The sequence below is a fragment of the Ochotona curzoniae genome, unplaced genomic scaffold (assembly GCF_017591425.1).
Source record: "Ochotona curzoniae isolate NIBS_2020 unplaced genomic scaffold, NIBS_Ocur_1.0 patch426, whole genome shotgun sequence".
Lineage (NCBI taxonomy): Eukaryota > Metazoa > Chordata > Mammalia > Lagomorpha > Ochotonidae > Ochotona > Ochotona curzoniae.
This window is the reverse complement of record NW_024467002.1, coordinates 468-143774: the sequence shown is the minus strand read 5'-3', so window position 1 is coordinate 143774 and position 143307 is coordinate 468. Positions and strand designations below refer to the sequence as shown.

Below are 143307 nucleotides of genomic sequence, written 5' to 3'. Positions count from 1 at the left end.
CACAGGGTCTAGAGACTTCACCAGAACTCCAAGCAAGAGAGTACAAAGACATCCATCTGAAGCATATCTTTGGGAAGCCATGTCCATCCGTGGTCCAAGCACTGAGAGACCTTACAAGAAACCAGATCATGCCAACCAGAGGAAACCACAGTGTGCCCTGAAGGACCAGCCGCTGGACAATAGCACAGCTCCAACAGGAACTATGAGAGCTGGGGGTTGGTTTGCACAGTGACTGTCAGCTTGCTGTGAAAGAGCTAGTCCACACTAAGAGAAAAAAAAATCCTTGGAGCTATTTCAGACCAAGCCAGAGAGAGTTCACCCTGTCTAACTCATCCTAAAGCCTTTCTAAAGAATCTCTTGATGCATAAGTAAGGTCAGAATAACAGAAGGAATTACAATGTGCAACCCAAGCTAGCGCACTCATATGGGATGCCAGGGGCACAGGCCACTGCTTACCCTGCTCTGCCACAATGTCAGCCCCCCAAAATAATTTTTAAAATAATAGTAATGTAAATAAACAGAAATAGAAATAAAAGAAATTTGTGATGAGTGAGTCCATATGTTTTGTTCTGGTCATTATTCCCTACACATTCGAGTATGTTAACGCTTAGTGAGCGTTGTATTAGGGATCCTATGTCATCTAGAGATGACTTAAACATGTAGGAGGCTGTGCGTAGATTCTATGAGACTATTTGTCGTTTTCTGTAAATGACTTGGCCATCCAGAGATTGTGGCATCTCATGGGCTCTGGAACCAAACAAACTGTTTTTCACTTTGCAAATTTTAAATAATTTGTAGTTAAATTGCACACTCATCACATTTATGACATGTGTAACACTTCTGAGTTGAGGGTGAATAGAAGTTTTCAAGGAATTGTTCTGGGAGTCCACATTTAAAAAAAAAATAAACTTAGTTCATGCCTTAACAGTCCTACAAACACTGCTACCACATTGCCTGGGACGTCATTGTGACACCAAAGCAGCAAGGCTGTTACAAGATGATACAGGGATCTGTCCTCTGTCCTCGGCAACTTGTGGACAAAGTTTCTTAACAGGATACGCACATAAGACACACATCCTCTGTTAGAGCTTCCCCTAGGCAGACGAATAGTTCATGTTAGATTGGAGCAAATCATGATTCTACATGGGGTGGGTGTTGTGGAGCAGTAAGTTACTCTGACATTTGGGGTGATGGCCACAGTACTAGGGTCTCTGCCACCTGTGTGGGAGACCTGGGTGGAGTTCATGGTTCCTGGGTTCAGCCTTGGCTGCTCCAGGCATTCGGGAGAGTGAACCAGCTGATGCAAGATTTTTCTTCTCTTTCTCCTTCTCAAAACAAAAACAACAAACAAACAAGCAAAAACAACTAACAAAAACCAACAATGAATCTTTTTAAAAGAAAGTCTCGGCACCATTAAGAGAGAGCCAAGGCAAGCCCCGGGTTCACTGATGCAGGCACTGCCCCAGCAGAGGGAGTGAACAGGTCCAGAGGCAGAATTTCAATCCCAGAGCTGACTCACTGCTCTGTTACCTCCCAACCTGTGCAGAATACACTACTTGATAATGTGGTGATGACAGCCAGAAGGCTTTGTGGCATCATGGTTTTGGAGATCTGCAAATTTCTTCCACGTGTTAGGATGTATCGGACCCGCGTCTTCAGTGGTCTGCGAGCAGTCAGCCAACCCCAGGGCACGGAACGCAGGGTATCTGCTGAGAGTACACAAGTGCTTGTCCTTCTGCATTCACTTCCACAACTCTTTTCAAGAGCGCTTTTTTTTTTATTTACAATTTATTTTATTTTCTTTGAAAAGTCAGACACACCGAGAGGAGGAAAGACAGTGAAGAAGATCTTCAATCCGTTGACTGATTCCCCAAACAGCTACAATGGCTGGAACTAAGCTGATCTGAAGTCAGGAGCCTGGAGACTCTTCCAGGTCTCCCATACAGGTGCAGGGTCCCAAAGCTTTGGGCTGTCCTCAACTGCTTTCCCAGGACACAGGCAGGGAGCTGGACAGAAAGTAGAACACACAGAATTAGAACCGGTGCTCATATTGGATCCAGGTGTATGCAGAGGGAGGAATTTAGCTGCTAGGTTACCACACCAGTTCTCTCAAGACTGCTGTTAAAAGTGACCAAGATAAAGAACCAAGTGTAATGCAATTGCTACATCGGTATATTTCTTCAAACTGGTTGCTACCATGTCCTTTGCCAACCTAGACTCTTCCTTCCTCTGAAAACAGTCAGGAAACACTGTCCCCATGTTGTCATCCATGCAGACCTAGTCTTCCAGGTGGGGGCAGGGAGAACTGACACATATACAGATTGATGGTACCTAAGCATCTCCAGATTATAAAGTAGAAAAAAATCACTTGCCCTGGATGCTCAAGGCTGATCCAGTGGTGGATCTGGGAGGCAAGGAGACTTCAAGGCCAGGAAATCCAGTCTGTGTGTAGGGGCTGTGGCAGCAGCTGAATCCTCGGGATGAGGGCAGAGTGGATGGATAGTGAACGAATCTGCTCCTGATTATCCTGATTATCCTGCTGTCCCCAAAGAACTTACAGCATCACATATTACATGTTGCATGGAACAAAAATGGTTTTCTAGAGCAGAGAAGGGAAAACAATTTTTGAATCTCTGGGAGGCAGGTTGTTCAGCTCAGACATCTGCACTCCACAGCAAAAGCAGAGTGAGTGGGTATCACACTGGGCTCCAGCTCCTGACTCCAAAACCTTGGCAGGCCATGGTCATGCCTCAACTGATTGGTTCCCAAACGAGTCACAGACTGAATTCTTGCCCTGTTCTTTGGTACCTCTGTGAACTGTTGAGGGCATTTGGGGAGTGGACCAGTGAAAGATCGATGTGACATATCTATATTCAAAGATTGGAACTGGGAGCTGATACTGTGGCACCATGGATTAAGCCACCAACGCAGCATCAGAATCCCATATGGATGCCGGCTCAAGCCCCAGCTGCTCCTCTTCTGGTCCAACATACTGCTAATGTCTGCTAAGAGCAACTGAAGATGCTTACGTGTTTGCTGTCCTGACACCCACATAGGAGACCCAGATGAAGCTCCTGCCTGGCTCAAGCCCTGGCTGCTGCACTCACCTGGATACAAGAGTGAAAACATGACTGCTCTTTGGTAGTTTGTGTGTAATTAGGAAACAGCTCTCCTGGTACTGACTCAGTAAGCGACCAGTTCTGTTGGCAATGGCACCAGTGAAGTGACTCATTGGTGAGCAGTGACACCAACTCAGTGTCAAGGGCACAGATAGCAGCAACTGCTGTCCTCAGTGCAGAGTGCTGGTAACTGGCAAGCTCCCTTCCCAACATTAGTTAGTGAACTGGAATACTGGGTGATGAAGTGCTACTCTGCTTTGAATACAGACCCTTCCTAATCATGTTGGAAAGCAGAGGAGGATGGCCCAAGGCTTTGGGTCCCTGTAGCCTATATGGGGGTAGACCGCGATGAAATTCCTGGCTTCAACAGTCACAGCCCTGACCATTGCAGCCACTTGGGAGTTGAGCCAGCAGATGGAGATGTCTTTCTCTCTGAGTGTATCTCTCTGTAGCTCTGCCTTGCAAATAAACATGTCTTTCAATGAAAAAAAAAATAGGGGACACAATCATTCCATAGTTTCCAGATACGTACTATAGTTTGATGATTTGTCCACTTTTTGGACCTGAGTTTGATGTTCGTCATGAACACAAGAATCAGTCAATGTTTGACGATCTAGTCATGATCACATGTTGGCATTAGATTATCTAGTAGGAGGAAAAGCAACATCTAAAAGCGGTAAAACAAAACATGAGAAGAAACACCAGAAAAAAAAAACAAAATAATCTTAATAAGAAATGATCTTTAATAGTTTTGACAAATGGTGAGAAGGCTTCTGGAAGACTCAATCTGACTTGATGAGAGATTTCTGTTACAAAGCCAGAGCACGATCCTTTGTGGTGGAATGCTAGAAGTGTCTCCATCAACAACAAAGCCCAAACAAGGACACCTGCTCTCACCCACAACATCCCGTGGTTTCCTAGTGTTGCAGATTGTAAAGTGAGTCACAGAATGAGAACTGAATCTTAAATATCAGAAAAAGAGAAATGAAGGACCAAGGACATCAGAGAATCAACTGATCATGATAGCTAATCAAGGAGGCCAACAGGATAGCCAGATTCAAGGTAAATATTCAAAAAGTAATGGCTTTCCTATGGAATGGTAAGTTAGAAATTAAAACAAAGTCTTTGCTTTAAAAAAAGTGTCACCAAAATTTAAAGTATCCAGAAGTTAGCAGAAGTTCAAGAGCACGAACATGACTTGGAAACATTAGTGAAAGTTATCATTTAAAATTTATCTGAAAGGCAGAGAGACAGAGAGGCTGAGTGCTGGCCCTAATCTGCTTGCTCACTGCTCAATGGCCAGGGCCGGGCAGGCTGCAGGTAGTAAAGGACACACAATCCAGGTCTCCCAGTTGGGTTTAGGGATGCAGACACTTGATCCTGCCAGGGTGATCATTATCAGGAAGTTGGAATGAAGAGCAGAGCCAGAACTCACGGCCCGGCCTCGTGCAAGTACAGTGACTTTGTCGATGGGAGTCCCTCAGACGTCATTCCTTATCTACAACATACTCCCTCAGCGGTCCTCCCTCCTACATATGCTTGTGTCTGGTAGTACATGGGTTCCCCAGCCCAGCCTTTCAAGCCCAGTCTTGCAGTGGGGTGATGTGCCCTGGAGCTCTGCCCACCCATTAGGATCCCAAACTCCTGGTATTGTGCTTGCCTTGCCCGACCCCTCCTTCCTTCAAGTTCCAAGCCCATTCAAAGTTCCCTAGCCCAATCCACCAGCACACCACACCAGCATGTTAACCTAGGGCTCTCCCCTCCTCTCCTCCACTTTCCCTTGGGACCAAGCAGGTGAGTAAATCCCAAACCTCGCTCTGGCTGCCTTGGCGTGAGCCCCCATACCTCCTGCAAGTCCACACCCCTGGGCCCTCCCGAGTCCACACACCTGCAGCAGGCACAGTGACAGTGGCCAGCATCTGCAATGGGCACAAAGGCCTTCTCTCAGATGTTAAGAAATTCTGCTGGAGGTGAGCGATCCCGCCACCTGTTAGGGCAACAAACCATTCTCTTCCTGAGCAGTTCAACTGCAAGCTTTGCTACCAGGAGGAATCTAACACCTGACAGGGCCTCTTTGCCCACTGCTTCTCTGCAGGATTTAAAGCACATTCAAGTCACAAGGGATCTGGAAAATTTCAGCGAACAAAAGGCCAGACAATTTCTTGACATCTAGTCACTGAGAACCTTCCAGTCCAGTAACCAAGTGTGCCATGATGTATGGGTGAGAAAAGCCCGAACCGAGGAAAGGCACCTGTACTTCCACCACTGCCCCAACCCTGCACCTGCCCTTGACTTTGCCTTAATTTTGTGCGCAACCCTTTTCAAGGTGCAATCTGGGATCCAGGATAGATTTTACTTTGATGGGCTCTGCACTGACACTGACTCTGAAAGCAAGCCATCAACTCTCCACACGATGCTGATGGGACCGGAATCTCCCCCAGTTTGCAAGGGGCTTGTTTAGTCCTCCCCACCTTGTGATGATGATGAGCTGCAAACAGCCAGGGTGGATATGGGATGGATGGAGGATGGGCTTGACACACAGGATGCCAAGCTCTAGGTGTCAACTATGATCAAGGGTCGGGATCTACCCCAAGACAGTCTGGTTCCCTGGTGGTGCTCTTCACCAGCCTGTGGCAGCTCCCAGCAAGCTTCAGGGTAAGGGAGCGAGGAGAGTGTTTGGCACAAGCTTGGGCTGAAGAGGACTGTCTGCACTGAAGGTCACCATGTGGCAGTTTCTGAGCTCTGGAGACCGTGCAAGCCCCTGGGGACCAGGGATGCAAGGAGCAGAGTCTTTGCTGCGAAGCTGCAGGCTGGATGAACTGTGCTGCAGAGGACATGGCTGCAAACAGGTTCAGAAAGGGAAGTGGATGGGAGAGGATCGGTCCCAGAAGCCGCACTCCCCACGTGAGCGTCAAGAGCGTTAGTCTGCTTAAGCGTCACTTCCAACACCAGCTCAGCCTTAGGTTTCACAGGCACGGGGTGGGAGAGCTCGACACTGCGGAGTTATGACCCCGAGCCGGTCACAGTGTAGACTCTGCCTGACCTAGAGCATTATGGGCTATTGTGTGGCAGATTGCTCTTGAGTTATTATGACGAGTGTTCCAGTTCTTTGACAACCAAGTGTGTTGCCTGGCAACAAGTTCCTTATTGATTTCATAGCTCCTCTTATCATGGTCTCTGGGACATCGGTGCGCCTGCGTGGCTCCAAGAGGGTCCCTTCCGCCCAAAGTCTGTTTACCGTCTTGAATTACCAGGTGGCAGAGGTAAGGGGACAGGTCATTGGGCTTCCTGTTAAGATAAGAAGTTGAGTGTCTTAGTGTTGCAATAGCTGTCTCAACGATGATTTACACTTAGACCATAAAGGAACAAAATTTTGGTTGATTTTTAAAAATCTCACCTATAAAGCTATGGTTAGCAAATACTGGGAGACGGAAAAGGGTTAAATTTCAGACTTTTCATCAGCTGGATGGTTGCCCAAAAGGCAGCAACAGCTGAGGCTGGGAGAGGCTGAAGCCACGAATGGGAACTGCATCGGAGTCTCCCACACCTATGCAGGGGCCAAGTATTTAGGCCACCTTCCACTGCTTTGCACAGGCGTGTTGTCAGGGAGCTGGATTCCAAGTGGAGCAGTAGGGACTTAAACCAGCACACCTGTCAAGATGCAAATATTGCAGGTGGTAGTTTAGTCCACCGCACCACAAAGCTTCTTGAATAGCTGCGATTGAAACTTGGAGAACGCAGCCTTTATGATGCCTGAAACCAGGCTTATCCAAGCCAGGAAGAAACCCTAATCCCCCACAGCTGCTCCAGGGGGCGGCCACATCCTCTGCCTCCAGGGACCTTGTTATCCTCTGGCTTATGCCCGAAATGCCAGGGCCAGCTTAGGTTACACCCTGTTACCTTAAAACGCCAAGTCATCCTGAAAATAAAAAACGCTTACTGCTGGAATAGTAGTGGTCTTTGCAGCTCGATCTCCATGTCGGTCACTTAATGTCTTTGTAAGAAAGGCAAAGCCAAAAACAAAACTGAAGTAGGAAGGGGATCCTGAGGGCACTGGGTTGGGAAAAAACAGCAAAATCAAGCGGAACTTACAGCACAGATGAAAACAGCCAACAGGGCCGGCGCCTGTGCTGCTGTGCGAGCAGACCCCGGGCACAAACGCAGACTGAATTAGAGCTCATCTGCTTTCCCACTCATTGACTGCAGGACCAACACCCAACCCAAGAGCCTCCTCTGATTTATGTGCACAACAGATGATCAAAATCAAAACGTGAAGGGGCCAGGAAGGAGAAATAGACAAACGTACTGCCGCTCTTAGAGCCCATTAGCATGTCTCTCTTGGTAAGTGGCAGGGTGACTAGACAGGAAACAAGGGAAGATTACCAGTCCAACAGCAGCCGAACACAAAGCTTTAAATGGCAGCTGGAGCCCCAGCCCAAGACAGACCACATTTAGGGTCAAAACAAGCCTCTATCCATTTAAAATTATGCGAAAATTTTATTTTATATTCAGTAACAATACTGAGATGAACACGCTTACTTATTGAGAGATTTAAAAAATTATCCAAAATGACCAGTTTTGTGGCATTGTAGTTTAGCCTCAGCCTGTGGTGCTAACATTCATATGGGTGCTGGTTTGAGTCCTTGCTGCCTCACTTTGGATTCATCTCCCTGCCGATGTTCTGAGAAAGCAGCAGAGGATGGCCTGGGCCTGCAGGCCTACCTCCCATGTGGGAGAGCTGGAAGATCCTGGCTCCTGGCTTTGGCCACTTGGACAGGGAGTCAGCAGACAGAAGATCTCTCTTTCTCTGTCTTTCCTTTTCTCGCTGTACCTTTAATTTTCAAGTAAAAACAAACAAAACTCAATGAAAACATGATCAAAACTCCCCAAGAATAAGTTTAAAAATAAGCTATTAATTAAAGGGATTGAATTTGAAAACTCAATACTACTCATTCTGTATAAACTCAGAAAGTAGAAAAGAATGAAACCTTTTCCAATAATTATATGAGTGGCGTTACACTAATCTGAACTAGCAAAGACCAAGAAAACTACACACCAAGACTTTTCATGGTGTAGATGCAAAAATCCATTATATTCTAGAAACCTGTTTCTATATCCGGGCAGAACTACTGATGCTCTTTCCTCTTTCTAGAAGCTTCTTTATACCACCTGCAGTCCCTCATCCATCACCTCTCTCACATCTTCCATGTCTTGGCTTGTGCCTCTAACACTGACCACAAGCGTCTTGGGATCTTCATTGCTGTTCCTGTCTTTAGGCTGCACCGCCAGCAGACTGGCCATAACCCCACTATTGCAGAGCATCGGCAGTGCCATACTTCCACTGGAGGCGTGCCCAGCTTTGCTGGAGCATCAGGAGAGGAAGATGAACTCCTATGGAAAGACGTAGGAGATGACGTGGAACCTGCATGGTACTAGTCAATTTCCTCTGGGACTTCACGTACTGACACTGTGGATCATGTATGACAGTGCGTAGATGCAAGCCCTCCGTCTAGGTGAGGAGTTAGGGATCTTTTAGTCTGTCATTAGAATTGCGGAGATGGCGTTTCTGAGATCTGAGAGTTATAAGATCAGAAAACACACCTGGTGAGGCTGGTGTGGTTGCATCAGGTTAATCCTTTGTCTGTGGCATTGGCATCCCATATGGGCACCAGTTCCTGTCCAGGCTGCTCCACTTCCCTTCCAGTTCCCTGCTTGCATCCTGGAAAAGCAGCAGGGGATGGCCCAAGTCCTTGGGACCCTACACCCATATGGGAGAGCTGGTTGAAGCTCCTGGCTCCTGGCTTCAGATAGTCTCAGTTCATCTGCCGCCATTGTGGTCATTTGGAGAGAGAACCAGTGGATGGAAGAGCTTTCTCTCCATCTCTCCTTCTCTTTGTAAATCTGCCTATCCAATTAAAGTAAATATTTATTATTTATCTTATGGGAAGCAAATCTCTAAAGCCACACCTAAATGACAGAGCACGATGTGCCGTCTAAGTGATGACTCAGGCCTGCACCTGTGGATGATCAACGGCATTGATCATTGTGATTGTGAAATCATCTCTACAGGTTTTAAAGGGACAGTCTGTCCGAGATTAAGAAAAGTTAACACAGAGGATGGCAGCAGCCTCTGTCTGCACAGTCGTGGCTTCATGTACAGGTTCTTGCCATTCCCTGAATTATCCTCACTGCATTTTCTAGGGGTTCTCCTTTGCTTTTTAAAGGTTTATTTATTTATTTATTTATTTATTCATTCCATCTGCTGGTTCACTCCCCCAAGTGGCTGCCAGGGCCAGAGCTGAGCTGCTCTGAACCCAGGTACCAGGAGCTTCTAGGTTTACCCATGTAAGTACAAGGGCCTAAGGACTTGAACCATACAAGCAGGACACAAACAGAGAGCTGAATTGGAAGTAAAGCAGCTGGGACAGGCATGAACACCAGCCTATATGAGTTGTTGGAGCTGCAGGTGAAGGCATAGCCTACTGTACCAGGTGCTGACTCCGAGAGTTCACCTCTTAAAAAACAAAACAAAACAAAACAAAACCCTCCAGGGCAGGAGCGATGGGTCAATTGGCTAATCTTCAGCTTGCAAGCACTAGCATTCCATATGGGTGCTGGTTCCTGTCCTGGCTGCTCCACTTCCCATCCCTCTCCATGCTTGTGGCCTGGGAAAGCAGCGGAAGATGGCCCAAAGCCTTGGGACCTGTGCCTGTGTGGGAGACCCAGAAGAGGATCCTGGCTCCTGGCTTCATCTGGGTTTATCTCCGGCTGTCGCAGCCAGTTGGGGAATGAACAAGCATAAGGAAGTTTCTCCCTCATTCTGTAAATCTGCCAATAAAAATAAATATTTAAACAAATACTCTGAACTTTTTATGAGTGTCCCAGGAGAAACTGAGGGGAGGGTGCGACATGGCTAATCCTTGCTGTGCCCTGCTGACCACACCTCGCTGCTCCTGTGTGACTGTAGCATGAATGGCACCTGTCCCTCCAAGCTGGACCCCTGAGTCACCCACTGGCTGGCACAGCAGGCTGCTCCCAGGTGTACCCTGTGTGTTCTCTGTCCCCACCATCCCTCACTTGTGAATCAACTTTGTACTATGGCCATGGTTCACGCTCTAATCTGATTGAGTTGACTTTTTTTCACTGACTTCCCATGGCCTACAGACCGCAGTGGCAGGATTATATTCTAATCCTTCGTTTGTTTTCCAGAAGCCAGGGAACCTTTGTTTCAGTCTCTTTCTCCCGGAGTACCTGGGAGCACTCTGGGAATCCACAGAGAAAACAAGGACTTCCTTCGCTGTGCATGTAGCTGTGCCGTGTGCAACTGTTGCTGTGACAGGAAAGGATTGGCGGAGTTGTTGGAAGAGTTCTTTCAGACTGTTAACTTCTGGCAATACTGGGCTTGGGCCGAGAGATGACAGACTCTGGGTGGTAGAGGAGGAAATAAACGCAACTAAGGGAGCTGAGAAGGGAGCAGAGTGGAGTTAGGTTGTGCCTAGTTTGTTCTCAGATCAACAATGTGGCAGAAAGCCTTTTCTCTTTTCCTGTTTCACACGACGTAATGTTCTCTGGGGACATCCATGTTCCAAACGCTGCTGCCTACAATGCCTATATCCCGTACGGGTACTGGGCGCATGTCCTGGCTGCTCCTCTTCTGATCAGCTCCTGGGAATGCCCTGAAAGAAGAGCAGAGGATGGCCCGAGTTTGAGGTCCCACACTCACAAGGGAGTCCTGAATGAAGCTCCCGGCCCATGGCTTCATCTCGGTCAGGCACTGCCTGTGGTGGGATGGAGTAATATTTCGTTCTCTTTATCCATTCATCTGTCAGTGAACTCTCTGGTTGTTCCTGTGTCTTGGCTAAATAGGAATAATCTGTAGTGAACATGTAGATGTCGGCATTTTTTCCTTTTGGTTCGCATTTCTTCTGGAGAGATACGCACATAGGGGTCACTGGGTCGTAAGGCATCTTTTTTGTTTGTTTTCTAAGGGAATTCCATAGTCCTTCCATGTGGCTTTTCCAATTTACTTTTCCTTGTCTCTACATCCCCACTAACACTGTTTCTGATTGCCCTCCCCAGCTTTATGACTGGTGCTGTATCCCTTATATCTTCCTTCCTAGAACTCTGTGGGATTCCCTGTCTCAGGGTTCTGGTTGGTGGGACACACCCTCCATTGTTCCACCACAGTGAAGGGGTGGTGCAAGGCCAAGGGCATAGTGCTGTGGCTCTCAGCGTGCTGTCTCTGTGGCTGCCTTCCACCTCCTATAGCCGCTTGTCTTCCCGGAACCTCTCTTCACTCGATTTTCTTTGCTTTTCTTCTATGTTGAACATCTTAACATACTATATTCCATTCCTAATTTTTTTCATTCTCTCTATTGGCTGGGAACCGTCATTCAATAGCTTCCTGAAGAATAATATTATGAAGGTAGTTTCCTTGTTTTGATTTTTGAAAATTTACACGTCTGAAATGTTTTATTCTATTCTATTTGTTTGGCTAAGAATTCTACTTGGGAAATCACTGTCCTTCCAAATTTTTTTAAAAAGATTTTTTTATTGGAAAGGCAGATATACAGAGAGGAGAGACAGAGAGGAAGCTCTTCCATCTGATGGTTCACTCCCCAAGAGGCTGTAGCGATCGGAGCTATGCCCATCTGAAGCCAGGAGCCCGGAGCTTCTTCTGGGTCTCCCACCTGGCTGTAGGGTCCCAGGGTTTGGGTCTTCCTTGACTGCTTTCCCAGGCCACAGACAAGGAGCTGGATGGGAAGCGGAGCTGCAGGGATTAGAACCAGCGCCCATATGGGAGCCTGGTGTGTGCAAGGCGAAGAGTTTAGCTGCTAGACAATTGTGCCAGCCCCATGTCCTTCCGAATTTTGACGATATTTCTCCATTGGATTCCTTTTTATAAAAAAAAAAATATTTTTATTGGAAGGGCAGATTTACAGAGAGCACAAGAGACAGAAAGAAAGATTTTTCATCTGCTGGTTCATTCCCCAAATGGCCGCAACAGGAGAAGCTGAGTTAATCTGAAGCCAAGAGCCAAGTGTTTCTTCTAGGTCTCCATTCTAGGTGGGTCCCAAGGCTTTGGGCCATCCTCTGCTGCTTTTTCAGGTTATAAGCAGGGAGCTGCATGGAAAGTGGAGCAGCTGGAACATGAACTGGTGCCCATTTGTTATCCCAGCGCTTCCAACAAGAGGATTAGGCAATTCAACCAGAGTGCCGAACCATCCACTGGCTTCTTTTTAAAAATGTATCTATCTATGTATATCATGTAATCTATCTATCTATCTATCTATCTATCTATCTATCTATCCTCCATCTAAAAGAGAGTGGCACAGAGAGAGGGAGAGGCAGAAAGTGAAGCCTCCCGTCTGCTGATTCACTGCCCAAGTGGCCATGGTGGCTGAGTCTGTGTCACTACCTGGATCTTCCACATGAGTGGGAGGGACCCGAGGACTTGCACCATCCTCCGCTGCCTTCCCAGGCATATTAACAGAGAGGTGGCTACTGGGGTTGTAAGAAGTTTAACTCACTGTGCCATCATGCCAGTCTCTCTATTGGCTTCTTCCTTTTAGCACTCGTCACTAAAAAGTCACTGGTGCTTGGTGTGTAATCGGCCTTTGTGGAAATGCCTCTAACTTTTCCCCATTCAGTGTGATGTGGACATTGGGTTTCTCTGCCTAGACATCAAAGCTCCAGCCTGCCAATGTTCTAGGGAGCAAGTGTGCAAGGAGGAAGTGTGAACCCTGCTCTGCAAGTCTGTAATGGTTCATTTCACCTCTGCATAGGCCAAAGACCCTCTGAATTTATCTTTCCAAACACCTTCTGGAATGGGGGAGGGTGCCACCCAGAAGCAGGATGTGGGAGGGAGGATCCAGTGTTCCTCCTGCCACGGTGTGCGCCAACAGAACCGAAGCCTGAGCTGAGCCAGGAGACTATGCAAGGGAGCCAGAGACAGCCTGCTAAACGTCACTGAATCTGCAGCAGAATGTCGTGAACACACAGTGGACAGAGAGGTGGAGGGTGCTGGTACCTTGAGGCACAGTGGCCTTTTGATGGCCTGGGCCAAAGGTTCCCCAAGGGGTAATGAAGCAAGCAAAACCTGGGCTCAAGCTTGCCCTCTGGTATCGACCTAACAAATCTTACAGGAAGATCCAAATGGTCTTTGAATTCCATTTTTCCCATTTTTCCCATTTTGAAGCTGTCTTGTGCTTCAGGCTTCCTAGAGATCCGCCAACAGGTGTGACTGAGTCTGCGTTGATGTTCCTCATGACACAGAAGTTGCGCTCATGGAAGAAAACCCTCTACGGGGCCTGCTCCCCCCACCACTGCCCGGCAGCCCAGCACATGGCCGTCGGCTCCCTTAGCAAGGTGCTTTCAGACAAGAAGCTTGCTCTAGACTTCCTGTCGGCCCACTGGGAAGAGCGTGATTGTCAGCGCCCCCTGGATAAGCACTTCCACTGCTGCAGAGACACAAGGAGTCCAGCTGCCACAAACAGTGGGGCCTCCTGAAGCATCATTCCTTGACCTCTTACCTAGATCACTGGGCTCCTGGGTGGTGACAGGGAGAGGGGTCCCTGCTTCAGAGGGGCCTGTTCGCCCCCACTCTGGCCGCTCCTGAGGCTGCAGGCATGTGTTTTGCCCACTGCCCAAAATGTTGGACCAAAGTGGTATTGGGCAAGGTACCCCTTTGATCTGACCAGACAAACCTCTGCTCTACATCTGGGGAGGCCAAAGGGTGTGAGATAGACTGGCTGTACCCAAGGGGATTCCTGAGCAGGGGAGTGGGATGTGGGGCAGTTGTCTTGGACTGGTCCCCTTTCAGGCTGGCAGTTCTCAATGATCACCCTGGAATGCTGGTAGAATGATTTCCTGAGAGAAGGACTCTGTTCTGGTCTGCCCTAGGAGCAGCATGTCTTTCAGTATGTTAGCCCAGTGACTCCCATGATCCCAGCTAACAGGGGTGCTTTCTAGGACCCCTCAACCGCGGTGCCAGTGGCTAAGGCACCAATGATGCTCTGGGTGGCTTTCTTAAAGCTGCAGAGGGACCAGCTTGGCCTAGTGTCTGTTGCTCCTTGCTTCTCAGCTAGGAAGGATAAATACAATTTTATGTAACTAATTGTGTACCAGAATGTTTTGCCTCCCCAGGCTTGGCCAGGTTGGTAACTAAGGCACAGTAATAATACTGAAAAAAGTGTTTTTGCAAAAAACTTTCTAGAACCTTCCTCAGGAAGCCAAGGACATGCACAGAAACTCTAAGGGAACTAAATTGAATGTCCAGGAAATTCAGTTAAGTGCGTGGGTCAGTGGGAGGAGCTGACAGTCACACATGGTCAGTTGTCAAGTTCAATTCTCCAGCTCCGTGATGCATTGTTAATATTTTAAATGTGACCTTTCCAGGAAGAGGCATGCCAATCGGACTGGACTAAGGCCTGCCGTTGACCGACTATCTCGATGAAAAATATGTACTCAGCCATATTCTCTTTCAAAATAACCGTGGTTTTGAACTTTCCTTTTCCCAACCACAGTCAGATTTCCGTTGTGTGGCCGGAAATGATATGTAATGCAGGAATTAGATGTAGTGACTTGGGAGTGGCTGGGTGCTGCACAAGACAATGCTGGTCTTCTTCCAGCCATCTAGCCTCCGCTCGATAAGAGGCTATCACCCAGCCACTTACGTTACATTTTAGCGCACAAGGAAGAGGACTTTGGGGAGAAAAATCACAGAACGAGTGTTGACACACCCAGCTCTGAAGCCTGGCAGGACAGTGGTAGCTCTGGGCAGAATCCTAGCATAGCTCAACGGCACTGCCCCACGCTTGGTGTTCATAAGCAATTTCCAATGTCAATGTGGTGATGGCAAGGCCGTAGGGAGGGGGGCATGCCTGACAGCCATTATCTCTTCCCTGAAATCTGAGAGAATTGAGACCTGGGTGAACTAAGAGACTGTCGGGAAGATATCAAACAAAACAAAGAAAAAAAAAGTCCAGCTGAATGACTCATCAACAAAAGCAGGACTTTTCCTCTAGCCGTTTTCATAACGGAGCACAGGTATGTTCTCCAACTGTGTGAGCTCTGTGGTGACTACATCGGAGATTATCATAACACATCCTCTCTGAAGATGTAACAGAAACAGGCCTAGAGGGCTCAATCTGATGATCCCAGATATTGCCCAAGTCTCTTGCGATTCAGGCTATACACATTGTAACTGCATCTCTAAAACAATATTCTACTGGCAAGGCAAGGTTCATGGCAAGGTTCCAGACTGGTGGATGTGGATTGGCCATCACATTATTGGCTTAAGCAAAGCCAAGGGGAGGCAGATCCTGGGGTGCAGCGTGCAAGGAGAAGACTCTCACCTCTGCCCCCACCAGTCCTCGTGTCCCAGAAGCCAGACCCCAGACAGTCGAATCAGGGAGGGTTGTCCCCGTCACATGGAGACCAAGAGGACGGGTCTCCTCTTGGAGATCACCAACTTCTCATCAGGAGGCAAAAGCTGGCTGAGCACCGAGCAGAAGCAGACATTGTAGGGTTCACACGACCACTGCTGTGTGTGCCTTCGGTGGGCTTATCTATGGCTCACAGCCTAGAAGACAGAAGGTGTGTGGTCTTAGCTGCCCGGGGTGATGGGGAAAGAGGAAGGAGGCACTTCATTCTAACTACTGGATGTGGGAATGATTCCCTGGGTGGATGCGTGTTGGTGCAAGATTTCAAAACTATGAGAAATAAGAGAAATGTAGGCCTCCATTAAAATGCCTGCTGTGCCACATCCACACAGAGTAAAGAACAGGAACCCAGGGCTCAGCAGGGAGCGCAAAGGGAGGGGCGCCTGGACTGTGCATCCTCAGAGCTGGCTTTCACTGGAGCACAGCAGGGTGAATGACAAGAGAGAGGTCCTCTTAGGGCGCGTGCGCGCGTGTGTGTGTGTGTGTGTGTGTGCGCGCGCACATGTGCACACGTGCCCTCGTGACTCAAGCCTTGGACATTCATGGTACAAGCATCACCGTGCTTACAGTTCAAGAAGAGATACTTTATTTTTGCTGCACTTGTCTTTTTAAAAAATATTCATTTGAAAGGAAGAGTCACAGAGAGAGATGGAAAGACAGAGAAAGATCTTTTTTCTGCTGGTTCACTGCCTCCAATGGCCACTCAAGGCCCAGAGCTGGGACAGATCAAAGCCAGAGGCCAGCAGCTTCCTCCAGGTACCCTGAGTGGGCAGTAGGGAAGACCACAGAGAAGCTGCTGGCTCCCGTCTTTGGGTCGGCTCAGCTCTGGCTGTCGCAGACATTTGGGGAGAGAACCAGCAAACGCAAGATCTCTCTTTACTCTCTCTTTCCCTTTCTCTTTAAGTTAAATAAATCTTTTTAAAAAATCACATTATCCCCATTGCGATAGCCTGATATCACCTGACAGATGAGGAAAGCGAAAAACAGACAACCTTGATCAGAGTCACACAGTGGAGAAGTGACCTGGCTAGGACTGAGCCCCGGCCACATGGATCCCCAGGCCTTGCATCATGGTGGAATCCTGAGGAGTGGGGGTGGAGCGAAGGGCCGGGGGATGCTGTGAGGTCGCCCATTTCTCGGAGGTGTTTGTCTTCTCTCAGCCTGCGTGCATGTCGGGGTTGATGTACATACAGTGTACCAGCTGTGTGGCCCTGGTGGCTCCAATTCCAGCCATTAGGTCATATGCTGGGAGATTAACCTGGGATGGGAAAAATCACCTGGCAAGGAGAGAAAAAGCGTGCTATAAAACAGGTGCTGCAGGATTCTAATTCCCACACATGCTGGGAAAACACTCAAAAGGCAGATAGCTAAATATTGACAGTGGTTGCCGCTGAAAATAAATACTGAAGTTAATTTTTTTTTTTTAAAGATTTATTTTTATTATTTTTTCATTGGAAAGGCGGATATACAGAGAGGAGAGACAGAGAGGAAGATCTTCCGTCCGATGATTCACTCCCCAAGTGAGCGCAACGGGCCGATACTATGCCAGGAGCCTCTTCCGGGTCTCCCACGCGGGTGCAGGGTCCCAAAGCTTTGGGCCGTCCTCGGTTGCTTTCCCGGGCCACAGGCAGGGAGCTGGAAGGGAAGTGGGGCTGCCGGGATTAGAACTGGCGCCCATATGGGATCCCGGGTGTGCAAAGCGAGGACCTTTAACCACTTGTGCCACCGCGCCGGGCCCTGAAGTTAACTTTTATAACCTTTTTATAAAATGGTTTTCCTTGACTTGCAATAGTTACATGTGACTTTTATAACCAGACAAATGGATGAACTCTCTTTTTCAACTACTTATTAATCTATACCAGGCTCACCACAGATACAGAGAGGTAGCTGTGGCCTGGGGTCGGTCACCTGTACCACATGGCAGCCTCCGGGAGATACGGCTTCCACACTGGCTCTGTCTGTCCTGGCTGAAGCCTGACTCCTTGTGGACAGAAACCTCAAAGACAGGTTTCTATTCCAACACATCTCCATAGCTATCCGCTCGTTTTGTTGCTCAGCCAGCATCTGCTGGTCACATTCCACACGTCCAGCATGGTGGGAGGGTTAGAGCGAGTGGGAGAGGCGGCCACCGAGGAGAGCAGCTTCTTTCTGCTTGGCTTTGGACTTTTCCAAGTCCCTCTCCTCCAGGTGCTATTGGCTCCCCCGTTGGGAGTGAGATGTGTCTCACTGCAATCAGTAATTCACACGTGACGGGCTTGCTGTTGGCCTTACCTCTGACCACTCTGTTGGGCCGTGCCACGGTGGTGCAGACTACGCCCTGGTGCTTCAAGGTCAAGCATTCATTCACACAGGAGGACTGATTTCTTCCGAAACACGATTGTTTTTAATTCTACAGATCTGTTCACTCACGTGGGGTGCTCTCTGCTGGTCCGTCCTTCTCTCTAACCACATACAGACTTGTGGTTAGTTCTGCGCAGTGGGAGGCTCTGGCAGGAAATGGGAGGGCAGCATCAGACTGTTCATCTCCGTGTTCACGTCCCTGCAGACATGCAGCAGCTGCAGATTCCGTCCCATCAACTCAAGGCCAACAATTTTGGACAAAAGCCCGTCTGGCATCATATGGAATTCTTGCAAGGTCCCCGGCCTCTTTGGCCTGGGGGAGAACTCCTACCTCCTCTGCCACACCATTACTTCGGTAATCCTTGGTTTAGAGAGTTCTCAGTCATCTCTTTGAGCCTGCCTCTCTCAGCCTCCATTCATTTACCCAGTGGGGCAGGTGTCACTTCCTGTTGGAGTGGGGACGCTTCAAGTGCTATGAAAAGCTGCTCTTGAGCATTCGCCTTCACGAATGGTGCCAATCCTATTGCCACAAACCTTTATTAGTTTGATTTCTATAAATCAGAAGTGCCTTTGCAGGCTTGAGGCATCTGCATCCTTGTACAACATCAGTACCAACAGGTGGGTTCTCATGTGGAATTAAGAATGGGGCCAGTGCTGTGGCTCAACAGCTAATCCTTCACCCAAAGCACCAGAATCCCATGTGGGCACCGGCTTGTGTCCTGGCTGCTCCACTTCCCACCCAGCTCTCTGCTTGTGGCCTGGGAAAGCAGCAGGGTCCGTGGGGGCCCTGCACTCATGTCCTTAGGCTCCTCTGCCCACATGGGAGACCTGGAGGAAGTTCCTGGTTCCCGGCTTCAGGTTGGCTCAGCTCCAGCCATTGCAGCCATTTGGGAGTGAACCTGCAGATAGAAGATCTTTCTCTCCTTCCTTCTGAATTCGTCTTTCAAATAAAAATAACTGTACGTATATAAGAAAAATCCAGGTGTGAAGATTTGGGTATGGAAAAGACGAGTAACGAATGTTACTGTTCTTAAACTCAAGTGTGGTTTTGTAAAGGTGAGGATACCTACAAAAGTGCACCTGGAACACAGAGTTAAGTAGCTTGGATATACCTTTGATGGTGTTTCCAGAATTGGCATATAACTAAGATGCACTGCTTATTTACATATATAAATATGTATTTTGTTAGATGATGTTTACACAGTTGATCAGGGTGGGGAGAATCTAGGGTGAGGGAGAAGTGAGTGTGATCATTCTGAATGTGCCCGATCTCATCAGAGTGACTGGCAGATGGAAGGGCTGCCGTTGGCTGTTGAGCTCCGCTCCCAGTGGGCACAAGCTCTGACTCCCTTGCACCAAAATCTCTTTCAGTTTTTCAGAGGCTTCAGCAGATGTACTTTGACAGCACATTGTGGCTTGTGCTACATATGGTTCAATGAGCTGCAAAATACAACTAAGGGACTGCTGTGTTGACTCAACAGGCTAATCCTCTACCTGCAAATGCTGGGATCCCATAGGGGTGCTGGTTCATATCCTAGCTGCTTCTCTTCTGATCCAGTTCCCTGCCTGTGGTCTGTGAAAACAGGTGAGGATGGCCTAAAGCCTTGGAACCTTGCACCCATGTGGGAGACCCGGAAGCTCTGGGCTCCTGGTTTCAGATTGGCTCAGCTCCAGCTGTTGAGGCCATTTGAGGAGGGAACCATCAGATGGAAGATCTTTCCCTTTGTCTCTCCTATCCATAAAGTAAAATCTGCCTTCCATATAAAAATAAATCATTAAAAGAAACAGGAAGAAGCAGTTAAGATAATGGCAATATAATGTTGAAGGGTGGAGAGATGGTGGGAAAATATTGAGGCAACTCTGGAGCCTAACTGTGTGGAACTCATCTTAGAGGCCCAGAGTGTGTCAGCAGGTGGGAAGGGAGGGACAGGAGTCTGCAGATGTCCTGTCCTTCTGCAGGCCACTGGCTGCCCTGGAAGCCCTCTATCAGGGCAGAGTGCTGGGCACATTTCACAGGGACTCAAGGAGCCGTGCACACAGATGTCAGCATTGCCCGCTTCCTCTGCTCAGCACCCAGGCTGGAGGGAGCCATGTCTCCATCTTCTAGCACAGAGAAACTGGCCAGTGGCCCTCTTAACTGGGACTTCCCTTGACAGTCAAAACCCAGAAATCCCTTTGCTAGTTCCTCCCCACACCCACAAGATCTCATTGCCTTACTCTATTTTGGATTTATTGTATTTTTATTTAAAGGCAGATTTGCAGATAGGGGGAGAAAAAGTCTCCCATCAGCATGATACACTCCCCAAATGGTGGCAACGGCCGGAGCTGAGCTAACCCGGCGTCAGGAGCTTCCTCGGTCTCCCACGCAGTTCAGGAGCCCATGGAATTGGGCCATCCTCTGCTACTTTCCCAGGCCACAAGCAGGGAGCTGGATTGGAAGTGGACCGACTGGGACATGAACTGGTATGGGATGCCGGTGCTTAGGGTGGAGGATTATCATATTGAGCCACGGCTCCAGCACCACTAGCCCTCTTCTCTTTAGCAACACCCCCTGACCAGAGTCTTTGTTCTCCTGAGCCATCTGTGGTCCGGCCATGGGCAAGGCCAAGGAGAAACTGCTCTGTGGGTTTGTCTGTGTTCCAACTTTGCTTTCCTGACCCCACAAAACTTCGTCCAGACCCTCGCTGGAGGAGCCACATTAGAGGAATGCTTTGACTCCTTGTTTGGCTACTCTATAACAAACTTTCTCCCCCCAAGGATGTGGCTTTGGTGTTTGACCCTCAAATGTGTATGGGGAAATTGACTTTTCTTGGTATAGTGAACAACAGAAGAATTTCCAGTGTGTCCAGTGTGATGGCTCAATTGGCTAATCTTCTCCCTAAACGCATCGGGATTTCATATAGGGGGACAGTTTGTGTCCCAGCTGTTCTATTTCTAATCCAGCTCCCTGTTTGTGGCTTGGAAAGGCAGTGAAGGATGGCCCAAAGCCTTGGGACCCTGCATTCATGTGGGAGACCCAGAGGAAGCGCCTGGCTCCTGAATGGCTCAGCTCCAGCTGTTGTGGCCATTTGAGAAGTGAACCGGTGAATGAAAAATCTGCCTCTCCTCTCTGTAAATCTCCTTCCAAAAAAAAATCAATAAACCTTTTTTTTTTTATTATTCTTTTTCCCAAGAAGAGCAGAAGACATGGACTGCCAGCGTTTCCTACAAATGCCTGGGCAGCCGAGTTAACACTCTTCTCTCCAACTGTGCTCAGAACTCCCAGTCCTGGGACTCAGTGACATGAGGACCAAACAAGGGAACAGAAAAACAAACACAGCAAGGAAGCAGCACGGAGGGAGAAAAACGTTTGAAAAATCAATATCCCTAAGGAAATAAGATAAGCAGTTCCCAAACAAATCACTAAATGCAGGCTGCCACACACACATATACACACGGAGAGGAACAGTCAGAACAAAAGGGAGCTCTTAAAAATTAAAAACCAGAGCACAATGGGGTAAAAATTCAAAGTAAGGAACTCTCTCAGAAATCAGGACAGAGAAAGCAAAGGACGAGAGGATGAGTTCTCAGCGCACACCAGGAGGCCGGGGCAAGGGGGCCAGTGCAGCTCCATGAGGGTCTGAGGCTTAGGGCATGGCAGGCGACTGCAGGCGCATCTGGGTCCTGCACTACCCTCTGCCTCTAGCATGCACTAGCTGAGGTCCGGAGGAAGTTACTAGCCCTTCCTGTGCCCTGCTCTCCTTGCCCCGATAAGCAGGATTCAGCTCATTAGTCTATGGAAAGCGCTTAGAAGCAATGAAGGACACACAGGAAGCCTGGGATCTGCCCATCAGAGGCTGTGACGCAGGCAGAGGCAAGGCAAATGTCCTGAAGGATCATGTCAAGAAGCCTGGACGAGATGGCTGAGCAACAGCGCTAACTATACTGGGGACCCTCCCAGGTAATCACAAGACCCCTGCAATGTGCCGTCTCCAGGCTCACAAAGCTACTCAAAGTGCCAACAACCAGGGCAGGAGGTCACTTCCAAAAATCAGGTGCTCTTACTCGGCAAAGGCTCAGGTCCCGGAACAACAGCTGCTCCCGAGGTGGCAGGTGCAAGCCCAGAAGGCATCATAGCAAGCAGGCAGAGAGCTGGCCACTGTAAGCTGGGGTCCTCCCGTCGGCCTCTACGTGAAACGACGGCCAGTCGGACAGTGGGGCCAGTATGGTGACGTAACCGGCTGACCCTCCACCTTCAGTGCCCAGCATCTCCTGTGGACACTGGTTCGAGTTCTAGCCCCCTACTTCAGATCCCGCTCCCTTCTTATGGTCTAGGAAGCCAGTGGAGGATGGCTCAAGTCCCAAGCCTGTGCACCCATCTGGGACCCCAGAAGAAGCTCCTGGTTCCTGACTTTGGCTCAGGAGATCTGGAAGTTGAAACCATCTGAGGAGTAAGCCAGTGGACAGAAAATCTCTCTGTCCTCCTCTCTTTGTAGTTCTGCCACTGCAAATATAAAAAAAAACTTTAAAAAAAGCTATTGCATGAAAACTCAATGAAACAATTACTGACACATGATAGACTCAGATATAAATTTTTTTAAAAAGTCGGTTTATAACTGCACCAGAGTACTATGCAAGGGGCAGGAGAGGAGGGTTTGCCTCAGGAGACACGAGAAGTGACCTGGAAATGTTCAGAAATACGGAGTGGTAAGAAGAAACGAAGTCGGAGCGATGGATGGTCAGGGGACGACTGGAGTCTTACACACCATTCAAACTTTGTGAAAAAAAAAATCAATTAATTCTAAGTAAAATGTTTAAACTAAAAGGCAGACTGATTCTCTTGTTTCTCTTCACAGTGATTATTACCAAAATGCAAAGGCCACCGACGCCTGAGGCTGGGAGGCACCGAGGCACCGAGGCACTGAGGCACTGAGCGGGAGTACTTTGAAATAGTTTTATTGGCTCAGAAGACCTTTGCATATAAAAAAAATACCCAAAACACTATGCAGTATTAAATCACAATTACATTTTTTTTTTTTACCAATTGAAACTACCCAGAATATACATTTTTTTAAAGGAAAAGAAATCCTACAGAACTGAATTCTGAAGTGACATTATGACTTAAATACTATGACAAAATAGATAATTCCTTATAACATTAATTCATTGCACAAAGCTGCCAGATATTTTCATAAGCATAACCGCTGCACAGAGTGCAAATGAACACAATTTCAATGTGACACATTTAGCTGAAGTACTGCCTCCACCTACGGAACTTGTGAATTTCTGGCACAGAACGTGAGCCTGCATGAGTTGCCAGCGGGCCGGGCGAGCAGCTTCCCAGGGCGCGGAGCCTTCTTTCCGGCCCTTCTGAGGGAGGACACCTCCTCGCGACGGCGACAGGATCAGCACCGCCTCTGCTTGAAGAAGTCGACGCCCCGCAGCTCCTCGGGCAGGTACTCCTGATCCACCGGCTCGCTGTACATGGGGTTGTACTTGTAGCCTTTGCCATAGCCCAGGTCCTTCATCAGCCTCGTGGGCGCGTTGCGCAGGTGCAGCGGGACCGGGGGCAGCGGGCCCTGGTGGTTCCTCAGGCAGGCCTTGACGTTGTTGTAGGCGCTGTACACCTCAATGGACTTCGGGGCTCTGGCAAAATAGACGACGCACTGGGCCAGAAGCACCTGCGACAGAGGGCACGGGTTACTCGGAAGGGGTTGGCATCTTGTGTGTGCACAGCCCTCGGGACACCAGAGCCCTGCCACTCCGCACCGCCTGCTCTCTGTCCAGTCTGGAGTATGGCCCGGCTGACAGAAACACCCGTGACACGGGAGGCAAGCCCACCCAGAGACTCGCAGTTTTTAATAAAGAGCTTTTTGCTAAATACGATTTCTCCTTGCCCCTCAACTGCATCAGAAGCAGGAATAGGAAGCTGCTCGCTTTGGGGGTGAGCTAGCAGAGGCATTGGATTTAGCTCCTGCTCCCTCCAGAAAGCCTGCAGCGCCTGCTCGGAACTCGGGAGGCCAAGGACGACCGTCAACCATGACCTCACGGATAACCCGAGTCTCTTAGCAACAGGAGTCTAGAGTTTGACAAGGGGACTCCACAGGCCAAGCAATTTACTCAGTGGTCTGCAAACCTCAAAGAGGAAGGCAGGCCAACGTTCAGACCCACAGAAGGACAGGGTACAAGAGAAAGGAACCGAGTGGCCAAGAACAGAGCAGGTACTTTACCTCACACTCAGGCATGCCTATAAAATGACACCCCTGGTAGGCAGCAACTGCTTGTGTTAACGCAGACGGGTCTGCCAGACCTGCCATACATGGAGACAAAGCAGAGTTAAGTCACACGCTCACTGTGCTGGCCCGCCGCGGGCTGACCACAGGCCGCCAGCGCCTCCACGGGGGCCTCACTGAACCACAGCTCCGTTGTCCCTGAGCCGACGGTGACCCTGAGGGGATCCTGGGCAGTGGGGAGAATCGCCTCCTGGTGGGGGGATACTCGGCTGCTTGTGGGGGGAGAAGCAGAGGCTCTGCCCAAAAAGATAAGGAGCAGGGCCAGGAGACACATGGGGACAGCGAGAACAATGAGGGCCCAGCTTCCCAGCCTTGTCTTCAGGGAGCATCCACTCCACCCCAGGGGCTGCCCAGGGCAGACCCACTGCAAAGTCAGCTTCCAAGAGCCTGCCCTTCAGTCCTCCGCAGCAGGAAGCGAACAGGGCCTCTGTGAGCCGCAGCCCTGGACAGCACCTGCGCCCCCCACCCCCGGGCCCCACCTGCCAGATCCTGCCACCCCCCATCCCCTCTCCCGACCGGCACACTTACCGATGTCCTCACTGGCAAACCTCACCAGCCTCCTTGCCACGTACAGCGGGTCCTCTCCTCCCTCGAGCATGCGCGCCAGCCAGTAGAGCGAGGCATTCTGGTCCGAGCCACGCATGGCCTTGTGCAAGGCAGAGATGCAGTTGTAATGTTCTTCTCCTGCACACCAGAGAGAGTGTTCACGCACGGGCTCACCACAAGGGCACCTGAGCCAGCTGTGCTCACACACACAGTGTTCACACACGGGCTCACCACTGGGGCACCCGAGCCAGCTGTGCTCACACACAGTGTTCACACACGGGCTCACCACAGGGGCACCCGAGCCAGCTGTGCTCACACACACAGTGTTCACACACACAGTGTTCACACACAGGCTCACCACAGGGGCACCCGAGCCAGCTGTGCTCACACACACAGTGTTCACACACAGGCTCACCACAGGGGCACCCGAGCCAGCTGTGCTGCCACTGGCTGATCTGAACAAGGCAGGGGGAGGGGAGGTCGGGACTGGACAGCTGGCCTCCAACTGGGCATGGTGGGAGGGTGCACATTCTGGAACACGCCCTAGCACAATTCATGGCGGGGGTGTGCAGCCAGTGTAGTAAGTGGATATGTTTGAAAAAACGTTTTATACTTCACACACACACACACACACACACACACACACACACACACACACACACACACACACACACACACACACACACACACACCTTTCATCTGTCAGCTCACGCCCCGAACAGACACAGTAACCGGGAGGTCAGGCGGAAATCAGGGCCAGGCGCTCCAGCCTGGCCCCCCACACGGTGGGAGAGGCAGGTGTCTGAGCAGGATGCTGGCTGCTCGGAAGCACGGCAGGCGGCAATCAAGCTGGTGCTCTGACTTGGAAGGCAGGCAAGCCAAGGCACAGTGTAAACCACTGTACAACACTGCCCCTACATTCCCATACTTTCCTGACCATATTTTCTCTTAAAGTTGAGCTGAGGCCCGCTCCTCCCAGGGCTTCCCTGGAAGTGTGTCACGGACACTGGCTCAGAAGATGTCCCTGGTGGCATCACAGGGTTCTCACTGCTCCCCCTCCCTCCTGGTCCCAGCACCCTGTGCCCTGCCCTTCTGAAGGCTGGCACCAAAGGTATGGGGAGGGGGTATGGAGGGAAGGTTCGGCCCAACAGGGGACATACAGGAAGGGAGGAAACCAGCTCTCATCCACTTCCGGTCAAACTCACACTCCCCAGCATGGGTGACTTGCCTCTCCCCTTTACTGGGCTCAGCTGACAAGCAGCAACACCAGTAGGATGAGCAAGAGTGGGCACCATGGCCAAGTAGCCCCGGGTTCAGCCTCCAACTGCCAGCCACACATGGCCAGGGGAAGTCATCAAATACAGAACAGTCCCATTAATCCAGTCCAAAGGGCAGGTTCCTCTGGAGCACCCCGGGATGGGAGGATGAAGACACCTATGGGATCCCCAGAGTCCAGTTTCCTGGGATCGGCATTGTGGCATAGCAAGTCAAGCACCCGAGTGATGCCGTATCCCATACAGTAACTGGTCCCTGTCTTGGTCTGCTCCATTTTGAATCCAGCTGCCCGATAAAGGCCTGGGAGAGCAGAGGAAGATGGCTCAAGTGCTTAATGGCTTGCCACCCACACGGGAGACCTGAAAGAAGTTTCTGTTCCTGACCCTGTGGCCATCTGCAGCGTGAACTGGTGAATCGACAAGCTCTCGCTCTCCCTCTCTCTTTCAAAGCTGTAAATAAATAAATAGAACCCTTTTTTTTTTTGCTCCAGTGGTCAGCAGTAAAGCGGGGCTCCATACTAACACCACATCCCCAGCATGCTCCCGAGCCCGGGAAAGATGAGACCCATGCATGCCACACCAAGAGGCACCAAGAGACCAAGAGGCACAGGCACACCACAACACAGAGGGCACGGGCTGGTGCTGCGGCAGCTCCACAACCCAGGAGACCCGCATCCTGCTGGAGCACCTGGGCAGCGCTGTCCCAATAGCTTCCTGCTATTGCATCTGGAGCCAGCAGACAACAGCTCAAATCCTGGGGTTCCTGCCACCCACAGTGGGAGATCTGTGTGGAGTTCTGGGTGGGGACTGAATCAGCAAACAATCGCTCTCACTCTGCCTTTTTTTAAATAAGTAAAAATACTTTAAAACAAATGGAGAAAACAGAAAGCTTTGGTCACTTTCCCTGGTCACACAATGAGCCTACCAAAATCAAGAGCCATTCTAAAGCCTCTCCACCTCCTTTTCTAATCAGCAGGAAGGAATAACGCAGATGTGGCCCAGCCTCGGAGACCTGGAATGTCCCATTATCTGCTTCCTTTCATGGTAGAGCTTTTAAAGGTGTGGAAATTCTATTCCACAGTGACTTAGAGTGATGACCCAGTCACACAGCTGCTCAGGCCCCTGGAGTCCAGCCTAATCCGAGCGGCTCTCTTCACCTCCCTTTTCTGTTATAAAAAGATGCAAATGTGCTGTGTTTATGACATTTAATACTGCCAGATCAGATTTAATGAGAGCTGGCACCCAATCTGGTATGTGTCAACATGGTTCTACACAGAGAAGTGCACATTCCGAAATTAAAAGACTTTAACACTGCAAAACAGCCTCACCTGCAGCTCAGGTTCCAGAAATTCAAGGCTGTAACACAAACAGGGCATTTACTACAGAAGCCCTACCACCACTTACAGTCATCGCAAACGATTACTAGCGGGGTATGTACTGTGCTGTGCTGGGTAAAGCTGCCGTCTGGCGCAGGCATCCCTGTGGACACAGGCTTGACTCCTGGACCTTCTGTTTCAATCCAGCTCCCTGCTAATGTGCCTGGGAAAGCAGCAGAGAACAGCCCGCATGTTTGGGCCCCTGCATCCACCTGGGCTACCTGGGAGAAGCCCTCGGCTCCAGGCTGACGCAGCCTCAGCCATTACAGCCACTTGGGGAGTGAGCCCGCAGATCAAGAGCTCCTTTCCCTCTTGTCTGTAACTCTGTCTTCTAGTAAATAAATCTTTTTTTTTAAAAAAAAAAAAAAGAATCACAGAATTATTTACTGTCAACTGAATAAACAGATTTTCAAAACTGCCCATGCTTACAGGTGCTTCCAGAGGGTAATGGGAAAATATCGACTCGAGCTCATTAGACGAAAGTGAAAGCCACAGTTGAAAACACGAGAGCTCTTGCTGCTTCCTCACAGGGTAGCTTCCGCTTCGGTTCAGAAAGGTCAGCCATGTGTGGGAGTCAGTCACCACTGAGAGCCAGGGGCAGGCTTGGGCCCAGCTAACGGGCAGACGCCGGGTCGTGCTCACGTGTGCACACACCACGCCGACAGCTGTGCTGTCCACACGCGGACACTCACCCGCTCGGTCATACAGGATGTGGGAACGCTGCAGGCCTTCCTTCACGTCATTCTCCGTGACCAGAACTCTGCTGGGGGAGTACGTCTGCCCACTCTTCTTGCAGAACATCTTCCTGGAGCTCAGCCTGGCCAGCACCGCCAGCTGCAGTCCGTTCAAGCCTGCTCGCGCATCACCATCACTGAGGTAAGCCAGAGTGTCCACCGCTTTGTCTTCTATGAGCACCGAGGGCCTGCAACACAGCAGGGCTGGTTACTGCAAGCTCCAAGGGTCTACACACAAGCAGGGCTGGGTACTGCGAGCACCAGGGCCTACACACAAGCAGGGCTGGGTACTGCGAGCACCAGGGCCTGGACACAGCAGGGGTGGGTACTGCGAGCACCGGGGGCCTGGGCACAGGCAGGGCTGGGTACTGCGAGCACCAGGGCCTGCACACAAGCAGGGGTGGGTACTGTGAGCACCAGGGCCTACACACAAGCAGGGGTGGGTACTGCGAGCACCAAGGGCCTGGACACAAGCAGGGCCTGGGTACTGCAAGCACCAGGGCCTGGACACAGGCAAGGCTGGGTATTGTGAGGCCTGAGGGCCTGGACACAAGCAGGGCTGGGTATTGCGAGCACCAAGGGCCTGGACACAAGCAGGGGTGGGTACTGCGAGCACCGAGGGCCTGGACACAAGCAGGGCTGGGTACTGCGAGCTCCAGGACCTGGACACAAGCAGGGCTGGGTACTGCGAGCACCGAGGGCCTGGACACAAGCAGGGCTGGGTACTGCGAGCTCCAAAGGCCTGGACACAAGCAGGGCTGGGTACTGCGAGCTCCAAAGGCCTGGACACAAGCAGGGCTGGGCACTGCGAGCACCAGGGCCTGGACACAGGCAAGGCTGGGTATTGTGAGGCCTGAGGGCCTGGACACAAGCAGGACTGGGTACTGCGAGCACCGAGGGCCTGGACACAAGCAGGGGTGGGTACTGTGAGCACCAAGGGCCTGGAGACAAGCAGGGCTGGGTACTGCGAGCTCCAAAGGCCTGGACACAAGCAGGGCTGGGTACTGCGGGCACCCAGGGCCTGGGCACAAGCAGGGCTGGGTACTGTCACAATGTCCCCTGCCACATGTCTTAGCGGGGTCATAGGAGGCAGCTCCTGAAGATTCAGAAAACCCGTATCTGCGGTTTCCTGTCTCCATACTCTTTCTGAAATACCCTGTTGCCCTCAGTAAGGACACTTCGGAAGAACTCTTACAGTACAAGGTTTCTGTCCCTTATTGAGAACCCATATTCTGAACTCAGTTGAGGAGAGGGGTCTACAGACTGCCAGGATCTTGTTTGTGAGCAAGGCCTCCCACCACAGCTCTGCGGCCTCCATGGCTCTCGGTGAGCGGAGGTGTGAGGGTACGCCCTGGGCAGGTGCACACACCGAGGCTGCACAGTTCCTGGCACCACGGAGCGTGGTGAAAACAATTAGAAACGCCAGCATCTCCCTACAGAGTACGGTGAGCGGGCCTCACAGGGAGCCCACACCCCAGGAGACGCGAGATGACGTCACTTTCCAAACAGGAAACGCAGCATTGTACAAGAAGGTGAGCAGTGGCCCTGAGAGGCCTGAACCACGCAGCCGAGTTCTTTCGCTCCACACACAAGCCACGGCCGTTCCCCTGGGCACCGGAGGGCCTGGAAGCCGGTGCACAGAATCTTAGCCAGAGGCATTCTGGGAACGTTTTCATGGTGTGTATTCCTCACATAAAATCTGCATGGGGCAACTGGGAGGCACCTAGCCTGGCAACGGGCCAGAAGATTCTGACAGAACTCTCTCCAAGTATCAGGATTAAAATGTATAATTCCTTTTCTAACTCCAGACCTTCATAAAGTCCGACTATCATTAGCTCTCAGGACTGATTCAGCAGAATGGCCCACTCCTGGCCCAGCCGGACAGACGTCTCAATGAAGGGTCATTGATTCTTGGTTGAGTTGCTAGCTAGCTGCACACTTGTGTAGCAAAACAACTTCACAGTCACAGCTCTCCCGTGTCAACACCGCCTTCAGCGAGAGGTCCCTGCAGCCATGAGGGAGGCCGCGGCAGAGCCACTGCGTGTCCTGGGCTGAGGCAGGTCCCGGGGCCTGCTGGGGACACCACGGGGCTCCTCATCGCCCACCTCACCTCGCTCAGCGAATCATCACAGTAATACCACTGCATTTCACACTAACAACACTGGCGTCTGGCATCACTCCATTCGCCGTTTACCCAAGCCCATGATTCGACCGTTCCCTCTGGGCCTCTCGTCAGACCCAGCACAGCCCGCTCGTCTCAGCTTTACAGCAAGCAGCCATGACCCCCGGCCACAGCGCTGACAACCTCTGTGGCGGGTAGGTCTTTACTCAACAGCACACTCGGAGCAGGATTTCTGGAAGATAATCTAGAAGAAAATGATGGACACAAGACATTCTGCAGGAGTTGCCTAAGGCAGGTCCCAGCATCAGAAGGGCACAGCAGCAGAGGATGGATCTGAGAGGAAGGGCCCAATAATGCTGGGTTATTGTACATCACATTGTGTGTGTGTGTGTTTGTGTTGGGGCGGGGAGGAAGTGGCAAGAGCAAGAACCCAAACACCTCATTCCTCCCTTAGTACTAATAAAAGCCAGGCTGTCTCCTTGGAAAGCTTCCTAGCAACAAAAACCCTGCAGGACCACTGAGGGAAGAGAAAGGAATGGAAGAGGAGCCCTAAGCTAGCTGCTCCTAGCAGCCGGTGGCATCCTGCAAAGCTGAGCTGGGTTGCGTGTTGACGACATTTGTCAGGCTCCCTCCCCACTCACAGGTGAGCAGCCCAAGGATAAGGATTAGGCTCTAGTCTCTGCTCCACAGTGCCTGGTGTGGATTTATAGGCCTTCAATATTTACACATAAAAAATGCTTTTTAGTTCTTTTTAATATAAGGAAACAAGCAACCAAAGAAAAGCCCGTATCTCCATCACCACTGGTAACTGTTGTCTGTGGAATCTCCTTTGTGACCCACCCATACCTGTGCGACCACCGACCTTACAGCTAAACTTTGTAAACAAAATTGGCATTACACTTGTGTGTAGTTTCACATCTGTGACAACTAAACGGCTATTTGGAAAACACATGGCCTAATCAGATCTCTGAATATTTTTTAAAATGTAGATCAAGTTTTAAAAATTGACAAAGGGAGAAAAGTAATCTACTGCCAGACAACCTTGGAATGATTCTGCAGACAGCACTGTGGCAGAGCTCGTTAAGCCAGCATCTGTGACCCTGGCATTCCATAATGGAGTGTTGGCTCGAATCCCAGCTGCTCCACTTCCGTTCCTGCTCCCTGCTGATGCACCTGGAGGAGCATGTGGCAGACGGCCCAGGTGTCGGGGTCGCACAGTATTTGTGTACTTTTTCTTTTCTGTGAACTTGCCCTTTCTTTGCAGGTAGGGCCACGTGGTGCTCTTGGGACAGACAAGACGCCGCCCGTGTCTTGACCACATTTCTCACATGTAACCAAGGAACAGGAGAGCAGCCAAGCAGCACATTGTCCCACACTAAAAAACAGCACGCTGTGACTAAGCTTTTGGAAGTGGGTGCAAAGGAGCTTGCCTACTCAGACACATATCACTACCCCACTGCTGTGCCTGGGGTCGGAGGCCAGGTGCTGCTACAATGACCACCGCCTGCTCCCTCTTCATGCCATGGGAAGAACCATCTGCCAGTTTCCACCTTGTCCAAAAGGAGAGCATATTTTAGGAGCCACACGAGGCAGCAACTCCACTCAAGGAAGAAAAAGGGGCTGCTGAAAGTGTTCAAAATGGCCACACAAGTGGAGAACACTGCAGAATGTTCTAGAGGCTCCACCTATCCGTCAGTACAGCCTGGCCTGTTCACCCTAACCAAGTTCTAATGACATGATCTTGTCTTGATGGCTGATCTCCCAATGGGCAGAAGATGAGACAAGATGGTGGTGCTGAAGGGTTTGTATTACGAACTGCAAGGCCCTCAGCGAGCAGAAACTCCTACATGAAATGCCATCACTGACACCGGACTCCCAGGTGGAAGAACTCGGCACGACTCCTAGATCTAAGGACATGCTTCTAAAATGCACTGCATTTGAAAATAGCATCCCAGAGGTAGAACATAACTAAAGGATGTGAAATCTTTAGGGATGGAGGGTCCAAAATTTCACGGCATCTGATGACAGCAAAAATAGCAAATTATATTACCAGACAGCAAAAGCCACTGTTATAATGTAATAATAATAATAAAAAAAGTCCCACAATAAGCAGAGAAAATTGGTTGAAAAGAAATTCAGAAAATGCCACATTCCTAGTTAAGAAGCCAAAACCTTGGTTCCGCTGTCTCCAGCCGAGAGGTCTAGGTCTTAGCAGGGGCACAGGGGGGCTTCCTTCTTCCCTGCCAACTTTTGAGGACCTGAGTCCTGCTGCATGTCACTGCTCTGGCAAGGATACCACGCAGGTGGCTGGGAGTGTAAACTGGAGAGAAGACAGTGGAAGTGACACCTGTCAGTACACTCGGCTCGGTTAAGCTCTCCCCTGAGGCAGAACCACCTGGTGAATCCCTTCTGACTAACTGGAAGGAATATTACAGGAACGGGGGAGCGGCTGTTGGACAATGGATGGCCATCAGGCTTGAGACGGTGCTCAGGCTCGGGGGCGGTAGCCTCAGGATGGATTTACTGAGGCCCCAAAACCATCAGGTCAGAATTTAGCCATGTGTAGTTTAGAATGTCCATCGTGTGAGTGATGGGAACTCTGCTTCATTACAAGTGGCACTCCACCACCCTGAATCCTGCATAAAAGCAGGGCAATAGACAAAAGTCAGAATGCTAGCACTCACCCTGTTTTAACCTGGCGCCTAGACTTGCTCGGACACTGGCAGCCCCTTAGCAGACAGAAGCAGGTCTTCAAATATGTCCCATCGTGACCAGGCTGGGTGCTCAGGAGCACCTTACTTAACCTTTTGTGTCTCTAATCAAAAGGAGCAAATAGTGCCTCCTTTTGTCAAGCACCGAGAACTAAACAAAGCGTGTGGAACGCTTCCAGAATGCAGCCACGTCACCCAGCGCGTGCTGAGTGCTATGGACGGCAACTTTCACTTCAGTTAAGACTGGTCAACAGCCCAATCCCCAGAACTGCAGCCCACAAGGTACAGTCCCAACTCTGCTGTCTCCACGAAAAGCAGAGGGACAGCAAAGCAAGACAGAACCAAGAACATAGAGGAGTCCTCTCCCTGATGAACCCCAGGAAGGACACGTCTTCCCAAAATAACACTGCCCCCAACAAACCTGGCACGGGAGCCAGATGTTGGCTGGTGCCCTCCCTGGAAGCTGCGGATGCGACCTTAGCTGGGAACAGTCTTCGCAGGTTTCACAAAGGAAAGCTCTCAGGACAAAATCATCCTGGATGCACAGACACCCTACATCCATGACAACTGTCCCTAGGAGAAAGCACAGGGCAGCCAGGGCAGCTGGGCACAGATGGAATGAGACTGCAGCAGTGCGGAGGCTGGAAGAGCCTGCTCTCTCCTAGGGCGCGAGGCAGTGTGCCCCGAGCAGCCTGACTTCCCTCCGTGGTTGTGTTATTGTGGTAAAACAAAGTGCATAAGGTCTGTGTTTCTGGGCCCTGGCATTCCCACAGCCTCCTTTCAACGCACTTGCTTCATCTGCTTGCCAACAGCTACACACATGCACCCCGGGAACGCGCCGTCCCCCGTGCGGTGAGCCAGGCTTAGGGAAGATGATCAACATCTCAACATCTCCTCTGCGGCCACACTTCCTTCCGGCTAGCACTTCCCACGGTTCTACTGTTGTTCTTGTCTTCAGTGATACATTATCACAGAGGCAGCCAGGGCAAAACAACTGACTTTTATCAAAAACAAAAACCACAGAAAAGCTCTACAGCTGTCTTGTGGGGAGCCTCTCGTCTGGGGCCTCTCTGAACAGCAGAGCTCCGGACTTAGTTAAGCCACACTTTATGTGGGGACAGACCCTGCTTCAAATGCTCCAGCCGGTTCCGGGAGCTCCGCCTGGCTAAGGGTCAGAGGGCACTCACTCCCGCCTTCCCATTTCACCGCCCTCATGCACTCCATCAACAGCAACACTCTGTGTGTCTGTGAATACGCATGTGTCCTGGAATCGGGGCATCCACAACCCCGCCAAGCACCAAGCACTGCTTCACTCTGCAGGATTTTTACTTCTGGCTTCCAAAGCGAAACCAGTCTACAGAGCACATGCTTGGCATCATGTGACCAAAGCGCAGGTGGAACACTAGGCCTGCTGGCACAGGCATCAGGAGCTTTGTGTTTCATCCACTTCAGTTCTGCTTGCCCTTTGAGATATAACTCGGCATCTGCTTATCTAGCACGCAAAAAAGCTGATGTGATTTCACGTGTTCTAGATGCTTCTCTCTCCTCTCCACCGCCCTCGTACCTGGCTTTGTGACAGCCTGGCACTGAGCCGAACGGCTCGCTTAGCCTTGCTCATGCTGTGCCTCTCGGAAGCGCACACATGCCCTCTGACACACAGCCCACGCCTAGCAGAGGCAGGGGCAGGAGCTGCAGTTCCTGCTGGATACAGAGGTGCCGGAGGAAGACTCTTTATCTAATGGGAACCTCTCACACATGTGTGTATCCTGTGTGAGAACTCAACATTCCTCCAGAACAGTCAAGAACGGTCTTGGCAGCAGTCTCGCCAGGTTCAACACCCGGCCCCCCAGCTCCACTCCTCTCCTGCACAGCTTCCATTAGCCTAGGAATTTTCTGTAAAAGTGGTGGCTGCTCCCCAAGACACCAGAACGCAAATGCACACTCACTTTCCAGGGAGAGTAATCACCGACATCAGCACACAGACCTGGCTCACGGTGAGGATGCGTTTACAGCGGAAGCCAGCCGACAGGGGTCTGCAAGTACAAAGTCGCCTCCAGAAGTCTATGTTGCCCACAGCCATTTAGATGGCAGGTACTTTACTGAAGAGCTGCTGTCTGTGGTTCATGGTATTTCCTAGCTTAATTTCTTATCAGAAGTGCTAACAAACAGATTGGTCAATGGATCCAAGCTTAGTATTTCTAATTCACTATGTTTACTGATTGTAAAAAGGGCAATCATATTAAACAAAATGACATCTGACACCAGGCATTACCTCTAGACTGAATTAGACTAAAGTAAGCGAATGAACACACTACTGTCCTCCTGAGAGCCAGAGTTGCTGGGCACTGTGCCTGGATCAGATTCTGTCCTCTCAGCAGCTCTGCCACGTGGGGGACAGAGGAAACAATGCAGAAAAAGCTCTAACATGGACTTTTGCTAAACTGGACCTGGAAAACTCTGATAAAATGCAATTTTAGTAGATTAAGAGTCACTGTCTCATTTCTGTTTTAGGAGCTAAAACGAAATGGCAAGAGGGTTAAAAGAAAAAAAAAAGGTATATAAAATCCCAAGCATGAAATCATGGCATAAACTAAGTAAAAATTACCCCGGGAGATGAAAATACAGGATATAAAGTTGTGGACAGAACACAATAACCAGAACACAGGGCAGCCCTCCCCCCAAAAGGACAACAGCTGTGAGGACTCTTCACCTCCTCCCATGTTTTACTACACTACTGAGTCCAGCAGCAATATTCTGGCAGAGGGGGCTGCTCTGCTTGGTGAGGAGCTTGGCGCGGTGGGGAACAGGGGTCCTGAAGCCCCCCAGCAGGGGCCAGCACAGAACGCTCCTGAGCTGGAGCACGCCCCGTTGCAGCGGGGTCTCCACTTGGCTTCTGGCCACACCTCTAACAGCTCTTGTCTCCCGTGTGAACTCTGAAGTCCCCGCACCGCGCCCAGGGGTCTGCAGGCAAGTAGCTTAAGGCTCTCGGGGGGCACAGATTTTCCTTCCTACATCTGAGACAGGGGCAAATGGGAGAGGCCCGACATGCAGGGGAAGCCTGCTGCTGAAACCCAAACCCTGGCTCACAACCATGCCTGGTACTTTAATCCCCACAGAAAACAGGCTCCAGAACTTGGCCTTGGGGCAGGCCGCAGCAGCTGCAGAGTCCGGGACAGGAGGAGGGTCCTGGCCCCTCACCAGACCAGATCATGTTCCACGGCACTATGTCCTCCACACTGGGAACAAATGGCTTCCGGAGACTGCGCTCCACGACGAGTAAAGGGTTGGCCTGACTATGCGTGATCCAGACCCACTATGCAGACACCGAGTCAGTTGCAAACAGTACAGCGGCGGCCTCTGTGGTGCTCAGGAGACCCTTCCCGTCGGGGGTCGAGGCTCAGCTCTCAGTGCGCTGAAAGCCTTAAACGCGTCTGTGGCTACAAGACACAGGATTTTTTACTTCGTGTTTTAAAAATAGTATACTAGGGGCAAAAGTAAGAAAACTGGAAGATTTGTATGTTGAGTCTTCAATTCTGCTTACTCAATGAGTGAGATAAAGTCTTTCAAACAATAAGGCTTCCTCCAACCTTTTTTTAAAAGGTTGTGCTAGGAATAGATGGATGCCATCAAGGAGGACTATACTACTGCAGTAATATCGGAAAGTCAGTCAGGGGCTTGGAGTTGGGAGGTGGGAATCCCAGACCCTATGCTACTGTACCATAAAGTTAAAAAAAAAAAAAAAGCCATGCCAGGAAAGTTAACCTAAGCACAGACGCCTGTGTCCAAGAAAGAGAACAAAACGATGTCCCAGCTCAAAGACAGACGTCCCTGTCGGGGCTGCGGAATGCATCTCAACTGCACAGGTGCCCGTGTAACCGCGCAGTTTCCTCTGCCACTGTCATTACTGGCCCATCGGCAGATCCTCCCTGTCCACCCCCCTGCCTTCTGCTCCAGGCCCAGCCCTTGTGCTGGCTTCCTGCCAGGAGATTCTCCCGGCCAGCCTGTGCCCCTGGGGACTCCGCCCTGCCACTCACTCTGTGTTACTGTTGCTGCTGTGGCTCAGAGAGTCAGTGGGCCGACTAGAGTCCAGGACGTGGATTCCCAGCGAGTTGATCGCACGCATTAAAATAGTCACCATCGCCTCCACTGGCAGCTTCTCCAGCACCACCACCCGGCAGCGGCTCAGGAGAGCAGCGTTGACTTGGAAGGAAGGGTTCTCGGTGGTCGCCCCGATCAGCGTGATCGTCCCGCACTCCACGTGGGGAAGGAACGTGTCCTGGCATGGGAGGGAGACAGAAGAAGGTGACGCCCGTCAGCGGCCGCCTGCACAGTCCCAGGCAAGCCGGGGCTCCGCTGTCCCCCGGCCCTGCTCTGGATCTCCAGTCTCTGAAGGCAGCCGCGCCAAGCTGGTGAGTACAGCCCTTGCTTGTCAGGTCCTCAGCACAACTTACGGACTGCCAGTGCCTAGCCCTACCTCCGGCTGGCACACCCGCAGCTAGCTCTGAGCAAAACTCCAACTCAGTTTCAGCATAAACGACTTCTCTACTTAGAAAAGCACCCTCCAGCCAACCATGGCTGAACTGGCACAGAGCTGTATTTTGACAGCTGTTTACAGAAAGCACAAGAACGTACAAAAATATCAATATTTCCCAAGTCCCCTATTACTCCAAGTACCGAGTCAAAATGTGATTCTTCTTGACAAACTAGTGAATACTCAACTACCAGATGTCTTACGGGGAAGGCACCCTGCGAGGCTGAGTCAGGGGCCCAATGTGAGACATAAGATGCTAACATGAGGACCTCTCTCTCCAAAAGAGATTTAAGTTGGGGGGGTGGGAAGCACACACACACAGTTTGAAAGGGTTTTTGGAAATATTTTTATCTATGATTTAGTTGTAACAAAATGTTTATCAAAGAAAAAGTATGCTTGAAAAAAGTGATTTTAATGTCTCTGTAGAAGTTTCAGAATGGTGCTTAAAAAAATAATGTCCTTTTATCTCAGAAAATCATTTAAATGCTCAAACCCTGTAAGTATTCATTTCAATAAGAGCCCGAAGCCCCAGAAGACACAATCCCTACACTGTATGGGAATGCAATCAAGCACGTTAAAGTAACGACCTGGAAGCTGAACTGCTCACAACGGCTCCTGATATACGAATAAGGAAAGTTTTGTGTTAATGAGACACTAGGTCCAGAGCTGCTTTCTGGCTACGCGCAGCCCAGGGCTGGACTCAGCAGCTAGGCAGAGCAGGCCCGCTCTTGTTAACCAAACTGCACTAGCTACAGGGGAGACAGGCTGTGCTTCTCTAATGACCGGGACAAGAGGCCGTGGCAGCTGGACGCTGCTTCGGGCTCTGCGAGCGACTGCACACACCGTCTACACTCCAGCTGATGTTCACAACAAGCAGAGGTAAGGAAGTCAATCTACCTGCTGGGACTTGTTGAACCGATGAATCTCATCAATAAAAAGGATGGTTTTCCTTTTGAAAAAGCTCTTCTCATTCTGAGCCTGCTTGATGACGTCACGCACGTCGTTGGTCTTGGCATTGGTGGCAGACAATGTCACAAACCTTATGCTGTGCTTCTTGCTGCTGTTGGCTATGATGTGAGCCAGAGTGGTCTGGAAGAGACGGAGACACACGATGAAAAGCTGCCACGTCGGGGGAGGGCGGCACTGTGGGGACGGCATGCGGCAGCACTGGGTAACCAAGCAACGTGCGCTCCAAGGGGGGGGCAGCAGACACAAGACACATCGCAAACCCTTGCGAACCTTAGAGCAAATACAAGCACTCACAATGCAGCACCATAAATAAGAAAGGCATGTCACTACAACTTAGGCTAACACCGACTTTCTCTGCCTTGTCGCTAACCCCCTTGGAGGGAGGTGGTTGTCAAGATTGCTGGAATTCCAGCAGACTGGGGAGTCTTGACTTGGTGGAGCTTGGTGACAGCTGTGACTGAAGACAGAAGACAAGTCTCCCTCCGCCAGGAAGGCAGCGCGCAGAAGGCTGGGTGTGCACTGCTGGAGAACAGCTACAGCGGGGGAGGGCCGAGGGCCGTGTAGGGGAGAGCCCCGGCCTGGACTGCACGTCCACCTCCGGCGGTCCTGGTAGCACTGGCAGGGCGAGGGGCCTGGCACGCCCAGGAGCTCAAGACGCACAGGGAACTGCCACCCTTGCTTTCACCAGCACCGCAGCATAACAGTGAGAATTTTTTAACGCCAAGACTGCTTCAGTGAGCAGGACAAATCTGCTCCTGAATGGACAGGGACACTTTTACTACATCAGCCTCTGTGGCTGCTGCTTCACCTGCCCAGCCTGCCCGCCTGCTGGCCTCAAGCCCCTGGGTGACACCTGCCCAGCCCAAGCCACGGTCAGCAAGTGCCTCGTAGAGCAGCCTGGCTCACCACCCCACTTGCACTGAATCTTCTAGGAACTCACCCACCATCCCCCCAGGGACACCTGTCACTTTGGGGCACTACCAGGAGCGGAGTAGCCACTCTCACAAGGTCTACGAACAAGTAAGAATGCCACTGCTGGCCGTCCTCACTGAGGAGAAATACCTACAGCTCCATCACCACGAGGACAGTATTCCACACCCTGGTGGCTGCTGCCATTCGCTGGCGCTCACACTATCTACGGATGGAACGACTTGGAGGACCCGGCCACCTGTTCTACAGACTTCCTCAGTCTCCCCCCAAGGGCTCCTTCTTACAGTGACATGTTTTCTAGGCCCACCCTATCCGGACGCCCTTTATGCGAATTCCCAAAGTGCATGGGACTGAACACCAAAGCCAACCCGGCCGCCTCCTCAAACCCAGAGCAGCGTGAGAGAACTGAGAGAAGGCATGAGGCCAAGGACTCCTGGGGGTGAGCTCTCCCTCGCGCCGGCCTGCTAATGACACTCTAAGACCGGAAGGAAAGAAAAAGACCTTTTATTTATTTTTCCCCCCCAAGGGGTACTCTTCAATATGCAAACGGCCTTCTACAATTTGCGTGGCACTGCTGTTGCTTGAGGACCTGGGTCGTTGGACTCCCTGGCAGAGGGGTAAAGCGGGGGGAAGGGAGGCAGGCACTGTAGTGCCAGAGCAATTCCAATCCTGGAGTGCGCGTCTTCCTTCCCCAAACGACCAGCAGGTGCATCTCAGGGCTTCGGGGGTGGGATGGGAGGGGAGGGCGTGCCTTCCTGCACACTCACGACAACCTGCAGGCCCCCGGGGCTCTCGCGGCCATCGGCTGCACACTCACTCACTCACACACACACACGCACACAGCAGGAGCGTGCACGGTCGGGGCGCCAGGGCGGCACTCACCTTGCCGCAGCCCGGGGGCCCCCACAGGATGAGCGAGGGGATCTCGTTGGCCTCCAGCAGCGAGCGCAGCAAGGTCTCCTGCCCCACGGCCCTGCACTGGCCGAAGTAGTCCTGCAGGGTGTCAGGCCGCATCTTGTCGGCCAGCGGCTTGCCTTCCAGCATCTGCCGGATCTCCTCGGCCGCCGGCGCCCGCGAGTGGGGCCGGCCCGCGCCGCCCGCCCCGAAGGCCACGGCGGCCGCGGCGGCAGAGGCGGCGTCCGCGTCCCACTGCCCCGCGTCCTCCTCGCCGTCCACGTCCGCGTCGCCATCGCCATCGCCCACCGCCTCCTCCTCCTCCTCGGGCGCCTCGGCCTCGTCCCAGCTGCGCGGGGACGCGCTGCCCGCCGCGCCCGCCGCGGCCGCCGGCCTCTTGGCCGAGCCCTTCCTGCCGGGGCTGCCGGAGCGCGCCACCGGGAAGTCGGGGATGAGGCGGGCGCCGCTGGGCGTCGGGGGCGCGTCGTAGCTCTCGCGGCTCTCGGTCTCGCCGCCGTCGTCGGCGTCCTCGGCCTCGCCCTCGCTGCTCTCGGCCGCCGTCGGGGTGGCCGGCTGCTTGAGCGCCGAGCTCTCCGACAGCCGCCGCCTCTTGGCGCGCTGCGGCCCGGCCGCGGGCTCGGCGTGGCCCGCCGGGTGCAGCAGCAGGCAGCGGTCCAGGTGCGAGTTGATGTGCGCGGCGGGCATCATGTGCTGGCACACGGGGCACTGCACCTGGTGCAGCTGCGACAGGAACGGGTCGTCCTCCGGCCCGCTCACCTCCATGGCGGCTGCAGGCGGCGGCGGCGGCGGCGGCGGCGGCGGCGGCGGCAGCGGCAGCAGCGCCCGGCGCTCGCCCAGGCCTCCAGGCCCGCCGCTAGGCCCCGTGCCGCGCGACCCTCGCTCGGGGAGGCCGGGGGAGGGCGCCGCTCATGCCCCGCGTGCCCAGCTCCCGCGTCCGCCCTCTCGGCCGGCCCCCGGCGACGCCTCACGCGCCGGCGCGCAGACCGGTGCGGCCCTCGCTCGTTTACCCCCGTCCCCTGGCAACGCGCGGCACGTCGGGAAATGCAGTCCGGGAGCGGCTGGGCTCCGCCCCAATCGCCGTCGGCCGGGGCCGCGCGGCACGCTGGGAGGTGTAGTTCTCAGTCGGCCGCCTGGGTCAGGAGCTACCGCTTCCGGTCCGCTGAACCGCCTTTTTTTTTTTTTTTTTTTTTTTTGGCGAGGGGCTGGCTGGCGATGGCGCGTGCGCGTGCGCGGGGAAGGAGGAAACGCCCACCCGCTGGAGCAGGAAGAGCCGGATGGGGGACTGGAACCACAGAAGTTCAGACAGCTGCATGTGTCTGTGTGAAGAGCCTCAGTACAGGTTGAAGAAATAGAGGTGACTTACTTACCCTCTTATATATATAGTTTGGCCGTTTAAGCAAGGAAGGAAAAACCAAAACGTGTCTGCTACAGCTGGCAACTGGAAGTAGATTTGAGCATTCTGGCCTCAATACGTGAGCAGAGCAGGAGGTGAAAAGTTGAACACGTGATGCAGAGGGAACACCTTTGTGTGGCCTCGGTAACTTCATTTTTGCCTTCCTGTAACGTTCCCATTAAATAATAATAATAATAATAATAATGCCATGAGAACGGGGACTTGACACTTGACAGAGGTGGAATCCTTATTTAGAGTGCGCAAGGCATGCTGTTCAGAATTGTTGTAGGAAAGCTTTCGGTGTATTCTTTTCCCGTCTTGGAGGCTGTGCAATAGTGTGAGGACAGGAAACGCCGTTGTGGAGGCCGGGACACAGGAAGGGGCAGTGGTCATCGCTGGGCCAGTTTGGCCCGCAGTCTCTGGGATCTTAGCTGGAAAAGGACGAAGGACCAGGCAGAAAACACGGTGGCCGCTTCCCCTGTTCACCAGCATAAACTTGCGTAAATTTCTTTTTACAAGAAGACAGATTTTCAGAACCTTCTTGGGTCTGCAAACTCCAGCGATGCCAGGAACTATACGTAAGGGGTGGGTTCGTTTATTCTTGCCGCTGTGTGATGACAGAAGGATTCGAAGTGCCTTTGCACAGGAGAGGAGTTCTTGAAAACCGGAGTTGGGTAAAAGATTAAAGAAAGGGCACAACACTTTTTTTCAGTTGATATAGGGTGTAAGGTGTGTGTTCCTGTCCTAGAACTCACGAAACGACTGGGTTCCCCGTCAGACGCGCAGTAGGACGACCACTGACGTTGAGGTGGTATGGGAAGATCGGCGTTTGTTTTGGGAAGCACAGGACAGGGACTATGGACAGCTGCTGCTTAATCCTGTAGTCAGGTGGATGAGAAATCCAGAGAGTGGAGGCCGAGGGGGCGTGGTCAGCTGCTCTGCAGACCTCTGATTGGCCCAAAGCGCTCCTGGCTCTCCTTTGATTGGTCAGTGCTACAGTGGCAGGTGCATTCTCTCCTGTTTGGGTGATGGCACAATAGGGGGCTATCTGAAGGTGACCGTTCGATTTTGAGAGAAACTCCCAGTAAAGGCCCTCAGAACAGGGTTTCCTTTCCACCCACCTGTCAGTGGCACAACGTGGAGCCTCTGGTCTTCTGATGATTAGATGTTTTTGAAACTACATTTGTAGACAGAAAGTATAAATTAATGCCAGTAAAGAATCTTTATTTGGCCGTCCAATAATTTGAAACGGTGAAAAAACAAAATGACCTCTGTCTCCCAGGGCAATTGTTGGATAAACATCACCGAAGCGGGTGTCAAAGGTCGTAGGGTTGCCCTCAAAACAAGCCTGGAAGAAAAATGGAAATAAATTTAGAAATCCACCGCACTGCTTTTGAACTTTTATAGAAATAAATAATCTGGACACATACAAAATATTTTAAATAATAAATTATATAACTGTACAGTTTTTTTTTTGAATGCCTTTTAGTAGATGTAAAGCCTAATTTTTTTTTCCTAAAAATAATCCGTATTTTTTTATGGAAAAATCTGTTTCTGGATAACAGTTGCCAGTATTTTATCACCACTTCCCAGCCTTCATAAATGTATTTCAAGATTACACTGCATAGCTATGTATATGCCCATGGTTATTGTTACCTTGTAAATGCTTTCAGACATGCTTATCGTTATGGCAAAGATTCAGTATTTCATATGAATCACAAACTGAAAGATGGAGCACTAGTGTATCTTTGTTGCATCTTATGTACATATATAGTATAGTCCTATTTCCTTTTTTGCATGTCCTTTGCACATATATAAATACAAAATATAAAATAGAATTCTCCATATATACATGTACGCTCTGTCTCCAGGACCACATCCATGAATAAAACTGAGCAATTCAAATGTCCTCTGAGATCAAATGACACTACGTTTCACAGTCAGGTTTGAACGGGGCCTGGTGTGTGAGCTGCCTCACTTCTCTAAATCTAAAAGAGGAACAAGAATGTCCACTTCTCTCCTTCCGAAAAACTAAGTGAACTTAGGAGTATTTAGTGTAGTGCTTGGCACGCAGTAGGCCCTGCATTATTCTCTTTTCCTGAGCACGAGCTGCTTCTGTCTGAAGTTCAAGGTTTTCTCCACTAGATGGGGATGGTGGAAAAATAAATCACAAAGCTAAGGCCCATTCGAAAGGCACAGGTACACACAGCCTTTATTTGACTTTGCTGACAAACTTAAACTTTCTTTTTTGAATCAGCATAAATACAGATTTGAACTAGTTATAAAGGCCACGGGAAATGAAATCAATATCAAGCCAAAACGTAGGGTTGAATCTTCATCTTCAGTGCCCCATGGCTCAATTGTTCTCAGTTGCTGTTGGCAGTTTACTTGGTGCTGTGTTGGTGCTGTGTCTCCTCTCGTCCCCAGTCCCTCTGGGAGGGATAGATTTAGTGGAGATTTGCATGAGCCTACTTCAGTGCCTGCCTGGCTACCCTGCCTGCCTGGCTACCCTGCCTGCCTGGCTACCCTGCCTGCCTGGCTACCCTGCCTGCCTGGCTACCCTGCTCCCAAGCACAGGTGATCATCAACCTCCTGGTATCATTAGACCCTGAGCATCGTCTTTCACCCCTGAGGTATGTTGGACACTTGCGTGTGGCTAATCCCACCACGACACACCTGCCATCTTTAGTCACCACCCTGAAAGTTCACCCTGTGATCAGCAGCTCTTCCTGCCCTGTGCTGCTCTCCCTAGCCGAACCCCGTGCCCTTTCCTTCTGTTGACTTTTCCCCGTATCCTTGGGATCTACACTCCATTTCGTGTTAGGTTCATTCTAATATATTTCATACGTTTTCTTGTTCTGCTAACCATGACCTTTTAAGTGTTTTCTTGGCTACTGGTCTCTTGGTATTTAAGAAATTCATTGATTTTTTTTTTTTTTTGCTCTCGTTTTGGTCTTAGTTTCAAGTGATATTCAGTTGATATTTATATGATAATGTATAATGCATCTGATCTTTGTCCCTGGCTTCTGGCACACATCTTCAAACATCCCTTGAGATTTCCTCAGGGATCACCTTTTTAAGCCAAATGAGGCAACTCTTGGTGGTGCTGTGAGGTTGAAATTAGGGCCAGGCCCGTCTGGTGAGGGAAGGGGACAGGGGGAGCTACAGGATGAGGTCAAGCACTTGACTGGCGATTTCATCACCATGCCAACATCATGGAAGCCCACCGGAACTCTGCACTGAGCTCAGGAGCGTCCATCCCAGGGCACACTGCAGTGCCAGGAGGACGGTATGCCAATACTTTGTGTTGAGTGGACACAGGGTTCCATGCCTGGAGTCTTTCTGGAGCTCATCTCATCCATCTTGGCTTTTTTTTTTTTTAAGATTTATTTATTTTTATTGGAAAGTCAGATACACAGAGAGGAGGAGAGACAGAAAGGAAGATCTTCTGTCCGATTCACTCCCCAAGTGAGCACAACGGCTAGAGCTGAGCCAATCTGAAGCCGGGGGCAGGAGATTCTTCCGTGTCTCCCACGTGGGTGAAGGGTCCCAAGGCTTTGGCCCATCCTCTATTGCTTTCCCAGGCCACAGGCAGGGAGCTTGGGGGGAAGCAGGGCTGCCGGGATTAGAATCGGGCGTGCAAGGCGAGGACTTTAACCACTACGCTATCGTGCCAAGCCCCATTTCATCCATGTTCTTCATGATGGAACTTTAATCATTTAACTATAGTGTGTTCAGTGAAGCAAGAGTTGTTGTCTTGAATTATCGGGATGAGAAGAGCTGTGCCATGTGTGACACAGGGGGTACGTAGGCGAGATGGGCTTCTTATACCACTTTTTTGAGGAAAAGCAGTTTAGTAAAAGGTACAAGTTAACTGAACAATGGTACGCAAGTCACTCCAACAATAGATCGCAAAAAATTAGGGGGACCAATCACCAGGTGCCAAGCCAGTAAACACCGGCAAAGAAACAGATCTAACTAGAAAAGGAATCTAACAGAACTTTGCTTGGACTCAGATAATTTTAGGCCACACTCATTAAAGGAAGAGGGAGATTATGAAGACACTTCGCACCTCCCAAGCATGTTGGTCCCAAGGTCTGTCTGCAGTTCCAGCAGGAAGTCTGCCCCCACAGCGCCCTCAGCCTGCTGAGAAAGGTTGACTTCCAGGGCCTCCTGATCTGGTTTTGGGGCAGTAGATCTGCACAATTCATAAATCTGCACAACCTTGACAAAATTCTACTTGAATTCCCGGCTTTAAGAAAATACCTTCTTTAAAAAAAAAAAAATTTTTTTTTCAAAGTTACAGGGGAGGGGGAGAGGAAAGAGATGTTGGTCTTCCACCCACTGGTTCACTCCTCAAATGGCCACAATGAACAAAGCTGGATCAGGCCAAAGCCAGGGGTCAGGAGGCTCATCCGGTTCCCCCCATAAGGGTGGTCGGGCCCAAGGACTTCGGCTCTCTTCCGCTGTCCTCCAGGTCTTTAGCAGAAGCTGCATTGAGAGTGACATGAATTAGCATGGTACGGATGCCGGCATGACACGTGGTAACTTTAACACTACAGCATAATGCTGGCTCCCCAAAACAGCTTCTTTATGTGACTTTTTCCCCCCTTCCTTCTTCTCGAATCAGCAGGCATCCTTATGTTTTAATCCACTAGCAGTGGTTTTCCTCACCTCCCCACCCCTGCACATGGGCTTCCTTTCCCTGAGTGCCTTCCAGCCCCCTGCTCCACGCTCAGCGTGAGGTAGGCTTCCCTGCCCCCGTGCCCTGGGGCTGCTTCGATGCCCTTTTCAGCGAGCCTCTCCCTTCTAAGTTACCTTGCACTATCTTGATTGCCCTTTGCCACGTCTATTTCCACTGCTCCTGCCAACCTCCATCAGAGGACAGTTTTTGACCTTGCCCTCTCAGTGCCAGGCACTGTGTCTGCCATGCAGCAGGCACGAGCAATGTGCTTCGACACCATCAGGGAGAGAAGATAACCCTGCCGGCCTCAAGGGCAGGCCAGCCTCTTCTTCGCAGTGTTTCGTCTCTTCTGAGAAAAATCACCTGGATGGGGCTTTTAGTCGTGCGAAAGTTAGATGAAGAAGTTCTGCTATTTTGGAATTATTTAGAACACTTTTCTCTATTTTTTAAAGGATTCATTTATCATCCTATTTAAACTCAGAGTTCTACAGAGAGGGAGAACCCGAGAGAGGAGAGCTTGCTTAGATGGCCCCATTGGCTAGGGCTGAGTCAGCTGGAGCCAGGAACCTGGAATTCCATCTGAGTCTCCCGGATAGAACAGGCCAAAGAACTTGGGCCATCTTCTGTTGCTTTCTTGGGCACAATGGGCAAAGAATATAAAAGAAAAAGACATTCAAGAGTTAACTCCAGGAAACATGTACATGGAAGGTTGAAGCCACAGTCAGACACTACTATGCTCCAACTAGATTGCTTAATGTGAAAAAAGAACAATGTTAAAATATTAACTAAAAAAGTTAAATATTAAATCCTTTCCATTCAGTGTTTGACTAGAATCTCTTAAAACACAAACAAGAAATAAAGAACATGAAGATTGGAAATGAAAAGACCATCCTATTTGTAGGAAAGTAGGAAATAAATTTGTGTCATCTTTCTGTTAGTATATTGGAATTACCCAATGTTGTAAAGAAAGATTTAGTTCCTGGCTCTGGAGGTGTTAGTTCTAGCAACCTCATCCACTGGGGGCTTGTTTTTGCTGGTAGAGGCCTGCCACAGCGTCTGTGTATACCATGGCAAAAGTCAGGGAGAGTGTGTGTGTGTGTGTGTGTGTGTGTCTAAATCTTTCAGTGTCTCAGCCACCAGGATTCAACCATGAAGATCCCACCCTAAGTGCATGAGCCCATCTAATGATTGCCCCCAAAGCCCCACCTCTGAACACCACAATTAGCTTGTTTCCACCGTGTTAGAACCATCCATTTTTAAAAATGAGTTCCGGGTCTACACTGCTGCATGAGCTCGGCGGCCCAATCATATCTAAAATTCCAGCACAAGCTGAGTCTGGAAATGCTGTGTGTACTCCCCAAACAGCCACCGTCCTGCTGAGGAATAGATGGAGGACTACAAGCTTGAGGATTACAGCAATCAGGATCATGTGATGGGAACACAAGACAGGCAAGCAGGCTTCAGAACGGAAGACAGCTCGGAACCAGGCACTGCCTGCTAGACTGACAGATCCAACCCTGCAGATGACAGAATCTTCAATATATGATAAGAGAATGTGTCGGAGTAATAAGACTGGTTGTTTGACATCATGATAAAATCATAAACATGAGAGAAAAACTATAAAGAATTCATAAAATAATAGAGAATTTCTCATGACCTCGGATTGATGCAGGGTTTCTTTAAAGACAAAAAGCCCTAAGTATAAGGGAAAGATTAATATATTACTACATAAAAACAAAGAGCATCTATTTACCTATTGACGATATCACAAAAATACAAAGAAAGTAGGCGGGGAATAGAAGGCATAGAGAGGAAGAAAGTATGTGTAATACATGTTGTTGTCAAGTATAATGTTTAGTATATAGGAAATAGCTCCTCAGACACAAGAAAAATGCTAGCACATTTAATTTTTAAAAAAGTGAATTTAACAAATACATAATCAAAGTCAGTGACCAGGGGGCCATCACCACCTCATAGTAGAATAAGCCTCTGTTGATGGTGCCGTCATTCCATATGGGCACTGGTTTGAGTCCCAGAGGCTCCACTTCTGGTCCAGCTGTGTGTTAATGTGCCTGGGAAAGCAGCAGAGGAAGGCCCAAGTCCTGGGACCCCCTGCACCCATGTGGGGGACCTGGAAGAAGCCCCTAGCTTGCAGCTTTGGATGGCACAGCTTTGGCCATAATGGCCATTTGGCGAGTGAATCAGCAGATGGAAGATCTCTTTGACTCTCCCTCTCTCCATAATTCTTTCAAATAAGATAAATAAATCTTTTAAAAGTTATGGATTACTGTAACCCAGTGCAGTAATAAAAATTAAATGTGTAGATCATGAAGGCCATTCTTACAGGAAGATAATTGGATATGCGCGTGCATATAAGGGATCTTCATGACAATGTGCATTTTCTTAGAAAGCTATTCATGAATTTCAAAATTTTTTAGCATAAGAATAAACTTCTCCTTCAATCCCATTTTCCACCGGCTTTTGAAGTCACCTTATACATTTAAGCATAAGTGAAGTGTGCACCCTTTAGGTGTGTTCACATACACCTAAACCTGGAAATAATCAGCATGTCTATCAGTAGTAGAGTAAGTGCATGAACTTCATGGTATTTACATGATGAAATATTAAGTAGTAACAAAAGCCAGCAGACAGCCGGGAAACCCTCACACAACGCTATGATAAACTCAGAAAAACACAAGATACAGAATAGTATAAACAGTGTGATTATTTTCACACATAATTAATTTTTAAGTAATAAATTCATTTTTCTTTCATTGATGTTTACATAGTTGAGAGGGATGCATGCCCACGTGGACCACCTATTGGGGTGGAGAGGGCTGAGGAATTGGGGAAATTGAATGAGACAGCTGCCTCCAATCTCTTTTTTCCTTCCTGTATCTGGAAAAATGGAAGAAAAGGAGTGAGGGCCACTCCTAGCAGCCCAACTGCATCAGTACCCAGGAATGGGGGAAGGCCACCTGATGTCATCCCAGGGTCCCCGACATGGAGCATGTTCTGAGGATACTGCTTAAGTGGTTTCAATAGTTCTGAGATGCTGTTGATCTCATTGCTCCAAGATTGAGGAAATCCTTCCAAGGTCCGTTGGCTGACATAGTCACCTTCGGTCTGATCCGCCCAGGTACTCACTGTTAAAGCCCATCCTGGCTTCCATACATGCCTATGTTATGGTTTGTTCTGGCACTGCTGGTCTGCACCCCCATCCCTACCCAAATGAGCCAACCCACACACCTGCTGACAAGTGAAGCAGCCCTGCCCAGCCTGACCAACACCCAGCCCTCATGTGCTGATCAGCAGGAGTGATAACCTCCCAGGGTAACTCCCTGAGTCCCCCCACAAGGACCACTCCCTGACCCAGATCTCAGCGGGTACTAGGCCCCTACCCAGCACAGTTTGCTCCCCCAGTCTCAGCCTTTGTGCGTGCTGGTGAATGTGGTTTGGTCTGCCACATACCCAATTCTTGAATGTTCCTGTCAGTGTTACAAGCCCGGATCAGCCCGATCTGTTTCCAACTCTAGTGCCCATGAGTGTTGGTGAGTTCCATGATCATGCTTAGCTCAGCCCATCACCGCCCCCTGTCCTTGAGTAAACCAGCTGGTTTGGCAGTCCCTCAAGGATGAGCCCACGATCCCCCACAGAATCTGTTCCCAGACCGAATTCTCTTGCAAGCTGCTTAGTGTCATGACCCAGCCTGGCTTGGCCCATCCCTGACCTGAGACTCACTGGCAAGTACTGTGGTTCAGCCCTGCCAGGCAGACACCCCACCCCCAACTGCCCTCTGCCCAACCATGGCTTTCATGTGCTCTGGTGGCGGTGGCTGATTTCAACAATGCCAGCTCAGATCTCCCATGTGGGTGGGTGTTTTGACTTGGCCCCAGACATCCTCAGACTTTCCTTTTCAACCTGCCTGGTCTCAGCCCCCTTGTCTACCTGTAGTGCAGTTGTCTAGTTGGTGGAAGTCCTCCAGAAGTCACCCCCACCTGTCACGTTTTCCCTCATGGCCTCCATGGCTGAAGATCTCCAAGCCCTGTCCTTCAGCAGTGTGCCATGCCAGTGTGATGCCTACCCAGGGCCCACACACATGTGAATCCCCAGACCCTATCTGTGGGCATCTATTCCCCACATATCTTGTAAAAAATAGAATAGTCAACTATGCTGGCACACCTATACAGTTAACGCAAATTTGGCATTAGCCAGGCGCAGGATGCCCGCCAGGTACTGGCTGCTACTTGCCTAGGCACAATGCGGCCCAGGCAGTGGCCTACAGCTGGGGTCACACATGTAAAACCGGCAACCGTAAGCTGTCTATTTAAAATCTGCCTGTAAGTCATGGAGCTGCAAGGAAAATCAAGGGAGTTATTGTTTTAAAAAATCACAATCCTGGTTAATTCAAGAAGGAGGACAAAGTGATAGAATTGGAGATGCTGGCAGAATTGGGCTTTGGGATTTGGTGACATAAAAGATGTTTATAATCATTTCTTTGACAGTAGTTACAGTTTTATGTATTTTTCATATTGTGTGCATCTTAAATGAAAAAGCAGAAAAAGCAGATATTTTATCACTAAGATATCTTTTACTGTGAATTAAGAAAGAGTTCCTATGCTGCGAGTTAAGAAAATATTTCTGAATATTTTCCACTATCACATCTAGACCCTGAGTTTTCCACTCCAATAATACTTTATGATATTTGATGACACTAACAGCAATAACAGTCTACTAACACTAATAATACGTAATTATAAAGGTTGCCATGTATAAAACCACTCTGAGTAATTAATTTGGTTTGCATCAGCAATTTTTTTCTCATTCATACTCCAAAAGGCATATGTTATACTCAATCTTTTTTTAATATATATTTATTGAACTCATGAATGAAGAAAACAAACTCAACAAGACTGAACAATGCTTCTGTTTACCGAGCTGCTGAATTTCAAATCCACACCTACACTCTATTTCTTTAAAGTCCATGAGTACCCCTCCAACCTTGTCTTTTATTATGACATTTATAATTGGTTTGGATGGCAATTATTCAGACTGAAAAAGAGGTAAATATGTATTTGTTTTAGAAAAACCAGTAATTCTAGAGACATACCACATTTGGTACAGCTATCTTACTTGTTTTTATAAGTCTGTGTCCACGTATATCACCCATCTGTGCATTAACAGTGTATTGCTGTAACCAAAATTTGGATCCTACCATACATACTACGTAATAATCTGATCTCTTTTTTTCTCTAGCTCTACCATTGATTTTTTTCTAATATTGCTGAATATTCTTTACACATTACTAATGGAAACAACTATTATAGGTGGGTTCTATTTCAAGGCTTTAAATGCAGTAAGCGCTTTTAATTATGATGTTTTGTACACAATACGATGTAAGATTCTTAAACATGCCGTTACGGGGTCCAGGGCATGGTGCACAGGTTCTCCCTAAAGATACAGCAATGTACTTTCAGACCAGAAGTCAGTAGAGCACCCTCCAGTGTGGTCTGCCCAAGCACCCTTCACACAGAAAATATTTCCCACCTGAAAATGGAGACTTACAATGCCACCTGCCTTTCCACCTGTCACACTGCCCTTTGACGTTCCTCATTCTGTTATACTTTCGGATGTTTAGAATAAAACCCAACAAGATGCTGTGAGCTCTCACATAACAGCCCTATCTATTTTCTACTGAAGAACACAATTTTCCCCTCTAACAGGACATCACAGACCCTCGAAAGTGTGTGGAGCTGTCTCCTAGGGACAATCAGCCACCATGTGCTCCCTGGGGCAGTGTTTTCCCTGTGGAAAATTTCTCCCCTGGATGTTGTCCTGAGGGAGCAGCAGGCTGGCATTTGGTCAGAAGAGCGTGACTTAAGCTTACACTTCTGTAATTTCATGCCTTGTTCTATCATAAGCTGCTTCCAGCTCTTGAAATCCACTTCCAATTTAGAAGGCAGAAAGGCATTCCCAAGAATGTAAATATAAACACACTCCTCCTCCAGGTGCTAAAACTGGAAAATAGTGACTCATGCTGTAGGTCAGGGGGAATAAGCCATAGGCGTGTGGGTCCTCTCCTGCTTTCCGGATGGTTCAGAATGGATGGCCACGAAGGGCGAATGCATTTTACCTGACAGCACACATTTTATTTTGCTTTCACTTTTAGGTTTAAATAATGAGTAAGAGCTAGAGCCATACGGTAAAATACAGAAGGGACCCTATGCTATTGGATTGGAATGAGAAACACGTTGAGATCTGGCTGTATCTGCTTGGAGGAACTGGGGGCAATGCACCCTTGCAGTAAGGAGCCCTCTCTGCCACGATCCTTATTTCTCTAAAAGAAACTATGCCTGTTTGAAGAAATGGAAGATTCCCAAAACAGGGAGAAATATATAGAAAGTAAAGAAGTCATTAAAACAAAAACAGTAGCATGCCAAAGGTTCATAGAGACTATTTCAAAGATATTCCCATTGGCCTAGGACAAATGAAGAATGTAGTAACTGCATACTTCTTTTTTAAAATTCCTTTGTTCACGTTGGGACTAAAGTGGCAGGATTAGAAAACCATCGCTTCACAAGCGCTGTGGTCATAACTGATTTGCATAAGAATGGGCAGGGGATGCTGGGAGATGCCAGTGAGTTACTGACCATGACTCAACAATGGGTAAATCTGGTATACATCGCCTCCATCAGGTCGCCATATGTCATGTCAACAACAATGACACAAACCAGCACCTGTGCAACCTGCCATGTTGTCCTGAGTATAGGCTCACACTGTAGATTTTTGTTGTTTTTTTTTTTTTTTTGCCACAAGAATGAGCTGGCTCCATGCAGCCTAATTGGGCGATTCAAACGGAGAGAGGTTTTGTGAAGCAGTTTGATTGGCTGGGGATGCAGAAAAAATACCAACGTAACACAAGATTAAAAAGTAAACAAAAATTTCATGAGCTCTGTCACAAACTGTGTGAAAATTTAGATGCAGGAGGTATAGAGAATATCAACATTTGGCCAATCTAGGTGAAGAATGTATATAAATTTACTGTTGTAAGTCTGCAATTTCTCTATAGGATTAATTTTTTTTTTTTTAAGAAAAAGAAAGCTGAGGGAACAATTGAACAAAAATCTTATCAAGGTAATCTGCAAGCTTTAAAAACTTAGTTTCGACAACTCTCTCAGACCAGAAAGGCCTACTTACGAATTTTTGAATAGTATCTACATAATACACTTTGTTCCTACTAAAATATCACATGTCATTTTAAAAAAGATTTATTTATTTTTATTGAAAAGTCAGATATACAGAGAGGAGGAGAGACTGATATGAAGATCTTCATTCTGATTCATTCCCCGAGTGACCACAACGGCCGGTGCTGCGCCAATCTGAAGCCAGGAGCCAGTAGCTTCTTCTGGGTCTCCCACACGTGTGCTGGGTCCCAAGGCTTTGGGCCATCCTCAACTGCTTTCCCAGGCCACAGGCAGGGAGCTGGATGGGAAGCGGGGCTGCCGGGATTTTAACTGGTGCCCATATGGGATCCTGGTGAAGCAGGGACTTCAACTGCTGCACTATCACGCCGGGCCCTCACATGTCATTTTTCAAACAATATGTTAACTCAGTGGTTTGTAGTCTGCATTGTACTACAAAATTTAAAAAGTATGATTAGAGGGAACATTTATGAAACCTCTCTGGAAGTGGGAATTAGATATTATTCGGTATTTCTGACAGAGTTAACTTGAATAAGAGTGGGGAGGAGAGCAGAGTGTGTGGTCACGTGCTAGCTCCTACTTAAGTACCCGCAACAATCAGATGCGGGCGACACGCGGGCCTGCGCCGACGCCAGGGGCTCTGAGTGCAGTCCCGGTCTCCCGCATGGGTGGCTGGAGTCCCGCTACTCGGAGCCTCACTGCTGCCTCTGGGCACTGAACCCAGGCGCTCTAACGGGGGCTTGCCAACTAAGCCAAAGGCCTGCTCCAAAAATACGAATACCTTTCAGGTAGGTCTAGCCACATTTTATCCGCTTATTTTTAAACCTCCTATTTCATCTGGAGGTTTTCTCTCAACCGATTTTTGGGCATGTAGTCAGAGTCACTTGGCAGTTGTAAGATCTGATATCAATCTCTTCTGTCAACAGGCCGGGCATTCCATAACATCACTATTCCGTGCTCCCTGTACCCTTTCTCTAAGCAAATGAGACAGGTGTTATTTTCAAATGGCCACTAATTTCTCTATTCATCACAAAGACCGATGTTATATCTATAGTATTTGTGCTAGGGTAAGAAAAACTCTAAGAGGGTCAGTTCTCTCACATTTCTTCTTCTTCTTTTTTTTTTTTTTTTTTTTTTTTTAAATTTTGGCACCAGATGACCTGGGAGCTGTGGGTATAATTTATCTCCTTGGCTCCCAACCGTGCCTTGGTCTCCTGGGAAAGCTGGCCGGAAACAGCTCAGTAGCACTTTATTTATGTATTTAAACAAACGTACATTTTGTTCATCATAGCCTTTGGTTTTCTTTTTGCTTACATTATTTAATTTGCAGATCATAAAATTCCCCCCACATCACAGTTAGGTGATGTAAGGAGCAGGGTGTTGTGTAATCACCATTGCACGTCGCCCTGGCAGATGCTGTCCAGTGACCCAGTGACCACGCCTTCCGGCCCCCAGCCCCAGGCAGCAGCAGCAATAAACTTCCTGTATTGGCAGGTGTGCTTTGCTGGCCCTTTCCTACAAATGCAAGCTCCAAGTATGTGGTCTTCGGTTTTGGCTTTTCCATTGAAGAGTCACACAGTGTTTTTTTGTTCAAGTGACACTTTTTACTGCCGGGTAGCATTCCAGCTGCGTGGGTGTAGCACGCACGTTTCCCCATTCGCCGCTCCAACGTATGAACATTTGGGTGTTTCCAGTTTTAGGCTATTGTGAGTAACACAGCCGTTAATGTTTGTACTCGAAGGTTCGTGTGTTTTCATTCCTCTCAGACAGGAGAACTGGGGGACTCCACGGGAGATAATTTTTAAAGAAACTACCAAATGGTTTTCCTAAACACTTGGGTCACTTTACAATCCCAACAACACGTTTAATGAGGGCTCAGGTTTTTCCTTGTTTAACCATGTTTGCTTTCCTCCATCTTTTTAAAATTATAACTCTCGTATTTCATTTTGATTGGACTTTTTGTCTTGCTGAGGACAGAATTTGGGCATTTTTATGTTTATTTCCCATATGTGCATCTTTTATGGTAATATATATACATATAGAAAGATTTTGTCCATTTTAAAGTCAAGATGTTTGTCAACCTGTTATTGAGATATAAAAGTTTGTTGTACGGGACAGATACAAGTCCTCTATGAAATCGTGATTTCACAGCATTTTCTCTAAAACGGTCTTTTCACTTTCCTCATGATATTTTTTGAAGAGTAAATGTTTTGAATCTTGATAAAGTGCATTTCATCCATTTTTGCTTTTCCTAAATCATAGTAGTGCTTATTAAAAGGAAGAAAATTCAGTTGCAGTGTGCGGAATGGAGTAGAGTTTTCATTTGTATTTTGAGATTTGTGAAGAGTGTTCCATTTTGTGTGTCAGGATTCAAGAGGGCCCGCCATTCCAGACCCACTCAGAATGATGCATCCAAATAGAAACTATTAGTGCCACCCAGCCTGGTCTGCATGCCAATGGGTGGGCAGAGCCCTCGGCAGCACAGCTGCGCTGGCGCTTCTGACGCCAGTGTGTCTTCTGACACGGCTAGTAGATTTTCCCCTCCAGACTCTGTAGAATGCTGGTTTCTTGATGTTTTTAAAAGAGGCATTGCTCCTAAATGACACAAAACAAACACAAAAGTCCTGCTGGGCCTGCTCTTAAATGTGCTAATGTTTCCAGACATGGGAGCACTCTAAGGCATTCAGAATATTTTATGAACACCAACTGGACATCCTAAGGTTACGTGGCCAGAACATGTTGAGTATCCACGAATCGTTTGGTTTCTGCGTCTGTGTTTAAGTGTGCACCAGGTTTCTTGTTTGCTGTCATCATCAGGAGCTGGATACAGTGTGTCATAGCAGAATTGGACTATGGGCCTTTAATTTTGGAGGATAATCATGCTAGATTGTTCTAATTAACTTGCACTTTTCAGGGCAAGGAGACACAAGTAAAGGTGGCCCTCTCTAGTAATTAATCAGCAAATATTTATGGGAAGGTTCATTGTGCACACAAATCGCTAGACGTGCATGGTTTCTGTGTTTCTGTTTCCAATTTGCACTCCGCCGTGGACTCCAGGTCCCCTGCCTGTGGCCTGGGAAAGCAGTCAAGGATGGCCCAAAGCCTTGGGACCCTGTACCCACGTGGGAGACCCGGAAGAGCTCCTGGCTCCTGGCTTCGGATCAGTGCAGCTCTGGTCATTGTGGCCCCTTGGGGAGTGAATCATCAGATCTTCTTCTCTGTCTTTCCTTATCTCTGAATATCTGACTTTCCAATAAAAAATAAAATAAGACTTTTAAAAAACTTCTCATTTAAAAAAGACAAAAGTTCTTTAATATAAGATCCTGCTGTAATTGTTTGCATGGTACGCACAGGTGATTTGGAATACATTTATCTGGATGAGAAATACGGTTTTTTGGTTTCTTTTGTTTTAAAGGAAGTGAATGCCAGAGATTGGTATTAGGGTAGCAAGCAGAGGGTTCAACAAGGGCTCTGATAGGAAGTGACCATCGGCCAGGCCCCGAAAGGTCGCAGGGCTGTCTCTGGACAGCGGAGGTCTTGTGCAGCTGGCCTAACGGGATGCAGCACTGCTAGAATTGAGCATGGATTGTCTTGCATTAATTCCCTTCCCTCGCTTTGGGGCCAAAAACCAGGGTGAAGTCACAGGGTTACTTGCCAGGAAAGTTGTGTGTGTCGCGTCTCTGATTCCCACTTACCTGGAAACCTGTGCCTTTCTCTAGAGTTAGAAGCAGCTGCAGGTGTTGAAAACGGTTGAGAGGACTGAGATAATGAAAGCAAACTTGCTCTAAGTTCTCTGGCATCCTCCAGGATCGCCACAGGACGTGTTGCAGGTGGAAGATGAGTCGACAATGAGGAGTCCTCTCGGCTGGGAACAAGCACAGAAATAACCGTGAGTGTGAGAGGAACCGGGGGATTAGGCAGAGCATCGCCCAAGACGAGTCCAGCTCTGTGAGAACCAGAGTATTGCCACACGGAGAGAGGGGAAGATGAAGGTGATATTTCATCCAGTGTTCCCACTTCGTCCTCTCCCTACCTGACCTCTGAAATGGAGCCATCGGCCTTGAAAAACCTAGTGTCTAAAATTAATATTCTTCCCCATCTGACTCAGAAAGCAACATGAGATCAAGGGCCGTGTTAGTTTAAACAGAGGCTGGCCGTGGCATTTGAGAAAGCAGACTTCCTCTCGGAGTAGATGCTTGTCTGTTCAGAAGACTTGGGCTGGCTGATGGCAAAGACTCCGGCCAGAGGGTTTTGCAGTTTTACCGAACTTCTGCAGACTTTTCTGAGCTGGAACTTCACACCGTGAGCTGCCGTGGTTCAAGCTCTATGATGTCCTCCTACGCATGGTAATTAGTGCTGTTTACTGTTATAAAACCTCTAGCCTCCTGCTTCTTAAAATGACAAGTTGTATCAAATGCCAGATCGAGATTATTGAAAATTGTTATATGCTTTCTTTCGCAAAGTGGTTATATCTTGGATCTAAAACTGTTGTTTCAATATGTCAATTTTCATGGGGCTCCCTGGTCCAAGTTGAATGCCATTTACAGTTAAACACGACGTTCTGCCCAGAAACAGTCATGCATCTGCTTGCTTATTGTAGTAGTGATTTTTACTCCTAAGCAAACTGCTGAAAAACTGAAAGAATACTAACCGATGGATTATGATGTGTGGGGCTCTGATGCTGCCATTTGCATCTTGATTAGTCTGAACCTAAACTTTCCATGTAAAATTTGAGTGACCTGGGTGCTACATACTTCAGAACTCAAGTCTATTGTTTCACTCTGTGAGCTGTGGAAATCAAAGATGCGATTGATTCGTGAGAAAATCGCAGGGGAATTCTCAAGTTGAGAAAAAGCCTCAGAGACACTTTGCAGGCCTTTTCCGGCAGGGGGCCCCAGGAGTCAGCCGGTGGAGCCCTCTGTCTTCACCTTGACCCTCTCTCCCCGTCTGAGTGGGTAAACATTGCCAGGTTAACAGGAAGAAGGCACTGTGTGTTGTGTGCACTACTCAGTGTGCGGGGGGGAAGATTGCACTGGAGCGTGCCTGCCAGTGCAGATGCTGGGAACCACATCTGGGCACTTGCGTCACTGCACAGAGGCACATTTGAAAAACAAACACATTTGAGCGTGGAGCAAGAGATGAGCTCTGGAAGAGGGTTCATTTGGTGGCAGCCTCTTCCAAGAGGAAGGCAAAATTCTGCAGGGAGCAGAGGGGTAGTGGAGGTCAAGGGAGGGGCTCTCCCTTTATGATGAATGCTTTCCCCCAGGTATTCAAGGAACAAAACCTGCAATCCCAAATCAAATGAAAGACACTCTCTACTCTGTATTGAAAGCAACCGCTTGCGCACACCTTGCTGTATGCCAAGAGCAAAGTATTCAGTGGCCTCGTGAAACTCGAGATTGCCTCTGTTTGCTTTCGGAGGACAAAGTGAAAAAACTTTTTCCTTCCAAAGTTCCAGGGTGGAAATTCAATATGAACATTAGTACTTCTCTTCCTAATTTTGGACGCGCTCTCCCGTTTAAATAGAGATTTCTTCTCAACCAATCATTCCCCCTCAAGACGTCAGATGTGTGAAGAGGTGACTAGAAGTTTCTTTGTTTTGTTTTCTTGATAGCCCAGAGAAGGGAGCCCTGCACAGCCGTGACTGTGTCTTGATTTACAAGTCGGAGAGAGAGGGCGGTGAACAGCCTCCAGAGGGTGGCTTCCTGGGACTCACCACCAAGATGTTTCAAGTGAAAAGGCTGGAGGAAATCAGCACGTGCTACGACAGCAACGGCCTGCAGAAAATGGCTTTTTTCCAGTGCATGGAAAAGGTTGAGAAAGTGAAATGTTTTCTGGAAGAAAATTCTAGTGAACAGGATCCAGGACCTGGAGAGAATGAGGTAACTGTGGGCTAACAAAAATGTCAGCTCTTTTCTCATCTTTTTTTTTTTTTTTTTTAGCACCCTGGGGCCATTTGCCAAACTCTTTCCAAATTCTGTGTTGTCATGTGTGTGTTCAGAAACTATGGCTAGGCAGATTTCCATCTTGCTTCACTGAGGTTTGCGTGTTGACCAGCCGGCTGAGTTTGGTCACTAGGAGGCTTCTGAGCCTGCATTTACACCTCAAGGTCAGTGGCCATGAAGCGGATTGAACAAGATGGTGTGGAAGCTGCCGGTGGGGGGAGAGGGGGCGCTGGTGGCAGGGCTGTTTGGTGGTTTGCAAAGGGCACAGTGTGAGGAAAACAGTGATTGAATCTGTGTCCCCCTCTGCTCAGGATGAGCCCCAGCCCTGGTCCACTGCCTCTCTTTGGCAGTTGGTTATTGAACCCAAGCAAGAGGTTGCCTGCACTGAGTGATGGGCAGATAACTCCTATGACAGTCAAGTGTAATCCTGCATCCGTGGGAACACTTCACAAGCCCATGGCACCAAACAGTGCTTATTTTGGTGCAAAGAATTGGCGATACATTCAAACATTTTTCCCACGACGTACAAGTCATGACCTTTCTGAAGACCCCTCCTATGCATGGATTTCGATTGCTTTTTGTGCTCCCAAATAAGCCCATCTTTCCATTCCATTTTTTTTTCACAAACTTTTTGAAGTCTCTCTCACACAAAGGACTCTTGATTTTATCCCATGTAATGGTTTTGTACATGTTCACCTGGACAGACATCCTCCAGGAAGGAGCCTCATAGCATTCACACTGCTTTCCAGTCACCACTACGTGATGGGCACCAGAAGGCGTTTGTGGGATAAACGGATGTATTTGAGTGAATTCTGTGTTCTGGTTGAGGGCTAGGGTTCGTGATTTTATTTTTTTAAATAATCAGAGCGAGTGATGGTGATAAGGCAGTTTTGGGAATATCCTTCGTGGCCCAGCTCCTGTTCTGAGGGACGCGTCAGAGATGCTGTGTCTCCAAGGCCAGGAGGTTTAAGGGAAGGAAGGAAGTGATGCCATGTGGGCTGGAGAGAAGCACTGAGTCCGTTTGAGACCTGTGCTTTCCCTAAGCTTTAACATCTTCTTGGGCAGAGAGCAAGGGGCTGTTTCCCCAGCCGAGAAGCAACGAAATGGAAGGCTTTTTTTACTGGGATTGTTCGGAATACAAACAAACAAATAAACCAAAAACTCTTTCCTCGCCCTACCCCCACTTCACTTATTTTGGTAGGACACAGAAGACAAACTAGTCCTCTTGGATGACTTTGAAATCCTTAGCTGACTGTAACAGTTCATGTAAACTTGATGATTTTTTCAAGTTCTGGGATACAGTTTTGCTGTAAAGAGTGGGTTGGCGCTAAGCTGAAACATAAATGATCTCGGGGCGGAATCACTGTTGTCATAACCAACTATTCCAGAAAGAAATGATTTGGAAGTAAAATATTTTCAGCACTTTTTTTTTTTTTAAAGGAAAGCATTGAGAATGCTGCATCTACTACAAAAAGCTTAGAAGGGAGCCTACTCCCATCCCTCTTGTTCCCTTGGGAACAAGGGAGGGTCAGGCACCTCCTTACATTCCATCAACTTCTACTTTGTAAATGGAGACAGGTCTGGAGACAGCAGCAATAGATTTTCCCTGTTTCTCTCTCCCTGGCCGTGTGGCCAGTGGACGGAGACACGTGTTGGAGGCCCAGGGCTCTTCTTTCTGCGGTGGCCAGGATCCTGGGGCCCAGCCTTGCCTGTCCAAGTCAGAGCGCCCAGGGCCAGCAGCAGGCCTGGCAGCAGGAGGACGAGAAGGCCACCCAGCAGCTCGGGTGTCATCAGGTATGCAGACAGGGCGGGATTAGCATGTCTTCATCTTCTCCAGGGGCAGCAGTAAATCCCTGGGCTCTCCTCCGGGGACAATGATAATCACACGTTCACTGCTGCCCCCTTCTCTTCTCCTGGCGATTAACCACCTTCTTTTACACCCACCTCTGTTATTCTCTTGCCTTTATCACATACGACGCATTTTACTTCTCTTGCAGAAGTTGCGTTCATCTTTCTGCTTTGTCTTCTGGTTTCTAATAGCTTTTCTTATTCCGTTTCACTGTTCACACTTGTCGAAGTTCTCCCACTGGTATACTATTTTAAAAGTCCTCAGGAGGCACCCATAATCAAAATAAGCTAGATCTGGACATCCGTGGCATGGTGTTCAAGTCAAGCAGAACCAAAGAAAGTTAATCTGATAAAAATGAATGATTAACTTTGGGGCTCGTGTGTAATGAATTATAAACAATGTACGGCTCTCATAAGTATAGTGAGTCTTTTCTTTTTAGTAATCATATCTGAGTTGTTTTTTCTTGTAAGTTCTCAAGTACCCATATAAATAGCCCTCGTGTTGCATTTCTCTTAGATTTAATTTACTAATCTCTCTCTCTCTCTTATACACACACCTACTTATTCATGGCAGAACTAGTATGCCAGGCATGGTCCCAAGCACAAAAGCTGCTCCTGCGGACACCCACCGCTCTCTCTGTCTGCTATACACCTTCTGAATCAGTTCTTTCTGACTTGATCCTGACCCGAATTAGTTTGGGTTCAAAACTATTCCCAACTGAGGAATTTTCTCCTCTCCTCTCCTCTCTTCTCCTCCCCTCCCCTCCCCTCTCTCTTCCTTTATTTTCCCCTCCCCTCCATTCTTCTTTCTTCTCTTCTCTTCTCTTCTCTTCTCTTCTCTTCTCTTCTCTTCTCTTCTCTTCTCTTCTCTTTTCTTTTCTTTTCTTTTCTTTTCTTTTCTTTTCTTTTCTTTTCTTTTCTTTTCATTTCTTGTTCACAAATCTTCCATCCTCAGGCAGGCATTTCACCCACAGGCTAAGATGCATACGCCCACATGAGAATACCTGGGATCAGTGCGTGCTTCTGCCTTCTGCATCCAGCTTTCTCTCAGTTCTGATCCCGGGAGACTGTCATAATGGGGTTCTTACCTCCCACATGGAAGACCCGACCTGAATTCTTGCTCCTGCCTTTAGCCCATCCTAGCTGCTTGTGGGCATTTGAGCAGGGAACCAACACACACACTCTCTCTACTTAAAATAACTCTTTCAGACCCCAACCATGCATAGGGAATGCCTGTGTCACGGGTTGGACCTCACGGCCTTGGACCAAGCACTCTGGGGATCAAATGAAACAAAATCCTTGTGAACAGGGTGTACGAGAGGAAGGCAAGGATGGCGAGGGCGGCAGGGAACCGTGTCTCTCCCTATTTTGATTGCTGTCGGGGCACTTAATACCAGGTGGCATTTCCTGACCAGCTGGTGTCAAAATGTGCCCCCAGCAAGCACATTTATAATGACCAGAATTTAGAGAGCTCAAAATAGCATGGCTGAGAGTGGGAGGTTTTGAGATTTTTTTTTTTTTTCAGTTTTGTTCCCCTCCTCGTCCCATTCTTTGCTTGCAAGGGCAAGGCAGCTCCTTGGCCATGACCCAGGCGCAGGGCTCATGCCAGTTACAGTGGAGCTGATAGTCCTTGAGTCAGGGACAAACGCATGCGCGGCTGTAAATTAATGGCCGGCAGGTCTCCGTGGGCCCCTGCACCTGTCTGATCTGTCACGCAAGGCCATCACATTTTTTCCTTTTAAAGAAGACCAGTATTTGTTGGGGGCGTAACTGGAGATGCAGGCGCCTTCCCTCGCTGTCCGAAGTCACACCTCCTCCACAGTAGAACTTTGCGCGCCTGGAGGGGGCTTTGGCTCCAACAAGGCAGCAGGGAGCCTGGACGGCGGTGGCTCACAGAGGATGGATCCAACCCTGGGAAGAAAAGGCGTGTGGCTGGTAGGCAGCCTGTGCCTCCTCTCCTCCTTGGTTCTCTGGCGCCTCTTTCGATCGGTGATGACCCGGGGAGGCGGCAGGCAGGCTCCTGCGCTGGCGGATGCACAGGTAGTAAACATTTTCTAACCCGGACAAGATTGCTTTTTGCAGCTGTTTGAGAGTTTCCAGCCCTCCCCACCCCTCCCCGGGAGTGGTGCTTGCCAGGGATCGCGGAATGCTTGTCCCAACTGAGTCCTTGCCCAGCACCGAGTTCTAAGGAAGAGCTGGGGGGTAATAACCGTGGCATGTGGCTCATTTCAACATCTCACACATTGGCACCGAGCGACTTTCGGGGAACCTCCAGCCGTTCATTCCTGATGCATATTGAAGTTGTTGATCTATTTCGGGTGCGTGTGTGTGTCTGACAGAGAGTTAAAAATAACCTCACTTGTCTTCCTTCAACTGTTTCTGGTACCACTTAATTAAGGATGAAAAGAACTCCTTGTTGTTACAGAGGTCTCAGGCGGACACAGTCCACAGGGCGATCTGCCCTTCTGGGAACAGACCTGTCCCTACCTTCCCCCTGAGCTCCTGCCCCAGCGGCCTTTTCTCATGATGGCAGTAGCTATTCCAGGAATGGAATTCAAGTCAGGAGCAGAGATGGATTCTGGAACGAGAAACACTTCCAAATCCAAGGATGGATTCCGGCCCTCCCAAAGTGGGGGTTGGAGGGAGACACATTCGTGTATACTCTGTGAATTAGCTCTTGCTGGATTGATCCATGATTGATTATCTATAAATGAATAGAGGACAGTTGAGTGAACACTAAAAGATCCCAAGCATTGTTCTCATGTGGAGCTGGACTCGTAGCAATGTTTCCGGGTGCTTTTTGGTAATGATTGTGTTTCTCCCTTAGCCAACCCTTCTAATGAAATTCAATTCGATAGATACACTGAGCTACAATCAACGTGTTGTGTGTGTGTCTGTGTTCGTACTACAAAAAAAATACGTGTTTTTTTTTTTATCTCTCCCCTAAAGAACTGTTCTCCACCTGCTTTTGCCCCTGTGTCATAATTTGTGCCGTGGAGGAAGCCTGTGGTTTCAGCAGGAATCCCCCACCCCCCGGAGGACAGAATGTTCTAAGGTTGGGCTTCTATGGACCACCCTGAGCCTTCTCAGGAGAGCCTACCCTATCAGGTGTCCGTGCAGGTCATCTGCCGAGCTTATCAATGACCTGATCTGTCTCAGCGTAGGACCAAGTCAGAGAGACGGGAGACAGATGGAGACTGAATGTCCTTTTTCAAGTAAGACATCACAGCACTGTACAACAGTCTTTGAGTCTGAGCTAACGCCGGCATCCTATTTGCTCAGGTTTGAACATGTCTCCTGTGAGAGGTGTTTGGAGGGCTATCCTTTCCATGGGAAGTATTATGGCACCTTTTATCTTTCATGTGGACTAAGCTATGTGATGGAAGTGTGGCTGTCACGGTTTCCCAGAGAACAGATCTGAGACCCAAGGGCTCACGGGGAGTGTTGTGCAGGTACCGCTTTCAAAGTTTTTGCAACTTTTTTTTTTTTTTCACGGTAAAGAAAGCATCTCGTCAATCAAGTTTTTGCCAAGAACTGTTTAGAAAGGGGCAAGCCTGCTGCCCTTGAAATGTCCAGACAGGCAGCAGATTTGGAGCTGTAACTTACAGGTGTTGGAGAAGCCCCGTGTCCATGGTTTACCAGTTCTCTGAGCAGTGATCTGCCTGCAGCCGGGCATTCTTGATGAAGGACACGGATGAGGTGTGCTTCTCTCGCTTTCAGCTTCTTCAAATAACTAAAGTTATGGTGTCTCAATTCTGTGATTTCTAATAGTACGAGGAATGTTTTCTCACCCTAAAAGTTAAAGTGACACAGTTAAAAATATAAATATTGCAAGTCAAGTTTTAGTTCTTATAGAGGAGAAGGATGAACAGACTTGATCCGGAAATTGCTAAATGCAGCTGACCAAACCCTGTTCTGTCCACTTAGGTAAGAGCGTGGCTGCAAAGGGCATGTTCGTCTGTTGGGTTTCTGTTAGCATTCACTTTTCCACTCAGTAGCTTTATGGCTTTGCCTAGGCAGTGGGGCTTCTATAGCCCCATGTTCTGCCTCTCTAGGTTCAGTTACAGATGGGGAATAATGGAAGAAAATAATTAAGTCTGGATTGAACTTACTTGGCTGCTTCCCCTTGTCATGATTCCCGGTGGATTATAGCTACTTCCAAAGTGTTTGCGTTGTCTTAGGTATTGTGAGTAATCTAGAGATGATGTGAAATACACCAGACGATAAGCACAGTAAGATCTATACAGACACTATTGGCATAAATACCCAGGTTTTTGTTATCTAATGGGGTGATAAAACCACCACCCAGCAGACACCATGAAGGTGAGTGGGAGCTCGGTGTTTTCCAAGAGGATTAGCCTGCTGTACCTTGTGCTGGCCCCACAAAAACTTTTAATTGGTTTGCTAGCAAGTGACGTAACACTCCTCTAATGAAGTAACGCACCTTAGCCTCAGGACCGTTGCGTTCAAGGAGCCTTTTCTAGGTTTTGGCCCCTGGTATTTGGGCACTTTTGCTTGTACTTCTCATTTTCTGTTCTCTCTTTGGGGACAACGACAGCCCCAGGACATGGTGGCAAGTAGGTGACAGTCTAGCGAGTAAGTTGGTAGCAGGCAGAGTTCATCATAACAAATGAATAAGAAATTTGAATCCAGCACTCTGTCTATCCAACTATCCAACATGGTTCTTGAGTCCCCAGGAGGAGGCAGAGCTTTGGATTAGGGAATGTGTGTGGCTTGGTTTGGGAAGTGGCTCCAGGGACAGGTGTGGGCCCCCTGGGAAGGTGAAATAGGAAAGGAGGGAGCTCCAACAAGATCTGGGCTGCCCAAGCGACCACTGGGAGCTATCTGCTGCTAGGACTAAAGGGGACACTGTTGTACCAGGTGCCATCAAGGGCTGTCCCACAGGGGGTGACTGGCCCGCTGGCATTTTCAGTTGCCTCATGTGTAATGCTTGGTCTCGTGAAAATCCCCTAGTCATGCCAGAGAGCCCTGGGTGAAAGGTGAGATATGGTGGCCCTGGCAGAGAGATTCTCAGTCAAAGCCTTCCTTTGCACTGGCTGGCATACCAGCTTGGGTACCTGGAGGGCACAGAGAGGGGTGTGTTTTGGAATCAAAGTCACAGTGTCAGCCTATTACAGAAATAGGAGAGTGAGTGAATGACCCTGTCCAAGACACACACATACATGACCACACACGGGCGGAGGTGGAGCTGGGCTCTGAGTCCAGTGCTGGAACCCCAGCTCACTGTCAACAGCTCTGAGCGAACTATCCTGTTGTACCTAACAACGTACAGAGAGATCTTCCTGGTTCACTTCACAAGTGGCATGCAATGGCGGGTACCAGGAGCTACTTTTGGGTCTCCCACATGAGTGGCAGAGGACCAAGGACTTGGATCCTCCATTGCTTTTCCAGGCAACATTAGCAGATTGAAAACAAAGCAGGTAGGACAGAAACTGCACCCATCAAGGGATGCCAGAGCCACAGGCAGAGGTTTAGCCTGGGCATGGTGCCCCTTTTCTGTCTTTTTCATATGGAGATGGCTTGCACTTTGCATTCATTTCAGCGAGCCTTGCAGCACCATTTGTGTTTTCTAACAGGGGAGAATTTGTCTGTTTTGCTGGCCCGTGGATAGCATGAGAAGGATGGATGCCCAAGCAGAAGCCATCACCCGTGGCTTCATCCACTCGGGAGTTGTAGTATGAGGATGGGACTTGTGAACTGTGCATACGCAGACTCAAGGTTCAGGGACCGTAAAGCCTGGGTCCTGAGGGATCTTGGAAGTCCACTCATCCACTCTCTTATTGAGAGGAAAATTCCGACAGCTGCAGAGGAAACTTAAATGGATCTGCCCAAGACTCAAGCAGTATATCCAGGGGTGATTGGGATTTTCTTCCACCTGAGTTTCCCGTGCTGCCTGAAACATGCTTAGTGGTGTCAGAGGGCATCGCCACAGCAGGGCCAGGAAGTCCTTTGCATAATGGTCATGATCAGTTTCTCTTGGCCATTTCCTTCACCATGGGTCAGGCCGAGTAGCTATCTGGGCCCGCTCTGCACATCAGCTCTGGGCCCCACCTGGCTCCCGCAGGCCAACCTTGTGGACGGTTCCTCATCCTCAGCTGAACACTTGGCCTCCGACGCCAGCTTGCACCCTTCCCTTTCTAGTGCCACCCAGCTGCTGAAGCTACGGTCCAGCCTCCTCCTGAAGGAGGCATACTTTCTCCTTAGCAATCTCCTCAATGTCTTCAGTTTGGGAGCTGGGAGTCTGAGCTGTGGGGAACCTTTCTAGGAGACTCAAGGGGGACCACTGTGGGTACTACAACTGGCTCTTGTTGGTGGTCCAAGGCCAGGCTACCAGCCCAGAGTGTGTGTGCCCAAGCTTTTAGCATTCGTGTGTCGCATGTGAGAAGTGAACAGGATGCAACCAATAGGCTTGTTCGTTCATCTTTTATACAACTTATCAAATTAGGATGAGTACAAAAATTGACTTCAAAGGCAAGATTTAATCCATAAATGTAAATCCACCTACGTCAGAGCCAAAGCTTCATTTAGCGCTCTATATCTTGAGTTTCCCTTCATTTGCCAAGAATTGCTGAGCCCTTCAGCACGAGCAGTACTGTGCTATTTGTTCTTGGACGTTAAAGTAACTTCTGACTGTGACATGAGGGCAAGCACCCGAGACTCAGGCATGAGCAGCTGCCCACCCCCTGACTCCTGGTGATATCAAAAGAGACCAACGCTGATGACGTCTGTGGAGAAGGCAGACACAGGTGCCCACCACGTTTGTCAATTTCTCTTGTCCTTTGGATGGAGTTGCTTTCAGTGTGGATATTTCTTTAGGTAAAGTAGCCATCCCCAAGGCCTTGCGTCTCATTTGCTTCCCCTCCGTGAACACGAACGTGCTGATTGGCTAGGGAGTCCCTCCATTCTTTTTGTATATTCTTCAAGTTGTGTGTGTGTTTTCTTGAGTCACAGTTGATGCTTTTGAACTTGAGTGTATGTCATGATGTATGGATTTTTTTTTTTAAAAAAATGGTTTATTTGGTAGCTACTCCTCACCAAGTGCCACAACTTGTTCTAAGCACTTTACGAAGAGACTCCGTGAAGTCGGTATCCCCACAACTGGCTCTGTGGGGACTTGTGGCAATCAGTGACATGTCGGCTGTGCGTGTCCTTACGGGGTGTGTGATCTTCCCGAAGGTCCCATGGCATTGCTGTAGTGATTGTCTAGGGCCTGTAGACAAACTGAGGCTTCCGGATGGCGTATAACTACAGATTGCATCATCACTTTCTGAATATATCAGTTTGCCCAACTTATGAAAGGAGTATTTAGGCCCTGGCATGATGGCCTAGTGGCTAAATCATTGCCTTGTACGTGCCGGGATCCCATATGAGCTCCAGTTTGTGTCCCGGCTGCTCCACTTCCCTTCTACCTCCCTGCTTGTGGCTGGAAAGCAGTCAAGGATAGCCCAAAGCCTTGAGACCCAGCACCCGCTTTGCCCCAGAAAAAGCTCCTTGCTCCTGGCTTTGGATTGGCTCAGCTGCAGCCATTGTGACCACCTGGGGAGAGGAGCAACTGGCGGAAGATCTTTCTGTCTTTCCTTCTCTCTGTAAATCTGCCTTTCAAATAAAAATGAAAAAAAAAATTAAAGAAAGGAGTTCTGAGGCTGATATATAGAAATTCATTCTTTTGGAAGGCAGACTGAGAGCAAGAGTGAGTGCCCGTGTGTGAGAGACCTTTTATTCGCTGCCCCCAATGCTCAAGTGGCCCGAATGCCCAGGACTAGGCTGGGAAGAGGGTGGGATCTCACAGCCGCGTGGCAGGGCTCCAGGCACCTGGGACATGACCTGCTGCCCTCTCCCCACCCCGGGGCGTGCTGGAGTCCAAAGTGGAGCCCAAGAGAATCACGCCCGGGTATTCCCAAGGTGGGGCGCTGGCCTCCCAACACCTGCACCTCAGCCAGGATTTTTCAGAGACTGCACCCCTTGGAACATTTCTGCACTCCCACCAGCGCTGAGCCAAATACAGACTGCAGCTTGCACCAGGTGTTCCACAGGCCTGAGTACAATGGCAGATGTCCACTGTTAACCGTCATTTTCAAAGGTTTAAATGTGAAGCATTACCAGCCACTCTCACTGGTGAGCTTCCTAAGGGAGGTTCATTTTACTTTCATGTGCACTGAATTCTACTTTCTTTAGTGGCTGTTGGGTTGTTGGTTCCACCGCCTCAGCTAAAAGCAGCAGAGGTCTGGATAAATCTAGTCTCTGCCCAGGCTGAGGTTCTTCTCTGCAACTGCGAGAACACAGCGCCCTCCTGTGGGCAGAAGCTGCAAAAGTTAACAGTGGCTGTAGCCAAGTTCAGAGCATTTCAGGCTGGGCTGTGTGCAACTCCATGTCAGACCATTCTGGGTGCACGGGGCAGCCAGGACGGGGTGTGCTGGGACCAATATTCTTTTGAGCATACAGACTAAGGCTGAAAGAATGCAAGCTACGCCTGGTCAGCAGGCTCCAGCATATGCTGCTGGGTATTTAACTAACATCAGTTAGTCTCTCTCTGTTTCCTCATCTGAGGTTCAATAACACCAAGCCCACAGGATTCTTGTATATGTTGCATAGTGTGGTTAGAACAGTGCTTGGCATAGAGGGGGAAATAGCTCAGTTTAAAAAAAGGCAATTTTTTAAAATTTAAGATTTATGTATTTGAAAGACAGGGCTCAGGAAGGGAGCGTGACAGTCTGAGAGCAAGAGAAGGAGACTGACTCGGTGCACTGGTTTCCTCACTAAGTGACTGCAGTGGCTGGGGCCGGGCCAGAATGCCAGCCAGACCTCTCCGTGGCTGACAGGGGTTTGAGCCCTCGGGCCATCTTCACTGCTTCCTCCAGGCATGGTAACAGGGAGCTGGATTAGGAGCAGAGCAGCTGGGACTTGAACCAGCACCCTGCCACTGCCACAGGCTTCACCCTCTGTGCCACCACACTGGTCCCAGCAGCAAGCTTTCACTGTTTGTGGTGATCACAGGCTTAAACACAACCCATGGTGTCCTTCTGTGGCCCGATCTCTCTCCCACTCAGACCCAACCCATCTAGTTTCCCTCATGGCTTCCCAGACTACCCCGTTTGCCAGGCTCCTGGGTGGGGGTCCTCAGGCACCTGCGTGATGCACGGCCTCACATCCCGCCAGCTGGGCACCCTGCAGTGTGACGACTTGAAATGTCTTATGTCTGTTCAGCATGTCCGTTTCCCTCACTGTCATCTCGGGAAGTCTGCACCCCTGCGGACACTAGCACCCCCTCTCAGGGGGCTGGCTTGAAACGTTGGCTACTCTGTTTTTAATCCGGTTCCCAGCTAACACACCCAGCTTGGGCACCTGGAGGCAGTTCCAGCTTCTGGCTTCATCCTGGCCCAGTCCTGGCTGGGGTGGCTGTTTGGAGAGTAAGTCAGGAGATGAACGACCTCTCTCTGTGTCACTCTCTTTCAAATACATAAATCAGTTTTTAAAAAGGATTAATATTAAGTATTTCAAATATTTAAACACAGATATGAGGCACGCCAGCCTCCATATATGTAGAAGGACTTTCAGAATCTTTGCTATTGTGGGAGACATAGCCAGTTGGATCGCCCCTGAAGGAGCCAGGAGCAAGGAGATAAGGAGATGAATGAGCAGGAAACCTCCTGGTTCACAGGTTTAGAGGAACTAGCTGTGTTTTGGGGAACTGTACCTTGCCGTTGAGATGTAATTGGCTCAAGCCGCATGCTCCCTGGATGCCTGCGTGACAACCTTCCTTGATAAGTCTGGTGCCGTTAATAAACTAACCATTTCAGTCAGTAGTCCACGCGTGTAATTATCGCCTCCATACACCAAGCCCATCACTGCAGGATGGCAAGCATTTGGGAAGATGTTTGGTTTCCAAGCTCCTCTTAGGAGATGTGCTTAAGTGGAATTTCAATAATTTCTAGCCTGGGACTAGAGGTCGGTACGACCTGGCACGCCCCAGCTCTTACCTTCATCAACTCTCAGACCATGCTGACTGTTGGCAGAGACAAGAACACCTGCTCCTCCGGGGCTCCCTGTTCCCTGCTGAAGAGCAAGGTGGCCTGACTTCCCAAGTGGAAATCTGTTCTCTCTGTTCTCTCCTACTCAGAAACAACTCTGCTACAATGTGAAACAGCTCTGCTACAATGTGTAGCATTTACTAGGAGGGTCAGGAGGCTCTGCTTGGGTCCCAAAGCCTCCCTCAGAACTGTCCTGAAGGAGAAAGTCTGCAGGAGCGCCTAGGGCTGTCTGTTGGAGATTGATCACTTTCACTGTGGCTGTCTTGCATGGGATGCTAAGGCTGTTGAGTGTAAACTGAACCTCCTCACTCAGAGAGTGGCTCACGCCCCCTCAGCACTAGCACCGACATCGCCTGGGGGCTTGCCACAAGATGTTATACAATGTTACCTGCCTGCTGTCTGGGAATCTGCGTTTTTAAAACAAGTCCCTCATCCCCACCCCCCATGCCAGAGGACTTGTGTGATCCTATAAGTGCAGGAAGCATCACAATATTGTCTTCCCTCCTGAACTTGAACTAGGAGTGGCTAAAGCCCCTCTCAAGGAAACTCCCAAAACTAAAGGAAGGGGACACCCATCATGGTGGTTATAAAGGCAGTCATTTCCTGAGTAAGGCTGCCACTTTCTTGAGGGCCTCCGATTCAACCAGTGGTGAATCAGAACTGCTGGGGAATAGGATAAAATGAAGCCACATGTGTTCTGAACACTAACGGACTTTCTATTGTTTGCTGTGCCCCACATGGTTCGCTGTAAGAACCATTTGCACAGCATTTCCCCTGTAGGAGGTTGTACATTTTAAATGATACTGGAGGATGCGTTTAGGTTGTATGCCAATTTTTTGTCGTTTTGCAGAAGGGGCTTGAGGATTCATGGAGGTCCGGAAATGGCTTCCCATAGATGCCGAGTGGACAACCATATATGCATACCTAAGGAATGTGCATAAGTGTGATGCATACATTATGGACCATACATGTACTTGCATGTTCAAGTTTCATGACCAGAATATGTGTATGTGTGGTGTGCATCTATACATGTATGTTTTATTTTTTATTCTAAGGGTCTTTCAGGCTATTCCCTGGGAACCAGGCAGTATCTCTCTCTCTCTCTCTCTTTTTTTTTTTTTTTTTTTTTGCACATTTCAAGAGCATGTTCGCCTTGATAAAATAAATACATCTAATAATAGTTCTTTCCATTAGATTTCCCAGGCAGACAAAACATAGCACTTGTCCCTGGGCCAGTCAGATAAGCTGGGGTGAGGGGACATGTGCACATCCTGCCTTCCCTGGGAGGGTCACCCTGGCCTGCCCGCTCCCGTGGGGGGTGGGGCGGTGGCTCTCTCTGGACATTGAGTTCCTGTGCCCATCAGAAAGAAGACAACCCTGAAATGAGATGCCAGCAGATGGTGCATCATGGAAATTGCTGTGCCTGCCCCGTTGGCAAGGCAGCAGGTGGTTGCCCTGGAGCCCTGTGAGTGCTGAGTGATGGGACACTCAGTGAGTTTCCATCCCATCACACAGTGGCTCCTGGTATGGATGGGAGGGTGGGGGTTGGGCTCCAGTCTGGGCTTTGCCGCTCACACTGGGTAAGTGACCCTAACTTTGATTGTGTTATGGGAAGCTCTGATGATGTGGACCCAGCCAGGGACGAAAACCACTGAAGAGGAGACTTATCCTGGAATAGAAATACAGATTCCCAGGCCCTCAGAGCCACTGGAGTGGAGGGGCCTCTGTGTCTCCCACTGGCCTGCCGGGGGTGCCCAGGAGGAAGGTGGTTTGCACTGGTCCAGATCATGTCCCTTCTTCCCTTGGAATCTGCTCATGTCGGAACTTGCCAGTGGGTTATTTTATAACACTGCCGGTGGATGGTTAGGCTACAAAAAGAAAAAAAAAGAGAAAAAAAAAATCTGTCCTTGAAACATTTGCCTGCTCTTCTGAGCTGACTGCGTCACCTGTGTGTCTTGCAGTTGAGTTAGTCTTGGGACCATCGATGTCTCCTTGGGTGCGCCCCGCGGCTGACGGGAGACTCGTTTATGGCATGGCCCTGTGTTTGAGCAAATGCCATGTGCTCCTGAACGGGCAGTATTGACCTCTGCTCCTCTCGGCACCTGCTTGGCTTGCGGAGCCTCTTGTCTCTGGGAGTGATGGACTTGTGGCCCACGGAGGGTGGGGGAGCTGAGGCCCATCTTTTCAGGGAGGCCTTTCTCTGTAAGAGGGTAGTTTTCTTTTGTTTTGTTTCCACAGTTAGGTAGAAGTAGTGAATATGCAGTTGAGGAAACCAAAGTTGATTCATTTTGGCTAAAACCTGTGGACTAAAACTGATGCAAAAATAAGATAACGAAAGGGCCTGTTTCAGTTGGCTAGTCCTCCCCCTTCAAGCGCAGGGATCCCATATGGATGCTGGTTCGTGTCCCCACTGCTCCACTTCCCATCCAGCTCTCTGCTTGTGGCCTGGGAAAGCAATAGAGGATGGCCCAAAGCCTTGGGACCCTGCACCCATGTGGGAGACCTGGAAGAGGCTCCAGTCTCCTGGCTTCGGATTGGTGCAGCTATGGCCATTACAGCTACTTGGGGAGTGAACCAGCGGATGGAAGATCGTTCTGTCTATCCTCTCTGTGAATCTGCCTTTCCCATAAAAATAAATCAACATTCTTTTCAAAAGAATGTAATGCAGAACCATGAAGAGGAAGAGGCGAGAATAAGGAAGAGCTGGATTGAGAATCATTTTTCTGCTTGTGAGAGCAGGGGAGAGGGCATCTGGCCACTGATAATACAGCAAACCTTTTGTGAATCCACTTAAGAAGCTGAATGAAATCCAACTCCGTGTCGCCAGCCACAGACGTGTCCGCAAATAGATGGGAGAGAGCAGACAGGGACAGAGGTCAAGGGAGGCCGCGGGGGGAGGAGTGTTGGGAGGCACAGCCAAGGCGAGGTGGAGGGAAGCCCAAACTTGTGGTGCGGGATGGCTCCCAGTGGAGGCACGGCTCCAGTCTAGTCCCCTTGGTCTTGGCGGTGAAACCGTTTGGATCCTCAGTCCCATCGCGTCTGTGAGAGACTGGGCGAACCGTCTGGATGCTGAGCCACGACCCCCAGTAGTCGGATGCTGAGCCAAGACCCCCAACAGTCTCACCGTGTGTCAGGAGCCACCGAGTGCACAGCTAGGCCGGCTTAGGGTCCCTGCAGGAGGGCCGGCACATGCTGTCAGGAGCAGGGTGTAAAGGGTGTGGGCCTAGTGCTTCTGTACTCAGATATGCAAACATTTTTTCCAGTCTGCTCTGGCCAAGTCCGAGGGCATTTCTTAAACGGTTCCCGAGTGCTGCCCTGCTCTCGGGGTTTACATGGCCACCCTAATGGAGCTGTGTGGTGTCCGTATGCTCTCTGAGGCGCAAAGGAAGCCTGTGCAACACAAGGTGGAGGCTGTGGAGCCTCTTTGGACTGCCACGGAGAACTAGCAGGTGCCGTGTTTATGTGGAGCCCGCTGCAGAGTCAGCACTCCATAGATGGTAGCTGGCACAATCACTGTTACTCTGGAAGTTGATCATTCCGTTGAGATTTGAAAATAGCCAATTTTATCAATCAAGAGGAAAACAAAGACTGTGTTATGGAGTCTGAAATCCTGCAGGTCCCTCCCAGACACTGCTGGCCTGTGAGTGGGCTGACCCGGGAGGACTGGACTCTGGGGGCTCCCCCGTCACTGTGGATTCCAACGGGTTCCCCACTTCTTGCTCTGTTTTCTTAAGAAATCTCCATGCCCATCCTCTGCTTCTGGGGACAAATTACATAGTCCTTTGGGAGTAAAAGAGAAACCCTGGTGAGTAAAGCTGGAATCCCCCAGGGAGTGGCAGTTATTCATTGTTCCAGGACTCACTGAGCATGCCCTGTGACAGTGGTTAGGGACAGTGGATGGGTAAAGGAAATTGGGGTAAGGCACAGCCTCCAGGCCCGCCCTGCTGACCCCCAAGCTTATGGAGAACACAGGGGGTTCAGATGGGTGGTGTGGGCAAGGTGCAGCCTGCTCGCTTCCTGCCGACAGGTCTTGCTGATCTTCCTGCCAGTTTTGTATGTCAGCCCTGAAAAGTTGATTCTGGCAATTCCAGAGCTCATTCCTGGGACTTTAGAAGTGAAACTATACTGGGTGCCACTTCCCTTCCTTCTGAAATGATGATCGGCTATATTTTTAGCACGTTTTGGCGGAGAGCAAAAAAGTATTCATTAACTTCTTGCTTTCCATAGAAACTCTTCTGATGACTGCTTTCTTTGAAGGATGGGGGAAAAAAGAGAGAGAGAGAAAGACAGAATGAGAGAGAGAGAGGAGGCAAGAAGGCTATGTAGCCCAAATTAACTTTCCGGTAAGAAAAGGTCTTTGGTGGTTTATAAATTTTAATGCAGGATGCTCACTGGCAGGATATTTTTGGAACACGCCCAGGCCCAGAGCAGCTGCCCGTGGCAGCTGAGCCCAGCCTGACCTGCACCTGGACACAGGCTCCTTTCATCCTCCAGGTTCAAAGCCACTCACACCTCCCAGTTTCAGCCTTTGGGCTTCCAGAATGTTCTTTTAAGACCCATTTCCTGGAAGTAGGTCTTTGCTGTGCTAATGGATAATTTTTCACTTGGTATTTTCCTAAGGTGCATACACTTCTCTTTTTTCTTCTTCTTGCAAATAAGGAAAAAAAAAAAAAGCCTCTCAAGGCTAGGGATCTGTGGTCAGTGTGTCCACTTGCATGAGGAGTACAGGCCATTACTGTCCTGGATTTTAAAATATCGCCTTGGCAACTGGGGGAGTCGCACACTGCCTTATTCATTCCCCGTTCCTCCTCGCACACTGCACTGATTATTTGGCTCGAAAGTGCTGAGTAAAAGAAAATTGTCTGGAAATTGTCTCCTTCAGTGACTGCCGGAGCGTGGAGCCACAGAGGGACGTGCCCTGGTGGCTCTCTGGAAGCTTTTCCTCACTGCTGCTGTGTCGCTTCCCCATCAAGGTGTGCCACCTCCTTTGCATTGGGCACCTCGCCTGGCATAGACAGCCACGTGTGTTTCTGAATGATTTAAAAAGCTTTTCCATCTGGGGTGGTGGATTGAGGGGGCTGCCCAGTATCAAGCCAGCAGAAGTGCTTCCAGGGGCGAGGGGCGCGGGGGGCAGGGAGACAGGCACTGCCTGCTGAGCTTAGCCAAGGATGCACACACTGGTTTGGGACCATCTGCCTTCTCCCAGGGCTGCTGCATTATGTGTTGGACCCGGATGCTGTGGGTGATCGTCTCTGTGCCTAGCTAGTGGATCCATGTATGCTTGTGGAACTGCTGAGACCACAGAAGTCTTCCCAGCAGAAAGATGTACATTTTTTAAAAAGACTTATTTTTTTAAAATTTAAAATGCAAAGTAACAGAGAGGAAGAGACAGTGAGAGGGACACAGAGAGATCTTCCATCTGCCGCTTTACTTCTTAATAGGTTGCGAAATGGCTGAAAGCTAGAAGCTCAGAACTCCATCTGGGTCTCCCATGTAGGTGGCAGCACCTAAGGTTTGGTCCCAGGCACAGTAGCAGGGACCAGGACTTGAGCCAGTGCTCAGATGGGATGTCATCCTCACAGGCAGAAGCCTAACCTGCTGCACCACCACACTGGTACCTGTTGCATGGGTTTTTGGTAAGCCAATGTGTTAGGTAGGTGGAAAAGTCAGCAACTGAAGGCTGCCAGTGTCATTTTTCTTTGGTTTATTACAAAATATCTCTGAGCTAATACTCCTTGTTCAAGTACCGGCATCCCATATGGCTGCCGCACTTCCCTTCTAGTTTTTTTTCAGGATACTGCCTGTGTCCTGAGAAAGCAGTGGAGGATGGCCCAAAGCCTTGTGACCCTGCAGCCATGTATGAAACCCAGAGGAAGCTCCTGGTTTTTGGCTTTACATCGGCTCTGCTCTGGCCATTGTGACCACTCGGGGAATGAAAACACAGGGAAATCTTTCTCTCCTCTCTACAAATCTGGATTTCTAATAAAAATAAATAAATCTTAAAAAAAAAAAAGCATCTCTTCTGGGGCCAGTAGGTGATATATCAGGCTAATCCTCTGCCTACAGTGCTGGCATTCCGTAGGGATTCTGATTCTAGTCTTGGCTGTTCCATTTTGGATCCAGCTTCCTGCTAATGTGCTTGGAAAATCAATGGGAAGTGGCTCAAGGGAGAGCTGGAAGAAGCTCCTGGCTTTGAATCTGCCCAGATATGATTGCTGCAGCCATTTGGGGTGGTGTCCCAGCAGATGGAAGATACTTCTTTCTTTATAACTTTTGCAAGTAAAAATAAATAAATAATTTTTTGTTAGTAAAGGAAAAAAGAAAATGTCTCTTCCAGTGTTGCTGGTATGAAAGAATGGGGAAAAGCCCCCAGGAGAGAAGTCCCTGAGAAATGGAGTGAGACTTTCTTTGTGTCCTTGGTAAGCTTCACAGTCATCATGCCCCACTTGATGGACTCAGCTCTGCCGGCTGGAGAGCATCCTAACGGGCCTGCAGAGAAGTTCTCCTGCCCGGAGCTTGGCCTCTGCTCCAGGACGGGCCAGGGGAAGGCTGCCAAAGAAAACACAGGGTCTCCAACGACTTCGGAGCAGCAGACGGAAACAACGGATTGCTCATAGCCCAAGTGTCGTCACATCATACTTGGGACATAGGGTTCTCAATGGTCATTTTGTTGGAGGTCCAAACTTCAGGACTCACTGGTCATCTCCTCTCTTTATGGAGTGTGACCTGTACAACAGGCTGGCATGTGGTGGCGACTTTGCAAGGTGTGTGACTTTGCAAGCTCAAGTACAGTACCATCTTCGGTGGTTTTTCCAGCCCCATTGGCAGAAGGCTGGATTGAAAGTGGAGCAGCTGAGACTTGAACGGGTGCTTTGCCATGGGGATGCCAATGTCACGAGTGGTGGCTTGGCTGGCCCCACCTCAGGCTTGTGCTCAGCCTTCAGTGTCCAGCTAGTCAGTGGAGTCAGATTTTGGTCCTGGTGCCTGCACCCATCCTGCCCTTATGTCTACTCTCCAAAGTCAGCTTTTGGGTGGACCTCCTTTCAGATCACAAAAACAAACACATTTTCCATTTCAAACATTCTGGGTAGTAAACTTGATCTTTCTCACTGTGAGATCATCTTCAGCTTCTTCAGATGTTTACATGGAAATTCGTTTTAGCTTGTGCGCACTGTGCTGCTTTTCCCCCTGCTGTCTCGTCTTTGGTGGTGATGGTGAACACAGCTCTGGGCGTGGTTTCTTTGAGTGGAGTCACTTTTCTCCGTGATTAAAAGGTCGGGATGTACTTAAGCTGATACTCAATCTGGCTTCCTGCCAACCAGGCACCTAAAGTCTAAAGACACAACTATTTGCTGGTGAAATGGCCTTGGCTTTGTGTGAGTAGCACTCCTTCTCTCCTCTCACCCTCTCCATCTTTGCATTTTATTGCACCTGTCTCTAACCAGAAACCTTTTTCCCTTTTTGGTGATTCTACCATGGGACAGTCTTAATGACATTTGGGGGGCTTTTATGAACAGTATGTAATTCCTAAGCACGTGGAATGTGAGGATTATTTCCTCACCTTTTAAGAAATGTGTTAGTGCCCTTTATGTCTATGAAACATTTGGTAAAGTGTGCAACTGAGAATGAGACATGTTAGCCAAAACAAAGAGAAAGCGTTGCGTGGCTGGCTGGCCTCAGCTTGCTCCCTGTACAACCACACAGTTTGTCATCTTAGAGATGGGACAGCAGACATTCTAGCCCCAGTGGGTAAAAATAGACCTTCTGAATGTTGAGATGGCTCTCCACTGGAACAGCCTGTACAGGGGCGAGCTCACGGCTGGATAAACGTCCGATGAAATGCACTCATATACATTTCCAAAATGTAAGATTTTGATTTTTAAAAAGATATTAATTCGCAGTGAGCCTTGAATTCTGACGTATATAATCCCAGAACACATATCGCTATTGCGAAGCATGCGCTGCCCATCAAAATTGAATCTAACAGCCGAGTCCAACTTCCAACTTCTCTATAGTGTATTACCACTTCTCTGTTTTCTGAATGCTGGTATTGTCTGCTTTAGGAGCTCGTTTGTTTTCTGGGAACATGGCAATGTCCCTGTCATCTGTGGTGTGTCACTACCAAGGATCTGCTGATTTTCCACTGTGTGTGTTGCTAGCCCATGCACAGTGCTGGGAGACGTAGAACAGTCTTGCACAGACATCTGGGTAGATTCAGAGGCAAGGGTCTTCTTAGCAATCAAGGCAAGGGTCTTCTTGGCCATCAGGATCTAGTGGATGAACTTCTCAAGCTTTAATTTGCCCATTCCCCAAACCCCACACAGCTCTCCTCGACACTGCCCACTTCATTTTGCAGGCACAGGAAAATGAAAGATCCTTGGATGCCTTTTAGCCTTGAGTGAGGGCTTGGTGCCGCCTCAACAGGATAAGGTCAGCCAACCCCTGCCTCATTTCTAGAGAGATCTGAGTGCTCTGGGATTCCTGATGCTTCTGCATGTGTTCCCATCCTGCGGGAACCTCAGGGGCAGCACCCTCAGGAGAGACGACAGCTCAGCAGTTACCGGATTATACCTCATGTGGAAGGCTCCCTGCAGGAGGTGGAGGGGGAGTTGTCATTCATGACTACAGAGAGACAATTTTGGAAAAGATGAGCAAATTACAGCCAGTGTGAAGCCTGCTCCAATGTGACGACATAGGTTGTGTAGAAGGCTTGGCGACAGGAGGCTCCTAGGAGTACCAGTGACCTGAAGAAAGACATCTGTCTAGCCAGAGGCCACCGTTCTTCAGTTCTGCCCGAGTTCATACAGAGACTGCCTCTTTTGCAAATTTGACATTTTAAATATTTGCGTAATGAATGGCAAATTATTTCAAATTAAGGCTTTAGACTCCTCCTACTATTTCCTGGAAACGGGAGAGTTATGTTTAAAATTGTACTTCTATCCCTTGATAATTACAGGTGCTCCCATAGGATTTGTTGTGGTTGTCCTTAGGGAGAGAGGTAGAATTAAGGAAGTGGAAATATGAGAAGCTATTGTATCTTTGAAAAGGTGTGAATGACTGAGTTACAATAAAGCCTCAAATAGTCACGCTAAAAATTGGAGCAACCCATTTGTAACTAAGATATTTTCTATTTAAAATATTCTTGCAAAAATGTTTTATATTCTTCATGTTGCTGTTCTATTCGCATGGGTCAAATGCTCTGCAAAGCTTTGGGCGAGAATCAGCAGCTCCTGTCGCTCCCAACCAGCTTCTCCCTGAGCGGAGTGGAGCCTTCTCACTGTTTTTACCCCAATTGTTTTTATCTCATTCTCTTAACTCCGCTTGTTGAAACAGTATCTACATGTTCCTGTTGCTTTTGGTATTTAGGTTTTAATAATCGACTTCCATAGAGAGAAAGATGAGGTTTGGGTCTCTTTCAGGTCTCACACACACACACACACACCCCATGCCTTTTATTTCCTACGTTCTGCTCCCATTTTGCCAGTGGAGTTATCACTTCTGGCAAATAAAAATGCAATATTTTAGTTCTTTTGACTTTGAAAACAATTTTTATACCTGACAGCAACTTACCAGAAATTCTTGCTTCTCTCTCTGCTCTTTTTTCCCCTGGAGTTATTGGTTATCCTTTTAAAAAAATTCCCTTATTTAAAAATACATCATTATTTCAAAACCAAACTACATGCAAATTGTCTGACTCCATTCCACACATCTTTAACTAAATTAGTAATTCTATCAACTTTGGTTTCTTGGGAAAAAAAAAAGAGTTCTCCAGGTTTCTAACCACTCTGAAGTTCATTCTTCTCCACAACAGTTCCTCTCTAAACTCGAAGTCAGGTGCGTCCCCAGGGTTTTCACTCTGAATCTGGAGAAGTTCCGTCTCCTATGTTGGAAAGCCTCTTGCGCATGGTTGGTGATTTTCTTCCATGTCTTATAGTTTATTTAGACAGAATATATCTTCTTGTGGTTTCCTGAGAAATCATAAATGACTGAAATATTTTGAGACCTCAAAAAAAATTTTAAGGTTTATTTATTTTCATTGAGAAGGCAGATTTACAGAGGAGAGACAGGAGAGAAAGATCTTCCACCTGCTGCTTCACTCCCCAAATGGCTGCAGCGATCTGAAGCCAGGAGCATCTTCCTGGTCTCCCACGTAGGTGAAGGGTCCCCAACACTTGGGCACTCCTCCATTGCTCTCCCAGGCCACACCTGGGGAGTTGAACGGGAAGCGGAGCATCCAGAAGATGAACCTGCACCCATATGGGATCCTGGCACTCGGAGAAGGAAGGTTGTGGAGCCATTGCTCTGGCCTCTTGAGACCTCTTGATTCTTCCAGTGTCTTCATTTTATACACTACTTCTGTTATTTTGTGTTGAGAAAATATATGGTTATCTTTATTCAACTGGGTTTCCAAATAAATTTGTTTCTTACTAACCACGCAGGGATAAACAGACATTGGAACATAGACATGCATTCAGTGGTGCTAGCACGAAGTCAATGTATCTATTAGAAGTTGTCTGTGACTGCCAGATACAGAATGCTAACCATGGGGGTTTAAATACATTACTTGAGCCCTCACACTAAAAAGTCTAGAGATGTTAATTTTTTTTAATTACTTTTATTTGCATGGCAGAGTTATAGATAGGAGACAGAGAGAGATATCTTCCATCTGCTGGTTCACTTCACAAATGGTTGGGGCTGGACCAGGGAGAAGCCAGGAGCCTGAAACTCCACCCAGGTCTCCATGTGGCTGCTAAGATTCCAACTAACTGGGTCCTCCTGCACTGCTTTCCAGGCACATCAGCAGGGAGCTGGAGCTGAAGTGGAATAGCCAGCTCTCCTACGTGGAAGGCCTGAATCATAGGTGGTGGCTTAACCTGTTGTGCTACAATGCTGGCCTCAGAAATGCTGATTTCGATGTAGTTGAGGTCTCTGATATTCTTTGGTCTTTGCCTCATGGTCCCAAGGTGGCTGCTGGAGTACCTGACACAATTGCTCTTCTTGGAGCTTGATAGAGGAGGGGCAATGAAAGGCCAAGAAGTCTGCTTTGAAAGCTTTTTATTCTTTTGTGTTTGCGCCTCAGTAACTACCATAGCTGCAAAAAGAGGCTGGCAGGTGCAGTGTTTCAGCAAAGCAGACTATTAAAGCATCTGTTGGAATGGAAGATGGAAGGAGGAGACTGGATATTTCCCCAGCAATCTGTGAGTTGCTCAGTCTGCAGACGATGCTGAAGGCGCACCTGCAGTTGTGAGCAGATCTAGACAATCCAAGTCCAGGGCTCTTCTCATCTCCGTTACACTATGCTTCTGTGAGGTGAACATATTGGGGTGTTCGGTTTAAGACATTTCTGAGGATCCAGCAGGTAGCAGTGAAAAAAAAACTGTGTCCACACACCTGAATTCTTGAATTGTTGATCACGAAGTTGTGCACATCGCTTGACTTTAGAAGAGTTGAGGTCCTTTCTCACAAAAAGTAAATACAGATGGGGTGTCCCTTGTGTAAACTGCAAGTCCTGGATTTCTTCAGATCTCAGAAGATTTTTTGCACACAGCATGAATGATCTTGAGGGCAGAACCCAGGTCTAAATCCGAAATTCATTTGCTCCAGATAACACTTCATTAGCAAGTTGGGTGATTTCCTGCACTCTTCTTAGTGTGCCTGTGTTTTGACTGTTACCCCTCACGCGAGGTCAGGCGTGGGATTTTCCATTCTCAACACCACAGCGGGTTCTGGGTTTGCAGCTTTGCGATGTTCAACTTTTGATCCTGTCTACCTCAGCTTTCCTGTGAGCATCAACGAGTGTCTCGTGCAGGCTCCACTTCCTCCATGTGACGTTAAGTTGGGGGAAGCAGGACTATGGTTTAACCTCAAACTTGGGGGCATCCAGGAAAGTGTGGTCTGCCAGAGGACGCCTACCTCTGAATCCCACCTGCTGGGCACTGAAGCCCACAGGTCCTAGGTGCCACACAACCATGCTGCACATTCCTGTGCCCCAGGGGGCAGAGGTGCGGCTTGATCCCCAGCAGAGAGGGAAGGCCCCTGCAGGCTGCTGTCTGCCTGTACTCTGGAGTTGCCTTGGGGATCTGCTTCATATTTCAGGATTTAAAAATTTTTATATTAGCTCATTTACAGATGTTTGATCAGGTGTGAACTTCTACCAAGACCATAAAAAAGAAATTGAACAAGTGAGTCTGAAATGCCGTAGCAAGGGTCAGACTGCACATGACTTACGTCCTGATCCTGACAAAGGAACGGAGTTGGTCTTTCTTTCTATTTCCTTATGACGCTGCTGGAAGGAACATTCAGGAGTTCATGGTGCCTGTGCTGGTGGCTGACCAACACCTGCCTTTACTGATGCTGTTCAACATCTTCCCATTGTGCTCGCTGGCAACAGTCAACGCTATTAAAAACATTTATTAATTTATTTGAAAATCAAAGTGAGACAGAGGAAAACACACACACACAAGCACAATCTTCCATCCACTGGTTCACTCCCCAAATGGCTTCAATGACCAGGGCTGGGCCAGATCAAAGCTGGCAGCCAGGATTCCGGAGCTTCACCCAGGTCTCCCATGTGGCTGCAGGAGTGCAAGCACTTGGACCAAGTTCCTTTAGTTTCTGGGGTTCTGTATTTACTAGAGTTAAAAGAAAACAAAGAAGATAGGAGAGTAGAGTACTCAAACTGCAAACGCAGGCTCTGAATCCCCCAGGCAGCAGCCAGGGCTGCGGAGAGAACTGCAGGCTCTCAGTGGCACAGAGAGGCTCCACCTGTCCTGGATTTCTGGAGGGTATTAAGTTCCACGCATATTTCGAGCTTTTTGCCTGTGCAAAGATGTTGTTTGCACATGAAAAACACCTTAATTTTCTATGTGTTACAAATATATACCTCTTTCTCCTACTGCGACGTACATAGAATATCTATGCTCAGGCCTTTCATGCTGCTGGGAAAAAAAAAAGATATTAATTTGTCTGAATGGCAGAGAAACAGAGAAAAAAAGAGGGAGGCAGACAGGCAGGAAGGGAGAGATAGAGATCTTTGCTTGTTTGGTTCACTCGCCAGATGTCCACAACAGCCAGGGCTGGGCCAGGCTGAAGTCAGGAGTGCCAGGGATCCATGTACTTGGCCATGTTAGTAGGGAGCTGGATCAGAGCTGGAGCAGCTGGGACTGGAATGGGAGCCGAGATGTGGGATGTAGGCCTGGACTGCCCCCTGCAGTGAAATCTCAACCCCATCTTGCTGTTTGTCCCGTGTGTCTAGGTCAGCCTACTTCCCCCAAGAAAGGTCCCAAAAGGTTTCTGTGACTTTAAAGATGTGATAAAACTTCTATAATAGAAGATTATCACATCTAAAATGGTTGAAATGGACAATCCCACCAAGCAATCACCTACTGCCTGCCTGATCGGTATGAGTAAGAAGCTGTAATTCAGACATCAGATGAGACTGGAATCCAGGTTGTCAAACACCTACCCCTGGAGGGATTTGGGTTCAGCTTTCCATCGCAGTGGCACCATTTCTCATTCCTACCAAGGATGCACAAGTGCTTCCACCCTCTGCATCTTTGCCAATGCTTGTATTCGGTCTCCTTGAGGTTTTGCCTTGTATTGGTTTTCACCCAGGAAAATTCAGCTTTTATCTTCTGTTTGGGTGGGAGTGCCATAACTTCTCTGTGCTTTGAAAGAAGAGTTTATTTATTTCTTTTTTTGAAAGCCCCTTTCTCCACTGAATAGTAGTAACTAGGGCCGTATTTGTCAGCCAATACTTGGGCCTAAATATAGAATACAACCTTTAAGAGGTACTAGCTGGGAAACCCTGCACCACTTGGCCCTCCCCGAGGGGATTCCTGACTGCTAAATCCTCCCCTGACTTGGGGGAGGCCGGCGGGGAGGGGGGTGGTGACAGGTGGGGAGTGCACCCTCTTTGACATAGCACCAATGACAGTTTGATGTGAGCTGTTATGTAAAAGTGGGCTGTTCTGCCAAGCAGCAGGGTCAGGCGTGGCCGGGTGCTGCTCCGATTTCAGCAGTAGCAACAAGGACTTGATGCCAAGACGTGCACCCATAACACCTTCTCTGCTGGCAGTAGCCGCAGCAGTTGGCTGCACAGTGGGTCGTGCTTGTGCAGTAACTGGACATGCCCAGCCCAAGAAAGGTGATGTCGCTTTTCTTTTTCCAAAAACACTTTTTTATTTGCCCCCGTGCCTTAGCCTCAGAGCAATCTTCATGCATAGTAGAAAATGTGTCTATTTTACATAGAGAACATAGCCTCTGGGTTACTCCATGGGCTGCGACCAGGCTCCCTTTGAAGCAAGGTAGAATGGGGAGTGGTTGCCAAGAGGAGCCTGGCTCTTTTTCTCCATCAAGCCGTGGTGCGTTGGACTGCAGAGCAGGTCAGGCCGCAAGGAGAGCATGCCACAGCTCTGTCAGGCCTTCTCCACCTGCCCACCTGGCGCTAGCGATTCGGTTCAGTCGATGTTGGTCACCTACTTCTTATGGATTCTGATGTTCGCTAAACTCAATTTCTCCTGACCCAAATGTCAGAGACTCAATCTGCTGGGTTCTCGCAATTCTTCTTGCTCCACTTCACTTGGATCAGCACTCACTTAGAATTTGGCATCCCCAATGATGCCCTGCGACTGACTTTTTTTGGCTTCCACTTTGCATTTAAATGGTTTGAGTGGACAGCCGGGTCCCAGCAAGGAGACCCTGTGTGCAGTCCTCCCCGGAATTCTCCAACCATGACGAAGTGCACGTGGGAGAGAAGTGCAGATTGCTCAGGAATGCAGTCCGTGAGCGCTGCTGTTGACAGCCCAGACAGCCCGTTCAGATTTACAGCTCCTCTCTGCCCAGGTCACGCTGCGGTCCCGATGGCCTCTGCAGAATCCAAGCCCCAGAACACGCCGAGTCTGTTGTTGCAGGCTCAGGGAGATGCTGTGGGGCTTTAGATCTCAGCCAGGTGGCTAGGAACATCGTGGTGGTTTCCTTCAATAAGCCAGTGTATGACACTCTCTCCTCTGCTCGTAATAGATAGGAAACCTTAACTTGAAACGACCAACTCTGATACGTGTTCTGATGTGAATTGCCCTGTGTCGAACAGAACCTGGATGGTCATAACCAGCATCAAGCGGACCATGACTGAAGAAAAGAGCTTTGGTTCCCAAGAAGGCTTTTTATTTTTTGTGTGTTTCCGTTTGGAATGAAATCTCCAGGGCTTCTTTTAAAATCATACACCTTTAAGACTTATTATTTTTCAAACCAAAGATGTTCAATTTTAGCTTACATTGAAGTTTTTTTGGGGGGAATGTTGCCTCGTAGGGATGTGTCTCAGATGTACCTCTGTGGATCTTTGCACCACCTGTCATGCCAGAGGAGGTTTCTCCTTCCCGTGTAATTGTGTCCACTTGAGGGGTTGACAGTCCACAGTGAATCTCTCCTGGGACCAGGGTTTTTGTCCTCTTGGGTCGTAAGGACGTGAAGTCTTAGAATTAAACGTCTTCCTCCCAATTAATTTCATCTTTTCTGAAGCGAAAGAGAGAAAATTTAATGGAAGCATTGAGAAGTAACAGGTAGATAAGAATATTTAGGGTAAGGTAGCTACTGAGCACAGAGGTTGGGTGATGAAAACAATTTCCAAACCCCAAAAAGCCTAATGAAAGCAGATCATGTGTTTGTTCTCAGGAAAATGTCATGCTAATCTTGTCTGAGTCCCCCTTTCTTTTTCCTGGGTTACAACCCAGCTAAAGAGGGGGTGATTCAGCTTAATTTGTGTAATTGAGTCCCTGTATTATGTCCTATGAGCAGTCCAGAGCATGTAAATTGGGTAGCAGGAGCCAGGTGAAGTTGTGGTTAACTTAAAAACTGTATTCAGCATGTACTGATGGATTGGTACAAACTTGGAGTGGTTCCCACTGTGCTGTCGGAGGGCACCTGCAGAATGGTGCTGCAACCAGCAAGTTTTCCTCTGAGCATATGAAGTTTTGTGCAAGGTAACAGTCAGGTCAACAGCCTGATTCTATCTCTTCCACTTGAACACTCTTCTGGGGTCTGACATCGTGATGCTGTGGATCAAACTAGCGCCAACCTCTTAGAAAGTGCCCATTCAAATCTTGGCTGCTGGACTTGCAATCCAGCTCCCTGTTAATGTGCCTGGGAAAGCAGTGGGATACGGCCTGGGAACTTGCACCTTGACACCCTTGTGAAAGACCAGGGTGGAGTTCCACACTCCTACCTACTGTGGCTGTTTGGGGAGCGAACAACCAGATGGATGTGCTCTTTCTCTTTTTCTCTGTCTTCCCTCTCTCTATATAACTCTGTATTTTGAATAAATAAAGTAAGTCTTAAAAAGAAAGAAAACAGCCTTCTGTGAACAGTAGCACAAGTCTGAGAGTTAGTTTAAAATCGCTGATTTGAGAAAAGAAGGGTTGGCAGAGTCCAATACTTGGAAGCCATCAGAAAATTATTTATGGCACTATGAATAATGCAATTGCCTTGGGATGTAATAGCTGTGACTGTTACAGGAAGATGCTCTGTGTCAGGGCTCAGCCTTCGTCCTCAGCACCTAAGCTTCAAAGAATTCCAAAAGCCAGCACTTTGCACCTGCTAAGGGACCACGTGGCTTGGGAGTCTCTAGGACCAGCCTGCAGAAGGGAGACATCGCTGAAAACTGGGAGTGGCCTTGGGTGCCAGGAAACTTGTAGATGAGGGAAGTTTTTAGCCAGTATTTAAAAACTGTGCTTTTAAAAAAAAAAGATTTATTTATTTTTTATTGGAAAAGCAGATTTATAGAGAGAAGGAGACACAGAGAGAAAGATCTTCCATCTTCTGGTTCACCCCCCAAATGGCTGCAATGGCCAGAGGTGAGTTGATCTGAAGCCAGGAGCCAGGAGCTTCTTCTAGGTCTCCCAGGAGGGTGCAGACATCAAGTTCTGTGTGTGCCTTGTGAGCAGCTGAAAGCAGCTGAGATTTCCAAGGACCATGGGAGTGGCCTACGCGCTTGTGGCCCCTTCAAGACAAATGGAACTAATGGCTGAGTCAAAGGAGATAGGAGGCTACTACTGAAAGCTCACAGAAAATGGAATCAAAAATACATATATTTATGTGCAAACATGTTTGGAAACGCATTCAAGAGTTCTTCAAAGAATTTTGGAAAATGTGTATTCTTTAAAAAAAAAAACTGCATGGGTTTTAACATTTTCTTACACCAAGTTATACTTGTCTCTTAATTCCATTTTGCATAATTTTTAAAAGTACTATCCTTTAAAAATGTATACACTTAGTTGAGAGAGAATGAGAACATTTGCTTCTGCTGGTTCACTCCCCGAATGTGCACAGAACCCAGGGGTGGGCCATGTGGGGCCATCACCGCTGCTCCCGGGGTGGGCATCAGCAGGAAGCTGGAGTCGGGAGCCAGAGCCAGCACTCCAAGCATGCGTGGTGCTGCAAGATACCGCTGACCTAGCTGCTGGGCTGGCCAGTGTTTCCGGCACATGGCACAAGGGATTGGATAATCCCTTCCGGTGCATTGGCAGAGGACGTGCAAAGGTGAACCACGATTTATTCTCCTACAGCCGAAATGACAATGGGTTAACTGGCAAAACTGGGAAGCTGAACTCTTGACAGGCAAGATCCACCGCCATGTTCCTCTGAAAATGCGCTCCATTGGTGGAAAGGTTACAGGCTATTGCACTCCAAGGCAAAATTTTAAAAAGGAGCTTTTCATTAAGGAATATTACTCATAAGCACACCCACCTCTCATTTCTAAGTATGTATGCAGATTTACTGCCGCCTTTTCCAACGATTACTATGGAGATGATGTTCTCTGATTTTTGGTTGAACCTAGTAAGGAAACTTACTCTGTTAATTATTAAAATAAAACATTGTTTATGGAAAGTATAGTTCAATAAAAGGCTGAGATTAATACTATCTAAATTCTTATTTTTGAAATTTAATAAGATATTAGATCATCTGGAGGGAAAGGTTACATATGCTGTGTGAATGTGAATTTGTTTAAATCCGTGCTGATGGGAGCGACATTTTAATGAAAATATGATGCATGTGAATGGCGTGCTATTTCATTAAAATATATCCATATTATATAATAAGCTCAATTTAGTTATTTAACCACTTGAAAAAATACATTTAGTGATTTTGAGTTGAGGATTTTTTCTTTTTGCAACTGGAGTCTCCATTTAATGGAATGTAAATTTTTGTAGGAGAACTAATTATCTGTAAAATTTAAAAAGAAAAGCTGCACTTGACCGTGGCCCTGAGTGTCACAACTTTCCATTGGGAAAACTTTGGAGATGGTATTGAGTCAATGTGGAATCCGTACATTGTACCAGGTGCTTCTGCAGCTCTACCTGGAAACGGAAGTGACCGTGAAATAACACACCTTCCTCATTGGAAAGGAGATGTTTGGGCCAGTAGGACTACCTTTGCTGAGGCGAATGAGCAACTGCAAACTTCTGCAAAAAATAACTATATATTGCTGCATGGCTGAATTAAATCAAAATGAAAGTTTTTATGGGGATTGTTAAATCCCAAATGGAACTGATCTCATTAAATGCGAAATTCCAGTATATTTAGACTATCGCCTACATTTTAACACATGAAAATAATGAGATATGACCAAGAGAGCTGGAAAAAGTTACTCCTGCTTTTTTTTTCTTTTTTCCTTTTGGCAGTTTTCTCTTTTCGCAGGTTAGACTGAGTTTCTGAAATCTGATTGTGAGACAGGAGGGTTTCGAACCTGTAGCTGTGTGTTCCCTGCTGTCTGCCGCGGGGAGCTTGATGGAATTATGATTCGTTATGAAGGACTATACTACTGTGGCAATATGGGGAAAATCTGTCCAGGGGTGGGGTTTGGGTGGGGGACAACCCAGTCTATACGTAATTGCACCACAAAATTAAAAAAAAAAAATCAGTGAATGTTGGGTGCTGTGTGTACATTTGAAAAGCACAGAATGATGGTGGATGATTAGTGAGAGAAAATGGAGCCCAGGGCATGTCCTATAGTGTCTTTGGACTTTTTTTTTTAGTTGTACCCAAATCATATATTTTTTTAAAGGTTTGCTTAGTTTATTTGAAAGGCAGAGTTACAGAGCGAAGGAGAGACTGAGAGATCTTCCAACCCCTGGTTCACTCCCTAAATGGTGGCAAGGACTGGGGCTGGGTGAGATCGGAGCCAGGAGCTTCTTCCCTACCTCCCCTGTAACTGGCAGGGACCCCAGAACGTGGACCATTTTCTGCTGCCTTTTCAGATACACAACAGAGAGCGGAGTACCACGGACTGAATCGGCTCTTGGAAATGGTTTTGCAGGAGTCACAGTGAGCAGCTTGACTACCTGTACCTTGAGCTGTGTTCTTGCTTTTGCTGCTTGAAATCTGAGAGTCTGGCACGATCATTACGGGGCTTCATCTCAACCCTTATGGCAGCACAGGCACAGAAATATATAGATACATTTTTGGAGAATTGACATCGCAGAAAATGCAGCAAACGTTTTTTCATTTACGCATAAGACGAGAAAGTGCTCAAAAGCAATGCATTCCAAGTTATCACAGGTTATTCATGGGAGATTTTTTTTTTTGCCGGTGAAACATGTTTGAATTCAACCAACACAACCATGTCAGTGTGTTTAAAATCAGGTTAAAAATCTCTCTGGTCGTGTGGCCCGTGGCAAATTGCAATGCTGCCGTATGTTTGAAGCAGGATGTGAATGTCTGGGTTTTCTTCTGGAGATTGAGGCTGCACAGCAGTGAAACACAGCCGCTGTGTCAGAACAGCACTTCTCGGGCTAATGCTGCGGCAGCCCCCAGAGGCTGAATCTCTACCCTGCCACACGGCATCTGCAAGGCTGGCTTGAATCTGTTCTGCTCCTTCCAATCCCGCTCCCTGCTAGCTCTCCTGGGAAAGTGTCAGAGAGAAGTCCCATGTGCTTGGAGCCCTGCCACCTGGGAGGCTAGGTAGAACACCTCGCTCCTGGCTTCACACTGGCCCTGCAGTGGTCACTGGAATTTCTCTGTCTCTCCCTCTCTCTCTCTCTCTCTCTCTCTTTCTCTCTCTCTCTGTGTGTGTGTGACTCTTTCAAATAAATACATACATCTGTTTCTAAAACAAAACAAAGACCCTAACAGAGTTCCCCACAAAAGAAGACAAGGTTCAAAAGGCTTAAAAAGACCCAGAAATGGGAAACCTCATGTACTCATTTGAATATGCAAACATTTTCTTTTGGGTCTCCCACATGGGTGGAGAGGCCCAATGGCTTGGGCCGTCCTCTGTTGCTTTCCCAGGACCATCAGCAGGGAGTTGGATCAGAAGTGGAACAGCCAGGACTCCAACTGGCATCCATCTGGGACGTTGGTGCCGCAGGCAGTGGCTTTACCGGCCATGCCACAGAACCATTCCTAAGAGTTATTTTTTGACTCTGGATTGTGAAACAAAATCCTTATATTTTCTTTATCTCTTTCTAACATGCATTTCAAATCTGTGAAAATGTCAGATTTCTTTTTGATATACTTTTAGCCCAACCTGGACAATAACCAGCTGATTTCCACAACAAAGAGTTTTACCTTTTGCTTTGTTCCTTGAGAAAAAGCAGTCTTTCCTTGGAGAATAAGAGATTGCCAGTCTTATTTGCTCATCTGAGAGGCACACACATACACAAAGAGAGGAAGATGTACGTGCAGGGTTGCCCACATACACAGGCTAGGGCAGAGTGAGCAAGCAAGCAAGAGAGAATGCTCTGGTCTTCTGGTTCACGCCCCACATATGCACAACAGCTGGGCTAAGACAGGCTGAAACTAGGAACCAGAGCCCAAGCACACACTCCTGTGCAGACCCAATGACTTGAACCATCACCACTGCCTCCAGCTGTGTGGAGTCAGGAGCTGTCACACTGGCCCAGGCACTCTGCTAGGAGATATCATTATTTGAACTACCAAGTGAAGCACCTGGCCCTGTTAGTATTAGTTGAATCAGCAAATAAAACTCCCCGTGTAAACAGAGAAGGCAGGCTCAGTGCTGTGGCGGAGAGGCACTGTGAGTTTGGCAAGGACCAGGGCGTGTTTTCCTAGCTCAGCCTGTGTACACCCCATCTCCAGCACCCTTTGCTGCCTCTGAACAGCTCCTGGGAAGAAATGTGAGAAAACCTGCAAGGCTGCTCCCATCACTCTGCCTTCCTGTCATAGAAAGAAAGCAACTGGGGAACTTTTTGAGAGAAGTCCCCAGGAGAGCAACTCTTTGGATGTCCACAATCCCTAATGCAGCGGGTGGGCTTGGGGAGAGAAGCCGAAAACCCAAGCCAAGCCCTCAGCTGCTGAGGGATGAGAGGAGCTTGAAATACTGAAGATGTAACTACACAGCATCCAATCCACTGAGCAAGGCCACGCCTTCTCTGATCTGTACTTAGGATTTTGTCATCCCTACAAGAAAGCAGATTATAAGGCTTGGCAGACTTGGGAGAGCACCCCGAAGGGGTTTTTTCCTGCAGCCATCTGAACTGGAGCATGTACTCCTGCCCTATACAATTTTCCATCTTGCTTCTGGGGCAACCTTGAACTCTAGAGCTCAATCCAGAACTCTAGGACAGAAGAGATGTGAATGGGACGAATAATTGGAATCACTGTGTGGTTGTCACAGAAATATGTGGGGTCTCCAAAAAACTTCTGGAAAATGCATGTCATGAAAAATTCATGCATGGATTTTAAAAGTTCTGTGTATCGAAACAAAGCTATTTTTCATTTAATTTCCCTCGGGCTTCCTGAAGTACCCATATTGTGAAGGATTTTAATCATAAAATGCAAAGGCATCTGTTTAGTTCTCAATTTAGTGTTGGATTAAGTGATAGGCAAAGAGCTTGAATTTGGTATTTCAAAGGAGATACCTACTGTTTGCTCTCGCTTCTAGGAAATACAAGGTTTGATATCCCAGGGAAGTAAAATGGGCCGTCAGTTTGGTGGGGGGATAATTCCAGCTTTGTAGCCATTTTCCAATTTTCATTGTAAACTTGTTTTTTTTTTTAAAGATTTATTTTTATTATTTTCTTATTGGAAAGGTGGATATACAGAGAGGAGAGACAGAGAGGAAGATCTTCCATCCGATGATTCACTCCCCAAGTGAGCGCAACGGCCGATGCTATGCTGATCCGAAGCCAGGAGCCTCTTCTGGGTCTCCCACGCGGGTGCAGGGTCCCAAAGCTTTGGGCCATCCTCGACTGCTTTCCCGGGCCACAGGCAGGGAGCTGGAAGGGAAGCGGGGCTGCCAGGATTAGAACCGGCGCCCATATGGGATCCTGGGCGTGCAAGGCGAGGACCTTAACTACTGCACCACTGCGCCGGGCCCTTCATTGTAAACTTGTGACGTATCTGTCTGGGCTGATGTGTTGAAACATGCTAAGGAAATGACAGTCCATGCATAAATGAGAAGCATAGTTCTTAAATGCATGTACTTAGCAAACGATTGTTGAGAGTACACACTCTGATTTGCATTAGCTATAAGGTATTTGCTGGAAAGGTACTCAGATAACAAATGATGCCCCAATCACACTGAAGATACAGCTCCACATATGTTTGGTGACACAGTAATTTCAATTCCAGTCAAGGTCTCAGTACAACTGTTTCCTCGAGGCACAAGATAGCAACTTTTCCCTCCACAGCAGTGGAGCCATCACTTAGCACAGGAGTCTGGGGGTTGTACCTTACAACCTGACATTGAGGAGGATGGTTTATCCCTGCTCAGCTGAGATGCTCAGCAAATGTTGCCCAACACCACCAGTTACCTCTCCCATTTTCATTCCCTGCCCCACAGCCTTACTGATCAATGAATGGAATCAATCCATCCAGGGCCTGGCTGAGTTAGATGCTAGAATAGCTGGATTCTTCCTTGGCAGCTCCACCACACCAAAGAGCACACCATCGTGAGCAATACGCATGCACCATGGGTCTGAAAATGTGAGAGGAAAGCATGTCTGAAGAAGGAACCCACGAAAGCAGAACTTGCTGAGTTGAGCCCTGGGTGATGAGGCAGGGCCCCCCTAGGTTTCCTTAAAGTCTGGTGCTGAGATCCCTGGGGTAAAGGTCACTTTCAGAGTACTTAGGAAACCTCAAATTCCAGGGATGGAGCTGTGTATGTTACAGGGCCACTGTTTCCAAGGACAAGGCATTGCTGGCAATGATTCCCCCTGGCTAGTCTTTCACTGTTTTCTTTTAGATGCTCAAAGCATGAGAAGAAAATCTCTATTCTTCGCAGTCCACCATCGTTCTCAATGATCACCACGGGGTACAAGAGTTCGCTGAAAGTTCTCCCTCCAGCTTCCCTGAAGCTTTGATCAGCATCTCCCCTTTGAGTGACCTCTGCTCTTCCCCACCTCACAATCCCTCCCTCTCCCTTCCATTTCTCAAGTTCTGATTTGGCCCAAACAGAATCCCTTTGATTTCCTTTCAAATTCAGTAATCACCTTGACACCAAGCTAGTTCTGGTACTTGCATTCGTTTCCAACCGCCATCCTTGGCATCTCGGGGCTCATCAGAGCATGTTCCTGCTTCTTCAGGACTCGCCCTCCGTGTGGTTTCCTCAGCACCTGGCTGTTGTTACTCTCTGAGGCCTTAGTTTGGCAGTTCGCAGACTTGGGAAGCGAGTGGGAAGTTTCAGATCTGTGGTACCCTGCTGTGTATTCGCTTCTCTGAGGCCATGCCAAGAGTCTGGCTCAGAGTGGGGCGTGGACATTTGGAGAAGTTCAGCAAGGTCCTTCCCAACACTGCATTTCCACTGCCAGTTTCCCTCAGGGCCAGTGGACGTCAGCTCCTTCCTCTTCTCCCCCCAGCTTCCCTAAGCATGATGAGAGCTCTTCCGAGGCAAGATCCAAATAAACGTAGGATCATCCCAATCCTTTTGCGAATATTTTTGCACAGCAATTCATTATGTACAAGAGTACTTAAAAATTTAGTGGAAATGGAATTAAAATATAAGCTTATTTTGGTGCAAAACTTTTTTTCATAATACTCTTTTCTGGCGGCTTTTTGAAAATTCCTCACAGATCTAGAATTCATTCTTTATAAACACTATGACATAGAGTTTGTACAGTGCTTAAAACACTTCTTGGAATGCCTGCTTTCCATATTGTACTACCTCCATATTGTACTACCTCAGTCCAAGTCCTGGCTCCACCTTGAATTCTAGCTTCCTAAGAATAACCTGGGAAGCAGCAGATGATGGCTGAAGAACTGGGGTCCTTGTCACTTACGCCCAACCCAGACTGAGCTCTAGGATCCTGGCTTCAACCTGGCCCAGCCCTGGCTCTGGTGGGCATTTGGAGAGTGAATCAGTAGATGAACCATCTCGTTGGTTCATGCACTCACTGTAAATAGAAGGCACTGGAACCCAATATTTAGGGAAAGAAGTGGTGAGTTTGTATCCACAGAACTTGTACCAATATGTCATGAATGTTCTTGAGATCTTTGAAGTTTCTTTCTTTTTTTTTTTTCCAGATTCTTTAATGACTTATTTATTTTGAAGCAGAGCTGCAGGGAGGTAGAAATAGAGAGAGAGAGTTCTTCCATCTGTTGATTCACTCCCAGGTGGCTGGAACCAGGAGCCTCATCCAGGTCTCCCATTTGAGAAGCAGCGAGGCCCATGCACTGAGGTTTTCCTTCACTGCTCCTCCCAGGCCATTAGCAGGGAGCTGGGTTGGCAATGGAGCAGCCATCCATGTAGGCTGTCAGTAACACAGGTGGCAGCGCTACCCACTGCACCACAGTGCTGGCCCCAGATCTCTTTCTGTGTCTCTCTTCTAAGTATTTATGGGAGAGGCAGAGAGATCCTGTACGTTGGTCTCTCTCCAAATGTCCACAATAGGCCTTGGATGCTGAACTGAGGAGTCAGGAATTGATGCAGACCTGTGTGTTTGACAAGAATCCAGTGGCTTAAGAGAGAACGCTCCGGGGACCACAAAACCAGCACCTCCTCTTCCAGGAACAAGCTAAACAGAACACAAGGAGGGTAGCAGATAGAACAGGCTGATCTGCAGGCCACTGCCCGCCCTGACCACCTACCCGCCCACCTTGGCAACAAGTGTTGGAGCAGCGCAGAACGGTAAAACCGCTGGAAGTGAAATACTTTGCTCTGAGATCGGAACATCCACGATGCTCTAGTGACCACACATCCTCTCACCTTAGGAAACGCTGAGCTGCCGCCGCCAGCCTCCACCAGCAGCCCGGCAGCGGGGAGAGGCCAAGCAGGGCCAGCGCTCAGAGCCCGAGACAGGCGATGGAGTGATAAAAGCCAGCCGAGAATAAAAATAAAACAGCGTGCCGCGGAGCAGACCACGTGCGCGGCCTGGTCGTAAAAACCGTCTAGGGTGGGACGCAACCCAAGGGTTTTATTGGGTGGTGAGAAAACACTTTTAACTCCGAGGGAAAACATTCCAAGGTTGGGTCTCGCGGCGCATAAAAGAGGAATTTTACCAAGCAAGGCTCATTTGGCTCACATGAACATAAAGGAGCTGTGATTCCCTTCCAACGTGGATATCGATGCGTGCGTGTGCGCACACACGTGCTCCCAGGGTCTCTCTGCGCAGTTTTTGACATGTGCAGGTGCTCTGCTGGATAACTCTTAAGATGATAAGGGGTACACTGTGACCTAGAGTTTTCAGCTTTTTTGAAAAAGTATTTATTTATTTGAAAGTCAGAGCCACAGAAAGAAAAAGAGTCAGAGAGAGAGAGAGAATGGCCACAAAAGCCAAGCCTGGGTCAGGCCAAAAAGCCAGAAGCCAGGAAACAGATCATGGCCACCCACCAACCGGCCCCTACCCAAGGTTGAGAAGCAATGTTAGAGCAAAGGTGGGTTTGGGCAAGACAGAGCTTGAAGCGGGGAGGTGCGGGCGGCAGGCAGGGTGGACCAGCAGGACCGAGCCACAAAGGGCGTGGCCCACTCTTTGCTGCTTTCCCAGCGACCTTAGCCGGGAGCTGGATCAGAAGTGGAGCTGCTTGGGGACATGAACCAGTGCCCCTGTGGAATGCTGGCACTGCAGGCAGCAATGGTTTTACCCAATTTCTTGCTAATGTGCTTGGGAGAGCAACGGAAACTGGGTACCCGGACCCCTGCACCCACATGGGAGACCCAGCTGAAACTTGTGGCTCCAGGCAGGCTCAAGTGCTGGCTGTTGCGGCCATCCGAGGGATTGAACCACCGGATGGAAGCTCTCCCTGTTTATTCCTTTCTCTTTCTGTAACTCAGAATAAGGAAGCTAAACTTTGTGTGTGTTTGCTTTCAAAAAGAAGAGAAGAGCAGTGTTGGAGGGCTCAGCATTTTCACTCTGGGGAGGACAGGGGATGTGGCAGCTGGAGGGAAGTGAAGAACAACAACAACAAAAAATTGTGTTGTGCCTTAGGTCAGCTCTTCCATCACATAGAAGATGGAAAAATGAAATCTGTGTTAAGCAATGACCCAAAGTGACTAAACAGGAGGGATTCGCAAGAAGTCCATGGAAATACATATTACAGAAAAGAAGTGTACATGGATTTCAAAAGGTTTTTTTTGAGCTGAAATAAATACCTCTTTCTTTTATATTTTTTGTTTATTTGAGGAACAGATCAACAGATGGAGTCACACATAGCACTGTCCCATCTGCTGATTCATCCCCAAGCCAAGGAGGTGAGGACGCCATCGGGGTCTCCCCAGGTCTCCCACATGAGTGTAGGGATCCATGGACTTGAGCCATCACTGCTACTTCCCAGGGTTCCCACTGGCAGGACCCTGCAGTCGGGGGTTTGGGCCAGGGTGGAATACAGGTCTTTCAACTTCTCCCTCCTTCCCTTTCTCCCTCTCTCCCATTCTCCCTCCCTCCCCTTCTCCTTCCCTCTCTTTCAGCATTCCTTCCTTCCTTCCTTCCTTCCTTCCTTCCTTCCTTCCTTCCTTCCTTCCTTCCTTCCTTCCTTCCTTCCTTCCCTCTTTCTTCTTTCTTAGTTACCCAACATCCTCATTGTGTATCTCTTTCCTCTATTCCTGTCACACGTTATTATTATTTTTTAAAGGCTTCTATTTATTGATTGGGAAGACAGAAGTGCAGAGAAAAATATCAGGCTAAGAAAACTTGCAGGTGGATCGAGTAAGGAATACCGAGAGATGATGCAGGTGGATCCCGTAAGGACTACCGAGTGGTGGTGCAGGTGGACCCTGTAGGAATATCAAGAAGTGGTAGCAAGTGGATCCTGTAAGGACTACCAAGCGGTGATGTGACTAGCACGGTGTCCTTCTCAGTCTTCCTGGAAGAGGCTGTGGTCAGTGCTTACACACTCTTTGGTGCTCCTGACTGATTCACAGAATGAAAGACAGTCATCCACCCATGAGTCTGGCTGCGTACCTCGGCTGAGTGATTTCCTGGGCAGTGCCTCTGACTGCAGGGCCCTCCTGGCTGTGGGCCTGCCGGAGTCTTACAGACTGCTGTTCTGAATGGCATGCTGTTCGTAGAGCCGGAGGTGCAGGGGAAGGCTTTTCCTTTCCCTGGCAGGGTTGTTTTTTCAGGTGACTGTTGGGTCCTATCCGATGTCATTAACAGCCCTGGGAGGACCCTTTTGCCAAGTACTGAGGTCAAGGCCAGTGTTTGCCCTTTCCTGGAACTGCTCAAATTCTGTGCTGCCTTGAACCATGCCAACCCTTCAGACCGTGGAACAGGTGTGCCCAAGGAGGATGCTTTTAATTGGTCTCAATGTCAGGGTGTTTCCATGTTTAAGGCACAGCACATTCAAGTGTGTGCTAGGCCTTAACTACAAGCACTGCAACATTGAAAACCCATATGAGAGTTGGTTCAAGTCCCAGCTACTCCTCTTCTGATCTGGTTCCCTACAAACAACTTGGGAAAGCGGCGCAGGCAGACCCAAGTGCTTGGGTCTCTGTACCCATATGGGTGACCCGGAAGAAGTTCCTGGTGCCTGCCTTTGGACTGGCCAGCTCTGACTACTGCAGCTACTTGGGGAGGAAGCCAGTGAGTAGAATCTCTCTTTCTCTCTCTGTAATTCTGCCTTTCAAATATAATAAACTCTTAAAAAAGAAATGATTTCTAAAATCATCTGTATGGAAAAAAAAACTTACCACTTTAATATTTCCTCTGAAAATTCCTTTCACTGCATATTGTCCAAGGACTTAAATTATTAAGAGCCCCGCTCAACATTTTAAAGGAATTATGATTTTTATTTTTGTTATTTCTAGGAACGAGATGGGAATGACCCTAACACATTCTTCTTGGCACCCCCAGAAGCCATTACTTGGGGGACATACTTCACCCAGTTTCATGTCCCCGCTGGGATGCCATGAAGACAGTGTTCTGTAGCGGTGGCAACAACAAGGCCATGGCCATGGCTGAGTGAAGAGTGTGGGGATTGCTGGCAGGATTTTGTCAGATATGGTCCCCAGCACTTGTCAGTGGTACAGCCAGGGGACAGGCCCTTCTCACGGAGTGGCCTTTCTTCACACGTGGCCCCATCCAGAATCCTTAGCCCCTTTGTTGGGCACCAGGCAAAGAGCGGGGCATGGGCTTGTCAGCTGATGGTGTTCTAGTCCAGGAAGTGATCACAGCATTGCTGAAGTCTGGAGGAGGTGGCCGCCATCTCGGTGCTGCTGCTCTTTGAAGGTGAACTTTTATCTTAGGGTGGATTTTTAAAATTGATTTTTATTGAAGGAAAATGAGAGGGAGAATGGGCAAAGTTTTCCAGTGGACTTAATTTCCCTTTCTGCTATTTCATCACTTCTGGGAGAAGTCAAGTTTTACCCTAGCCTTGAGTCAGGTGTACAGCACTAAGTGAGAGCGAAGTGATGTCCAGGCAGGAGTGGGGTGCAGCTGTGAGCTGCCGTACACACCGGTTAGGGTTGGATCCCGTCGGGAATCAGGAGGACTGCAGACAGAGACGAGAATGTGTGCCATGTAAAACTGGCTGAACAGTCAAAATGGACATCTGCTCCTTAAAGTACAGTTTACAGAGGAGAAGGAGTGTACAAGACCTAAGCTGACAATTCTAGTCATTCAGTTGCTCTTAGACATACTAATTAGAATAATCTGTTTCTAAAGCACTTATTTCAGAAAACCAGAGTATGAGCATATTTATATCCAATGGAATGGACTCTGGATTCTGCTTTGGTAGCCATGCAAGCTTTGTTAGCCATGCCTCAATGTGTGTACATATTGTAAGAGATATATTTTCTTATTTGAAAGGCAGAGTTAGAGAGAGAGAGACAGAGGAAGAGAGAGACATCTTCAATTTTCTGGTTCACTGCCGCTACTGGGTTGGGTCAGGTCAAAGCTAGGAGTCTGAGACTTCATCCTATGTGGGTGCAGGAGCCCAAGGACTTGGACCGTCCTCCGTTGCCTTTCCCAGATCATCAGCAGGGAGTTGGACCAGAAGTGGAGCAGCTGGCACATAAGCCGGCATGCTATGGGATGCTGGTGTCTCAGGTGGTAGCTTTGTCTGCTATGCCACAATGCCAGCCCTGATGCATTTATTTAGTTATAAATTTTGTGCATTGGTAACCAGCTCATATTTAGATCTAGATATAGCATTTAATATATCAGTTATTTTCAAATTATATGTGTCTAGTTTTATGAACATGTGTTTTAAAACGTGTGAAATATACATTTTTTAATGTGATACTTTAGGTGAGCCTGCTGTAGCAAAGGACTGCACACTGTAGAATTCTGTAATACACCTTACCTTCATTCCCCACAGTTCTGGGGTTGGAAGTTGGGGTCCAGGTGCTGGCAGCTCCAGCATCTGGCCCAGAGCCCACGACTGCCTGGCTTGCAGGGAGCCATTTTCTGGTTGTAGTCTTGCATGTCGGAAAGCATACAGGTAAAGCACGCACGTGACAGAATGCCCTCCTGTCCACTGTAACCCCACCTGTGGGAGCTCCACCTTCCGGACATAGCCACCTTCCAAAGACCCCACTTCTCAACGTTGCCTTCCTGGGGATTAGGGTTTCCATGGATACACTTGGGAGGAGAAATTCAAGTCCTCAGTCCATAGGATATGGAATAGATATACTCCCTACAGGAACCAGGTAGACGTGTACCCCCTGCCCCCGTCTCCCACCATGCACAGATCCCACTGAGCAGACCAGCCTGGGAAATGATGCAACATCGAGAGAGCTCATTTCAAATCCTTGGCCATCTGGGTCATCTTAAATTCACAGATCATTTTTTGAAAGATGTGTTTATTTGTTTGAAAGGCAGAGTTACAGAGAGAGAGACAGAGAGAGAGGAAGAGATAGATAGATCTGATACCCTTTGGTTCATTTCCCAAATGGCCGCAATGCCCAGGGCCAGCCAGGAGCCAGGCACGTTATCTAGGTCCTGCATGTGGGTAGCAGGGGCCAAGCTCTCAGGCCATTTCCCATTGCTTTTCCCAGGCACATTTTAGGGAGCTGGATTAGAGCTATAGTAGCCAGGATTTGAACCAGCATCTGGATGGGATGCCAGCACTGCTTAACCACTGCTCCCCAGTGCTGGCCCTCTGCTAAATTATTAAAACAGTGACAAAGGAACCCACATGTAAATATGTGACTCTCTCCTCCAAGAGTGAATGTGAGTGACCTGCGGTCTTGAACGTGAACTTGGCAAGGGTGTGGTTTTCCTCCCTGTAACAGGGTGAAGAGCAAAGTTGTTCAGGAACGGGTGCTCCAGGGTTCTCTCCTCTTGAGTCGGTAGAAACTGGGGTTCCTTTGGGAAACAAGCAAGGAGCAGGTGTGGCCATGCTCGTTTTCTCTTTCAGTAGCTTCTTTGCGTAGCTCAGAAATACTGCTGGACGGCTTCGGGTTGAAACTCCCACCACCGCAGTCTTAGGACATGGGTAAAATGCCGCTTGCGTAGACAGGAAGCGCTGGGATTCAACGTGCCTCTAGGTGGCAGCATTACACAGGGAAATGCAAATAAAAGCTCCTGGGCCGTGAGTGAAGTCCTGACATCACTTAAATGATGAAACCTAAGTGATGCCTAAGCGCCAAAGGAGGACCTCAGCGTCACTCAGAAGCCATTCTTCATCCCTGCCTCTCTGGATGTGTTTGGTCGGGGCAAACTGTATCCGAAGAACGCAGATACTGCTCGCGGAGGCGTACACCTGCCGTCGGCTGCTGGACACAGAGGCTCTGTACCTGGCTCTCCCAGAAACTGAGTAATGGACACCAGTTTTTGTAAAGTCCGCATGTGCTTTTCCCATGGGAAGGGCCGCAGAAAATAAATCCAGACTCACCATATCTATCAACCCGCTGGAAGTTTTCAAAACAGAAGCACCGAAAGACAAAGTCACAACATGTCTTAAATACAGTTTATCTGCTTTATTAGACTAATTTGGATATATAATTTCAAAACTTGGCTTGAATTTTCTTTCCCTTTTCTTTTGCTCTGTCTGTATTCCATGGTAATTCTTTTTTAGAAGATTTATTTACTTGTTAATTTGAAAGGCAGAGTGTTAGAGAGGGAGAGATAGGGAAAGATCTTTCTTCCACTGGTTCACTCCCCGGATGCCTGCCACAGCCAGGGCGTTATCCGGCAGTGGGATTGGAAGTGGAGCAGCTGGGAATTTAACCGGTATGCAATGATTGAAGCCGTAGCTTACACTGCTGTGCCAACATCCTAGGTCTAGTTCTAACCGTCTGTGTGATAAATATGTATCTCCTTGTTCTACTGCTCTGTTATTTCATTTTTGACACACTCTGTTTTACTTCCTGTGGTAAGGAAAGAGAAGCCAAAACTCTAGAAGACCTCAATAAAGGCCAACGACGGAGCGTGACTACAATCACGCTTTCCTGTTCTTTTTCCAGAGACTCGATACAAGGTTGAAAATAATAGCAGCCTGATTTATGCAACTTAGAATTGTACCTCTACCATTTCTGAACTTCATAACTCTGGGAAATTATACAACACTATTGGTAAATTGTGATTAAGAGCATCTATCCCAAAAGGCTGTTTTAAGGAGCAACCAAGTTAATGATATAAACCATTCAGAAGAATTCTTGGTGTACGGTCCATGGTCAGTATAGCCTGGCCATCATCATCCTCACCATCACCCCACCGCCACCATAATCATAATTTCCATCATCACCACCATCATCATCATCACCACCATCACCATCATCACCACCATCATCATCCTCGTCATCATTACGTGCTGTTCTCCAGGCTAAGCACCAGGGGGCTTTACACCTCTAGGAAGCACAAAATCTTCTAGAAAATGATCAAACAAAGTTCAACAGCATGAGGCTCGGCAAGGGTGTGAGAGGGGTAGGACTGTCTGCTAAGTTCTGTGCAAACTTGGAACAGGGAGCAACCGGCTTTGCCTCGAGAAGCCCAAGGCATGCACGTTCTCTTGAAAGAGGAACTCCGAGGCTCTCATCTCCAACATTGGCTTCCCGGGGTTTATTAAACCAATCTCCGGGCTGCAAGATCCCCATCTGAAGAATAGAAGTTGCTCTGAAACTGGAGGCTGCTGTTGGATCAAAGTTCCACTTCAGTTTGTTCTGCCACGGGTGCTTCACACACAATGCGCTGGGTCAGCCGATCGTCCCAAGACGAGCCGTGTACCTTCTCGAGGTGAAGAATCACTGGGCGTCTCCAGGACGATTTCACTCATGTCAAGACGTAACTTTAGAATGTGTGATACTTTGGAAAGATTGGGCTGTTTATTGCATGATATTTTAAAAGGGTTTGTTCAACTAACCCAGAGAACCCAAGAATGTAGGAAGGGTGTTTATCCACTTAGGAAAAGAGCCATCTGCTATAAACGACATGAAAGCCACACCTGCAAAGCTGTCTTCATCTCTGACTCTGGTTTACAAAGCCCTTACACACATATCTTTTCATATTTGTTTGTCTCACACACGAACCACTTCAAGATAGCTTAAATAGAGGTCAAAGGTGATGAACAAACATCTTGAAGATGAGGCTCCTTCTACAAACAATTACAGGGTTTCACAGACTTTCTTTGTTTTTTTTTCTGATTTTTTAAAAATTAATTTTCGTTTTAATATTGTTCACATTACTGAGAGGGATGCTGGGGACAGTCATTTGATGATGCTGAGAGACCCTGATGTGGGGACGAGCAGACAGAATTTCCTTGAAAAGAATGGGTTCCTTTGCTTCCGGATCTTGTCCACAGACTATCTCTTTAACTCACACTATTCTGTCCTCTGCATTACTGTGAATTTTATGCCTTTCCCCTCTTTTTGAAGTATTTGACGTAATGGTTCTCCAGCAATCCTTTCCTCAGCATTTGGCAACTTCTGGTGATTTTTTTTATTCATATAATGGTTGTACAACAGGGTCCATGTTGTACAATATTTCAAAATAACTGAGAGTGAATTTCAAACCGAGACACGTGATGGTTGCAAGGTGCAGTTGGCGTCTAGCGGACAGCGGCGAAGGAAGCTGCTTCACATCCCGAGATGTTCCACAACAAACCATGAACCTGTGTGCTGGTGGTGCTGAAGCTGAGAATCCTGGTGCCACTAGTAACCTCAGTCACTTGTGTACCCACAGCTGAAGGAGGAGGGATGGCCAAACTCTGATCCGAAGCAAGGAGCACCTGCCAGCTGCGAAAGAACATCACTGCTCGCAGGTAATGTCTTGAAAAGCCTAGTGCGCTGTAGATAAGGAGTGTTCTTTTCTGAGAATGTTCCATGTCCATGAAACCAGTATATGGCCCATGCTCAGTGTATGCTGACCATGAGGTAGTGCTATCTTATTGTTATTATTTTTTAATATCCCTATTTGAATGACTTTTGGCTTTACCAGCTGCAAACAGGGGAAACTCTTGGAGCTCAGTAGCCAGTCTGTTGGTTCTGTCTCCTTGTACTTTGTTTTTAAAAGTTTCTAGCCACTGATAGAAGGAAAAACCTGAATAGAAATGCCAGTATAGCAAGCCTGGATCATATCTGATTGCATCAGATTCCAATTAAAATACTTTGTATCCTATGATGGCTTCTAGAGAGATCTACCCAGAAGCAGCAGCTCTCTTCCGAACAAGAGAAGATTCATAAACTCAACGTGGAAAATGCTGAGAAGACCAACTTCTCTCTAGCCCAGACAAGTCTGACCATATGTTACTCAGAAAGACAAGATGAGGGAGGGGATGCTGTGCCAGAAAATTCCATAGAGACAAGAGAGAATAGAGATGACAAAGACACTTCCAAGAGCCTGAATGGGCAGGAAAATAATGTGGATCCAAGCGGATGTCCAGTGTTCAAAGGGGGGAAAGATGAATTTCAGGAAGACAGCAGTGAAAGAGAAGAGGAGAAAAAAGAACCAACGTCTGCCAAGGAAGAGATGCTGGACCCCCATTCCAGTCACAAGTCAAATGCTCATCAAACCAGTGGTGATCAGTTCCATGACAGGTAGGACTCCAGCCGTACGTGCCCACAGCCGAGGCTGCCATAGGCAGAGGCTTCTTTTAGAGCAAAGCATTAGAATCCAGTCTCTCACCTCATGGGAATCTCTCAGGTCCACTTTTTTTTGTCTTCTTGACTGTTATTTTTAGCCATTTTCCCCCTAACTCTCTTCCTGATTGGTAGACAATGATAATAATTATTAGTAGTCACAGGAAGCGATGGTTTTAGGAGAGTTAGAGGGGTGAATGTAGTAGTCCAGTGGATTAAACGACCACTTGGGATGCCCAAACCTGCATTGGAGTGCTGTGGATGGGGCTCCGTCTCCACTCCTAGTCCAGCCTTTGGTTACTGAGCATCCCTGCGACCAACAGTACCTGCCATCCATATGGGGTGCCTGGATGCAGCTGCCAGCTCCTGGCTCTTGGCTTTGGACTGGCTGGCCCAGCACCCAGCTGGAACGGGCATTTAGAGAGAACAAATTGAAGATTATCTCTCATTCTGCCTTACAAAGAAACAGAAAGATATTTTAAAAGAATATTACATAAAAGACATTTTTAGCAATTAGAGTATAATAAGTGATTAAATATGTGTTGAAATGTGAGTCTTCAAGTTTACTTTCCCCATTATGAATAGTAACTTGACTGTTTTCTCTCAAATATCTGTGAGGACTGAATAAGAAGTAGATTATACAAAGACTTCCTTAACTGCAAAGCTGCACACAAAATTTGGGCGATTTTGTATCTAATAAAATGAATTACTCTAGGCTATGACATACCGCTTCCCCACTCATATTTGGAGCAAAGAGAATTAAGATGCCTGTGTATGCTGTTTCTAAAAGAAATGTATGACATAATTCTTAATAAAATGTCAAATAGTCTATTTGAAACCTATTCTTGAAGAAATCTAAATTTCTATGAACTAAACATAAGCACTCATAATGAGTGAGCATGCCCAGTGCCATGAAGCTGTGCTTAGTGAGGACAGGAGCGATCCCAAACCAGATGCCAGGTCAGTTCATTTGCTGTCATTTCTGTTATTACATAGGGGGATTATTGCTTCTTCCCTTTATATATATATTTATTTATTTTATTTTGGGCCCTGTACAGTAGCCTAGTGGCTAAAGTCCTTGCCTTGCATTCGCCAGGAACTCATGTAGACCATAATTTGTGTTCTGGCTGCTCTACTTCCCTTCCAGCTCCCTGCTTGTGGCCTGTGGAGGAGAGTCCAAAGCCTTGGTACCCTACATCCACATGGGAGACTCAAGGGAGTTGCCTGGCTCCTGGCTTTGAATCGATTCAGCTCTGGCCCTTGAAGCCACTTAGGAAGTGAACCAGCAGACAAAAGATCTTTTTTTCCCCCTCTGCTCTGTAAATCTGACTTTTGGGTAGAAATAAATAAATATTTTTAAAAAGAAGAAAAAAAGACATATTTTCTTCTTACTTGAAAGGCAGAAAAAGCAAGAAGGAGACAAAGTGAGAAAGAGACCTTCCATCCACTGGTTCACTCCCCAAACACTTGCAATAACCGGAGCTGAGCCCGACTGAAACCAGGAGACAGAAGCTTCTTCCAGGTCTCCCACATAGGTGCTGGGCCCCAAGGACTTGAGCTACCCCCGCTGCTTTTGTAGGCCATAAGCTGTGATCTGGAAAGGGGAGCCACTGGGACTTGAACTGGCACTCATATGTGATGCCAGTCCCTGTATATAGAGGTTTAGCCTACCATGCCATGGTGCAAATCATTGCTTCTTTTACATTGCTGTAATCTCATCATTTTTCTCTTTAGTAAGGAAAGGCAAGGAAAAAAATTAACGTAGGCATTGGAAAACTATTGCATTGCCATGGGGACAGTGCAAGAGTGTGGGGTCATCAGGAGGCCACTGGGGAATTCGGAAGCCTACATCTCTAGTGGGAAGCACATAGCTGTATTTTGGCCTCAAATATCAGAATGCTCAGCCCTCTCACTGAAGTTACATCTCTTCCCCGAGACGCCACTTCTGGAAAGTTTTAATGCTAAGGATTCTGAACCATCGGAAAGTTTTCACCGTGCAACGTTTGAGAGCTGCAGCTGGATTTTATTTTCCAGGTGCGCCGGCAGCCTACAGGCTCTTGCCCCATCACTACCAAGCCTGGGAAATTCAGCAAGAGAAGTCGGTGTGCAGAAGGCTGAGCAAGTCGAGTCCACAGGCTGCAGTAAACGAAGAGTGACGGAGGAAGAGGAGGAGGAGTGCTTCATCAACGAGGACAACAAGAAGAGCAGAATGGATGGAGCGGGAGCGGGCCATCAACATGCCTTGGAAAGGCCCCAGGAAGCCGTGCAAACGCAGGAGAGCGACCCGGGCGAGCCCCAGGAACTTGCTGGAATGAAGACCTCCAGAGAGCCAGAACTGGGGATCCCACTGGGTAGGAAGTGGCTTTTGTTGCAGACTTTGAGAGCTTCTTAACCTTTTTACAGCAAGCATCTCCAGCTAAACTTCACGTAGTCTCATGGTCTAAGGGAACCATGGTGCTATCCTGGGATTTAGGATTGGCACAAGATTACTTGTGTCTTTAACTCTGTTTAAACAAAACAAAATCTGATACAGGGAATGACACCAAGGACATTTTTTCATGATGTCATTGTCCAGTGTACCTGTGAGAGGATGGCTGTGACAAAGCAGATTTCTGAAGACTTATCTATTTTTTTTTCTAAAGAAGGCATTTGTCAATGTCTAGAACGAGAGAAGTGTGCAAGAAACATATGGTGAATAAATACGAATTTCTGAAATGAAAGCTATAAGCTATGTTTCCCCGCTAGTGTTCTTATAACATGCGTGCAGTAGCTGCTTAATAAATGACTAAATTGAACCCGGGCAGGTACAAGGCCATGAACAGGAATAGTCACGCAGAAGTCAAAGGGATATGGGGTTTTATTACTGAGTCATTATGTAAGTTAAAACTGACGTTGACATGAACTAGAGCTTAAATGCGTAAGAAGGAAGGTGCAACGTGGGAGAAATGTGAGAGCCGTAGAATACGTTTTATTGGGTGTTTTATTCCCAGCCAGCCAGGGAAAGCGTCATCTGTGTGCCTTGCATGTGTCTTAAATAGAGCCCACACTTTTTTTTTTTTTTTGGTGAAGTTAATTTATGATGTCAAACTTTTCAATGGCGTGAAGAACGGTTTCTTTATTCCTTCTTTTCTCTTCATTTTGATTAAAATAATGGGCTGTATTTGGAACTTTTATTTTTTTTCCCTTAAAAAATGGGATTGAACCAGTTCCCATCTTTGAATGAAAATGGACCCGGCTGGGAAGCAGCATCTGTTTGGATAGAATGGAGTGTGTCGGGGGTGAGGGCTGAAGATTGTTGACTGTCTTGGGGTCCTGCCCGTCTTGTCTCAGGTATTAAGTTGCATCTTCCTGAGTCAGAGATAAAACCAAGAAATGGAAGCTGTATTTGTGGAGCATTGGGAGTGAAACAGATGGTCCACTGTGTTTCTTTACCAATGACCCAGTGTCCATCAGGAAGCCACTGCTCGCTGCCCCACAGAGGTTGCATGCTTGACCTGTGGCCCCTCTTTCTTTTTCTCTTACCTGCTAGATGGCATCCTGGCACCTGCTGCCCCATTCGGTCACCGTATTGTGACAGCCAAACAGGAGGCGGTCAACAGTTTCTATACCGTGAGCAAAACAGAAATCTTAGGAGGGTAAGTAACCCTGGATCTGAACACTGTTCCCATGACAGCAGAGAGCCTCCCATGAGAGGCCCAGGCGCTCACCACCCCTGGCGGCCTCCACCCGAGAATCACAACCTATAGAAACACGTTGGGAGAGGGCTTTGAACCATTTCTGAAAGACACCCCCAGTGCCAGAAGGGTTAATGCGATGACTCAATAGATGCTGTGCTTATTATCTGCTTTTCCTCCCATGCTGTAATGTCTGGAAGTAAGAAAATCCCAACATGAGTCATTGGAGGGTTCAGAAGCTGCCCAAAGCCATGGCTTAAGGCCTTAGGAGACAAAAGGTAGAAATGAGTAAGACTGCATAGTTCCTGCGGCATGTGTCAAACTTTAGGGTCATTGTGGCTGGTTTTCCAGTCATACTGTTTCTATATTAATTACTATCATCTGTCTAACAGATGACTTTTTAAAATTAATTAATTTTAATTTGAAAGGCAGACTTACAGAGCGAAGGAGAGATAGAGAGGGAGGTCTTCCACCTGCTGGCTCACTTCACAAATGGCCACAAGAACTGGAGTAGAGCTAATTTGAACACAGGAGCTAGGACCTGGATCTCCCACATGGGTGCAGGGTCCCAAAGCTTTGGGCCACCCTCCATTGCTTTCCCAGACCATAAGCAGAGAGCTGGATAGGAAGTGGAGCAGTCAGGACATGAACTGGTGCCCATATGGGATGCCAATGCTACAGAGAGAGGATTAGCTTAGTATGCCACGACACTGGTTCCAATAGATTTTGTTTACTAAAGGATTTGTTCGGGGGACACTTAGAAACACTCTTTCTCTCTGTGCATCCACAGAGGAGACTGTTCTTCCCCCCTTTGACCTCGTTCAAAATCCACATAAAAGGTCTTGTAACCCCAAACCTAACTATGCAGGTTTCTCCCATCAGCATGTGTATGTGAACTCAGATGAAGAAATTAAAGTTTCCATACATGTGTATATTACTGATATGTCATCACAAGGAAAACAGGCCGAGCTATTGCAATACAGTACCTGTGAGTGGTCATCAACAAGTAGGCAGCTGATTCTTGTGGTCTATCCTTCCTCCTCCTCTTTCTGTGCATTTCTGTTGTGCTCTGCCACTCAGGGCCAGCTGACTTTCTCCTCCCTAGCCAGTCCACCACAGGAAACCTTCCAAGAACCCATAGGGATGGGCTTGGGGGAGCACTGAAAATTACAAAGTATGAACTGGTGCATGGGATTCTAAAGGACATGGGTCTTCAGGGAGGTCAGTGGCCAGCCAGAAGCTGTTTCTCTAAAGAGAGAATGGTTATTTGCAGAGGACACTTTGAAATGATTCCCAGTGTGTGTGTGTGTGTTTGCAGGAATGTTTGTCGCTAGCTCCTTTCTCCTCCCTCTTCGGGCACTATTGGGGTTTCCTGGTTGCTGGTCACCACTTGCTCTGGGCTCCACTCCACATGGGCAACTTGTAACTCACTCACAAATAAGTCACATGTGCATGTGCCTTGTTTCAAAACGCAAAGATATCCAGACTTGCACCTCCTTCTGCTAAAAAAAATATATATGTTTTAAGAGATGGAGAGACACGAGACACAGAGAGAGAAACCGAGCTACCATCTGCTGGGTCATTCCTTCCTCTTCCCTCTTCCGCACAACGATTGGGGTTGGATCATGCCAAAGCCAGGAGAGACCCAGCCCTGGTCTCTCAACCAGTTGAGTCGTTACCTGGCTTTCCAGGATACGCATGGGCAGGAAGTTAAAACTGGGGAGCCAGAGTTAGGAATTGAATCCAGGTTCTCTATCGTGGGACACAGCATCTCAAATTGTGCTTTAATTGCCAGACCAAAAGCCCACCCTATATTTCTGTTTCAGGGTGTAGCACCTTGTCTGTCATCCATCGTGCTAGGGATCACTGCCCCCCTTCCTCTGAAATTTTCTGGAGTCATGTCCTGTCTTGTGGCCTGTAAAGTATTTTTGTGACTTCTCTGACATCCTTGTTCCTTTAGCATGAGGTCATCCAGTTTGCTGGAAAAAGCATGAGTCCTGTGAGATGGCCACAACAGTCAAGTCCCTTGCAGAAGTCATGCTACAGAGCCTGAAAGTTGAGATAGCCCTGGAGTCAGACAGCGACGGGTGCCACTGCTGGGCCAGGCAGTTCCAGTTACCATGGCTAATGAAGGGACAAAATACATTTCTTCACCAGCAGCTCGTGTAGCTGTGCTGGGCTGATGTGCTTCAGTAAGGACTACAGCTGAAGATCTGATTGCAGCTGAAGCCCTGCTGGGCTTTGTTGATACTGATGCAATGTCTGTAGCAAGATTCATCTGCCTCTGCACTGAGTGGGATGCGGCACCTGACAGCTCCTGCTTCTGTCCAGTGTTGCAGGGGCTGTTTTCTGCTGTGTGGTGGCCTCCCTCGAGTTCTCTGTTTGCTTGGGGGCCCCTTCCCTCAGCCTTTCCAGTCCCTTCTGTGACAGTCACCATTGCACACAACAGGGACAGGGGCCTTTAGTGTGTGCTAACTTACTTTTTCCTGGATCGGGAGTGAGATTTCATACTGCGTTAAAGTTACGGTAGATGTAGTTACTGTTTTGTCCCTTCCCTGGCACTGCTATGCAGCACCTGTTCCATATCTCTCCCTCTTCCTCGACAGCGGGCGTTTCGGCCAGGTTCACAAGTGCGAAGAGAAAGCTACTGGACTGAAGCTGGCTGCCAAAATCATTAAGACCAGAGGCGTGAAGGACAAGGTAAAGGCCACTGGAGAAGGGCGTGGCTCCCCAAGCCATGTCCCATCGCAGGCACACTAAAGCGCCATGTCCTCCCATGCAGGAAGAAGTAAAGAACGAGATCAATGTCATGAACCAGCTGGACCATGTGAACCTCATTCAGCTCTACGATGCCTTCGAGTCCAAGAATGACATCGTGTTGGTCCTGGAATAGTAGGTGTCCCTGTCTCACCCCTTGTTCCCAGCCCCCCACACCACTGCAACAGCGCAGGTCGAGCAACACAGGCTCCCGTCAGTTCTAGTAAGGAGACTCCTGCATGTGCGTGTCCATGTGTTATGTTATTGATACAAGTAACGAGAGCACACCCAGCTTGGTATCTAGGTTACAGAAATGAAGCTTATATATTACATAAGCTGGAAGAAAGCAAAATGTTTATGCTTTTAAAAAGATTCATTATTTAATTATTTGAAAGGTGGAGAGAGAAAGAGAGAGAGAGAGAGAGAGAGAGAGTGAGACAGAGAGACACAGAGAAATCGATCTTCCATTTGCTGGTTCGCTCTGCAATGACCTGAATAGTTAGGGATAGGCTCGGCTGAAGGCAAAAGTTCAGGACTCCATCCGGGTCTTTCACATGGATGGCAGGGCTTTTTTTTAAGATTTGTTTTTATTTATTTGTAAGGCAGAGTTAATCCAGAGAGGGGGGGGGGAGGTCTTCTACATGATGATTCACCCTCCAAGTGACAGCAATGGCCGGGGTATGGGCAGGCTGAAGCCAGGAGCCAGGAGCTGCTTCTGAGTCTAACCATATAGGTGCGAGGGACCAAGCATTTGAGCTATCTTATATTGCTTTCCCATTAACTGGATGAAAAATGGCCAGTGTCTGTATGGGGTGCCAGCATCACAGATGGCAGCTCTACCTGCTGTGCCAAAACATGGCCCCAGGGGGGCCAAATATCTGAGCTATCTTCTGCAGCTTTATCAACAAATTCATAGGGAGCCACATAGGAAGTAGAAAAATATTATTTCTCCAATACAGGATGCTAGTCTTGCATGGAGTGCTTAGCTCCCTGTGACACCCCATTGGTTCTAGCCACTTGTACTTTAACTACATCCAGTTGCCTTCACTTCCCACAGGGCGTATGTCTCCAGAGCCCTAGGGGGGATAGTGTTGAATCCTATATATGTCACATTTTATCCTGTGCATACGTATCTGTGATAAAGTTTCATTTATAAATTAGGCATAGTAAGAGATGAGTGCTCGCTAGAAATAAAATCCGGATCGTTATCACAATACAGCGAAGTAAAACTAATGTGAATGTGGTCTCATTGAGTCGGTTCCCCTGAGTGGTACATCGTGCTCTGCTGTCCGCAGTCAATCCCAGGTGGAAACTGAACCAGTAGACAAGGAGAATGACTGCATTTGCTAATACACAATTCATATCAAAGCCTTGGTGATTACAGCAAAGAAGCTTCAATGTAAGATCACTTTCATAAAACTTCATCATGGGTTAGTTGAACAACAAATAATTCTAAAACTGAATCAATACTGTGATTCAGTATATATGTGTGTGTGTGTGTGTGCTTTCCCCCCTTTTTGGGTTCTGTTTATCATGGTACAATAAGGTCTTATGGATAATAATGTGGCTAGCCAAGCCATGTAGACCCGACTTGTCACTGAAATGAGTCTGGGGTCTCATTGGGCAGAAGGGTAACTCACCTGCAGGTGGCGTTGGGATTTTTTCCTATTTTTCCTACCCTTACACATCCAGTCTTCTGGATCTTTGACACGTGTTCAGTGTAACACAGGGATTCATTCCAGTGCTGTACCCACTGATAAAAGGGGCTTTGCAATTCTGTGCCTGTAAAACCGAAAGTCTGAAAAATGACGAGTCTTCAACAGAACTGTCTCACCAAGCTAGCCAAAGAGGGCAGATGGATGGCTGTGTCTCCACGCCCCTGGGCAGAGTTAGAGGAACTGACACACCGAGTGGCTACTGGGTAAGTGCATGGCCGTGAAGGGACCGGGACGAAGGGTTTCCCTGTCTCATTTCTGCAGTGTGGATGGTGGGGAGCTCTTCGACCGCATCATCGATGAGAACTGCAACCTGACGGAGCTGGACACCATTCTGTTTGTCAAGCAGATATGCGAGGGCATCAGACACATGCATCAGATGTACATCCTGCACTTGGACCTGAAGGTAGAGCAGCCTGCCTGCGTGTCTCCCCCTTGGGGTCCTGTGTCCCAGCAGCACCTAGGCACCAGCTCAGGACAGGGGCAGCATCCCTGACTAGGTTTTCAAAAACGAGTAACAACCCTGTTTCTTAACTTGCTCTCCTCATTTCCAAACCTTTTCTCACCCCCTCAATACATGTATGTATTCAGATTCTGGTGTTTGGCCAGTGTTTAAAGACTTCCATGTGGTAGAAGGTTTTCCTCAAAGTTTAGAATGAAAATCATCACCATCACCACCCCAACCTTTTCAAATAGTGGGGAGGGTTTCAGCTAGTTCAGAATTCCCTGATGATGGCCAACCTTGGAGGATACCCAAGAGTCCCCCAGACCTTTCTGAAATCTTTTAGGGAAATCTGGACTTTAGGGGTCTGCTTTCTTGGAGTATGGCAGAAGGCTGAGCCAGCACTGTGGCGGTTGGAATACAGAGCAGCCAGAGGGTGAGTGCTGAGGAGCAGGGCAGACAGGTGCACGGGAGGGGCACCATGCTGGAAACTGTTGACAGCAAATGAGAACAGTCAAGCTGCTTTCCTTTCTTCTTGTATTTATTGTTCTTGCTGCTCCCTATTAAAGATCTATTTATATATTTGAAAGCCCAAGAAACTTAAGGAGAGAGAGACAGACAGACAGACACAGAGAGAATCTTCCATCTGTTGCTTCATTCTCCAAATGGCCCTGACAGCTGGGACTGGTTTAAGGTGAAGCCATCTGGGTCTCCCATGCGGTTGCAGGGACTCACCACCTGGGCCAGCTGCTGCTGCTTTCCCAACCACATTCACAGGGGGCTAGATCAGAAGCAGAGAAGCTAGGACTTTGATTATGAAGCTCTTAGAACTGGACAGCAGACAGTCCTAGATACAACCAAGACAAGACCCAGACCTCCAAATCCTCATACTAATACTATGTCTAATACTGGAGCTAAACAGCCTAACATATGTCCTCTTGTGTGGCTCCATCATTTTCTCATTTCCCTGTCTGCACAGCATGTCAGTGAGATAAAATATACCCTCCACAGAACATGCTAGCGCTTGCAAAGCACCAGGGATTGTGCAGCTAAATAAATGAAGCCTCCTTAAATAGGTTTCCATGGGCCTGTCTTCCTCCAGCTTTGCTCTCCTCACTTGCTTGATTTATGGCTGTTGTTTTTCCCGTCCCCAGTGGAGCAAGAGCAGGGTGGGGGAGTGGGATATTAAATGACCAGGTTAAAGGGGAAATTCATTAGCAGAGTCCTCAGCTACGAACTGAGCTTGATCACGCCTGTTTTCTTGGAGCGTTTTCATTGAGCATAGATAGTTTGGAGATATCCCCACGGGGATTTGATTGGCAACTGGGGATAGGAGCTGGCCTAGGGGAAGCCAGCTGACTCCATCTGCGGCTTCACACTGTTGACTGAAAACTTGCAATGGGTTGTTTTAGTTATGGCTTGTATGTAAAGATAATACCTAAGACGACGACTGGGTGAGTTGTTACCGACTAGCTTTTCGGAAAGCTCCTTGGAAGGAAAGGGGCCAAAAACATTAAAAATACTTGTTCCCATGTAGGGGGTGGGAGGGGGAAATTATGGGTGACCTGAAGAAAAGGTCTCCTGTATGTTTTTCTGGTTTGCAAATTGTATTCAATGAATATTGTTGGATCTCATAATCGTAAGACATGTACTTTTGGAAATGCCCTCCAAGCTGTTTCTTTTCATTCTGCAAACCAGTTTTTTGGATGCTACGGTATTCTTGGACAACTGGATGGCTTCGTGCGTAATTGACCAGTTATTTAAGCATGAAACCAGCTCTTCTAACATAGCACCCACTTTGTCTGCAGAAAATGACTTTTACTCCCCCGACATCTGGTTTAGAGATATGTTAGAAAAAGCCTTTCAAAGACGCTACACTCAACCCAGGGGACTATTGAATGTTGATTAAGGAGACAATATATCATTTCATAAACTGTGGCTGAGTTTCTCATTTGAACCTCTTCTTCAGAAAGGTGTGGGAGGCGGAAGCCAAAATACTCTGCCTGAACGGGCTGAGGAAATGCAGGCCTGGCATCCAGTGACGTGTGTGAGCATGCCCCGTGCGTGCCCTCACTTCTTAGGGCAGAGCTGGGATCAGCGTTTTGAAAGTTCTTGACTTTTCCTTGGCAGGTTTAATTCTCTCTCGTGGACGATGCTGACTTTAAACCCAATTCCATATTCTTCCCAGGCTGCCATTTTCCTGAACCTAATCGTGTAGGAACACGTATCATGCAATCCACGAACACCCAACGGCAGAGCTGCAGCCTGCCCCCTGTCCTTTCTCCCTGAGTGTTAGGTTAGCGAGGCAGAGTCATATCCAAGTTTGACACCAAGGAAATTTAGTCCAGGGGTTAAGCACGAAGACAACGCACAGCAAAACCTTGGAGTTGTATGAGATGAAGAATGGCCAGGAAAGGAAAGCCTTCCTCTTCCAGGAGGCTTTCTCGTAGACCAAATGCAAAGGGGGGACATCTAGAGGTCGGGAATGCTTGGATTGTATTGCACACTCGATGTGGTTGTTCCAATGAATCAGGTCATTTCTCTCAGAACTCGTAAATCTCTGGAAGAAGGACTCTTCCAAGAAGGAGAAATTCATACTTCATAATTTTAGGGAGGTAGCTGTCGAGTTCTGAGTGGGTCCCTGCCAATTCATTTGCAAAATCCCGAGGCTGCTTCTTTCCTTCATTTCCCTCCAAGAAGGCCTCTGCCTGAACTCAGGCATTATGGTAACTGCAAAACCATGGAGTGGGACCAGCAGGGTAATGCAAGGCTGGCAGGGGACCCACAACCTCATCCACCACATAATTAAAGGAGAAAATACCCACACAGACAAGCCAGTCCCCAAGTGAAAGGCCTGATATGTTTTTCCTGAGTACGGTTGTATTTTTAGTTGTGGTCCAAGGACAATTTGAGGCAAGGATAGTTGTTTTCATTGCTAATGTGTCTCTTTTCTCCTGGCAGCCTGAGAATATCCTGTGTGTGAATCGGGATGCTAAGCAAATAAAGATTATTGATTTTGGATTGGCCAGAAGGTAAGTTTATTTGGATGTAGGTGTGTGAGTGAGAGAACACGATACAAGTGCTCTCTCTTTTTGCAGAGATAAATCTGATATACCCACTGGCTTCATGTCCTCGTTTCAAAGCCATCGCTAACCAAAATTAAGTCCAACGTTACCTGGCTGAATTTGAGATGTGAGTCCTTGGAGGTTTCTGCAACACTGATGGTCAGAAATACAAAAAGTTAAAAGCCCACATGGTGAAGTTTATTCAGCTAAAACCCATTCATTCTTAAAGTTGGTGAGAGTTAGTTTTTGCTTTTTATACCGCATTTGTTAAAAGAATATTTCCCTTGAGAAAAATAAAAAAGAAACGGTGATAGTGTAAACAAGTTTGCAGAGGGACCCGGCCCATGTTTAGTTTCACAGCAGAGGATAAAGAGCGTGACAGGAGACACATGAATAATTCAGCACATTAAGGATTCGGGCGAAGAAGATGTGTGATTGGACGGACGTCTGGCTTACTCATTAGTGCTGGCTTGCTCGCATCACTCTATGTCGAGGACCCTGGTCATGGTCCGTTATGTAGACGTCCTAATCATTCAGAGTGGTTTTGCCTGCAATTCTTTAGCATTATTAGCGTACCAGAATACTAACTGTGATGATTTCCTCACCTTATCTCTCAAAAACTTCAGATACAAGCCCAGGGAGAAGCTCAAGGTGAACTTTGGGACCCCGGAGTTTCTTGCCCCCGAAGTCGTCAACTATGATTTCGTTTCCTTTCCCACGGACATGTGGAGCGTGGGGGTCATCGCCTACATGTTGTAAGCAGCTTTCTCATCTTTCTCTGAGGCTCATGTATAATCTCCACACATGGCCGAGGGGGCTTCTTAGCTGTTTTCAATAATACCCCTAATTTAGATCTTTTAAGAATGAGTATCAAGGATGGCATGGTGGTACAGCAAGCTAAGCTGCCATCTGCAACGGAGCATTCCAGACCCAACTACTGATAAGACCCTTCCCCCGCTGCTCTGCTTCCTATCCAGCTCCTTGCTGATGCTCCCGAGAAAGCAGCGGAAGATGCACCAACACGGGAAACTCAGCTGGAAGTTACATCCCCTCTTTCTTTCACCTCTTTGGATGTCTGAGTGTTGCTATGCCTTTCAAATAAATCAAGTATGTTTTTTTAAAGATTTATTTATTTTTCTTGGGAAGCTGGATTTACAGAAAGAAGGAGAGACAGAAAGATCTCCCATCAGCTGATTCATTCCCCAAGTGGCCTCAATAGTTGGGGCTGGCCCAATCTAAAGCCAGGAGCCTTTTCCGTGTCTTCCATGCGAGTGCAGGATCCCAAGGCTTTGAACCATGCTTGACTGCTTTCCCAGGTCACAAGCAGGGAACTGGAAGGGAAGTGGAGCAGCTACAATACAAACTTGCCCCCATATGGGATCCTTGTGCATTTATTAAAATTATTTTATTTATTAAAATATGAAAATATTTATCAAAAATAAAAAGATTAAGTATAGCTGTGGCACATTGAGTTGATTTCCACCAACTTTTTCCCCCATCACGCTTCAGCCAAGAAAGTCAGTGGCACTGCTCTCCACAACCATTTGAACTCGCTTCCACCTGAAGCCCCAAAAATGGTTCTAAACAATGAACGCTCCTATTCCAATCACCTCAACAGCTCATACTACTAGCCTTACATCTTAAGGATGACATTCCCGATAATTACACTTAGAGCTGGTGTCAACACTTGGCAGCTGTAAGATGCTTTTTTCTTTTTTTAAAAAAAATGTATATTTATTTTATTTATTTGGAAATTACAGTGACAGATAGAGAGGGAGGGAGGCAGAGACACAGAAAAAGAAATTTTCCGTCTGCTGGTTCACTCCTCCAAGGGGCTACAATGACAAAGGCTGGGCCAGGCTGAAGCCAAGAGCCTGGAACTTTATCCAGGTCTCCATGTGGGTATCAGGGACCATGTGAGCCATCCTCTGCTACTTTTCCAGGCACGTTAGCAGGGAGCTGGATCAGAAATGGAGGAGTTGAGACTCTATTGGGGACACTTGGGTCGTCCCAAGTGATATATGAACTTGCTGCACCACAACACCGGGGGCTCCCACAAGACACTTTGCAAAGGAGCTTGCGTTCTGCTCTGAGAATCTGAGTTGAGTGTAGCTGCTGTCATCATCACTTCTGTCGCGTCTTGGGAGTTGAGGGAAGGGAGGACACATTTTCTTGACCACAATGTTATAAAATTCTGCTTCATTGTTGGTTTATTCCTCTTTCCTTTTTAGATGACAGATCCAACACCAATCTGTCTGTGAAGGACTTGAGACTGATTTTTGATTTTTTCAATGCTGACTCTCAATGTTGTGTCCTGTAGACTTAGTGGCTTATCACCTTTCCTGGGAGACAACGACGCGGAGACACTAAACAACATCCTGGCCTGCAGGTGGGATCTGGAGGACGAAGAGTTTCAGGACATCTCCGATGAGGCCCGGGAGTTCATCTCCAAGCTTCTCATCAAGGAGAAGAGGTAGCCTCATTCGCTCTGCATGCTGACAGAAGCAGTGGGTCATCAGAGAGCTCTGTTTATGCTCCTAGGATCTTTAAAATGCATCTACCCCCTTGGGGACATCTTTGATGGGTATGTGAGTGGAATGTTGCAAATAGAATAAGGTTTGATCTTGCTGAGATCTGAGACTGCTTTGGTCATGAGACTTGGATGGAGCTCCAGAAACTTCCATCCTGTCTTTGGTGACAAAACCTTGGCAGTCACAGACCCCTGCTGAGCCTCTGTTGAGTCATCTTCAAAATGAACGGTTTGGGTGAGTTATTTGTACATTCCCATACACCTTCACAAAGCATGCATATGGCTCCCTGAAGCTGGACAGCTTGACCAACGTTTTATTTGGAAACCAACTCTGTGCCAAGCCACACCAAATGCTCCAAGACAGTGTCTGTTTTAACCACCATCCCCCACCGGCTCCCAGTGTCATGAGGTAGAAATTACTATTATTCTGTTTCATAGATGAAACTCCAAGTTGTTTTCCCATGAACACATTGCTAGTAAATGGCAGAATGGATGCCCAAACCCATGCCAAGCTTCCCCCAAAGCCATACGCCTCGCTGTTATATCGAATCTTTGTGTTTTCACTCACTAAAACTGTACAATTCAAAATTTAGTGGATGGTGAAGAGCGGTATTGAAGTCCAGGAGCTTGTGTTTTAGAATCACAAAGAGGGAAGGCCACTGGGATTACCAAATCAGACAGTGTTTCAGATGGCTTTATATTATGTCTAAACTATAAAAGAGTGAAGTGTGTTTAAGGTTTTTCGGGGCCAGTGTGTTAGGAACATTTAAAAACTTGATGGAAGAATGCAAATAATGGAAAAAGAGATGCATGTATTTCAAAGATATTTGCATTAAAATATATTTAACTTTTACTTCTCTTTCTAAAGATTTATTTTATTTGAAATGCAAAGTTACAGAAAAAGGCAGGGTAGGGGAGAAGAGAGAGAGAGAGAGAGTTATCTTCTATCTGTTCATGCTGTCCAAATGACTGCAACAGTCAGGGTTGGGCCAGCAAAAGCCAGGAGCCACTAGCTTCATTGGGTAGCGGAGTACTTGGGTACCTGGACCTTCTCCTCCTGTTTTCCGACCTTCTCCTCCTGTTTTCCTGGGTCCATTATCAGGAAGCTGCAATGAAAGTGGAGGAGCTAAAATGTAAACATGCTGGGGTCACAGGTAATGGCCTAACTTACTGCACTGCATACTGACCCATTAGTTCTACTTTTCCAAAAACTTTTCCAAGTAGCCTCTTACAATGAGGTTGACATGAAGAAAGAGCCAGAACTGAGTCCCTATCAGGCCAGAGGGCTTAGCCAGGCCAAAAGAATCAGTGTGAGAGGAGAGATGGTCCACAAATAGCGATTGCCTTTGTCCCTTTTCCATAATGGAAAGACACGGTCACAGTTGTTACTACTAACAGGTGATTGTTAGTAGTAACAACTCCAGGCCATGAGCAGATGGCAAACACCAACCCCCAGGAAATCCACGGAGAGTGAGAAATCTGTATTAATGGAGAGCTTGTTTTCTACACACATTCTCAGATGACACCTGATGTAACCACCCGGTCATCCTGGGTGTGTGGGTATTACCACCGTGAACAGACAGATGACGACACAGAAGCCGAGAGCAGTAAAGCAGCCTTTCAACACAGAGCAGGTGCCAACACAGGGCTTCTGGACCACAGCATCCATGCGTTGGGCCCCTCCTTCAGCCCTAGCATGCCAGGACTCTGCCGAGGGGTTGGGTGAAGCAGACCTGCGACCTGGCGCTTCAAGGCTGCCTGAAGCTCCTTTCTCAGCATTTTCCTGAAGCAGAGAGCCTGTAGATTGATCTTACCATTTGTTAATTTATCTGTCTAGCTGACTGATAGGAGTTCTCACATTCATGAAACTTAGGAATCACTATCTGTGTTTCAATGAAGATGCACATTTATTCACAAAGGTTGCTTGTCATAGCCGTGCTGTTGCCCTGCCTGGATTTCATGCTAGCCTTTGCCACTCAGCTCAGAGAAGGCATACTTGGCTGTGACTTTGGCATTTGGCCTACTGGTCTACTGAAGATAGACACTAGGGCAGAGGTTGGGCAGCAGGTGGACATCCTACTAATGAGCTCCTGGTTTCCCTTTAGTTGGCGAATAAGTGCGAGTGAAGCGCTTAAGCATCCTTGGCTGTCAGACCACAAGCTCCACGCCAGACTCAGTGCCCAGGTGAGCAAACCTTCATGTTTTTTCTCCTTTTTTTCCTGCTTTGTGATGATCTGATGCTGGCCACAGCCCTACTAATCCCAAATGAAAAAGTGTTGTCTCATAGCTTTCAAATCATGTGCTTGCATTAGATTATTTAGCATGCTTTTACCAAGCAGTTGCTAGTATTTTTAGATAATGTCAATATGATTTTTATGTTTAGTAGAATGCTATTTTCACCTACACTGATATCTTTATTATGAAATCATTGTACCCATCAAAAAAATGAATCATAACCTTGTAGGATATGTAAGCATATATATGAAAGATCTTCAGAAAGTTTTCAGAAAAAATCCATATCCTAGAACAAACTGGATGGATTTCAAAATGTTTTACACCAAAATAAACCTTTTTTAAAAAACACTGATTGATTTGAGAAGCAGACTGGCAACAGAGAGAGAGGGAGAGAGAGACAGATTTTCCACGCACTGGTTCATGCTACTAAAAGCTCCAACTGATGGCTGGGCTAGGCCAAAACTAGGAGCCTGGACCTTTATCCGAGTCTCTTACATGGTGGCATGGGGTCAGGTACTTGGACCATCCTCCACTATATTTCCAGGCACATTAACAGGAAGATGGATCAAGAGTGGAGCAGCTGAAAAAAAAAAAAAAAGAGTTGAGTAGCTGGACTAGAATCAACAATCTGCTTTTGAGGGGGTTGGGGAGATGCTGGCATCTTAAGCAGCAGTTTAACTTTCAAGCATCATATCACCTGCCCCAATGACTTGCAAACTTATAGGTCCATTTATAAATATATATTTTAATTTCATTTCCCAACAAACCTTTTGGAGTTAGTTACCCTTGTGCACAGCCTAAGATATATAAGCATAAAAAAAGTTTTGGGAAAGTACATACATGGTTGTACATTTGAGAGAACTCATAGTTCTAAACTCTGTTGACCTGATTTGGTCTGTTGTCAGCAGGTCTTAAATCCCAACAGTCAACTTGGTTCAGGCAGTTGTACGGGTATTTGTGAAGGAGACCTTCACCAGTGTCTGCTGGGATCCACTTAAAGCCCACACTCTGAGATAACCTGATTGTGAAATTGTACCTGCTCCCACAGGCATAGTTATCATTTGTGGCATCACTTTCTTACCTTTCTTTCTTCCCTTTTTTTTTTTTAAAGACTTTTTCGTTTTATTTGAAAACCAGATTTACAGTGGGAAGGAGAGACACAGAAGGAAAAATCTTCCATCTGCTGGTTTACTTCCCAAATGGCCACAATGGCTGGGGCTGAACCTATCCAAAACCAGGAGTCAGGAGATTCTTCCTACTTTGCCACATGGGTGCAGGGGCTCAAGTTCTTGGACCATCTTCTTGCATCTTCTTTGTCTCCTCCCCGCACTCCTTCAGCACCCCCCCCCCCCGCTAAACCCCACCCCCACCTCACACCCCATCTCCTGCCGGCTCATACTTAATTTGTCCCAAAGTCCCCAATTGCTCTGGGATCTGTCCAGTTCCTTCCATCTCCATGGTTATCCTGGCTTGGGACATCTATCCCTGGATCACTGTCGACTGCCTTTTTCTCATCGTCTCCATCCAGATAATTGTGGATTACAGGAATGACACAGGAGTCTCTTTACCACATACTTGGGACGACCGCCTAGATGCACACACAGGTAACACGCAGGCTCTGCCTCCATGCTCGCTGGGGCCCCATCTCCCACGAGTGTCACTGAGGATAGCACTGAGGTGGCCCGGCACGTACGAGACTGACACGCTTTCATTCCCTCCACCTTTTCTTCCCCACTCCCTGGGGTTTGGGAGTGGAACTTTTCCCCTGACCAACAAACCTTGGAATGAGTGTGCTCTGCATACTCATCTTTTCCACATGCAGCTTTTATTGAAATTAACTCTACTTCTAAATCCAGCTCCAGCACCAAGTTTTATTTGTGTCTGAATATACCTTTCCTTGATAATTGGTACTGATGTCAAGTAAAAATAGACTTATTACCTAGCTGGTACCTCACCCAGACGACATAAACTGCTTATTAGGGCAACCAACCTATTTTGAGCCCATTCTCCACCAACTTATTTTTATCCAAGCCTATTGGTATCCAAACACACTTTGACGTGGCAGAACAATATAGAAACCACAGCCAAGAATTAATGACTCTATACAGTCTGAAGAGTGTTTTAAATATTTTAAAAGCATATCCTAACAACAAAAAAATCCCCTTTGCTGTGTTCCATCCAACTGCTAATGCCCAGGGTGAGCAGATATTTCAAGAAGGGTGACAATTTAAAAACTAAATCCTGTTATTAAAAAATGGTCTGGTTATCATTGAAGTCATAATTAGATAGCATAGGGCCAGCCAGTGTTCTGGCACATTACAAAAATAAACTCATTGAATCCCCAACACATGAAGCAAGTGCTGTTCTTATCTTCATTCCAGAGAAGACGAGGAAGATGAAGGTGCAATTCTGGAGTTTAGATCAGGGCTTCCCCACTGCTAGGGGAGGAGGCATGGGTGAAGTCTCCAGAACCATCCAGAAACCTTCTCCCTCTGTGTCACTGAAGGCCAATAACACAGTCACTGTTTTATGCACCCTGGGTACCCCTTATCTGAGATGCTAGGGACTGGAAGTGTTTCTCATTTTGGAATATTTGCATACATACAATGAAATACCTTGAGGAGGGGACCCAAATCTAAGGTTAAAACTCATTTATGGATCATATTAATCTACCTCTCCTGCATGTAGCCTGAAATTATCGTGTGTAGTAGCATTGATGTCCCTGGTGTGAGGCCAGATATGGGATTTTCCGTTTTTTATGTCAACACTCAAAAACATTTCAGATTTTGTAGTATTTGTAATTTCATATTTTAGATTAGAGATGCTCATCCAGAGTTGAGATTTAATTTCCCTAGCAGGTTTATCTTTTGGAAAATATTGATTCTGAGAAGTTCTATAAATTCAAAACTTACCTTTACATTGAAAACTTAATCCTGATCCCAAACTGTTTACCAAATCAGTCTAAATTCTATCTTTAATGTCTTTCATGCATTTTATCTATCTTTTAGTGGTTTCATGCTTCAGAGAACTTACTATTCCTCAACTACCTGGCAACATGTCTATTGCTAAATTGAAGAAAGAGTCCCTTTTCTGAGTGCGATAGTCTGTTTTCTGCTACTATAACAAAATACCCAAGGCTAAATGATTTTACCAAGAGAAGAAGTTTATTTATCTAGTAGCTTTGGAGGCTAGAAGTCCAAGCTGCATAGCACCAGCTCTCTCAGGGTCCCTTGGACTGCATCAGCGTGGTGCGATGTGTCATGGCAGAAGCACAGGTGGGAAGGAGGGACAGCAAAGCAGAGAGTGGGCAGAGGCTCTTTGTGGCCTCTCAAGGTGCCCTGAAGATTACCTTGTCCCTCACAATGACCTCCTGGTAGACCCTACCCCGCTTCACAAGTTTCCAACACCCCAAACATAGTTCTTAGGAACAAACCTCCTGGAGTTGTCTTCATTCAGTGCTACCCTCAAGGTGGCTCCAGCCTTTCTTGATGCGCGTGTCCGTCCATCAGAAGCCTCTCATCAGAAGCTGCTCTCAGCTGGGGTGGGGACAGGCACTCCACAATTAGAAAACATTTAGAACTCAACATGTAACCTGCTATAGTCAGTCAGCGGTTTGGGACCAGAGTAAGCAAAGCTGAGGAAATAGGAAGTGTAATCTCTACTCCCAGAAACGAGAAACCTGCTCTCTCCTCCTCCCACTTCTCAGTGCTACTCCTTTGGCTCACGCCCAGCCCTCGTGGACTAATGAGAGAGCAAGGAGCATTGCAACACTGATCCTATTACTCCCAATTAAACAAGCAAACAAACCTTCACACATCCCCCGTTGTCCACACCACACTGGATACATGCAAGAACATCAAAAGCCTGCTCCAGTGGATCTCAAACTCCCATTGTTGATGTAGCCTCTTCCACTCCTTCCATATCAGCCCAAATCCTAGTGACTGTCTAACACCCAGATTAAATGCTGCAGCTTTATCTGTCAGACATCGTTTTTTCTCCTGGTCCCCCAATTGGAGGTTCTTTGTGTCTTCTTGACAGCCTCACCTGTTAGACCTGAGCTCTTGGAAGCAGCCATTTCCACGTCTGCCTCACCTTGGCTGTCATCACAGCCCTCCGTGTCACTAGTATCGGCCCTTGTGCTATGGCCGAGGGACGTATGAGAAAGCATGGACATGTGAAAATGCAGTAGGGTTAGGTGTAAGTGGTTGACTTTGACTTTTAAGTGAGAAGGAAGAAGTGAAGCGTTCTTAGAGGAAGCCTGAGCTCTGGGTGGGACAGAGGCGGGCGGGCACTTGGGTCACTGGGGGCTCGTCAAGCGAACTCCAGGAGTGTCTGTCACACAGTACCCAGCGATTGGCATGTGGTTGTCAGGAAGTGACAGAAATGTGTGTTACACTTCTCAAACTGTCTTCTCCCTGTTTTCTTAGGAAAAGAAGAAGAATGGCAGCCCCGATGCTCAGAGTCTGTGACCGAAGGCATCTCCACTCGGTGCCCCTTAGAAAGGTTGGTGCCTGGGTTGTCCCTGTGCAAGCCCTGAGAGAAAAGAGTAACAGAACTTGAACTTGAGCTTGCACAGACTTGTATGGGAGGCTGGGTGGTCTTTCTGCTGAGGGCAGGAGAGGACCCCTGGGTCTGTCATTTCCTGCTGTGTGGGTGGGGTTGGGTGATGGTCTCACACCCTAGCCTGCTGCTGGGAGAGGTTCCAAACCCAAGCCCTGAGCCCGGGGCCTGGGACTTATGAGATAACCAGCTCAGTAGGCACCAGAAAACCACATAGAAACTGCCTTATGTGAGCGCAGAGGATGAGAGATGGAAAACCTGCCTCTTGGAAGCTGGAGCCTGCATTGTTTTCTCCTCGTATCAGCTGCCTCCTGGCCTTGCCCTGCTCTCTGACCCCAAAGAACACTGATTGATACAAACCCAGATAAACATGTCCTCTTAGCTACTTAGAGTTTTGTCAAAATTATTTAAAAAAAAAGATCCACTTATTTTTATTGGAAAAGCAGACAAGATTTAGAGAGAAGGAGAAACAGGAAAAAAAAAAATCACTAATTTCATTCCCCAAATGATTTCCAGAGCCAAAGCTGAAAGGAGCTGTTTCTTGGTCTCCCACATGGGTGCAGGGTCCCAAGACTTTGGCCCGTCCTCTGCTACTTTCCCAGACCACATGCAGGAAGCTGGATGGGAGGTGGAGCATCCGGCATAGGAACCTGAACTCATATAGGATGCCTGTGCTCACAGGTCGAGGATTAGCCAGTTGAGCCATCGCACCTGCCCCATGTGAACTTGTCAGGGATGGTTTTACATGTGAAATCCTTCTTCCACTGAAGAGTCATAATCCAGACCAGTGCAGACCACACAGGATGGGACCAAGGAAGAACTGCCTGCCACATGGGGGATTTTGCGAAGCTCCAACATTTATGTCGTTTTGTGGGGAATCACTGACGCATATTGTCAGTTGGCTTCCTAGTCTTGGATGGTAAGATCACGGTCATTTCTGTCCCTGGCTTGTAACCACGGCACATGATTCATGGCCTGGGAGCCAGCGACTTGCTGTGCCCACTGATCTTGATCCCTTATTCAGATAAGTGTTTTTCTGTGTCTGAGATTTTTGTCTGTCTTACTGTGCATAATCCTGTCAGTGGCCTCAACTGTTCTGTAGAACAAGATGAGGCAGAAGGCGCCCAGTTGATCCTAACAAAGGTATGGCTCAACTACTTGTAAGTCTGTGCCTTATTTAGAAAGCCACGATGCTTTCACAGGAAGGCACACACTTTTCTATGTCCAAAGATCATTGGTTTTGTGTTGAAAGCAGCAAGGCCATTCAGATTTGGGGAAGAGAAATGGGCTATGTTATTTCCAGGCATCACGGACTCCTGGGTTCCCAGGCATCCGCCCTGATCCATTCCTTCCCCATTGCCTCCTTCAGCCCCTCCCCCAGGAGCAGTTTTGTCCCAAGTACCACAAACCCCAAAGGTTTGCCACAAACCACCTTCCCACTGTAAGGCCTGGTGGGAATGGGTGAAAGGGGTGCATTCCTGGGTAGGCCTGCTGCCGGGGCCAGGCCAGGGAAGAAGGGGGCAGGAAATGGCAGTGGGCGGAGACAGAATCTTTCTACACTGCACTTGGCGCTTTGAACCTGGCATGATAGGAGATGGTGGCAGCCCACACAGCAGCAATTAGGGGACAAAGACAGCAGCTTGGGGCTACTCACCCCGGCATGGTGAGACAGCCTTTGCAGGAACTGCTGATGGAACCCTCTGAGTCTGGTCACGTCCGCTGCCTTCCAACGCTCCCTTGGGGCTGGCTCCCCCCAAGCCCAGGTCTGCCATCTGCCCCATTTGATCACAGAAATCCCCCTGGGTCCCACTGCTGGCTGAGGAAAAATCCTTTCAGAACCTTGTGACCCTGATGCTCCTGAGTTCATGTTCTTACTTTTGTGTTTAAATTGAAATGTAAATTTAAGATGCTAACTCAAAGTGTGAGTAACAGCTACAATGGACCATTCTTTGTAGCGATATTCTCTGCCAGGTTAATAATGGTGAGGGTCTTGGCAAGATACGTTATGAGTGGAGCCAGACTTAAAATAATATTGACTTTAAAAACCGAGTGGTTGAATATTATGCCTGTGCAAAAAAGGAAGAGTTCCCAGGCTAAGTGAATGAGGATGCATCAAAGTCTCCTGAAATTTGTTAGAGGGGTTTTGATGCATCAAAGAAATGCTGGTGCCATTTCATTTCTCATTTCCTGTCTTGTATCCCATGCCTGCCTAGAGAAAGCGCAGCTCAGGAAAGCTCTGCATAGGCAGGGGGCAGTGGGCACGGTCCAGGTGACAGGTGGATAGTCAGCTGTCCTCCACCCACCACTCAGATCTGTGGCTTGTGTATTCTCAGACGCAGCCAGTCGAGGATAGAAAGGACACAGAAAAAGGGACAAACATAACCCCGTCAGAGCACCCGTGGTGGGGCAGGCATTTGGGGAGTGAGCCAGTTGTGGGGAGCTCTTTCTTTGTCCCTCTTTTCTCTGGCTCCTGGCTTCAGTCTGGTCCAGGTCTTGGCAAATGGGCTATCTGGGAAGTGAACCAATGGACGGGAGATCTCTCTCTCTCTCTCTCCACTCTCCTTTTCAATTAATAAAGTAAACCTTTGAAAAGGAACCAAGGAAGCAGGTACACCGTTGAAAGAAGAATAGATGGGAGGAAGTCAAAAGAAGAGAGAGGAAGGAAAAGAGAATACTTTTGTGTCTGATCATATTCAGACTTTTTGCTGTTCTTCCTTAAACAGTTAGGCACAACCGCTGCTGCTCACAGCATTACGCTGTGTTAGGTATTGTTAGTTCATCTAGGGAGGATGTGGTCGGTTGCATGTAAATCCAACACGGCTTTACATAGCGAGTTGAGCTTTCACAGAGTTGGGCATCTATGGGAGCCTTGGCACCAATCCTCTATCAAGGGACAGTTATGTTCCCAAGTACGCCTGGGACTCCGGGAACCAGCAGACCAAGCAACGGGTGGGAACAGCTTCAGGAGCAGCTGGGCCTCAGATAAAACAAAGGGGCCTTGTGCTTCAAGATGGCAAGTAGTACGAAAATAGACAGCTCTGGAAAGCAGTGGAATTGGTCAAGAGGTTTCTATTCCCCACCCCACCCCCCACATCCACACATACATTATTAAAAAAAGAAATCTTGTGTGGTTCTCCTAAGGGGCATAACCAACTAATTACAATTTTAAAAGTCCTGCTGAATGAACAACATTCACATTTTGTTTGCTTTGCAGGAAAACTACTGCGGTTACCACTGCTTGGAGAAGATTTTTGGAAAAATCAGTGGTTCTGCTGCCTTGACCCCTGTGATGACTGCTGGCCAAAGCAAGGGGGAACCTTTGAACTTGAACTCTGAGCGATTCTCTAAGCTCTCCGTGCAGGAGGCAGAGGGGACGCTCAGTGCCATAGCCTCGAGGGAGGCCTGGGAGTTAACATGGCTGTCTACATCCCAGACAGGCACCTTGGAAAGGCACTTCCATATCATCCAGAGCTTATCCTGTTTTGGCTTTTTGACCTTAGTCACAGGGACGAGGCTGCCTCATGTCTGCTGTTTCTCAGACTGCTGGAGAGAGCGTGACTGAGATTTGGAAAGTGAGCAAAGAGGACCCAGTACTAAGGGAACGTTTCCATCGCCAGAAAGGAGCTCTCAGTTGGACACGCCCTTGGACACCTTGTTCCTTAGAGCCCACTCATTTTTCTTAGGTCTGAAAATCAGCTGAGTTCCCTGGACAAATTCCTTTCTTTCTGGGAACGTGCAGCTTTGGATACTGAGGCAAGGAGCTCCAGGTACTGGCACTTCCATTTCCTCTGCGTTCTCCTGCCATCACACCAGAGGCTCCCAAGTAGCCGTGCTTGTCCCGTTGTATTCCCTGCTCTCTTCTGATGCACTGATGCAGCATGATATGCTCTGTTTGTTTTTCCTAAGATTTAGTTATTTTTATTGTAAAGTCAGATATACATAGAGGAGGAAAGACAGGGAGGAAGATCTTCCGTCTGATGATTCACTCCCCAACCGGCCACAATGACTGGAGCTGTGCTGATCCGAAACCAGGAACCATGAACTCTTCCAGGTCTCCCACAAAGGTGCAGGGTCCCAAGGTTTTGGGCTGTCCTCGACCGCTTTCCTAGGGAGCTGGATGAGAAATGGTTATGCGTGGATTACAACCGGTGCCCATATGGGATCCCGGTGCGTGCAAGGCTAGGACTTTACCCGGTAGGTCACCGCGACTGGCCCAACATGGTCTTGAGAGATGATGTGAAAGGGATCTTTCCCGTGGTCATTGGAAAATCAGGAGAGCTTCTTCAATGCCCCATTTGTCAATGAGAAGAGACAGCTGTCCATACTGAAGCAACCAGGAAGCAGGTTAACAACAAGCATTCATGTGACGGACAAGTGTGCCTAAGCAAAGGCCCTGTGACTTGGTGAAACCAGATGACTCAGAAAGCAAATGGCAGGAGGACTCTGTTAAGTCTCCTGCTTGACCACAAGGACGATTCACAGTTGAGAGCTTCCTGTTCCCAAGTTCATGTTCCACTTCCCGACAGATCTTTAACACAGCCATTGGTTCTGATTGTACTCTGGGAAATTGGGCAAGGACAGGCCTTGGGCTTGGTACAGAGTAAAATGTGCATTGTTTCCTTAGGTGGAAGAAAAGATGCAGCCGAAATGGAAATCTCACTGCTTGATCAACACCACAGTCGCCACTAGGCTCTCTCTGCTTTGGCCGAGTCAGCTTTCGTGTTGCGATCCCTGTAGCAATGCCCTCTCTTTCAGTCGCTGATATGCAAGCCTACAGGTGCCTTGATAGCAATGAAAGGCAGTAGGAACACCTGACCATTTCAGACAGAGTTCATCTGCCTTGGCATTCCTCCATTTTCTCTCAACATCCATCTCTCGAATCCTTATGGGGAGTTCAGGCATGCCTCCCACAGGCAGCGTGTTTATTCCACTGAAGGTGAAGCAGAAGTAGAGATAGAAGCAAATGTGTAATTTAGTGAGGCTCACATGCCAATTTCGTGGCTAGATGAGCTATAAAACTTACTTCTTGCCAGCCTTTGCTGTTCCATTATGATGCATTTCTTCTCATTTTAATTTTTTCCTTGGCATATGCATTTATCCAAGGTTGGCTTTTCAATGTTCCTGTTATATGTATCTATGCTTAAAATGTTTAATTTAGTGCCCGTAAAAAAAAAAAAAGTCGTACACACACACACACACACACACACACAACCCTGGGACTGAAGTGTTCTATTACCATGCTATCTTTAGCTGAGGCTGTTCATTGCATCTGGAAAAATACAAGCCAGGGCACGCATTAATACTCCGACCCCAGAGTGCTGGCGCCAGTGCGGATGCTAAATGGGACACAAGGGTCTGACTGGAAACCTTCCACGGCAGGGCATTCTCGCTCCACCGTGGGGATTCTCCACCAATCTCACGGGAAATCTGTATGGTGTGCAGCTCACCCTCCCACGCAGGCCGACTGGCTTTCCCCAGACTCTCGCACACATGGAAGACATGGATGGGAGAGCTCAGCGGGGCCTCTTGGCCCATTCGATCTGCTGATGACCCCGCAAGGAGCGGTGTTGGAATTCATCCTGAAATGTCTGTGTTGGGATGAGGAGACATCCTTGTGCCCGCTGGATGCCTTTTTTTTACGAGAACCAAGGATGGTCCGCCTTGCACAGCTCATGATTACAGTCTAAAGTTTCAAGGAAATGGCAGATCATCCTTCTTGGGTTCATCCCCTCCCCCTCGCTCCACGCCCATGTGGGGCTGCTCCAGTGAAAGTCTGTAACCGGGCATTAGATTCCTGCTCTGATGGAAAGAGGGGGGCTTTGCAAAGCCTGGGGATCAAACCAGACACAGGCATGGCCTCGGAGAAGCCGCGTCTGGCTAGGCCGGGGCTCCGTTGTAAGCAGCTTTTCCAGAAAGCCAGCGGAGGTTGGAGGCGTTGCATTTCTCCTCCACCCTCTGACTGCGCATTAGGGTTCTGCACTCTCAGGTGGAGCAAATGTGAATACGTTTTCAAAGATGTGTGAATTCTGCCACTTCCGTCTACTTTAGGGAAAGTAGAGTAGCAAATTTTCTTCTTGTTTTAGAACTGAAATATGAATTTTTATCTTCGGACAATGAAAATGAAGATCTTGCTCTTTTCGTTCCTGACTTTTCCTTTCTTGGGAGGTCCCTGTGCTCTACTCTGTCCCAGTCATGAGCAAGAGAGATTACCCCTAGGCATCCTTCACTTGTTTAGTTTGGGCTGCGGGTCAATTACTCAAACCTCACCCGGAAAAATCCTTTGTAAAAGCCCAAGGCAGAAGAAGCAGGAAGATAAAATGTGGGCCCAGGCCAGTAGACTCCATTCCACCTTTGGTCCCTGGCCGCTTTGTCGCGTGTGTAAGCTGTAACAGTCACAACTCTGACGCTCAGCATCCACAATCCTCCTCGCTTTGCTTTTGTTGTTGTTTTTTTAACCTTTCCACTTCTCCCCATTTTACTGACTTAAAATCAAAGAAGAGTTAAAGCTTACCCATCACAAAAATCCTCCAAAGTCTTTTTCAGATGCAAATTTTACTTGGAAAAGGCAAACATGCATCTCTTTACATCACTTTCTCCAGTAGTTGGAAGTCCTCAGATGAGAAGAGCTGCAGTTGCTCTCTGCCCCCTTGTAGTAGCTAGGTGTGTTTTCTACAAACGGCCTTTAACAGGCAGTTCCACCTTCCGTGAAGGCTCATGATTTGATTCCCTTCAAAAGAGCAGACATGCCCAGCCCCGGAGCAGGTGTTAACGTGTGTGTTTTGCTGTCCTCAGCTGCTTGGCATTGAGTGTGTCCTTCCAATGAGGTTTCTCCACAGACACAGGAAACGCAAAGAGATTCATCATGTGGTGATTGCATGTATCATTTCTGAACAGTTTCAGCCAACTGTGTTGTTTTGTCTTATAAAGACGTATGAGTCTATTATATGTATTATATTAAAAGAACAAACATGAGCTTTATTACTCCTCGTGAATGAGATGAATTGTTCATTGAAGTGTTTGCCATGTGTGTTACAGTCCTACATGCCATTCCCTGTGGCTTCAAGAACCCAAGGCACCTTCGGGGAGCCTCCTTCTTCTAGGGGGCTTGGGTGTCATCCAAAGGCCAGTCACGTGGGTAAAAACATCTCCCCTATTAGAATACACACAGTGCATTCACACAGCATTTGGAGGCTTGCTTTTCTCTGCTCATACAAAGCTATTGCTGGTGAATGGGCAACACAGTTAGATCTAGCCAACACCCCTGTGTTAGTTCAGCAAATGAAAGGATAGCTTAGGGCATCTTCCACCAGCCCTGGGGTACCTCACGTTGTCTGGTTCAAGGTGGGCACCCTAACTGTTCTGTCCTCCACTGCAAGCCTTTGGTGGGGAGAGGATGTGTTCTCTCACATAGCAATCTCATTATTCTGTTCTCACTTGAACCTCTAACAAGGCGTTCTGATTTCCCTCCAACATCAGAGCATAATAGTCTTCGGGGGACATGTGACTCAGAGAGAAGAGTCTGCCATCTCCCTCCCGCCTGCCTGCCTCCTCACCCTCTCCTGAGGTTGAGTGGCGTGTCTACAATCAGAAGACCCTGAGACCTCCTTACCACCTCATGTTCCCATCCCATCCTAGAATCCTGAGCCTGTGGATAAGTGAGTGTCTCCCAGTGCACCTGCTTTCTTTCTGCCCCTCCTAGACAGAGCTTCCCTGGTATTTAAGAATCAATATTTGCCCAGAGGCATAGTGGATATCTTGAAAGGATCTGGCCATTATTTATTTAGCTGAGTCTTCATTTGCAAGTTTCAGGGCCTCTGGGTTCTACAGTTCTTTCTCCAAATGTTTTATCTTATTATTTTTTTAAAAGATATACTTATTTATTTGAAATTCAGGATTAGCGAGAAAGAGGAAGATAGATTGGAGAGAGAGACAGATTTTCCATTCACTAGTTCATTTTCCAGACGGCTGTCATATTTCCTGGTGGACCAGGCCGAAGTCATGAGCCAGGACCGTTATCCCAAGGTCTTCCACATGGGTGGCAGCAACCCAGACATCTAGACCATTTGTGCTACTTTTCCCAAGTGCATTAGCAAGGAAGTTGGATTGGGAATAGAAAAGCCAGATTTTAACCGGCATCCACATGGGATACCAACACTGAATCCCTCTTCACAATACCCACCCCCATCTAAAATATTCTGTTGCCCCATTTCACTTGACAGCTATCTCTGCTACAGGCACAGCTGCTGAGCCTCCAGAGGCCAGTCTGCCAGGCAGTAGCAGTACGGTCTCTCCTGGAGGCCCCATCACACTCATGAGGAGGGCACAGTCATGCTGAAGGGTGGAAGACACTCACTGCTCATGCTCAAATTGACCCAAACCAGCGGGTCCATCATCACTGACAAATAGGCCTCAGCAGCCCTTGTTAGAGGTTTTCAGGAACTACAGGTAATGGAAAGCACCAGATCTCCCCCACCCCTCCTAGCCTGTACAAGTTGGTGATATTTGGAACCTTTGAAGCAAGGTTCAATTTGAATTTTCACCCAAGGTTGGATGGCACTTATTGCCACTGGTGACGCAAGATGTCACGTTAGCCCAGTGAGGTGCAGGCTGTCTGTACTTTTAGGCCCTCTGGCAGGAGAGTCTACTCCAGGGACTTTGACCTCTTCCATTATGATGGTGAGACACAGCCAAAAGAATCACTGGATTGGTTGACAACACAGTCTGTCAATGGCTGATACAGGTCTTCGTGGAATTCCAAACAAACCTTGGGGCCACTCCAACACTAGAAGCTTTTGAGCTTGCTAGATTTCTCTTCTATTATAAGAGCATTACTGTATTATTACCATGTTCTCACACACTCTTCATTTTATGGTGCAGATATCTACACAACATTCCTAGTCAAACCACACACTTTATTTATTTTTATCTTATTTTCGATGATGTTTACATGGTTGATCAGGGTGGGAAGGGTCGAGGACCGGGGAAAGTGGGCAAGATCATTGTTTACACATTTTCTTTTTCTTCTTCCTGTATTTGGGGGAGGGGGGATTCAAGGGAAACCACACCCAGCCTCCCATCGGCCTCAGTACCCAGGATGAGGAAGAGCCACCCAATGCCATCCCAGGGTCCCCGTTGTGGAGCACACTTTGAAGGTTCTGGTCAAGTGGGTTAAAAACTACTTATTCTTTTTTAAAAAAAAACCATATTTTTCAGAATATTAATTTAAAACTTGTGGTATTGAGCAGACATAGGAGAGAAGAAGGAATATTTAAACCCAGACAACCTCCTTGAGCTGATTTTCAATGTTACTTACCGACATCCTGGAGAGATATTCTCAGTTGGGTCAATGTTCTGCACAGGCTAACTGGGGCCAGTGGATATTAGAGTCAACCACCACACTGCTGCATCTCCCACCATTCTCCCTAGAAAAATAACTTTTAGCTTCTGCCTCGGGCCCCTTGTTGAGCTGGCTGAGAAACAGCAATCCCCTGGAATGGCGCCCTAGACCCTCTGTCACTGCCTTTGCTTCTAGGAAGGCTTGCTTTGCTCCAGAACTCCGAATTCCTAAAACCCACCAGATCTGCTTACCACCTTCACTCCCTATCTGTTGTGTCTAGTGCTAGGACAAACCACAGCAGAGGCCGAAAGATCTGTTCCCAGGTGCCCATCTGCATAGCTGTTGGCAGGAGGTCTCAATTCTTTGCCAGGTGGGCCATTCCACCTGTTAGCTGACCATGTGACTGACATCTGGCTGGTCAGAGTGAGCAATCAAAGAGTAAGATTCAACAACCCGATGTCTTTCCTGGGCAACCCCCTGCTCCCTAGTGATACCCACACCCCAATGCCCTATTCATTGTGAGCATGATTACACCAGGCCTGGATCACAGGAAGTAAGGATCATTGGTGACTACGGAAGCCAGTGACCATCAACTACCCTAAAGTGCCCCACAGCGAAACACGCTCATCCACTCCGAATGCCCCTTACACTCTCATCCAGCAACAGCACCAGCTCAAAGCACAGTTTCTTAACTTCTAAATCTAATTGTGGATGAATCTTCTTGAGTGCAATTCCCTAAGCACAGTTTCTGAAGACAGTTCCTCTTTGTCCAAAGATGTATAAACCAATGAAAACAGTGGTCTGTCCCCCTCTCCTCTTCCCATATACTCCCAACATATGAAGGTAGATGATCACAAAATAACCACTAAAAATATTCCAATTTGGAAGAAGGAGGACCAACATGCGAGACTCATGGGCCTATAGTAATTCTGAAATTCAGCAAGGTAAGTACTGGGAGCTCCTTGAGTAGGAGTCAGTCTTACTCTTTTCCAGGAATGGTTCACCATGGTTGTGGGCTGTGTGCAGCTTTTGGTCATTGATTTCATCCTTCTACCTTTACTCAGCTTATTTCCCGTCAGTAGAAAATTGAGAATATAGAGTTTTCTTTGTGCTTTTTCTGCCTGATTCACCCAGGTTTTGAATGTCTGAATAACTGACAATTATATAGGGCTTCACCCCAGTGGATAAAGATCATGCATACACATCTCTTCTCTACTTCACTTGTGCTGAGCCCAAAGGAAATGATGCCCTTCGAGCTTCCAGATGCCTTGCTGTTTGACTAAGCCACGTCCTCATGCACTGTTTTGGATATTTTTGAAGTCTTCACAACTGATTTTAAATTCTTCTTTCAAAAACGTATTTATCTCTTGGGCCCGGCGCGGTGGCGCAAGTGGTTAAGGTCCTCGCCTAGCACGCCCGGGATCCCATATGGGCGCCGGTTCTAATCCCGGCAGCCCCGCTTCCCTTCCAGCTCCCTGCCTGTGGACCGGGAAAGCAGTCGAGGACGGCCCAAGGCTTTGGGACCCTGCACCTGCGTGGGAGACCCGGAAGAGGCTCCTGGCTTCGGATCGGCATAGTATCGGCCCGTTGCGCTCACTTGGGGAGTGAATCATCGGACGGAAGATCTTCCTCTCTGTCTCTCCTCTCTGTATATCCGCCTTTCCAATGAAAAAATAATAAAAATAAATCTTTAAAAAAAAAAAAAAAAAAAACAAACGTATTTATCTCAAAGCCAAATGACAGAGAAAGAGAGATACAAAGAGAGAGAGATCTTCCATTCGCTGGTTCACTCCCCAAATGGCCACAACAACCGTGACTGATCCAAGCCAAATCCAGAAAACAGGAATTTCATCAGAATCTTCCTTTCTTCCTCCTTTCCATCCCTCCTCCTTCCTCCTTCCCTTCTTCCATCCTTCCCTCCTTCCCTTCTCCCTTCCTTCCTTTCCTCCTTCCCTTCTTCCTTCCTTGTCTCGCTCTTTTCTTTCCTTCCTTCCTTCCTCCCTCCCTTCCTCATTCCCTTTCTCCTTCCTCTATCTTTTATCTGAAAACGAAATTTGGCTTTAGTTTCTGCATATTATAGGTCAAGCATTAGGATCTTCTTTTTGGTATATTCTTTCCCTGCCCACCAAGTTTAAACAGTGACAATCTTTGAGTGCACGTATTCTTACTTTGCTGGATATGCAATGAGAACATTTCAACACCACAAGCAAGACTTAATGAAACAACTTCAAAAAGAGTTGAAATAATTTTTTTTCTTTCGATTTAAACTCTTTGGTTTTCCTTGTGTGTGTCACCAAGAGGTTGATGAAATAGCACAGAATTGTATAAATAACCAAGTTTTATTTTCCACATATATTCATAATTTTAAAATATCTTTATACACATGCTTAAAGGTATATCAACCTGAGAGAAAACAGGTAATAGTCATAGCGCTGGCTAATTAATGTCTGAACTCTTTCCCCTCAATTATTTCACACACCTGCTCGCTGTAAATTTCCTCAACTATTTTAATATCATATTAATGCTGCCCAGAACTTGGATGCCCACCTGAAGTTGGTCTGAATTTTAATTATTTTCAAATTAATTTTAATATTCTGGATGATTTCAAACTTGCCCATATGCTTCATAAAATTGCATTTCATGCTTTAAAAAGTGTTTTCTTAAGGTTTCAAAAGATAAACTTACAGTCTACTTTTATGAATGCTTTTAAAATTGTTTTTTAAAATTCTTCCACCAAAAACTTTCTTATTTGTCCCAAATCGTATCATTCCACGATTAATGTAGCAACTTATTCCATGTGCAGTTGCCGCCAGATTTCCAAGGCAAAATAAGGGTTTTGTACCGTTAAGCTTGCTTTGTACCAGTTTCTCTCCAGTTAGATTTTACATTCTTACCTCATCAGCTTTCCTGCAACACTTGCCATTTTCTTTTCCCTTGATCAACAGTCCTTTTGGGCGGAATGTGACACCTTTCCAGTTTGGATAACATTCCAATGTTTTTGGTTCAGGTGCTTCATGGTAGAGAATTATAAACACCGTAAGGAGAAATAACTCAGATTGATATAGCTGTTGGGAAAACTGACTGTTTCAAAAACAACTCTTTAAATGATAAGACGAGGGGAGATCTTTTTCCCGTTGGCAAAAAGGGATTTCCATTTGCTCACAGCAGGTAGTAGAGGTTTACTGTTTAGCTTTTAGATAGTAGCTTTTAGTGCATGATAGCTTGATGGCTGTTTTTATGAGCTTTTGGTAGCAGTACAGAATTAGCTGATGGGACGAAGGAACTGGATGTAGGTGGGCACATGTGGCACGTGGACTTTCTGACATGCACGCCCCGCCCTGCACATACATATAGATGGTCCATTGTCCAGACAGCATTCCCCTCTCTCCCTCACCCACCCAAAAGGAGAAACTAATTTGATCAATAAAAACTTGTCCCAAAGGAGCCAACTACTAGACCGTTTCTTGCTTACTCACCATTTCCAATATCCCCTGACTGTGACAGGACAGATACCATTACCACCTGTAGACAATGCGATTCCTGAAGTGATTCACGAGGTCCTGAGACTTCCTTTGAAACGTCTGAAAGACTGCAGTCTCAGTTCTCCTCTTCTAGAGCCAGATTCTCTTTCTGCTGTGTTTTCTTTTAAGCCTGCTCACACTTGCTCTCCACGGATTGCCTTCCGTCCTGCTTTGCAAATGCCTCCAGAAAAAGAGATGAGTCCTTTAACTACTGTCCAGTGTTTAGACCGACAGCAGAATCGTGTATTCTCATCAGCCACACTGGCTCCAGTGACTTCTGCTGCCAGATGATATCTGACTTAACATAGTTTTAAAAACTTCAACAGCAGCCATCATTCAAGATGTCTTAAAATCTAGAGTGGAGTGGGCAGATAGATGATGCAACAGTGAAGAAGTTACTTGGGATGCCAGCGGCTCAGGCTGGCGAGCTGGCTCTGCCTCCAGGTTCAGCACAGGACATGACTGCTGTCGCCTCTCTGCGAGACTCAGATTGAAACCTGAGTTCCTAGCTTTCTCCCTCTCTCTCTCTTCCTTTCAAATATAAACCAAGTAATTAAGAAACTCTGCTGCATACACTAAAAATTACTTTAGCCAAGTTCCAAAATAGTTTTGAGATACGCTAGAACAATGAAACAGACGTCACTCCCAAGTTGCTCCTTGGCAGCGAGCACACTCACTCATCCCTATACCGGGCTCTTGCTGATACAAATTTTCCTGTCAGCAGTGGCTTATTTCCATCCCCGAAGTCTAATGTGTCCTGTTTTCACATTCACTCTTCTCAATGTACTTTCCAATTTCTCTTACCTTTGACTTTTGACTCTGTTATTATTTAGGAGTGTATTGCTGAATTTCTACATATTTGGTGAGCTTTCCAAACTCCCCGTTGTTGACTTTAAAAAATAATAATTTTTATTGGAAAGTCAGATAGACAGAGAGGAGGAGAAATAGAAAGATCTTCTGTCCACTGATTCACTCCTCAAGTAGCTGCAAAGGCCAGTGCTGAGCCAATCCAAAGCCAGGAGGCAGGAGCTTCTTCTGGGTCTCCCACATGGGTGCAGGGTCCCAAGGCCTTGGGCCATCTTCCACTACTTTCCCAGGCCACAAGTAGGGAGCTGGATGGAAAGCAGGTCTGCCCGGATTAGAACCAGTGTCCACATGGAATTCTGGCTCTTGTAAGGCTAGGGCTTTAGCCACTAGGGCATCTTTCTGCCCCTTCCCCGCCCCCCCCCCGATTAAGTTTAATAACTTTAAAATCAGATAATATATTTTGGATAACTTCAGTCTTTTAAAAGTGCATTGTGACTTGTATTATTGGTTAACATATGTCCAACTGGAAGGATGTTTCCTTTTACTTAAAAAGCATGGAGCTTCTACAGTTGATGGTGAGACGTTCTGTGGAAGTTTGTTAGCGTCTTGTTTAATTCTATTTCTTTGCTGACTTGCCAATGTTTTTTATTCAGGATGGAAAGTGTGGTAATGAACTTTCCAGCTCTTGTGTGAATTGTTCGTTTCTCCCTTCAGGTCTGTTAAGTCTTGATTCACGCAGCGTGGGGGTACACTGTGACGTATGCACAGCCTCGTGATTGTTGTCCTCCTGAAGAAGTGACCATTTTATCATTAGAAATGTTCCTACGAATGCATTTTATCTTAAAGTCTATGTTGTCCCATGATAGTACAGCCACTCCATTCTTCTTTGGATTACTGTTGGTGTGCTGTATCCTTTTCTGTGGACTAGTAATTTCAATCTAATGCTTGTCATTTGTAGACAGTGTGTAGTCAGATCATCTTCAGTTATTCTGCCAGTATCTGCCCTTGAACTATGGCTCTTCATTAATTTGTATTTAATGTCATTATTGATCCAGTAAGATTCATATCTGTCATTCGGTTATTTTCTACATGGCATAGAATTTCTGTTCTATCCTGCCACTGTTCCATTTTATGTTAAACAGATGGTTTCTAACATATAACTTTAATGCTACTTTTGTTTCTTTTACCATTTTATTTGAAAATTGTTTCTTAGAGGTTTTCCTGGTGTTCACAATTACAGGTTTGATTAAAACAGTCTGTTGAATCAAGGATAGGATAATGTTAATGAAATTCCCATTATATACACAACTTTTTGCTACAAACTAGTTCTATTCTAACTGCCTTCTTTATGCTTTTGTTGCGATACAAATATGCTTCTATATGCCATATGCCTGTCATCACAGCTTTATCATTATGGCTTTATATAGCTGTTCTTTAAATCAGATAGGGGATGATATATTTACAAGTGTATCTGTAGTGCTAATCTTTATGTTTTTATATGGTGACCTTCCTTTTCTTCCTGAAGGACTCCTTTGGAAGAATCTTCCAATTCTGACTTATCTCGAGACGTTATTTTTCCTTCTTTTGTGAGCTGTAAATGTCTGGGATGCCGGCTGCAGAGCTGGTGGCTTATCCTCTTTCCCTTAGCACTCTGTACTGCTGACAGACTCCAGTCGACTGCTGACTCTACGGAACATTGCTCATGTATGATGAGTTGCTTTGTCCTGCTCTCTTCCAGGTTCTTTCTCCTCCATTTGGCATTTTGACCATTTTTTTTTTAAACGTGTGGATCTCTTTGAGTCTATGCCACACACAGTTTTTTGAGTATCTTGTTGTTCTGTGAGTCTTTCAGCCACTCTTTCTTTAGATATTTTCTCTGCTCTCTTTTCCACCCCTCTCTCCGCCCTCTGGGGCTTCCACTGAGCACATTTGATGTACTTGAAGGAGTTTCACAGCTATGTGAAACTCTGCCCACCTTTCTTCACTCCCTTCTCTTTGTCACACTGGATAATATCAGTTGGCCTATTTCCAAGTTAGTTGATACCCTCAGCTGCCGATTCCAGTTGGCTGTCATGTCCCTCTAGTGAAATATTCCCTTAAGTCACTGTAACATTTCACTGTAGTTATTAATAATTTCTATTAATACTCTCTATTTGATGAGCCATCATATACTCTCCCCTAATTGCATACACATGGTTTCCTTTAGTTCTTTGAAGTAAATTGTAATAATTTTGAGTATGTAAAAGCTTTCTAATAAGTTCCCAAGTTTGGTTCCCTCATGGACAGTTTCCTTGATTATTCCCATTCTTTTGAGTGAGCCAAACTGCGCTTTTCCTTTCACTGTTTCTTAGTTTTCTGCTTTTTCTTTTTAAACCAGGCAATTTTTAAAAAAGTATATTCATTTCATTTATATTAGAAAGGCAGAGTTATACAGAGAAAGTAAGACAATGAGAGAATCGAGAATAAGAGAGAGCTCTTCCATCCCCTGGTTCAGAGGTGAGCTAAGCTGAAGTCGAGAGACAATAGTTTCTTCTGGGTCTCCCACGCCAGTGCAGGGACCCCAAAACTGGAGCCATCCTGTGGCTTTCCAAGACCATAAGCAGAGGTCTGGACTGGAAGTGGAACACAGCTAGGGCAGGAACCACTGCCCGTCTGGGATGCCAGTGCTGCAGGCAGATTCTCAGCTTACTGGCCCCCTAAGCTGGGTATTTGATCAACATAATGTGATGTTCAGGAAATTAGATTCCTCCCGCCACAGGGTTAGTTGTTAGTGCTTTGCTACTGCAATTGGTCATTATGCTAACTTAGTGTTTCTCCTGAGCCATTTCTGTCAGTCTATATTCCCTGTCCTACACA

At 47.7% G+C, this 143307-nt stretch overlaps 2 protein-coding genes across 3 annotated transcripts; one reads left to right on the top strand and one right to left on the bottom strand.

Annotated features, from left to right (window-relative positions):
* Positions 1 to 22457: 22457 nt before the first annotated feature.
* LOC121167777 (ATPase WRNIP1) lies at positions 22458 to 41070 on the bottom strand. Of its 2 annotated transcripts, none has more exons than XM_040997365.1 (7): positions 40250 to 41070; positions 38366 to 38557; positions 36972 to 37213; positions 28063 to 28292; positions 24703 to 24858; positions 24112 to 24191; positions 22458 to 23562 (listed from the first exon to the last, which is right to left on the bottom strand). In XM_040997365.1, the coding sequence occupies exons 1-7, from the start codon at positions 41042 to 41044 to the stop codon at positions 23287 to 23289; spliced, it is 1971 nt and encodes a 656-aa protein (XP_040853299.1). In that variant the 5' UTR covers positions 41045 to 41070; the 3' UTR covers positions 22458 to 23286. The 2 variants fall into 2 exon arrangements, with proteins under 2 accessions (XP_040853299.1, XP_040853300.1); XM_040997366.1 differs by having other exon boundaries at positions 36972 to 37153.
* An 18143-nt stretch (positions 41071 to 59213) lies between these two features.
* On the top strand, positions 59214 to 126019 carry LOC121167776 (myosin light chain kinase family member 4-like). The gene is made up of 12 exons (XM_040997364.1): positions 59214 to 59443; positions 104913 to 104991; positions 107899 to 108159; positions 109338 to 109443; positions 112089 to 112182; positions 112265 to 112374; positions 114219 to 114360; positions 117358 to 117428; positions 118088 to 118216; positions 119782 to 119934; positions 122097 to 122175; positions 125984 to 126019. Exons 1-12 carry the CDS (start codon positions 59285 to 59287, stop codon positions 126017 to 126019), a joined length of 1419 nt encoding a protein of 472 aa, XP_040853298.1. The 5' UTR covers positions 59214 to 59284.
* The last annotated feature ends 17288 nt before the right edge of the window (positions 126020 to 143307 follow it).

Excerpts from the sequence above, each read along its gene's own strand:
- LOC121167776 (XM_040997364.1), top strand. The coding sequence starts at position 59,285 with ATGTTTCAAGTGAAAAGGCTGGAGGAAATCAGCACGTGCTACGACAGC. Across the intron at positions 114,361-117,357 it reads TCCTGCACTTGGACCTGAAG|CCTGAGAATATCCTGTGTGT; the intron begins GTAGAGCAGCCT and ends TTCTCCTGGCAG. Across the intron at positions 119,935-122,096 it reads CTTCTCATCAAGGAGAAGAG|TTGGCGAATAAGTGCGAGTG; the intron begins GTAGCCTCATTC and ends GTTTCCCTTTAG.
- LOC121167777 (XM_040997365.1), bottom strand. The coding sequence starts at position 41,044 with ATGGAGGTGAGCGGGCCGGAGGACGACCCGTTCCTGTCGCAGCTGCAC. Across the intron at positions 24,192-24,702 it reads GTTTGCCAGTGAGGACATCG|GTCTGGCAGACCCGTCTGCG; the intron begins GTAAGTGTGCCG and ends CATGTATGGCAG. Across the intron at positions 23,563-24,111 it reads TAGGCATGCCTGAGTGTGAG|GTGCTTCTGGCCCAGTGCGT; the intron begins GTAAAGTACCTG and ends CCTCTGTCGCAG.